Source organism: Elephas maximus, chromosome 10 (assembly GCF_024166365.1).
Source record: "Elephas maximus indicus isolate mEleMax1 chromosome 10, mEleMax1 primary haplotype, whole genome shotgun sequence".
NCBI lineage: Eukaryota > Metazoa > Chordata > Mammalia > Proboscidea > Elephantidae > Elephas > Elephas maximus.
This window is the reverse complement of record NC_064828.1, coordinates 105431426-105537888: the sequence shown is the minus strand read 5'-3', so window position 1 is coordinate 105537888 and position 106463 is coordinate 105431426. Positions and strand designations below refer to the sequence as shown.

General features: G+C 45.3%; 1 protein-coding gene across 2 annotated transcripts; it reads left to right on the top strand.

Moving 5' to 3' along the window:
- The first annotated feature begins 7042 nt into the window (after positions 1 to 7042).
- FBLN5 (fibulin 5) lies at positions 7043 to 103301 on the top strand. Of its 2 annotated transcripts, none has more exons than XM_049897778.1 (11): positions 7043 to 7501; positions 10877 to 10931; positions 14455 to 14506; positions 17085 to 17339; positions 71105 to 71227; positions 74355 to 74471; positions 77675 to 77794; positions 82726 to 82848; positions 84063 to 84189; positions 87449 to 87644; positions 102282 to 103301. In XM_049897778.1, the coding sequence occupies exons 1-11, from the start codon at positions 7485 to 7487 to the stop codon at positions 102441 to 102443; spliced, it is 1347 nt and encodes a 448-aa protein (XP_049753735.1). In that variant the 5' UTR covers positions 7043 to 7484; the 3' UTR covers positions 102444 to 103301. The 2 variants fall into 2 exon arrangements, with proteins under 2 accessions (XP_049753735.1, XP_049753734.1); XM_049897777.1 differs by lacking the exon at positions 7043 to 7501 and adding an exon at positions 7717 to 8024 and having other exon boundaries at positions 102282 to 103299.
- Positions 103302 to 106463: the final 3162 nt, after the last annotated feature.

Here is a 106463-nt window from a genome sequence, read left to right as displayed (position 1 = left end):
GGGGAGCTAGGACTAAGAGAACTATCGGTGTGAGAGTAAGTCAGAGAAGGCAAAGGCTTGGTGAGCAGAAGGAAGGAGGGCTGTAGAATCAGATAGGCCTGGTTTGGGCCAGACTTCTGGCTTGGTCATTTGTTTTCTGCAGGGCCCTAATCTCTGGGCCTGTTTCTTCATCTGTAAAATGGGATTATGACCTATTTCTCAGATTGCTATGAAGGTCAAAGGAGAGGGTACGTGTAGAGTCTGTCATGATTCATTGTTTGTTCTTAGCTGCTATCGAGTTGGCCTCCGACTCATGTTGACCCTACCTACAGTGAAATGCTGCTTGGTCCTGTGCCATCCCCCCGATAAGTTGCATATCAGACTGTTGTAATCCATAGAGTTTTCAGTGGCTGATTTTTGGAAGTAGATCTCCAGGCCTTTCTTTTATTCTATCTTAGTCTGGAAGCTCTGCTGAAACCTGTTTAGCATCATGACAATATACAACCATCCACTGATAGATGGACTGGAAACCGAACTTGAGCCTCTTGCATGGAAGGTGAGAATTCTACCGCTCAGCCACCAATGCCCCCTGTCTTAGTTATCTAGTGCTGCTATAAGTACCACAAATGGACAGTTTGAACAAAGAGAAATTTATTCTCTCACAGTCTAGGAGGCTAGAAGTCCAAATTCAGGATACCAGCTCCAGGGGAAGACTTTTTCTCTCTGTTACCTCTGAAGGAAGGTCCTTGTTATCAGTCTTCCCTTGGTCCAGGAGGTTCTCTGCACAGGAACCTCAGGTCCAAGGGACACACTTTGCTCCCAGTGCTGCTTTCTTGGTGATACGAGGTTCCCATGTCTCTCTGCTTGCTTCTCTCTTTTATATCTCAAAAGAGCTTGGGTTAAGTTGAAGATTAATCTTGCATATTGAGTCTATGTAACTTCTGCTGATCCCATCTCATTTACGTCATAGAGATAGGATTTACAACACATCAGATGACAAAATGATGGACAATCACGCAACACTGGGAATCATGACCTAAGTTGACAGATATTTTGGGGGGACAATTCAATTCATGACACCCCTATATCCTAAACATTCAATAATGTTTCCTTTTTGCATTTGCTTCTGGAGAGGCAGTGTGATGAAATTATTTTTGGATACTGAAAAAAAAAAAATCAATGTCATATTAATAGTAAAAAAGATATCACTAACTGTATAATTTTGTGGGTTCTCCCCAATTTGAACTATCACTGTTTTTTCAATTGCCCATTTTTCCTGCAACCCATGGCACAGTGAGGAAAACGACCTCCGTTGGAGCCAGGAAAGCTCCATTTAGCAGATGGTCTCCTCTTATGTTTATATTACAGTTTACGTTCAGTGAACTTGTCTGTAGCTGTGATCATTTTTTATTCTGATGATGGGAGGCAGGGCAGATGCTGAGCATCCCTATTTGCAACAGAGAATGAAAACCACACTTGGAAAAGGAAGTGATGGCCTCTAGAAGCCAGCAAGAGTCACTAAGCCGTTTATGGCGAACTAACCTCAGTTTCTTTTTTAAAATAAGGTTGCTAGGTCAGGAAATGCTATAGATAACGTGCAGCTTGATCGTAGCTAGATATTTGACAAAGACTCTCACACTTTTTAAGGACAAGATGGAGAAATGGAAGTTGGGTAAGAAGTTGATGGCATCCAGAGTTAGATAATCAACCCAAACCAAATCCAAACCCATTGCCATTGAGTTGATTCTAACTCACAGTGAACTTAGGGACAGAGGAGAACTGCCCCATAGGGTTTTTAAGGCTGTAAATCTTCTAGGAAGCAGACTGCTGTATCTTACATCTGCAGAGCAGCTAGTGGATTCAAACAACTGTCCTTTCGCTTAGCAGCCAAGTGCTTAACCACTGTGCCATTAGGGCTCCTAGACAAAACCAAACCTGTTGTTTGTTGAGTCAATCCCGACTCATAAAGAAACAACCAACCAAAAACCAAAAAAACCAAACCCATTGCCATCGAGTTGATTCTGACTCATAGCAACCCTGTAGGACAGAGGTTAGCAGTGGAGCTCTTAACCACTGTACCACCAGGTCTCCAGACAATCAACAGTGACCTCAAAGTGTTGAAAGAAAGAAAGAGGGAGAGGGAGAGGAAAGAGCAAGGGAGGAAGGAATGAAAAAAGGAAAGAGGGAAGGAGAGAGTGAGGGAAGGAAAGAATGAAGAAGGAAGGAAGGAGAGGGGGAGGGAGGGAAAGAAGGAAGGAAAAGAAAAGTATCAGTACCAACCTGGATAGAGGACTTCACTCCAGCCCCTGTCCTAGGAAAATTTTATTGATAACTCTGATAAAGCCAACGAAGTCACATTCAGAGTACAGGATGGATCAGTCTGCGCACTACGGATGGTTCTCGTTGGTGCAAGTTCAATGTGAATCAAGAGACTGGTGCAGCCACTGGAGGAGATTGATTCGGTGGCCGTCAGCATCACATGAGGCTTGAGGACCAGCCGAAAGAACTGGGTGTTTAGTCTAGAGTAGGGTATCTAGGCACAGGGGAAGGAAGGGACAGAACTGTTTTCACCAACAGGAAGGCTAGTCGTGGCTGCAGAGGGGAGAATTTAGATCCTTGCAAAGTAGTTGCATGTAGGTAGTTACATATAGGTTCAATTTAAGACAAAACTGTCTCACCATTTGAGCTGTTTAACAGTGAGATGGGCTGTTTTGTGAGGTTATGATATCCCCGTCCATGGAATTGGCTAATTTACTGCTTAATAAAAATTTTGGAGGGGGTTGTGTAAGGGATGAGAATTTGGACACAATGACAATCACATGAGCTGTTGTTAGGTGCTGTTGAGTTGATTTTTACTCATAGCAAACCCATTTGACAGAGTAGAACCGTCCCATAGTGTTTCCTAGGCTATAACCTCTATGGGAGCAGATTGTCAGGTCTTTCTCCCTCGGAGCTGCTAGGTGGGCTCCAACGGCCAACCTTCCAACTGCCAACATTTCGTTTAGCAACTGAGCACTTACCAGGGTTCCTTATCACAAGAGTACCAAAAAAAAAAAAAAAAAAAACCCAAAACAAAAAACAAACAATAACACCCCCTGCCAAAACAAACAAACTCGTTGCCATAGTGACCCTATAGGACAGAGTAGAACTGCCCTATAGGGTTCCCAAGGCTGTGATCTTAATGGGAACAGATTGTTAGGTCTTTCTTCTATGGAGCGGCTGGTGGGTTCAGACTGCCAACCTTTTGGCTAGCAGCCAAGTGCTGACCCTTTATGCCACCAGGGCTCCCTATCACAAGAATAGTTACGTTTTGTTTTATTCCCACCGCAACCCTGAAAAGTAGATATTATTATCTCCATTTTGCAGATGAGAAAACTGAGGTGCTAAGAGGTCGACTTGCCCAAGGTCACCCAGTTGGAAGTGTCAAAACCAAGACTCAGACCCAAGTCCTTCATGCAACTCCCATTCTCTTCTCCCTTCCTACCCTACGATTTTAAGATGGAAACAACCTCCGGTTCAAGGTGGATCCCTGGACAGTTTTGCTTCCAAGGTCCTCAATTTGCTCATCTAAAAAATAGGCATATTAATTTCTTCTCCCTCTCTATCCTGCAGGAAGGTTGATAGTAAAAGGGAAGTTGTTCATTGCTGTCAAGTTGGCTCTGACTCAGGGCTGCCTTATGTATAAAAGAATGAAACATTGCCTGGTCCTGCGCCATCTTCATGATGGTTGATTTGTTTGAGTCCATCGTTGCAGCCCCTGTGTCAATCATCTCATTGAAGGTTTCTCTCGTTTTCTTTGGCCCTGTACTTCACCAAACATGATGTCCTTTTCTAGTGATTGGTGTTTCCTGATGACATGTCCAGAGTAAGCAAGACGAAGTCTCGTCATCCTCGCTTCTTAGGAACATTCTGGTGGTACTTCTTCTAAGACTGATTTGTTCATTCTGTTGGCGGTCCACCACATATTCAGTATTCTTCGCCAACACCACAGTTCGAATGTGTTGATTCTTCTTCTGTCTTTTTCATTTTTCAACTTTCACAGGCATATGAGGTAATTGAAAAGACCATGGCTTGGGCCAAGTACACCTGGACTAATTTAAAACTTTTCCCTACCCTGGCAAAAATCTCTATATAAATATATTTTTAAAGCCTTCTATTTTGAATAGGTAGTACAAGTACATGGTACAAAATTCAAAATATACAAATGGGTGGGCAGTGAAAAGCAAATATTCTTCAGACATCTGATCCCCAGTTACCTACCCGATTTCCTTCCTGGGGGACAGTGCTAGCAGTTTTCCATGCATCCTGAGGAGGTGACTTTTCTGTACATAAACAAGCAAGAACTTGTATATTTTTTTCCCACAGATAGTGGCCTGCTCTACACACAGTTCTATGACTTACTTTTTTAAGATAGACTTTATTTTTTAGAGCAGGTTTAAATTTACAGAAAAAATATGCAAAAGTACAGAGAGCTCCCACATACCCACTCTCCCTCCTGCACAGTCTCCCCTCTTTCTACCACCTTGTGTTCATGTGATACAGTTGTTACAACTGATCAACCAATGTTGATACATTATTTTAACTAAAGTCTGTAGTTTACATTAGGATTCACGCTGTTGTAGAGTTCTATGGGTTTTGACATACAACTTAACTTTTTACACCTATTAATATATTAGCTTGATCTATAGGGTCACTATGAGTCAGAATGGACTCAACCACAATGGGTTGGGGTGGGTTTGGATGTGCAATTACCAATACTGTACCATTTTACCTACAAGGCATATTGGAAATTCTTCAATATCAGCCCATCAGGAGCTAGTTCAGCCTTTTTCCTAAGTGAAGTGTAACATATATAAGACTTCACAGATCAGAGGTGTACATAACCCTGAGGAACCACGAACCAGATCAATAATTAGAATGTTACTAGAGCCTGAAAGCTCCCTCGGGTCCCTCCCGATCACTACCTGATTTTAAATTTTAGGTAAACGGAGTCATCCAGTCTTTTTAATTGGTTACACAATAATCCATTTTTAGAAGTCCCTTATTTTATGCAATCCTATTGATGCCCTACTGATGAATCTTTAGGTTGTTTATAATCTTTTGCTATTATAAGCAATGGGGCCATGAACAACCTTGTAAGCATACTGTATTTTCAAAAATTTTATTAATTTTGTTCTTGAGTAGAATATATTTTTTAAAATGGTTTATTATGGAAAATTTCAAACATATACAAAGTAGATAGAATAGTTTAATGGATGGACACTCAGCTTCAACAGCTATCAACATTCTGCTGCTCTTAAAAAATATATTTGTAGTAAAATATATATAACAAAACATTTGCCAATGAAACATTTTTTACATGCACAGGTCATTGACATTGGTTACATTTATTATGTTGTGTAACCATCATCACTATTTGTTTACAAATTATTTCACCACCGTTAGTAATAATAAACTCACTGTCCTTTAAGCTAAGGCTCCCTCTTTCCCCTCCCTTCTGCCCCTGGTAACCACTGATAAACTTTGGTCTCTATACATTTGCCTATTTCGTGTAAGTAGGATCTTGTGACTGACTTATTTTGCTTCAGCGTTTTCAAGATTCACAGTGTTGTAGCATATATCTGGGTTTCATTTCTTTTCATGGCAGAATAATATTCCACTGTACGTTTATACCACATTTTGTTGATGGACATTTTGGTCGTTTCTACTTTTTGTCTATTGTACTGTAATGGACATTGTTGTACAAGTTTCTGTTTGTGTTCCTGCTTTCAATTCTTTTGGTGTGGACTGCTCTCAGTATACCTAGGACTGGAATTGCCGGATCATATGGTGGTCCTGTTTTTCACTTTTTCAGAAACTGCCAAACTGTTTTCCCACATTCTGCCTTTCTTGTTTAATGTAAGGCACTTTTAGAGTGGGATTCCATTTCCTTCCAAGAAAATGCCCTTTGAGAAGGCTAAATATGTACACTTTTGAGCCTCAGCTGTATCAGTGAATAGCTCTGTGACCATGAGGAAGTTACCTCCCCTCTCTTAACCCTGCATCCCAGTAAAATGTGGATGATAATTCTTACTACTTGGAGTTGTAGTGAGGAGAAAGGACCTGATGCAGGGCTTTTCAAATGCTAGCTAGCGTGGGGCCCTGGTGGTGCAGTGGTTAAGAGTTCAGGCTGCTAACCACAAGGTTGGCAGTTCAAATCCACCAGCTGCTCCTTGGAAACCCTATGGAGCAATTCTACTCTGTCCTGTAGGCTCGCTATGAGCCGGAATCTACTCGAAAAAGAGCTTGGGTGGAGAGGAAAGGTGAGGGTGGGAGGGGAACAGAGGGGCTTTGGCTACAGCCACTCCACCTTCATCTTCAATAGAAGAGTGTCTTTGGTAAGATTTCATTCAATAACAGTTTCAGTGCTAAAAAAAGAAATTGTGTGAAACCACCGATGTAATGCATTCAAAAGACCTGGCTAGTGCTAGCGTGTGACCATCCATCATTCTGTTTTCCCTAACTGCCCCTTTGTTTCTCCAAGTCACCTTTTTACTGGCTAAAATCATGTTTGAGTCAGGAAATTTTCTTAAGATGCCAGTGAGAATAAGGAGCTGGGGAGGGAGAGAAGAGCGTACTAACCGACATTTGCATCACACAAGCCGATGTCTAGCGTTAGCACCAGTGGAGTCCATCCTCTTCCTCTTCCCCACCCCCTCATCCTCCCCACCTCATCTTCTGGAAAATGGTGAGTCTCCTCTTAACTTACCCCAAGCCTCCACTAAATTGGTTCCGGTTTCCCAATAAGTCACAAGTTTCTGGTCCCTGTAACTGTGTTTGTCACGAATTCAACTTATTCTTCTCCCAGAGGCTAATAACTTTCATGAGTGTGTGCTGAGTGGCCCTCCTCTCCACCTTAGCCACGTCTGCCCAAAGCCCCCCCTCGAGCCCTGGGGTGTCCTCCCTGGGTGGGTAACTAAAGGGTCAATCGGCCCTCCCAGCCCCTCGCACCCCACCCTCCCGCACTTGCCGGCCAATCGCCTCCACAAGAGATGCTCAGAGCCCGAGTGCGGCTGCTCCAGACGTCCCAGCGAAGGCTTCTCCTCCCAGCGCTGAGCACTTGGTCCTGGCAGACACCCCAAGATTGTTGTGAGGAGTCTAGCCAGTTGGTGAGCGCTGTAATCTGAACCAGCTGTGTCCAGACTGAGGCCCCATTTGCATTGTTTAACATACTTAGAAAATGAAGTGTTCATTTTTAACATTCCTCCTCCAATTGGTTTAATGCTGAATTACTGAAGAGGGCTAAGCAAAACCAGGTGCTTTCTCTGTGGACGCTCCAGTGGCTCCGAGGACCGAGGCTCTCCCCTCTTTCTCCCCGTGACTCGCCGGTCCCCTCTGGAATAAAAACCTCGGCAAGGCCGGAGGGCCCAGCAGAGACTGAAGTTCAAGAACTCCTCTGAGTGTCTCTGAGTGCTGTGAGCTCTGCTTCTCTTTCCCTTCGCTTCTCCTCCTCACACTTCGTGGATATGCCAGGATTCAAAAGGTAGGTTCTTGGGTCTGGATTTTTTTTCTTCAGGGTCTGGAAAGTTTACTAAAACCCGATGGGTGGAAAGTGGCTATGGCTGTGTTTCAGACTGTGTCAGGATATTGGAAAAGGCAGAGCTAGTGATGCAATGATATGGGTAATTATAAAAAGCTGCGTCTCTGTAATTTCCATCTTGAAGCCTTCTTTTGGGAGTGGGTGTTTTACGATATAGTTCCAGACGTCAGCATCTGAGAGAGGGCTGCAAAAACCTCAGAGCTTTTTTATTGCTCTTTCTTTTAGGAAAGGGCAGCAGCTTTGTGTGTTGTCATTATTATTTTTAATTTTTAAATCTATATTTTGAATTTGGGAGACCAATGGCTAGTTCACTAGCAGTTATTTTGGTTCATCTGCTGTTGGACAAGAGAAGGTGCTAGCTGAACGTGCTGATGCTGGCCCTGTATGTCTGTGTGGGGTTCACAGAGGGCATGGGACCCAGAAGTTTCAAGCCAATGGGAAGTGGGAACTGCCGACAGAAATACATGTAAGCAGACGCTTTGCTGTTCTTTTAGAAAATTGCAGTTCCAGTCAAGAAATCCTTAAACCTTGAAGAGCTTTAGCTAGATGACATCTGCATGGCCTATCCATGGAATTCTTGCAACATAGTTGCTTGAAACAAATTAACTCTGTGTGTGTGTGTGTGTGTGTGTGTGACAACTGAGCTGTAATAATGTCATCTTGGATTGGGGACCAGCCCCCCTGTGTCAGACAGTGCTGAGATTCGGTTGGTCTCTCCAGCTTTCCTCATATTTTAGGATACTGGATGAAATGGGTGCTTGAGAAAGATCCTGGAACCAGTTATGAGCATTAAAACAAACAAACAAACAAACCGGTTGCCATTGAGGCTATTCCAACTTATAGCAACCCTATGGGACACAGTAGAACTGCCCCCATAGGGTTTCCAAGGCTGTAATCTTTATGGAAGCAGACTGCTAAGACCCCCGCTATTGCTATAGGTAGTTCATTTATGGGTTTTTCTTGACAAGGTGCAGCTATTTGCGCTGCTGTGAGGGCAGCAGTTCTTAGGTCTTATTTCAGTTCAGGAAAGCCCTCTCTGTTAGTCTGGAGCTTGTTTGGCCCCTAGGATTCAACTGTGGCTCCTCCAGGAGGCTGAGTTTGAGACTGTGCCTCTCAGTGGAGACCTGTCGCCTGGGCTGCCCTGTAGCCAGAAGGAATGGGGGAGTGGGGCAGGGGAGAAGGGGGTTAGCATGCCTTTTCCACTAGCTCTTGAAGTCTACTGGATTCATCAGCTTGCTCTGTCTCCAACATAAACGAGACAGGGTTTTATAACCAACTGAAAGGAAACTTCATGTGAAGAAACAGGAAAACATTGAAATTCATAATATACAGACTGGAAAATAAATTTGTTATTGTTCTTTCATTCCTTCCAGATATAAATCTGGCTGTTGCAAATATCAAAAAGCTCCAGGATTTGGCTCTGCACTTATAAGGTCAGAGCTGTCTCCAACGCTCTAGAACCTGGCTCACGCAGGCACTTAGATGAAATGAAAACCGATGGACTTTCAGGGTCTTTATTCTTTTGGTCGGGGAAGAGGTAGAGGAAGTGGGCTTTTGCCTGTGCTGGCACCACCTCATGCTTGGTTCCCTCTGGATGTTGAACGAGTCACCTCCATTCTGGGGCCTTCCAAGTGCCCACCGTTGTTATGTGTCATGGATGTGAGCGTGCTTTGTAATCTATCAAACACTCTCGAAAGGGAGGGATTATGAAGCAGAGGAGCATGTTGGCAGTAACAGGCCACCAAACCCTGCCACGGGCTTAACCGACCGGCAAGATTTATATCTACAAGTCCATTGCCCCACTGAAGAATCCTTCAAGATCACCTCCTCCAGGAAGCCTTCCCTGACCTTCCTCTCCCTCTCTCCAGCGTGGCTCTCATGGAACCCCGTGGGTGTTTCTGTGGGTGTCTTTGCCACAGTGTATTGATATTATTGCTTTGTGGGGTTCCCCAACCAGTTCTTGAGGGCAGTGATTGGGTTTTAATATTAGAGCTCTTATGCCTAGCCTCCATGCCTGAAGTAGTAGTCGCTCAGATGAGTAGCACTAAATAATGCTCTACATTTGCATGGATTTTGTATTTTTGAAGCATGTTTGCATATGTATAACCACGATCCTACTGGATAAGGTTTGCAAGGGATGAAGAGAAACTGCAGGCTCAGAGAGGTTTAGCTGCTTGTGAATGGCAGAGCCAGCCTGACCCAGGCTTTCTTGATTCCTCGTCCTGAGTTTTCTCATTCAGTTTCTTCTTCTCTGGGCAGCCCAGGTTCACAGGATCTTCAGGGGCAGCTGGGCAGCAGTTTTCCCAGGCTGTGCTGGGAGGGCCATGTGGGAGGATAGGCAGTCGGAGCCCACCTGTTGATGGGAGGGAGCATGCAGGGGGGTTAACATTTTGGGGCTGGGGGCTTCATGTATGTGGAGCAGGCTCTGGTTTAGTGACATGACTGCAGCACCTTCTGTGGAACTCAGAGTACCTCACGTTTAGACTCTGATTTCCTGTCTTGGTTTGAGGGCTTGATCAGGGCTCTTTCACCCTGCAGTCATTTCTTAATGAAGACATTAGCAAATCTTGCTGAAGAAAAAAAAACAACAGTTGCCATCAAGTTGACTCCTATTCATAACAACCCCATGTGTGTCAGAGTAGAACTGCATGCCATAGAGTTTTCAGTGGCTAATCACCAGGCTTTTCTTCTGAGGCACCTGTGTGTGAACTCAATCTGCCAACCATTCAGTTAACAGCTAAGTGTTTTAACCATTTGCGCCACCTGAAAAAAAAAAAAAAAAGCCAAACCCATTGTCATCAAGTTGATTCCTACTCATAGTGACCCTATAGGACAGAGTAGAACTGCCTCACAGGGTTTCCCAGGCTGTAAATCTTTGAGGAAGAAGACAACTTCCTCCCCTGCGGAACAGCTGGTGGTTTCAAGCCAGCGACCTTTCCGTTAGCAGCTGAGTGCCTAACCACTGCACCACCAGGGCCCTGGCCTTGTACCACCCAGGGACTCCAAAACCAGTTGCCATTGAGCTGATTCTGACTCATGGAGTACAGAGGAGCTGGTAAATATGTTATTAATATCATGATGGTGGATTTTAGACTTTTTTTTAAGCAGCAGAACTTTTAATTAAAAAATGTGATTTTATATGAAACAAGTAGGAGAGGCACTGTTCTGTTTGGTAAGGTTAGAGCACCTGGATGGAGTTCCCCCTCAACTCTGAGCATACAGAGAGTGGCCGTTATAAATGCCTGGGTGGTGTGGGGTCACATCTCCCAGACCTGGGTGTTTCTCGGGCGTTTATATTTGACTTCTCACCCTCCACAGGATACTCACCGTTACCATCCTGGCTCTCTGTATTCCAGGTCCTGGGAATGCACAGGTAAGATTTTGTTCCTTTTAATGATCTAGAAACGTGTTGACAGCCAAGGTGAGGGATCCCAGCTGTGCATTTTAGAGTCCTGGATTGTGGGGATGGAAGGGCCTTTGGGTTTCTGTAATCTGAGCTCTTGGTTTTACAGAGATGAAAGCTGAGGCTCAGAGAAGGGGAGAGACTTGCCCCAGTGTCAGGGCCGGGACCTGAACTCCCAACTTCTGATCCAGGCCTTGTTTAATCAGATCATGCTGCTTCCTTTGTGTTGGTCTACTGAAATATGGTAAAAATTCTCTTTGTTGCTGAGGGTCAATGCCTGTGTGTCTCCCACTGGGTCTGTATGTGTTTGGGGAGGGGTCGTGGAGTACCCCAAAGACACCAACATGCGTGTTGGGGTCATTCAGCTCCAGACCTGGAGCCCATCTCTGGGTGGAAAGGACCATGAGGTTAGGCCCACAGCAAGGCCTGGGGAGAAGCCTGCAGCCTCCTGGCCTTTATAAAGCCACAGGAGACCTGTTCCTGTTTGTGTCAGCCCTTGAGACATGTGGCCAGATCTTCCCTGAAAGCTCAGAGCAGCCTCTCCTCAACTCTGGTTTAGGACAGAAATGAGAGAAGCCCCACCTCTGAGCAGAGCTCAAGGGTTGCAGGATGATAGGGGAATATTTTTTCCCTTCATATTTTGAACATATCTGGCCCATTGGGAGGAAAAGGATCTTGGGAAGAGTAACAAAGAGCTTTAAGCCTTGGAGGGACCTTGGAGTCTTCTCATCCAGCCCTCTTGTTGTACAGACGAGGAAATCTAGGCCCAGAGGGGCCAGTGGTGACATTGTTGTGTTCACTGCATTTTGGGCACTTTATGTATATTGGCACATTTAGTCCTTACAAGTATGTAAAAAGTAAGTACTATTATTTCCATTTTACAGATGAGGAAACTGAGATATAGAACACTTATGCAGCTAATAGGTATCAGAGTGAGTATTCAAACCCAGATAGTCCGGAGGATTTGAACCCACTTCCAGGACTTAGTTGGAGAACCAGGGCAGGAACCCGGGTCTTCTGGCCTCCCGAGCTCTGTAGGAACTGCCTCCTGGCTCTTCTGCTCCAAGGCCTGGGACACCTGAACCTGCTCCCAGGCATGCAGGCCAAATCTCTACACCGTAGCTCAGGGAAGCCGAGCCCTCTGCTGCAGTGGGAAGGCAGGGATCTGAAGATGTGGAGGTACGAGGTCAGGGATGGGAGCTCTCTGGTTGGAAACATCCCCTCCAACCCTGCCGGTCATTCCTATAAAATGGCAGGCTCCAAGGTCTTTGCTGAATGGCCCACTCGTTGCCCACTCCAAGACATTTTTTACAATTACATGAAGTTGTAACTTAACTTATGTGCGAAGTCTTCAGCACTCTGGGGTTGTTGAGATCTACCTGTTTCTGGAAGCATAGTTATCTCACTGAGATTGAAATCAAGGCATTCCCCATTTCTTTTCACTGAAAACCAACTGCATCTGCGGAGTAGCTTTTATTTTATGGCTTCAGAGTTAGGCAGAAGACTTCATAGGAGCAAAGAGCTCATGTTGGGCTCTGAGAAGATGAGATAAAACATCATCCAGAGAAAGAGTCATGGTCCTTTAACAGGTTTATCCATCCCTGGAAAGGGGCTGAAGACAGGTGTAGACACCTGGTGATAAGACGTGGTTAACACTGCCCTTCTTAACCAGAGCCTTGAAAAAGCCCAACAACTGTCTGCTAAAAAGGAGGTTTATTTTATGAACCAACAGTATGGGGGTGGGAGCTTAAGAAGTAATGCTAAGTATTAAAAAAAAAAAAAAGTAACTATATAGGGATCATAATAGGTGTTGCTATTGACTATGCAAAGGCATTCGACTGTGTGGATCATAACAAATTATGGGTAACGTTGCGAAGAAAGAGAATTCCAGAACACTTAATTGTGCTCATCAGGAACCTTTACATAGATCAAGAGGCAGTTGTTCGGACAGAACAAGGGGACACTGATTGGTTTAAAGTCAGGAAAGGTGTGAGCCAGGATTGTATTCTTTCACCATGCCTATTCAATCTGTATGCCGAGCAAATAATCTGAGAAGCTGGACTATATGAAGAAGAACTGGGCATCAGGATTGGTGGAAGACTCATTAACAGCCTGCATTATGCAGATGACACAACCTTGCTTGCTGAAAGTGAAAAGGACTTGAAGCACTTACTAACGAAGATCAAAGACCACAGCCTTCAGTATGGATTGCACCTCAACATAAAGAAAACAAAAATCCTCACAACTGAACCAATGAGCAATATCATGATAAATGGGGAAAAGATTGAAGTTGTCAGGAATTTCATTTTACTTTGATCCACGATCAACAGCCATGGAAGCAACAGTCAAGAAATCAAGAGATGCATTGCATTGGGTAAATCTGCTGCAAAGGACCTCTTTAAAGTGTTGAAGAGCAAAGATGTCACCTTGAAGACTAAGGTGCACCTGACCCAAGCCATAGTATTTTCAATCACATCATATGCATGTGAAAGCTGGACAATGAATAAGGAAGACTGAAGAAGAATTGATGCCTTTGAATCGTGGTGTTGGAGAAGAATATTGAATATACCATGGACTGCCAGAAGAACGAATAAATCTGTTTTGGAAGAAGTACAACCAGAATGCTCCTTAGAAGCAAGGATGGCGAGACTGTGTCTTACATACGTTGGACATGTTGTCAGGAGGGATCAGTCTCTGGAGAAGGACATCATGCTTGGCAAAGTAGAGGGTCAGCGGAAAAGAGGAAGACCCTCAATGAGATGGATTGACACAGGGGCTGCAACAATGGGCTCAAGCGTAACAATGATTGTAAGGATGGCAGGACTGGGCAGTGTTTCGTTCTGTTGTGCATGGGGTCGCTATGAGTCGGACAACAACATGATGGGTGTCTTAAAAATGACTTTATTATGGTAAAATATATATAACATAACATTTGCCACTTAAAAGTGTACAATTCAGTGACATTAATTACATTCACAATGTTGTGTAACCATCGCTACTATTTCCAAAACTTTTATCACCCCAAACAAACTGAGTGCTCATTGAGCAGTCACTTCCCATTCCCCCTCCACCAGCCCCTGGTCACCACTAACCTAATTTTGTCTCTCTGCATTTGCCTATTCTATGTATTTCATGTAAATGCGATCATACGATATGTATCATTCTGTGTCCAATTTATTTTGCTCAGCATGACGTTTTCAAGGTCCATCTGTGCCATAGCATGTGTCAGAACTTTATTCCTTTTTTATGGCTGAATGATAGTATGGATGGACCACATGTTGTTTACCCATTCATCAATTGTTGGACACTTGGGTTGTTCCCACCCTTTGGCTATTGTGATTAGTGCTGTAATGAACATTGGTGGATGCACGGATGGCTTTTTTTTTCCTCTACTCCATTTTTCAAGTGTTCTGTGATGCAGGGGCAGTATTTTCCAGTAAAATGCAAGGATGAACAGTGACCTTGCCTCTCTCTTCTCTCTCCTTCCCTACAGCAACAATGCAGTAATGGTTTTGACCTGGATCGCACGTCAGGACAGTGCTACGGTGAGGTCACTGCAAACCCTTCCCTGGGGCAGGGGCTTCAGGGACAGCTGTAGCCCAGGGCTACTTCCTTCTCAGCTAACGTTCCGTATTGTCAAACCTGTGTTAGCCTTGCCCGTGGAAGAAAACGGCGCGGTAGAGTGAGTGAAGTCAATGGCACCCTTTTCTTGATCACCTTCTTTAGTGCTGTGAGGGACTAAAGATGAGTAAGAATTGGTCCCCATCCTGAACGAGCTTTGCCTTCATATTAGTCTTCTATTGCTGCCATAACATATTGCCAGAAACTTTGTAGATTTAACAACACAAATTTATTATTTCCCAGTTCTGTAGATCGGAAGTCCAACATGGGTCTCACTGGGCTACCGTGAAGATGTGGGCAGTAGGCTGTGGTCCTTTCTGGAGGCTCTAGGGGAGAACCCATTTCCTTGCTCATGCGGGTTGTTGGCAGAATTCACTTTCTTGTAGTTGTAGGGCTAAAGACCTTGACTCCTTGTGGCTATTAGCTGAGGGTCATTCTCAGCTTCTAGGGGCCACCCTATTCCTTGATTCTTGCCCCCCACCCCCTTCCTTCCATCCTCAAAGCCAGCGATGGCAGGTCAAGTCCTTCTCATGTTTCAAATCGCTCCTTCTTCTTCTTCTTCCATTGTTGTATCTCTCTCACCAACCCTTCTGCCTCTTATTTCACTTTAAAGAACTCACGTGATTAATTGGGTCCACCCAGATACTCCAGGATAATCTCCCCCATCTCAAGGTCAGTTTACTAGCAACCTTAATTCTATCTGCAGCCTTAATTCCCTTTTGCCATATAATGTAACAAGTTCTGGGGATTAGGACATAGACATTTGGGGGCGGGGGGTGGGGGCAGGATGCCATTCTGCCTACCATGTCATTCCACAGGAGGGATAGATCCAGAAATAGTGAGTTTAGTGACAGGGTGATATAAAGTAATTCCCAGTAAAGGCGAAAGCAAGAGACCTTGCAAAAGATGAAGGGAGAATGATGGTTTGAGTCTGGGGTCCATAAAGAGAGCCTTCATGCAGGGCACATGTGAATTGGGTATTGAAGGATGAGTAGGATCCTGAGAAACGGCATTACAGGTAGAAGGAATAGCATAAACAAAGACCAGAGTTGGAAAGGATGTTCATAGTATAGGATGCTTTGGTGTGGATGCAGCATAAGGTATATGAAAAGAACAAGGCAGCCCCTCTTCTCCCCACCTCTGGCACTGATTAGTATATATAACCAGGTCTGCTGTTTATACTGGAGTCAGGTTCAGGCCTCCCCCACCATAGCTGGTTGCCATTGAGTTGACTCTGACTCATGGTAACCCCGTGTGTGTCAGAGTAGAACTGTGCTCAACAGGGTTTTCAATGGCTGGTTATTCAGAAGCATATTGCCAGGCCTTTCTAGGCACTTCTGAGTAGATGCGAACCTCCAGTCTTTCAGTTAACAGCTGAGCGTGTTAACCATTTGTGCCACCCAGGAACTCCTACCCTTACCCTAAAACCAAAAAAAACAAACGTGTTGCCGTCGAGTCGATTCTGACTCATAGCGACCCTACAGGATAGTATAGAACTGCCCCATAAAGTTTCCAGGGAGCACCTGGTGGATTCGAACTGCTGATCTTTTGGTTAGCAGATGTAGCTCTTAACAACTACACCACCAGGGTTTCTACACCACCATCCTTACCCCAGCAAGGCTGATTTTCTAGAGAACCCATCTCTTGTCTCCAGGCATAACAGCCTGGCTGGAAATGGGCCCTGTTTGCCAGCTTGGTGTGAGCTGACTTTAAAGTAAGGCTCTGCTTTCTGAACAAGTAGCTAGCGCTCAGCCAAGCCTTCTCTTTCTTGATGCAAGAGACTCTTTCTCCCCTGCCCCGCTACTATTTGGAGTAGAAGTGGGAACCATCTTTGGTCCACTTCAGTGTTTCCAGAGAGCAAGATATGCAAACGGATTACCTGAGATGTTTTTAGATGGGACCCCACAGATAAACACTCAATTTTAGTAGTAGAGCCATGGTGGCGCAGTAGTTAAGAGCTCAGCTGCTAACCAAAAGGTTGGTAGTTTGAATCCACCAGCCGCTTCCTGGAAACCTTATGGGGCAGTTCTACTCTGTCCTATAAAGTCTCTATGAGTCGGAATAAACTTGACAGCAACGGGTTTGTTTTTTTCAGCTTATATTGAATTCTACCATTATCTTCTATATATACTAATTGGCAATGATTCTCATTTGCTGCAGTAATACAAGATTAAAAAATATGTTTACTTGGATTTCAAAGGTGAGTTGATCTAAAGAATTATATTGTGTAAATAATACAGGTTTTTGTAGATATGAACAAAATCATGATGGTGGTATTTGAGCTTTTGATGTTCAGGTGACACTGGTCAATTTGATTCAGTTCAGCCCATATTTAGGAGCGCCTGCCCATGATGAGCCAGGGACTGCCCTAGGTGGTTGGGAGCAGGTGCAGCTGTTCTGGGGTCCTTCAAGTTGTTCTTGGCACAAGTTCTGCTTGAATAAACACTATGTACAGTGTGGCCAAGAGGCCCCTAACACGTGTCCTCTCTGTGATCCTTCCAGATGTAGATGAATGCCGGACCATCCCTGAGGCCTGCCGAGGAGACATGATGTGTGTTAACCAAAATGGCGGATATTTATGCATCCCCCGAACAAACCCAGTGTATCGAGGGCCCTACTCAAACTCCTTTTCGACCCCTTACTCAGGTCCATACCCAGCAGCTGCCCCACCGCTTTCAGCTCCAAACTACCCCACGATTTCGAGACCTCTCATATGCCGCTTTGGATACCAGATGGATGAAAGCAACCAGTGTGTGGGTGAGTAGTCTAGCATCTAGCCTTCTCTCCCATTGTGCTTTGGTGAAGGCATTACCTGAACCCAGCATGTCCAGCTCCAAGAGGTTGTTAGCTACTACTCAGTACACCGGTGAAGCAATGACTTATTTTCTATAGAGTTATACCACTCACAGAAGCCTGTATCTCTGGGTCCCCTCTAACCTTGAGGTGTGGCTTGCTGCCTTATTCACAGTTCTCCAGAGAGTCAACTTTTTCTTTCATTTTTTAATTTTCATTTATTGCTTACATATATATCTAAATTCCAAGCTTGTATTTCAATTCAGTAATAAATGCATTTGGTCAAACTCAGTAAGTGAAAATTCCAGAGACGAGCTAGAAAGGGCCAGAGCTGTCTCTTCAACTCCCCTACCCTTGAATGGAACATAGGCTCCTGCAATAGAAGAACCCTTGAAAACTAAGGCCAACCTTTCTAGAAAGAAAATTGGTTCTTTGGATGGGAACCAAATGCTCACCTGGCCTAAAGGAGCCTTGCTGATGGGAACTTATAGCAAGAATAGCCACCGGGAGGAAGGAGACACCATAGCCATGAGGCCCCAATGGAGTTGGTGAGTAGCGTGGCTGATACCCTAGTGAGCTTTGGTGTTTTGTTGCCCAGTATGGCCTTGGAGAAGGATTATCTGGGATCCTTCCTGGTCCCTGTAGCTGTGGTTTTACCAATACCTTATAACTGTCTCCAGCTTTGGGAGATGTCCTAGAGTGATGGCCTCCAAACTCTTGATGGTGGACCACATCTGCAAAATCTTTTTGAGCCTAGACCCCCCCCATTAGATGTATATTTATAACTTATATACATATACTATTACGCTAATACAGTTTGTGGAGTATAAAGTATACATAAAAAATAGACAACTTAAAAGCATGTGATAAAAATAAATACAAATTCAGATTCTAACAGTTCTTTTCATACTCCAATGGTTTGGGAGACCGTTGGTCTATCAGGTGAGATTCTCGATGGTCCCATTTCAGGGCTCTCACCAACTGTTAGAGAGGTGACGCTGGTTATTTTATAATGTCTTCTATATAAATTTTTTTTTCTATATGTTCATGCAAATGAGTGCATTTTCATTTGAGTATATGCAAATAACATGCAAATAAGCCCTCAGAACTACAAGGGAAAATTGGCCACACCTGAACCCAAATTTCCTCATTCTTACTGCTGTGGTCCAGGGGTGTGTGTGTGTGTGTGTGTGTGTGTTTGTTTGTGTGGACTCAATGACCTCGCAGCGAAGCTTTGGTGGAGGGGATAGTAACACGCTTCCTTCTAACAAGCTGCAGAACAATAGACCATTATAACTGGACTGGACTTTCACATCTTTCTCTCTCGTCTCTTCATTTTAAAGAAGGGGCTCTAACAGGTTAGGATGGGCATCTCAGCCATCCTGACTCCCAGTGACTCGACTAACCCATGTGGCCTCTCCCATCTGGTAGAAATGACCCCAAAAGAAAATGCAGAGAAAGAGAGGTAAGGGGACTGTTCTCCTGGGAGGGCCCGTAGGGCTCGATAAGCAGTGTGACCAGCCACACTTGTGTAATGACCCTTCCGAGGCACTCCAGCTCTCGGGAGGGCCAGATGGTGGTAGTATAGACTGTGCTACCTGATGTCCTGGGCGGTCCCACAGGCCCCTTTAGCAGAGCAGCTGGGAACTGTCACCAGGCTCTCAGAAGTGCCCCTCCCTCCCACAGACTCTCCCCAGGATCCTGGTGCCCTTGAAAATAAGGATGTGGCTGGGAAACCTATTCACCCATGCTCCCTGTGACGTCATGCAATTTATGGCTCTGAACCTGTCACACGGGAGACGGAGGGCCTGCATAATGGCGCTTTTGTAAGAAGAATACAATGTAGGAACCCTAGCAAGGGCTGGCACAAGGCCCATCCATTTCCAAAAAGTCCAGCATTATGCATTCATAAGTGTGAGTTCTTTCTTCCTTCCCTTTACCCAGCCCCACTGTTTCCTGTCTTACCAAAGGCTTTCCACCAGGCCCTGCAGAGGTCCTTCTGGGCATTGTCAGCAGTGGCCTCACAGGGTGGGAGCAAGAGAAAGGACAGGGAAGGGAGGCTCTTTCTCCCCTCTGTTCCTTCCAGGAACAGGGATGGGAGAGAGGTGGGCCTGGGAATGGGCAAAAGGGAAGCAAAGGGAATGGGGAAAAGGGTTTTGAACTTACTTTCAAGGAAGTGTTCTTCTTTCTTGTGTCCAAATTAGGCATACCTTGTTCCCATAGGCTAGGCAGGGCCAGGCTGGGAAGGGCCAGGCTCAGTGCTGTGGCCCCAGAGGTGGCAGAAGAGGGGGAGGAAATGAGAAGGGAAAATGGTTGAGAAAAGACAAGGAGGTTAGTTTGGAACAGTAACTGCTGAGAGAAGGAGAACGTCAGGGCTTCCCAGAGCATAGCTCTCATCCTGTGGAGGAAGCATGGGATGACCAGTGTGTAAATCGGGGGAGTTGGGAGACACGTCTGAAACTTTGGTGTTCTGGGTGAGGAGAACATCTCTGAGGAGCAACATTCTCTTCTTAGGCACAGGGAGGTCAAGAAACTTGTTCAAGGTTACATAGCCAGCGAGGGGGCTGAGTCAGGATTTGAACCCATTCAGGCTCTAGATGAGGAAAACTGAGACTCAGAGAGGTCAAGGTTTGTTCATGGCCCCATAGGGAGTCAGTACCAGCACCAGGATTGAAACTAGGTCTTTCTGTTGTTCTTTTTTATTTTTTCCAACTAAATTTTCTGTTTTGTAAAATTTTGACCTAGACAAAAATAGAGAGAACACAATGGACGCTCATATACTCACCACCCAGCTTCAGTAGTTATCAGCATAGACTCCATCTTGTATTCTTTACCCTCCCCCAGTGGATGAATTTTAGGCAAATCCCAGCCAGCATATCCTTTTCTCCTAAATACTTCAGAAAGTATCTAAGAGATAAATATCCTTAAAAAAAAAAAAAAAACCACAATACCATTATCAAAGCTACAGAAATTATCTGTAATTCATATCCTCTTGAAGTGAGGCAAGAAAACCATACCAAACCTGTTGCCATCAAGTTGATCCCAACTCATGGCGACCCCATGTGTTATGTAGTAGAACCGAGCTGCATAGGATTTTCTTGGTTGTGATCTTTATGGAAGCAGATCGCCAGGCCTTTCTTCTGTGGCACTGCTGAGTGGGTTTACCATCAACTTTCCCGTTAGTAGTCCAGGTCAGACCATTTTCGCCACCCAAGGACCTCAAAGTGAGGTATGAACTGATAATTCATATCAATTATGATAGGATAATTTTATCATATAATAATAAAAAATACACTATGATAATTCATCACAATCAATAATTCATATTCATTTCTCTGATTGTCTCATTCATGTCTTTTTTCAGTTGGTTTGTTCGAATCCGATCCGAACAAAGTTTACAAATTACTTTTGGTTGACAACCTAATGTCCAAAAAGATGTTTTAATCTTTTTTGTTTCCCTTGCCAATTATTTGTAGAAGAAGTGAGTTATTTGTCCTGAAGAATTTTCTCTGTGAGGAATTTTGCTCATTGCATTCTTGTGGTGATCTTTAACATATTCCTTCACCCCTGTGTTTTCTGTAAACTGATGGTAGTTAGATCGAAAGGCTCGGTCTGATTCTGATTTAATGTTTTTGGTAAGCTACGTCATAGGTGGAGTCCCTGGGTGGTGCAAATGGTTAAGAGTTGGACTTCTAACCAAAAGGTTGGCTTTCAGGCCCTCCTAGAGACACCTCAGAAGAAAGGCCTGGTCTTCTGCTTCCAAAAGGTCACAGCCTTGGAAGCAGCCCCATGGAGTGTGGTTCTACTCTGCACACTTGGGGGTGCCAAAAGTTGGAATCTACTTGATAGCAGCGAACAACTTCACAGGTAACATTCTTGCTCTCTGGCCCTCTGGTACTCTGCTTTTGTCTGCCTTGAAGAAGCACGTGGAAATCCTCGTTCACTGTGACTTACTTTTTCTGGGTTTTGGACTTACTTTCAAGGAAGTGGTCTTCTTTCTAATGTCCAAATTAGGCATACCTGCCAGGCTGGGCAGGGCCAGGCTCAGCGATGTGGCCCCAGTGCCCCTGAGCTTCCTTCTCTACTTCTCTGTCTTAGATTCCACTTCAGCGGCAACTAGACCTGCTGCCCCTGGAACAAAGTTTGGCCCAGGTTTGAGTCCACGAGCTCCCAGAAGTAAGTCTGGATCACTCGGTATAGTTTTACAGACCGGGTGAATAATGACCCAAGAATTGCAATCCATAAACCCAGAAAGTTTTGTGCCATTAAGAAAACTAGCATCTTGGCCTGGGGGTTTCCAGCATAGGGAAACCCCCACGAGGTGGTAGGACTCAGCCGATTAGGATGTGTCACCCAGACCCTTGAGAGATGTGGTGACTCGCTTCTCCAGGGGCAGGGAGCCAAACCAATGTGGTTAACTGGCAAGGAGGGAGGGCTACCAGGAGCGGATGTTCACCCAACTAGAACTCAACCAAAACCCAGAGAAAAGGCAAAACCAAACACATACGAAGGTTTCTGAGCTGGCCATGTAGACATCTCAGGAGTAGGATGGCGTGAGGTTATCTGGTGCTGCATACTCAGGGCCTGGACTGAGCTGCAGCTGAGGGGCTGGGGCACCGGGATTTGAACCCAGCTGAGGAACTTCCCGATCATGGCCCACAGCACTGTAGAGCTCCCTGCACGTGGATGGCACTTGTTTCTGCATGTCCATCCCCTGTGGGGCTGAATTTGTCACCTCTCTGGGTGGCCATTCCACGCTCTGGCTTTGCAAACCAAGCTGGCTCAATGGCAACATTAGGGACTCCACCACCAACTAATGTTCATGAAATGTTTTATGGGTGAGAAAACAGCTTTTTACAAGAGCTGCGCTACACCAGGGACTGCAGGAATTCTTCCGGTCATTTGTGAAATTACAAGCAATATTTTTATTCTTCCCTTCTGGCCCAAGATGTCTTTTTTGTTGACTTTAGGGCCTCCGAGCAGGCGCAGAGCAGCACACGTGGACCCTTTTAGAAGATGGATGGTGTTGGCCTGAGGCTCTCTCTTAAGTTCTTTTTCCTGACAGTCAGACAATATTTATTCAACTAACGTTTACAGAGCACCTGGTTAGTGCCAGGCTCTGGCCTAGATGCCCAGGGGGACAGGGAGTCTGCTCACGGCCATGGGGCTCTCTCCAGAGCTTGCAGTCAAGGATGGGGATTAGACAAGAACACAAGCAGTTCAAATATAAGGCTTGCTGTTGTCAATTGCTGTCGAGTCGGTTCAACTCATGGCAACCCCCTGTGTACCCAGTAGAGCGGCTCCATAGGGTTTTCAAGGCTGTGACCTTTCAGGAGCAGATCACCAGGCCTGTCTTCCAGCACTTTTGGTGGGGCAGGGGTGGGGGGCTTTGAACCACAAACCTTTCAGCCGGTAGCCGAGCGCTTAACCGTTCATGTTACCCAAGGACTTCAAAGTATAAAGTGGCGTCTGGTAATTCCTGAGACTGGGTATAAAAGAGAAGGAAAGACAGGAAGGCTGTGTCCTGGAGTGGACAGAGCCAGGGCTTGGAAGTGGGACAGGCCTTGCCCTTACCTTGGTTTGGCCACTTCCTAGTTATGAGACTTGGGTCTCGGCTTGCTCATCTGTAAAATGAGTATAACCATGCCTCCCTCACAGATAGCATGTGAAAGTGCTTCGCCCCATGTCTGCACAGAATTTTGTGCAGGAAGTGTTCATTGGGAGACTGCCATCGAAGCAGCCCCGTCTGGCTTGGGATCTTGAGATGATAATCTATAGAAAGATTTGTAGAGTCTGAAATGTATTAAGGGCCTCATTCTTAAAACTTTCAACATTCCCCACAATAGAGCCAGAACCCGGGACACACCCACCTTGGAGCCTCAGGGGAACTTCCAGAAGCAGAGACGCCCGGGGCGGGGGTGGGGGGGGTGGGGGGGGGCGGTGGTCTCTGCTCCTGAGGGCTTTTCTCCTTATTTTCTACACAGGCTGCAGGACTCTGGCCTGGGCTGTAACATGAAACCAAGTCCCCAGGATGAGACAAGGAGGAAAAACCATAAAGTTCTTGAATCAGCTGAGGGCGTTGAAACTGAGTGGGCCTGTGGTGGAAATGGGACCCAGGATTGAGGGGCTGTACCGTTGGGTTTGATCAGTTTGTTCACATGTGGCCCCCACCTGGGTTTTCCCATCTGGCTTTAGGTCTTTTTCACTCACGGGCTGGTGGGACCCTGAGCAAGTGGCTCAACCTCTCTGAACCTCAGTTTTTCCATCTGTAAAACATGGGTCACAGTACCAGCCTCCATAGGATGTTTGTGCGAATTAAATGAGATAACGCATGTAAGTTGTTTAGCATGGAGCCTGGCTCATGGTGAGGACTTACTGTGGTTGTTAGCTGTCCCGTTCATGGAGACCCTCAATTTATGCATAACGCATCGGACCTTTATGACCCATTGGGTTTTTGGAAGTAGATCACCTAGTCTTTCTTCCTAGCTCATCTTAGTCTGGAAGCTCCGCTGAAACCAGTTCAGCATCACAGCAACAAACAAGACTCCACTGACAGGTGGCGGCTGCACATGAGGTGCATTGGCCGGGAATCGAACCTGGGTCTCCTGCATGTCAGGCAAGAATTCCACCACTGAACTGCCATTGTTCCCATAAGGACTCACTAGCAGTTATTATAATGAATGTTTTCATTATTTCAATCTTATCATCCCATTAGGAACTCTCTTACTCCAACCCCTAATTCTATTAGTCTGTTACTGTTTTTTCTTTCCCTTGAGAATTAGATTTAAGAGCGCTTGTCTTTTAGAGAGTTCAAGGGTTGAATACTTTTGGATGCTGACTCTATAAGCCTAGGGTGGGGTCCAAGGCTCAGCATTTTTCACAAGCTCCCAGGTGATGTGGGTGCTGCTGTCCAGGGACCATGCTTGATTAGCAGGGCTCGTCCCTCTGCAGGAGCCCTGGTGGCACAGAGGTTAAGGCACTTGGCTGCTAACAGAAAGGTTGGTGGTTCGAACACATCAGCCGCTCTCAGGAGAAAAGACCTGGTGATCTGCTCCTATAAAGATTACAGCCTAGGAAACCCTACAGGGCAGTTCTACACTGCACACTTGGGGTCACTATGAGTTGAAGTCAACTTGGTGGCACCTAAGAACAAGACTGGATTACTGGTCAGTATATGTTTTTTTTATCACTTAATCACTGTACCACCAGGGTTCCTACTGGTCAGTAGCAGTTTTTAAAGGAGCCCTGGTGGCACAATGGTGAAAGCACTCAGCTGCTAACCAAAAGGTCAGCATTTCAAACCCACCAACTGCTCTGTGGGAAAAGAGACCTGGCAATCTCTTCCCACAAAGATTACAGCCTAGGAAACCCTATGGGGGCAGATCTACTCTTATATTGGGCTTCTATGAATCGAAATTGACGCGACAGCACCCAACCACAGCAGTCCCTCTGTCTAGTCTTAAACAGGCCTGCATTTAAAGGAAGGTGGAACCTTTTTTTTTTTCCTGTGTAATTCTATGTGTTTGAATTTGTTGGAAGAATGTATTACATATTTTTCTTGGCTCTGCCCTTATGTTCCTTGGGCAACAAAAAACCCAAAAACAGTTTTTTAAAGGCTGCATGTCGGTAGAACTGGACTTGGATCCCAGATTTGCTACCTGTTTGTCAGGTGACATTAAGAAACTCGCATGACCTCTGAATTAGTTTCCTAGCACTGTGGTAACAAAACACCACAAAGTGGATGTCTTTAAACAATAGAAATGTATTGTCTCACAGTTCTGAAGGCTGGGAGTCTGAAATCAGGGCGCCAGCAGGGCCATGTTCTCTCTGAAGGCTCTTGGGAAAGGTCCTTTCTTGTCTCTTCCAGCTTCTGCTAGCCCCAGGCATTCCTTGGCTGGTAGCTGCAGCAGTCTTTTTCCTATTTTATAAAAACGCCACCCAGATTAGATTAGGACTTGCCTTACACCCATAGGACCTCATGCTAATTTAACTGATAATAACATCTCCAAGACCCTAGTTCCTGGGAGTCAGGGCCTTAACATATCTTTTGGAGGGACACAATTTAAACCACAGCAGCCTCTCTGGCAAAAGTTTTATTAGCTATAAAAAGGAGGAGTTGTTTTTATGTTAGAAGTCGTAATTGGGGGTCCGTAGATAGAATTCTGAGAATTCATGAGATTGAATGGGAGAACATTTTGTGTTTTTCCCACCGATCTCTTAATTGAAATTTCACATTACCTTCCATTACATAGGCAACAAACCACTTAGGAGAACTGGTGGCACAATGATTAACTGCTCGGCTGCTAACCAAAAGGTTTGACAGTTCAAACACACCAGCTGCTCCTTGGGAGAAAGCTGTGGCAGCCTGCTTCCGTAAAGATTCCAGCCTTGGAAATCCGGTGGGCAGTTCTACTCTGTTTTACAGGGTCGCTATGAGCTGGAATCGACTTGACAGCACCAGGTTATTTATTAGTAGTATCTGGGACATTATCAACAATAGAAATACAGATATTTCATATCACATCATAGCTCTGGCAGCTATTCTGTAATATCATTCACTGCACTTCAAAATTATAAAAGATATTAGACCAGCTGCCCAGTCTTGTTCTTGAGTGCACTGATAATGGAACACATGTAGCACAAATTTGTTTGTTTTTGTTTTCCTATTTTGATAACTGCCTTTTGATATGATTGGCTTCCTTTGTAGTCCTATGAATTTTATTTTATGCAGTCAAGCACGTTATTTTGAGAAGGGGTCCATGGGCTTCCTCTTTCTGCAAAACAGGCTCATGGCACGCACCCAAAAGTTTTGCATTCCCTAGACCAGATGGTCTCTCAGGTCCCGCCAACTCAAGAATGTTCTACTGTTCTAAATCCTCCCAAACTTTAGAGAGCATGCTTTTTGTGTCCAGACAGTTGACCTCCTAACATGACTGGATTTTCTGTTAACTCTTTGTCATCTGGATGCTCAGATGTTATTTTAAACGAGCCCACATGCTCAGTTACATCTTCTGCTAGGACCTTGTCGAGTCACCCTTTACGAGGAAGCCCCTCCTGCTCATGGCTCTAGCCAGCTTTGGGAATCTGCCCTGGTCTTTGTTGAGGTCCAGTGCACTGTCCACCCTCCTGAGCTGGGTGGGGCCTGTCAGTGGGATGAGCCCAGCCCTTGGTGCCTTTGTGTGGTAGTTCCCTTCCTTGAGGCCTAGCTAGCATGGCTGTTTTCTCAAGGACCAACAAGTTATTCTTGGCTCTGCCCTTATGTTCCTTGGGCTGGTCGCGTTTCACTTAATCATGTTTCACTCTGGAATTAGCCAGTTGTACGTTAAAAGCAATGGTGTTGCCAGAGGATGCCTGAAATATGGACTTTTGACAACAGGTTCATTCAGCTCTGCTTTTGATGACGCTGGTTAAGGAGATGCACTCCCAGAGACTGGCTACTGGAGGGTGGGAGGTCGATGGTACCTGCCAGGTTGCAGACAGCCTCAAACATCAGGGCCTGGGTTGAACCGAAGGTTTAGCTGTATGGTTTTTAAATTAGTGGGAGGTGCATGGTACAGTGCTTCTGAAAGATGCGAGAGGAATCCAATCATGTTGAAATACAGAAAGGTGACCGTACCTTTCCTTTTATCGTCCAGACTAGTTGTAGATTTCCTTTCCAACACCTGTTAATAAGGTGGATTATATATACCACCGCTAACTCTAGAACAGAATCACCCACATAGGCTCTCTTCATAAATTGGCAGCTCCTGTAGATGTTCTCCAAGTCTCTTATCTGCTTGTTGGCTGGTGTCAGCCGGCCATCTGTGGCTCTCGTCCCCCACCTCAGCCATGATTCAAGACCCGGAGGGAGTTGGGAGCTGTGTGTGCTATCAGGGATGGATTAAATGAAAAAAAGAAGTAAAACCACAAAACACCATACGAATGCAAGGCACTGGTTTTATGGGGAGTATGTGCATGAGTACAATAAGACCTTGACTAAAATAATAAATGATGAGTCATTTTTTGTATTGCCAACAAGAGTAATTACATGAGCCTCATGTAGTCATTGACCACTCATCTGTCAGTTTGTTGTACTGTGGTGGCCTGCATGTTGCTGTGATGCTGGAAGCTATGCCACTGGTATTTTAAATACCAGCATGGTCTCCCATGGTGGGAAGGTTTCGGTGGTGCTTCCAGACTAAGACAGACTTGGAAGAAGGACCTGGTGATCTACTTATAAAAAAATTGACCAGTGAAAACCTTAGAAATAGCAGTGGAACACTGTCTGATATAGTGCCGGAAGATGAGCTTTTAGGGTGAAAGGCACTCAAAATACGACTGGAAGGAGCTGTCTCCTCAAAGTAGAGTTGACTTTAATGATGTGGATGGAGCAAAGCTTTCAGGACCTTCATTTGCTGATGTGGCACAACTCAAAATGAGAAGAAACCGCTGCAAATACCCATTAATAATAGGAACATGGAATGTATGGAATATGAATCTAGGAAGATTGGAAGTTGTCAAAAATGAAATGAAGTGCTTGAAGATTGATATCGTAGGCATTCGTGAGCTGAAATGGACTTATATTGTCCATTTTGAATCATACAATCATATGGCTTACTATGCTAGGAATGACAGATTGAAGAGGAACGGTGTCGCATACATTGTCAAAAAGAACATTTCAGAATCTATCCTGAAGTACAGTGCTGTCAGTGATGGGATAATTTCTATATACATATGAGGAAGACCAGTTAATACAACTATTATTCAAATTTATGCACCAACCACTAATGTCAAAGATGAAGAAATCAAAGATTTTTTTACCGACTTCTGTAGCCTGAAATTGATCAACCATGCAATCAAGATACATTGATACTTACTGAATGAGAAAGTTGAGAACAAAGAAAAAGGATCAGTAGTTGGAAAATATGGCTTTGATGATACAAACGATGCTGGTGATCACATGGCAGAATTTCGCAAGTCCAACGACATTCATTGCAAATACCTTTTTTCAACAACATAAACATTGACTATACACATTGACCTCACCAGATGGAATGCACAGGAATCAAATCAGCTACACCTATGGAAAAAGACGATGGAGAAGCTCAATGTCATCAGTCAGAACCAGGCCAGGGGCTGACTATAGAACAGACCACCAATTGCACATATATTAGTTCAAGCTGAAGCTGAAGAAAATTGAAACAAGTCCACCAGGGCCAAAGTAAGACCTTGTGTATATCCCACTTGAATTTAGAGACCATCTCAAGAATAGATTTGACACGTTGAACACTAATGACCAAAGACCAGACAAGTTGTGGAATAACATCAAGGACATCATACGTAAGAAAGCAAAAATTCATTAAAAAGACAGGAAAGAAAAAAAAAAAGGTCAAAATGGATGTCAGAAGAGACTCTGAAGCTCACTCTTGAATGTAGGGTAGCTAAAGCTACTGGAAGAAATGATGAAGTAAAAGAGCTGAACAAGATTTCAAAGGGTGGCTTGAGAAGACAAAGTATTATAAATGTAATGTGCAAAGACCTGGTGTTAGAAAACCAAAAGGGAAGAACAGGCTCAGCATTTCTCAAACTGAAAGAACTGAAGAAAAATTTCAAGCCTTGAGTTGCAATATTGAAGTATTCTCTAGGCAAAATATTGAATGACACAGGAAGCATCAAAAGAAGATGGAAGGGATACACAGAGTCACTGTACCAAAAAGAACTGGTTGACATTCAGGCATTTCAGGAGGTAGCATATGATCAAGAACTGATGGTATTGAAAGAAGTCCAAGCTGCACTGAAGGAAAGGTGAAAAACAAGGTTCCAGGAATTGACGAAATACTAATTGAGATGTTTCAACAAACGGATGCAACGATAGAAACACTCACTCATCTATGCCAAGAAATTTGGAAGACAGCTACCTGGCCAACCGACTGGAAGAGATCCATATTTGTGCCCATTCCAGAGGAAGGTGATCCAACAGAATTTGTAAGTTATCAAACAATATCATTAATATCACATGCAAGTAAAATTTTGCTGAAGATAATTCAAAAACAGTTGCAGCAGCCCATCAACAGGGAACTGCCAGAAATTCAAGCCAGATTCTGAAGAGAACATGGAACGAGGGATGTCATTGCTGAAGTCAGATGGGTCTTGGCTCAAAGCAGAGAATACCAGAAAGATGTCTGCCTGTGTTTTATTGACTATGCAAAGACATTTGACTGTGTGGATCATAACAAATTAGGGATAACATTATGAAGAATAGGATTTCCAGAGCACTTAATTGTGCTCATGCAGAACTTGTGCATAGACCAAGAGGTAGTCATTAGAATAGAACAAGGAGATACCATGTGGTTTAAAATCAGGAAATATGTAGGTCAGAGTTGTGTCTTTCACCATACTTATGCAGTCTGTATGCTGAGCAAATAATCCAAGAAGCTGGTCTGTTTGAAGAAGAACACAGCATCAGGATTGGAGGAAGACTCGTTGACAACCTGTGTTAACCAGGTGACACAACCTTGCTTGCTGAAAGTGAAGAGGACTTGAAGCACTTACTGATGAAGATCAAGGACTACAGTCTTCAATATGGATTACACCTCAACATGAAGAAAACAAAAATCCTCACAACTGGACCAATAAGCAACATCGTGATAAATGGAGAAAAGATTGAAGTTGTCAAGGATTTCATTTTACTTGGATCCACAATCAACAGCCGTGGAAGCAGCAGTCAAGAAATCAAACAACATATTGCATTGGGAAAATCTGCTGCAAAAGATCTCTTGAAAGAGTTAAAAAGCAAAGATGTAGCAGCTCCTGTCCAGAGGTGAGACAAGAAGGCAGAAAGGGACAGGAGCTGGTTGAATAAAAAAAAAAAAAAATTTTTTTTTTTGAATAGGCATGGTAAATCCCAGGTGGAAAGGAGGAGTGTGCTGTCACATTATAGGGAGAGCAACTAGGGTCACATAACAATGTGGGTATAAATTTTTGTACAGGAAACTAACTTGAACTGTAAACATTAACTTAAAGCACAATAAAAAAGAAAAAAGATATGATTATGAGAAAAGAAAAAGCAAAGATGTCCCTTTGAAGACTAAGGTGCATCTGACCCAAGCCATGGTATTTTCAGTTGCCTCATATGTATGTGAAACCTGGACAGTGAATAAGGAAGGCCAAGAAGAATTGATGCCTATGAATTATGATGTTGGCGAAGAATGTTCATGGACTGCCAGAAGAATGAGCAAACCTGTCTTGGAAGACGTACAGCCAGAGTACTCTTTAGAAGCGAGGACTTTGTCTAATGTGCTTTGGACATGTTATCATGAAGGTCCAGTCTGTAGAAAAGGACATCATGCTTGGACAAGTAGAGAGCCAGCCAAAGAGAAGCAGACCCTCAGTGTGATGGACTGACACAGTGGCTGCAACAACAGGCTGAAACATCACAATGGTTGATAGGACTTTGCGGGACCAGGCAACATTTTGTCCTGTCGTACATGAGATCTCTGTGAGTCAGAGCTGACTCAGCGGCACCTAATAACAACAACATGTAATCATTCTATGATGGATCCAAGTTATAAAATTTGGAGTTAGGAGAAGAAAAGAAAACCAAAAACTTGTTGCCACTGAGTCGATTTTGACTCATGATATCCATATGTATGTCAGAGTAGAACTGGGCTCCATTGGTTTTGCAGTGGCTAATTTTTCAGAAGTAAATTGCCAGGTCTTTCTTCCAAGGCTCTTCTAGGTGGACTGAAACCTCCAACCTTTTGGTTAGCAACTGAACCAATTAACCATTTACACCAAGAGGGTCTTTATTTTCTCAAGGACTTGGAGTGAGTGGTTTATTATACCGGGAATTCCTGGGCTATGGAACGATGCAGTAGAAAGAATGGGATTTAGATTCAGACATAATGCAGGTTAGAATCCTGTCCCTGAACAGTTGTGTGGCTCAGAGCTTTAAACCCTATGAGTTTCTCACCTGTAACATGCGATAATGATAGTTGCCTTGTGGGATTATTTGAGGCTTAACAAAGCCCATGCTGAGTATCTGGTAGTCAGTCTCACCCCCTGAATGATCGCTGCTACCACTCCCACTGCCCCATCCTGCACCAATACCTGAAAGCTTTTTATATAGTAGGGACCAGTTGCCATCAAGTTGATTTCAGCTCATGGCATCCCCATGTGTGTCAGAGTAGAAGGGTGATCCACAGGGTTTTCAGTGGCTGATTTTCCACAAGTAGATGACCAGGCCTCTCTTCTTGAGATGCCTCTGAGTAGGCTAGAATCTCCAACCTTTCGGTTAGCAGCCAAATGCCTTAACTGTTTGCACCACCCAGCGACTCCATGAAGTAGGAACAGCAACTCTATTTGCTTCCTATCTTACCACCCCAACACAGAGTCAGACTTATGGCAGTCTTGTTGGCTGCTTATCCCAGACAGGGATGTTTGGGGAGGGAGAGCTGGGGTGGGGGGTGGGGGGGACAAGGAGAGGGACCTAGTATCCTTTTGTGACCAAAAGTTGATACTTCTCCCCTTCTCTACCCTGACCGCATTCAAGCCAGAGAGGCTGCAGTTTAGCCTTTCTCTGGGACCCGCTTAGTCTCTGGGAGTACCAAGGAGAGAGTTGAGTACATGTCTTCCCCTCCCCAGGCACATGGACACGCAGACAAACAAAAGCCAACAGTAGACACAACTTATGTGCCTGGCCCTCCATCCCCTAGCCCCACAGGCTGTGGCTGGGCAAGTAATACGGGGCTGGGCTGACCCCTCATCGTTGAGACCCCTGAGTCAGGCGCCGCAGGCCAGCCCTGGGTCTTCTGCTTGGAGGCAGAAAGGCCATGGCTTCCCAGAAGCCTCCAGGTGCAGAGAGGGCAGGCAGGTGCCCACATGCTCTCATCCTTTGTAAGAAGGGTGTGGGTGTTGGGGCTGTTTGGGGGTGGTGGGGTGATTTCTTGAAGGCAGGCACTGCACCCCATTCACTGTTCGTCCACAGGATCCGGCCGAGTGAGCTCTCAATAAGCGATTGTCTAACGATGAATCAGTGAGTGGCAGGAGGGGGAGTGCAGGCCCAGTTAAGCCCAGGCACGTGACTTGTTCTCTCGCTCACTCCAAGTGCACATCTCCACCCCCAGGCTCCGTGCTGGGTGCTGGGTGCCAACCAAGATGACCAAGATTCTCCTTATACCTTGAGCGCCCCGCAGACAGGGCCAGCATCATCATGTGTGCCCAGCACCCAGCATGGTGCCTGGTGCCACTGGTGCTTAGTGAGTGCTGAACGGAATTGAATTTGTGGTCTAGCTGAGGGGCTGATGGGAAAATATGCCTATGGAGAACCTTCTGGCCAGATTTATTGGCAGTGACCTACCTCCACTGCCCTTTCCACCTTGGGCCTGTGCCCTTCATGTCTTGAAGCCGGGATTTTGTTTCCTGCATGGGAGGGACTGGCTGCCAGGATCCACCACCAGCCAGGACCAGCTCCTTGCCCAACTTCAGGGGATGCCATTCAATTGGACTCTATGTCATTGGAACCCCTGGAGCACAACAACCATCCTGAGGCTCCTGGATGTCTTGGAAAGAGAGGAGCAGGGTCAGGGAAATGTCCCCAGGCTGTCTCCCTAGGAGTTGGCAGGGAAAGGACATTCATAGAATTCCTTGCTTCTGGAGGGCTCCAACATCAGACTGGATTCAGGGGCTGACCTCTTGTTCTCCTACAGCTTTCCGGAGCCGGGCCAGGGGGGAGATAGGGACAGCCAGTGCTGGCTCTGGCCCAGGCAGCCAGTATCCACAGACTCCAGTGGGTGCCGAAGAGAGGGAGCTGGTGCGTTGGGGCTGAAGGAGCAGTAATGCTTAGGGGGCTTGTCAGTGCTGCCTGACTTTCCTTCAAACTTAAACATTTGCAGAAACCCAGCCAGCGCTGATCTCTGAGCGCTACATATTTCACAGGTCTGAACACGTCCCCCAGGAACCAGTGAGGTCAGACAGAATGGACTTTGCATCCGGAATTAGTATGAAATTGGCATCTTCAGCTGTTCCCAAGGGAGGGGGGATAGTCATTTGAGGAAGAGGATATTAAACAACCTGAAGACACAGAAATCCCTGATTTTGTTTCATTCCTGTTGGGAAGAGACAGGTCATCTGTTTTCTGCATCAGAGCTGAGTGAGGGGTGGCCATCTCAGCCAGGGCCAGTGTGACCAAACCAAGCATGATGGGACAGGGTTGCTAGGGCAGCCAATGAACTCACAGCGAACTTGGGAGTGACCACAGCGTCCCGTACTTACCCTCTGGGACATATTTCATAGCTGGGATAAATAGACGTTTGTGATTATTTACTTAACATCTCTCTACCCAGCGGGAACTTTTCTGTCTTGCTCACAGTTGTATTTCTAGGGCCTAATAAATATTTGTTGAATGAGTGGAAAAGCTACACATGGTAAATTGTATAGGACTCAAAGGAGCAAGAGAAATTGATTACGTCTCAGGTACAGTTGTCCAAATTGTTGAATTTATTATCATTAATTGAACTTATATATTCATTTATTATCACTAATTGCATGTATGAAGTCATTCATCCTTTGAGTGCTAGGTTCAGTACTGGGCACACCAAGATTAATTAAGCATTGAGTGTCTTGGCAGGAGTCTGGATGTGGGTGGTTGGAAGGATGGAACCCAACATACAAATAATTGCAGCCCAGTGTATTAGGTCAATAACAGAAATAGGTAGGAGGCCCTGGGCTGGCCCTGCCTGCAGTGGCCTCAGGAGGACTCATCCTTAGGGGCAGATTTTACACAATTGCACATCTATTGGGTTCAACAGATTCTTTGTGCCGACACTGCCAAGTGCTTGGAGGGGATCTAAGGATGAATAAGTCATGGTTCCTGCCCTGAGAATCTCACGCTGGAGCAGATGTGCGTGGGACTTTGACAGCGGCAGATGTACATAACTAATCAGAACTAGTATCTGAGCTAGCATGTGAGGTGGACAGAGAGCTGTACGTGCCACGTGCTATAGGACGCCCACAAGGAATGTTAATTCTGCTCTGGGGAAGGAATATTGTATTAGTTTTTAAGGGCTGCCAAAAAAAAAATAGCATAAACTAGGTGGCTTATAAGAACAGAAATGTATTGTCTCACAGTTCTGAAGTCTAGGAGTCTGAATTCAGGGTGCTGGCAGGGTCATGTTCTCTCTGAAGGCTCTAAGGGAGTATCCTTTCTTATCTCTCTCAGCTTTTGGTAGCCCCAGATGTTCCTTGGCTTACAACATAACTCCACGGTCACATGGCCATCTTCCCTGTGTGTCTTTCTGTAACTCTTTTATAGGATACCGCTCAGACTGGAGTAGGACCCACCCTGCTCTTGTACAAACTCATATTAATTTGTTGTTGTTAGATGCTGTCAAGTCAGTTTTTAACTCATAGCAAGTCCATGTGACAGAGTGGAACTGCCCCATAGGGTTTTCTGGGCTGTAATTTTTAGGGGAGCAGATCGCCAGGTCTTTCTCCCATGAAGCCGCTGGGTGCCTTCAAACTGCCAACCTTTCTGTTAGCAGTCGAGTGATCAACTGTTGTGCCACCAGGGCGCCTTCGTATTAGCTGATAACATCTTCAAAGATCCTATTTCCAAACAAGGTCATGTTTACAGGTACCAGGGGTTAGGACTTCAGCATAAATTTTGGGGGACACAATTCAATGCATAAGAGATATAGTGGCCTCACTTATAAGTGAGGATGGCAAGATTTTGTCTCATGTGCTTTGGACATGATGTCAGAAGGGACCAGTCCCTGGAGAAGGACATCATTCTTGGTAAAGTAAAGGGTCTGCAAAAAAGAGGAAAACCCTTGACAAGATGGATTGACACAGTGGCTGTAACAATGAGCTCAAACATAGCAACAATTGTGAGGATGGCGCAAGACCAGGCAGCATTTCATTCTGTCGTACTTGGGGTCGCTATGAGTTGGAAACAATGTGTTGGCACCTGACAACAACAACATATTGGCCTTGAAATGAATCTTTGGAAAACTGAGTAGGGTTTTCACGTCAGAGGCTAGGGAAGGGCAGTCTGGGGTGAGGCAACAGCATGGGCAACGGTATGGAGGCAAGTAAGTCCGTGACATACTTGACGAATGTTGGTGAGGGCCAGCCAGGGTTATGAGCTCTTACCTGTCCATTCGTGACAGTGTGTGCTGCAGCATGGGCATGGCTGTGGTGGGCAAGGCAAAAGGTGAGAGATGAGTGTCTTAGTTATCATATGCTGCCGTAACAAAATATACCACAAGTGAGTGGTTTTAAAGAACAGAAATTTATTTTCCCAGTTCAGGGGACCAGAAGTCCGAATTCAGGGTACAGGCCTAGAGGATGGCCCTTCCTTGCCTACTTCAGCTTCCAGCAGCTGCCAGCAATCCTTGACATTCCCAGGCTTGTAGATGCGTCTGTCTCAGTCATCTGTCATCCTTTCCCTACTGTGTGTTTCTGTTTATAATTTGCTTTTTTATAACTCAGAAGTAGTTAAGTTTAGGACCCACCATATACTGGTTTGACCCATTAACATAACAAAAGAAACCCCTCCTATACAGGGCTACATCTACAGTTATAGGGGTTAGGATTTCAGCACATATTTTGCGGGGACACAATTCAATCCACAGCAATGAGGCTAAGAAGGTGGGTGGGAACTAGACTGTGAGACCTTGAATGCCATGAGATTGACTGGGACTTAGTTGTGTGAATGATGGTTTCTGAGTGTGAAAGTGGTACGCTCACATCTGAAGAAGGCTTTTGATGTAGGGGTCCAGTGGACTGGGTGGGGTCTTGGTCTAATCTTAGTACCGCATCAAGCTCACTGGGTGGTGTTGCTCCTGTCCCTTCTCTTTCTGAGGCTCCATTTTCTCATCAATGCAAATGGGGCTGGACCACAGTCTCTAAGGTTCCCTCTAGCCCTGACCACTCAGGATGTGAAGATGCTTATGACAACCAAGTGAAGGGTAGCTTCTTGATGGAAATACTGGAGAACCTTCTCATTTCAGGCAGTGGTTTCTCGTATTATATAAGCTCTAGCGGTTATTACTGGGCCACCTCATGATTTCACCTCCCATTCTTAGGCTCCTGGTCTGAGCCCTCTAAGCCTGAGGTGGAGCTGAGCCTTTTGCTGAGTCCCTCCAGGAGCTAGGATAGGCATCAGTGGATAGCGATGAATTTGGCTCTGACTGTGATGCTAGCACGTGGCGTGGCTCTGTGGGAGATTTGGCACTGCCTTTAGAACACCTGGGGTAGGTTTGTAATCAGCTGGAGTAAAACACAAGCTCTTTATGAAGCCAAGAGTCCTCTTGGATTGACATTAGGGTCGAAAATTTATGGGTTCCACACTCAGACTTTTCTGGGAACTCTCCCACCTTAGATCTAAACAGAGCTTTTTCCTATGATCTTCTCAATCTTACATCGCTCCAGAGAGCAGGTGGTGGCCAGGGACCAGGTGTCACTGGGCTGTAGTCTGTTGGCTTCTCACTGTGGGAGGCTGGATGGCATCCATAACTGGCTTTTTTAGTTATAATAATTTCCACTTAAGCACTGCTTCTCACTTTTCCAAATGGTTTCGTATCGACTAACTCATTGAATTCTCAAAATATCCTAGTGAGGTAGGCAGGCTCAATATTATCTCCCCTGTTAGAGAATACTTGGAAGGGCTCCATGACTGTCGCAGCATCTCCACAGTTCATCTGAGGTAGAGGCAACCAGAATGCAGGCTTGCTGACTTGCAGCCCTGCTCATCCCTTAAGATGCCCCAGATGCTCTCTCTGGCCTCCCTTCTCTTCCTTAAGCACGCCAGGCTTTTCCCTGCCTCAGAGCCTTTGCACTTCTTCTTCCCTCTGCTTGGAGCTCTCTTCTGGCTCTTCACATTGCTGGCTCATTCTCATTTTTCAGGCTTTGTTGTTGTTGTTAGTTGCAGTTGAGTCAACTCAGATTCATCATGACCTTGTATATAACAGAATGAAATGTTGCCCAGTCCTGTGCCATCTTCATGTATGGTTGAGTTCATTGTTGTGGCTATGGTACAGTGCCTTCCAACCTAGGGGCCTCATGTTCCAGTAGTTTGTCGGACAGTCTTCTGTTATGACCCGTAAGGTTTTCATTGACTAATTTTTGGAAATAGATCACTAGTCCTTTCTTCCTAGTCTGTCTTAGTCTGGAAGCCCTGCTGAAACCTGTCCACCATGAGTGACTCTACTGGTATTTGAAATACTGGCGGTGTAGCTTCCAGCATCACAGCAAGACGCAAGTCACCACAGTACAACAGATTGACAGACAGATGGAGTTTCTCAGGCTTTAGTTCAGTTCAAATGTCATCTCCTTAAACAGCCTTTCCTTGGCCACCCTATCTTAAGTAACCACTTCCCCCTGCAGTTAGTCTAGATCACAGCCCTTAACATTATCCGTAACAGTGGTTTTCAAACTTGAGTGTGCATCAAGATCATCTAGAGAGCTTCAAACACAGATTGCCCAGTCCCACTCTCAGCAATTCAGTAGCTCTGGGTGGGAACTGGGCTTTCAGGTGATGCTGATGCTCCTGGTCTGACGACCACACTTTTTAGAACCACTGATTGATATTTGTCTTCTTGTGCATTTCTTTGTTTATTGTCTGTCCATCTCTTAGCTGTAAACTTCATGAAGGGGAGAAATATTACCTTACTCACTGCTGTTTTCCTTGCACTTGGCACATGGTTGGGCCTTGAGAAGTATTTGTTAAAGGACTGTTGACTGGAGACTCCGTTGGGACCCCCCTCTGCTTTATAATCACCCTACATCTGAGAAGTAAGAAGGTCATGCATTGGCAGAAACCCTGGGAGCTGCTCCATCTGCTCTTCTGTCCCCTTATTACCTTTTTTTCTTCAACTTTTTCACACTCCAGCCTTTTCTAAGGATTATTATTAACTTTTTTTTTTATGAGTGTAGATTGCATGCTGATTTTCATAAAATTCCAGGTGAATGAATTGGACTGTGAGTTCAAGGATGATTGAGGATGGTTCTCAGAAACCAACCCCAGTCACAGAACATCTGGATACTCGAGTCTGTCATATCCTGCTTCTGTGCTTAAACCTTGAAGCTCATCCCACCTGTCAGCAGGCAGGGAAAACCCAAACATCCTAAACTTTTCTCCCTTGGGAGGAAAGCTGGGTGGGGAGTGTAATAGGTGGTTGTGGGCCAGGGTTTTCCACTATGACGAGCAGATTGGCACAAACAGAAGAAGCCTTGAACTTGGGCTTGTTAGCAAGATGTTCAAACAAATAAACTGTGCATCCCGGCGCAGACTCCAAAGCTGTAAACCTCGTGGAATTTTCTGGGTCCACGAATTAAAATTTTATGACTGGCTTTCACAGAACACTTCTCATAATTCCCAAAGTGGTACTTAAAGAACCCTCAAGTCTCTGAAGCCTCCTACCCTTTGGTTTCGGAAGAACAAAGTTGAAATTTTGCCATACTGGAGTTGGGTTTTGATGGTAAAATTTTATCTGTCTTGGCAAAAAGAAATTGAAGAAGAGATCTGAGGTAATAATAGGTTCCCTGAAGCAATCATTGTGGCCAGAGGGAATGCTGTGGGTAGGCTTCAGCCCATGTTTCTTGTTCAAGTTAGGAGGCAGGGATCCCTGGAAGAATCACAGGAAATGGGAGTGGGAGAAGGGAGGATACTGGGAGCAGGACCCACCACATGGCCGCCATAGACTGTCATAGGAGCCAGTGATTCTATCCAAGGGAGTTAGGGAAGTCTTCACAGGGAAGGGACATTTGTAGCTTAGCTGAGAAATCTGGAGAACAGGAATGTGATGTGATTTGCTCAAGGTCACCCAGCAGGCCATTTGCAGAGCTGAGATCACACCCAAAGTCTCTGGGTTCCTAGTCCCCAAAATCAGTGTTCTGTTGTTGGAAGAGACTGGATTTGAAAATGAGTGACTTTGGGCAAGTCTCTTCTCCTCTTTCAAAGCAGGATGATCATGAAGATTAATTTATTTAGATATCCCTTTCTTGAGAGGTACTGGGAATAACAAAGGAACAATACAGGATCTCAGATTGACAATCCTAGGGATCTCCAATTCTGTTGTGCTGTGCTAACTTTTGTATTCCGAGTAGAGTCTACTGGTTGTCAGGGTAAGGTGAGTTAGAGCATAAAACTAAACGATCTTTTTAAAGTAAGCTCATGGTATGGACTTTAGTTGCTTCCACTACAGTCTGATGTCACAAGAATTTTCCCCCAAACCAGCTACGTGGACTTGCCAAGCTTAATCCTCTTCGTAAGTCATAGAGCTCTGTTGTTTTCATATTTAAGCTCAGTAAATAGTTGTAAATTGAATAAATTCAGCTGCTAACATTGTCTTCTTCCCAAGACACAAAAAAAAACGAGGTAGGAGACCCTGGTACTTGAGCCGGCAGACAAGCCAGCCACAAATGGGTTAATAAACTGGAACGTTGTTAAGACAACAGGAGATAGTGCATTTGGCTTTTTGCTCTCATGAGGAAAGGTTTGCCAGGATCGAGTTCCAGCCCAGCCCACTGACTATGAAGAGGAGTGTGTGGGGTTTCAAAACCAAGCACAGCAAGCCACATGCTCGCTAATAGGATCTGGTCAGCAAGAATCCTGAGGCAGATAAATGGTTCCTCAGGACAGGGAGGAGGCCGAGGCAGCCCACTGCCCTCTGAAAGGATGCAGAGCAGCCTCAGTGTGGGAGGTGCACAGGGTGGGGTGGGAAACACACAGGACATCATCCTCTTCCTTCAGTGATGACCCTTCTGAGGTCAGAGACCACTGGGAATGGCATTCCTTTTTTTTTTTTTTTTTTTTATCCCTAATGACCGGTCCATGTGAGATTTCTTCTAGGAAGCCTTCCTACATTGTCATCACGCTCATTCCAACCCCATTGAAATTCTCTTCCCCTTCCCTCCTTCATGTTTCCATAACATGTTGTTTGTACCTCTCTTGAGGCATTTATCGCTCTCTAGTTGGTTCAGCAACCACTCGTCTGTCAGTTTGTTGTACTGTGGTGGCTTGTGTATTGTTGTGATGCTGGAAGCTCTGCCTAGCCTACTGGTCTGCTATGCTGGGAATGACAAATTGAAGAGGAACGGCATCACATTCATTGTCAAAAAGAACGTTTCAAGTTCTATCCTGAAATACAGCACTGTCAGTGATAGGGTAATATCCATATGACTACAAAGAAGACCAGTTAATTTGACTATTATTCAAATTTGCACACTAATGCCAAAGCTGAAGAAATTGAAAATTTTTACCAACTTCTGCAGTCTGAAATTGATCAAACAGGCAATCAAATGCATTGATAATTACTGGTGATTGGAATGAGAAAGTTGGAAACGAAGAAGGATGGAAAATATGGCCTCGGTGATAGAAATGACGCTGGAGATCACATGATACAATTTTGCAAGATCACTGACTTCTTCATTAGAAATACCTTTTTTCAGCAACATAAATGGTGACTGTTCACGTGGACCTCACTGGATGGAAAACACAGGAATCAAATCAGCTGTATCTGTGGAAAGAGATGATGGAGAAGCTCAGTATCATCAGTCAGAACAAGGCCAGGGGCCGACTGTGGAAAAGACCATCAATTGCTCATATGCAAGTTCAAGTTGAAGCTGAAGAAAATTAAAACAAGTCCAACGGAGCCAAAGTACAACTTTGAGTATATTCCACCTGAACTTAGAGACCATCTCAAGAATAGAGTTGATGCATTGAACACCAGTGATTGAAGACCAGACAAGTTGTGGGATGATATTAAAGACGTCATACATGAAGAAAGCAAAAGGTCATTAAAAAGACGGGGGGCGGGGGGGGGGAAGACCAAAATGGATGTCAGGAGAGACTCTGAAACTTGCTCTTAATGCAGAGCAGCAGCTAAAGCAAAAGGAAGAAATGATGAAGTAAAAGAGCTGAACAGAAGATTTCAAAGGGTGGCTCAAGAAGACCAAAATAACGTATTATAATGTAATGTGCAAAGACCTGGAGTTAGAAAACCAAAAGGGAAGAATAGGCTCAGCATTTCCCAATCTGAAAGAACTGAAGAAAAAATTCAAGCCTTAAGTTGCAATACTGAAGGATTCTACAGGGAAAATATTAACTGATGCAGGAAGCATCAAAAGAAGATGGAAGCCTAGGTCAACTGGCATAACAAAGTTTATTAAGAAATTGTCCTGCATCCCACTTTGGTGAGTGGTGTCTGGGGTCTTAAAAGCTAGCAAGCGGCCACCTAAGATGCATCGATTGGCCCCAATCCACCTGGAGCAAAGGAAAATGAAGAACACCAAAGGCACAAGTAAAATATTAGCTCAAGAGACAAAAAGGGGCACATAAACCAGAGACTCCATCAGCGTGAGACCCGAAGAACTAGATATGCCCAGATACCACCAATGACCACCCTGATAGGGAACATAACAGAGAGTCCCTGATGAAGCAGGAGAAAAGTGAGGTGTAGCACTCAAATTCTTGTAAAAAGACCAGACTTAACGGTCTGACTGAGACTAGAGGAACCCCAGAGGACATGGCCCCTGAACTCTTTATTAACCCAGAACTAAAACCATTCCTGAAGCCAACTCTTCAGACAAAGATTAGACTGGACTGTAAGACATAAAATGATAACTTGTGGAGAGTGTGCTTCTTAGTTCAAGTAGATACATGAGACTAAATGGGCAGCTCCTGTCCAGAGGCAAGATGAGAAGGCAGAAAGGGATAGGACCTGGTTGAATGGGCATGGAAAATCCAGGGTGGAAAGGAGGAGTGTGCTGTCACATTACAGGGATAACAACTAAGGTCACATAACAATATGTGTATAAATTTTTGTATAAGAAACTAACTTCAGCTGTAAACATTCACTTAAAGCACAATTTAAAAAAAAGAAGATGGAAAGAATACACAGAGTCACTGTACTGAAAAGAATTGGTCGACATTCAATCATTTTGGGATGTAGCATATGATCAAGAACTGATGGTACTGAAGGAAGAAGTCCTAGCTGCACTGAAGACACTGGCGAAAAACAAGGGTCCAGGAGTTAATGGAATACCAACAGACGAATGCAACAGTGGAAGCGCTCACTTGTTTATGCCAAGAAATTTGGAAAATAGCTGCCTGGCCAACCGACTCGAAGAGATTCATGAAAGTGTCCATTCCAAAGAAAGGTGATCCAACAGAATGTGGAAATTATCAAACAATATCATTAATAGCACATGCAAGTAAAATTTTACTGAAGATAATTCAAAAACAGTTGCAGCAGTCCTTCGACAGGGAACCCCCAGAAATTCAAACCAGATTCGGAAGAGAATATGTAATGAGGGATGTTGTTGCTGCTGGTCAGAAAGACATTTACCTGTGTTTTATTGACTATGCAAAGGCATTCGACTGTGTGGATTATAACAAATTATGGATAACATTAAGAAGAATGAGAATTCAAAACACTTCATTGTGCTCATGCAGAACGTGTACATAGAGCAAGAGGCAGTCGTTCGAACAGGACAGGTATATACTGCGTGGTTTAATATTAGGAAAGGTGTGTGTCAGGGCTGTACCCTTTCACCATACTTATTCAGTCTGTATGCTGAACAAATAAGCCAAGAAGCTGAACTATGTGAAGAAGAACACAGCATCAGGATTGGAAGAAGACTCATTAACAACCTGTGATATGCAGATGACGCAACCTTGCTCGCTGAAAGCAAAGAACACTTGAAGCATGTACAGATGAAGATCAAAGACTACAGCTTTCAGTATGGATTATACGTCAACATAAAGAAAACAAGAGTTCTCACAACTGGACCAAAAAGCAACATCATGATAAATGGAGAAAATATGGAAGTTGTCAAGGATTTCATTTTATTTGGATTCCCAATCAACGCCCATGGAAACATCAGTTAAGAAATCAAACAATGTGTCTCAACCCACCTGGGGCAAAGGAGAATGAAGAACACCAAAGACACAAGGTAATTATGAGCCCAAGAGACAGAAAGGGCCACATAAACCAGAGACTGCATCAGCCTGAGACCAGAAGAACTAGATGGTGCCCAGCTACAGCTGATGACTGCCCTGACAGGGAATACAACAGAGAACCCCTGAGGGAGCAGGACAGCAGTGGGATGCAGACCTCAAATTCTCATAAAAAGACCAGACTTAATGATCTGACTGAGACTAGAAGGACCCCGGGGGTCCTGGTCTCCAGACCTTCTGTTAGCCCAAGACAGAAACCATTCCCAAAGCCAACTCTTCAGACAGGGATTGGACTGGCCAATGGGATAGAAAATGATACTGGTGAGGAGTGAGCTTCTTGGATCAAGTAAACACATGAGACTATGTGGGCAGAGGGGGACAGAAGCTGGCTGAATGGACACAGAAATACAGGGTGGAGAGGAGAGTGCTGTCTCATTAGAAGAGAGTAGCTAGGAGTACAAAGCAAGATGTATGTAAATTTTTGTATGAGAGACTGTCTTGATTTGTAAACTTTCACTTAAAGCACAATAAAAATTAAAAAAAAAAAATCAAACAATGTATTGCACTGGGCAAATCTGCTGCAAAAGACCTCTTTAAAGTGTTAAAAAGCAAAGATGTCACCTTGAGGTCTAAGGTGCACTCCCTGACCCAAGCCATGGTATTTTCAATTGCCTCATATGCAAAAAAAAAAAAATTTTTTTTTCATATGCATGTGAAAACTAGACAATGCATGAGGAAGATGAAAGAAGAATTGATACATTTGAACCGTGGTGTTGGCAAAGAATATTGAATATACCGTGGACTTTCAGAAGAACAAACCTGTCTTGGAAGAAATACAGCCAGAATGTTCCTTAGAAGTGAGGATGACAAGACTTAATTTCATGTAATTTGGGCATGTTATCAGGAGGGATCATTCCCTGGAGACGGACACCATGCTTAGTAAAGTAGAGAGTCAGCGAAAAAGAGGAAAACTCTCAAGGAGATGGATTGACACAGTGGCTGCGACAATGGTTTCAAACATAGCAACTATTGTGAGATGGCTCTGGACCGGGCAGTGTTTCCTTTTGTTGTGCATAGGGTTGCTATGAGTTGGAACCAGCCTGACGGCATTTAACAACAATAACTTGTTCAGTGGTAGAAATCTCATTTTCCATGTTGGAGACCCAGTTCAGCTCTCAGCCAACGCACCTCATGCCTAGCCACTAACCCTCTGTTAGGTGGAGGCTTGTGTTTTGCTATGATGCTGAACAGGTTTCTGTAGAGCTTATAGACTAAGACTAGGAAGAAGGGCCTGGCGATCTACTTCAGAAAATCAGCCAGTGAAAACCCTATGGATCACAGCAGTCTGATCCACAACCAGTCAGGATTACAGCACCAGACCAGGCAGGATTGTGTTTCATTGTGCATGGTGTCACCATGTGCTGGGGGCCGACTCGACAGCAGCTAACAATGACAACAACTTTAGACTTACTGACACAATAGCCACGACAATAGACTGAGACACACCAATGATCGTGAATATGGCAGAGGACCAGGCAGTGTTGTGTTCTGTTGCACATAAGGTCGCTATGAGTTGGAGCCGACCCAATGGCAGCCAACAACTTTTGACTTAGTTACAAAAGTCTCTGTGTTCTCTACTTGTTGTCGGCTTTAAGTCTTAGTTATCTTTGTATTTCTCTCATATCCCTTACATCTGTCTTGCATCTAGACCATGTTTGATAATGTTTGTTGACTTGTTGATAGGTCATCCATCCAAGAAAGTTGGGTAATAAGTGCTGGAAAAACAGGAAGACAAGGTTGTTAGAAAACAGCAAGAACAGCATACTTTCTCTCAGATTCTTTGCACTTATCAGCAAAGTCTAGCTACTGGATTTATGAAGAAGCTCTTTCCACCCCTCCATCCTTCTTTTACCACCGCAGGTCAACAGAAGAATCTGCATACTGGGTGTTCAACATTCTTAAACCCCCAGAGTTCAAAGAGAATGACTCCTTTGGCCAGTCTTGAAGAAACTCTTCAATCATTCTTAAATAATGGCATTCTTTTGGACCAGCTCGATGGATACTCCTCCCTCCACCCCCAATCTGGCAACCTTCTGCCTCCTTATTTCTTGGCGGAAAGTCTGGGCCTGCTGCAGAGAGCAAAAGCTGTTTCACCAGAGCTGGGGTCCTTCCCACGATTCTGAGCCACACGCCCCAGAAAGCCTGACTATGCAGAAACAGCTGGGTTTTGGCAGCCTGTTTTTGAAAAACAATGCCAATAATTTAGAAGCTTTTTGTTCCAGAATGGCATATGGGGACTGAAGAATGCATTGTTAGATAAGACAAGTCATCCATCTCGTCAAGGGAAGACTCAATTGAGGATTGGCTCTGAAACATGTTTCCCCACCTTCTGTCTTTACACCCATATGCTCTAGATTTGAGCTTCCCAACTGGCACATGGTGCTAGGTGTGCCTGGATATTGGTCCTTTCAGCTTTCAAGTTAGTTGACAGGGACTTGGGATGCCTCAGGCCTTGGGCCAATTGCCTTTGCTCACCCCATTGTGCCTTATACACTTTTGTAATTTTCTATGCATACCTCAGCATGAAAGGGCTGGGAAACACTACTTCAGACTGATGTGCTCTGCAGAGATTTCTAGGAACACAGAGCAGGTCTCTCAATACTTACTTCTAAAATGAAACACATTCAGTTGCTACTCCCGGTGCTCTGGCTTTTGATGAGGTGAATGTCAACTCTTGGACTCAGTGGTTCAATAAAGCTGCAAGGAAACTTGATTAAACTTATGTATCAGTTAGGACCCCTGGTTGCAAGCAGCAGAAACCTGGCTCAAAGTGGCTGAAGCAAAACAACAAAACAACAACAAAATTTAAAAAAGTCTACACATATATAATTTGTTTTTCTCATAACTGAAAGTCCAGAGGTAGTGCTAGCTGCAGACGTGGCTCGATCCAGGGACTCAAGTGATGTGTGGTCTTGGTTTTTTTTCTCTCTCCATCTTCTGTCTCAAATATGTAGGCTTTTTCATGTTCAGGGCAGGCTTTCTCAGGTGGTGGCTTGTGGAAGCTCTCGGCTTGTATCTTACCAGTTTAGCAACCCAGCAGAGAGTGCCTCAATCCCTAGAGCTCTAGCAAAGGATATGGCTGGACTCTGATACCCCAGCTTGGGTCATATGCCCATCCCTAAGCTCATCACCATGACCAGCAACATGTGGGGCTTTGATTTACCAAGCCTACGTGGTAAGTTACTATAGGGTTGCTATGAGCTGGAATCGACTTGATGGCAATGGGTCTGGTTTTTTTCTTTTGGTACATCATAGGGCCAACCCTGGAGCCAGTAGTGGGTCTAAAGCTACCTGGAACACATAGACTAAAAGTGGGAAAAGGTGGTTTCTCAAGGAAAATTGGGGGTACTGTTACCACAAGAAGGGAGATAGGATGCTGGGCAGGCAAAACCTGGGATCCTGGCTTCCACACTGAAACAGAAGGAACAGAGAACCATAAGTTTGTTCTGAACCAACCGTGACAGATAACGGAGGAGGTGCTCACCAGCTGATTCAGCCATACATACACCTTCCCTTCATACTGGGGGATAACCACCATCAAAGAAGGAAGGGGCCTGGATCCGTCATCTGGGCTGTCCCTCTACTCCAAGGTGGCAGGTACCCACACTGCCTTTCAAAGCCAATGAATTCTTTCTTTCATTAAAAATGATCAGGAAGATAATACCATGAGTCCTCATTATAGAAATACTGGTCTGTTACAATGCTTTTCATATAGTCCAGCTTCTCAGATTATTTGCTCAGCATACAGATTGAACAGGTATGGTGAGAGAATACAACCCTGATGCACACCTTTCCTGACTTTAAACCAATCAGTATCCCCTTGTCCTGTACGAAAAACCACCTCTTGATCTATGTAAAGGTTCCTCATGAGCACAATTAAGTGTTCTCATTAACAACCTGCGTTATGCAGATGACACAACCTTGCTTGCTGAAAAGAGGATTTGAAGCACTTACTAATGAAGATCAAAGACCACAGCCTTCAGTTTGGATTACACCTCAACATAAGGAAAACAAAAATCCTCACAACTGGACCAGTGACCAACAGCATGATAAACGGAGAAAAGATTGAAGTTGTGAAGGATTTCATTTTCCTTGGATCCACAATCAACAGCCATGGAAGCAGCAGTCAAGAGATCAAAAGACGCATTGCATTGGAGAAATCTGCTGCAAAGAACCTCTTTAAAGTGTTGAAAAGCAAAGATGTCTCCCTGAAGACTAAGGTGCGCCTGACCCAAGTCATGGCATTTTCAATTGCATCATATGCATATGAAAGCTGGACAATGAATAAAATGAATAAGGAAGACCAAAAAAGAATTGACAACTTTGAATTGTGGTGTTGGTGAAGAATATTGAATGTACTGTGGACTGCCAAAATAATGAAGAAGTCTGTCTTGGAAGAAGTGCAACCAGAATTCTTCTTAGAAGCAAGGATGGCAAGACTGCGTCTTACATACTTTGGACATGTTGTCAGGAGGGATCAGTCCCTGGAGAAGGACATCATGCTTGGCAGAGTACAGGGTCAGCGGAAAAGAGGAAGACCCTCAAGGAGGTGGATTGACACAATGGCTGCAGCTGTGAGCCCGAGCATAACAACAATTGTAAAGATGGCGCAGGACCGGGCAGTGTTTTATTCTGTTGTACATAGGGTCGCTATGAGTCGGAACCGACTCGACGGCACCTAACAACAACAACAATGCTTTTGAGTCAAGGAGCAACTCCTAGTGCCTAGCTTGAATCTTTTGCTTCTGAATCTTTTTGTCTTTCTTGTCCTGTCCTTAAGAAAAAAACGAAGAATGGTAGGTTATCACCACATGTAATCCTCACCATCGCCATCAAAATCCCACACCAAAGCACCTACACATTTCTGATCTCATTGTATTTTAATGCAGTGATACCCCTGGCTGTGCACCCTAACTGCCTCTGCTCACACTGCAGAGCTGTTGCTCCTTCTTTGTCTTCCAGCCTCCCTCTTATAGTAAATCTATGTATTATCTTTTTAATCTGTTGAATCTGTAGTTATGTCTCTATTTTCATAACTGGAAAAAAATATTGCCAGAGACTTACCAATTTTATCAGCCATGTTCAAAGAACCAGTTTTTGAATTTGTGGATCTCCTCTATTTCATTTTATTATTTTGCTTTCTATTTCATTAATTTCTGCTTTTCACTTTCATCTTCTAATTTCTTTGACTTTCTTTGTTCCTTTTGTAACTTCTCAGGTTAGATGCTTAGCTCATTAATTTTAAGCCTTTCTTTTTTTTCGAATGTTATCATTTAATACTATGACATGTAGTATTTTCATTGCCATTGCCTTTAAGAATTTTCTGATTTCCACTGTGATTTCTTCTTTTGACTCATGACTTATTTCATGGTAAGTTTTTAAACAAACATATTTATGGGGATTTTTAATTTATCTTCTTGTGATTGGTTTCTAACTTTTTGTGTTGTCCTTAGGGAATGTGGTGTGCATGATGCCGGTTCTCCGAAATTTGCTGGGAACATGATACCTTCACTTTATTATCCTCAGTGTCTAGCACAATGCCAGGAACGTAGCAGTTGTTTGGTAAATATTTTTGGATCTAATGAATGACAGATGAATGCCTAATGACCAGGCATTAGAAGAATTATCTCTTCCTGCTCAGTCAAGTTGTCTAATTCTGCCAGCTATGCCATTTTCCAAAAGAGCCTTGCAAATGGGTAGCAGAAATATAATGGCATTCAAAAATGGTCTTCTGTCCCATGCATCCCTTTCTTCTTTGGCCTGGGAAGCACACTGAGTGGGTGGGCGAGAGGCTGCTTGCAAAACTGTGAGCCATCAGACTCAGTCTTAAATGGAACAGATTTAGTTAATTGCATTCCCACTTATTTCTTCTGTGATCTGGAGTAAAGTATTTCTTCTTTCATGGCAATAGACTCTATAAATACATGTAAGGTGGCATTTCTTCCAAAGGATGTCCACATTTCTTATCTTATTGTGCCTCTACAACTACTCAGGCATGAGACCCATTTTTTAAGAATGTGGAAACTGACAAATCTAGTTAATGGTAAGGCTGGTTGAGTTTCTGATCTGTGCTTTTTGCTCTGTCCACTAGCCATCTCTACCTCGTTTTTATCACTTATAATAACAGGGTGGTAACATCTTAGACTTGCCTAAGAGAATATAAACCCATCGCTGTTGAGTCTACTCTAACTCATAGCAACCCTATAGGACAGAGTAGGACTGCCTCATAGGGTTTCTATGGAGTGGCTGGTGGATTCCAGCTGCCGACCTTTTGGTTAGCAGCTGAACTCTCACAGGCAGGTTAAAACTAACTGAATCCTGCTTGTAAAAGGCATTTGAAGGCAAAGAGTAAAACAAATACAAATCCATTATGCACTGGCCAATACATATTAGTCAAATCAGTGAATGAATGAACAGTCCTTATTTTGATAAGTGCATTCCCCCCCTTTTTGAATCAACAGCCACTTGGGCATATAAGGACAGAAGAGTGAATCATAAATATCTCTGTCTTTTCCTCAGCTCCTGGGAAGCACCCTTTGAAGATGCCTATTAAACAGGTCTTAAAAGAGGTCCAGAGGGAAATATTAGAATTTCTTATTTTAGAACAAATCTCAGGAATGATGGCAATGTTTATATATTGTAATGGAGACTTGCCATGGAGCAGTCCAAAAAGTAGAAGACAACTTACTTATGCTCCAAAATACTTTTGAAAGCAGAACTGGGTAAGGAACCCAACCACTCAGGTCATTCTCTTACCATGAGTTTTCTTCCTACTTGGGAATAGTCACGAAGGTGATCTTGTTCATTTTGTATGGAAGGGCAAATCTGAGCATCTCCCGGCTGTATTTATGTCTTTTCCTCTTGCATCCTCCAGGGGGCCTCCTTAGCCCTGTATAGGTAAGAGGTCTGGGCCATGAGTGGTGAGGGTAGAGAACGCACCTGGAGCATAGAGGCTTCACATTCATTAACTTTTCTACATAGAAGAGACCTCAGAGATTTTGTTTTTCAGAGGAAGAAATAAGCTGAGAAAGACTTTTATAAAGGCCACCTATTGAGCTAGTGGAAGGTTCTGGACTAGAATCAGATTTTCTTGTAGCTTAATCCCTTCTTTTAGGAGGTGGGCACTATTTCCATAGTTCCCTGCCCTCTCCCTCTCTCTCTCCTCCTCCTCTTCTTCCTCCTCCTCCTGCTTCCTCACTGGTAGCTCAAATAGTTAAGGGCAGTTAAGTGTACCAAGGGGCTGTTCTGTGCCAAGGACTGTGTTAAAGGTGTTTCTTGCATGTGATCCTCACAAAACCCTGTAAGTTAGGTACCATCATTAACTCCTTTAACAGTGACTTTGAAAAAAGACTTTTAGGGATTAAAAAAAAACAAACTCGTTTGAAATCACACAGCGAAAAAACAGGAGTGTCAAGATTTGAACTAGATCTGGCTCCAAAGCCCTGGCTCCCATTTGCTGCACTGTTACTCTGAATCAAGTCACTAGAGGCATGAGATGCCCCATGTCATAGTCCAGACTGCTTGGTTTCTGCTCCCTCTTCCCCTCCCTACTCCTTCTACACCTTCGTCTTTCTCCCCCTGCACCTCCTTTTCTCCCTCATTCTGTTCAGTGATACTCGACTCTTAATTTCTTTGCATTTGGGTGGAGGTTTAAGCTTCTAAGGAGCACAGGACTGCCGCTGACCTGCTTGCTTCACTGGGGTTTTATTTTCCATCACAGGCCAATTATCTCTTTGGGTAGGAATAGTTCATTAAAGTTAGAATGGAATTCATTGAAGAAGTATGATTTGATTTACAGATATTAACTTTTCAGCCAACCCAGATTTAGTTCAGTTAAATTCCATAAAGTTTTACTGTGTTGGAAATATATGAATGTGGGCTGCAGAGCTGTGTTCCAATCCTTCCTCCACCAATTATTAGTTATACTGTCTTGGGCATGTTACTTAATATTCATCCAGGCCTCATCTTCCTTACCTGTGAAATGGGGATAATAGTATAAACCTCATAGAGTGGCAGGGTGGATTTAATGAGATAATGCTTGTAAAGTACTCATCACAGAGGCTGGCATGTGGTAATGCAGCTAATTGTTGTTAGAGTTATTGTTTTTCTCTACTCCTAAACCCTCTGTAAGTGGTGTTATTATTAGCTGTACATGTCAGATACCATACAAGGGATTACAAAATGGTCCTTACACTGGAGAAGCTCACAACCCATGGGGGAGAAGAACTCATTGTGTTTCTGATTGTCCCCAATGTGCGGAGAGGTCTTTGAAGCCTGGACCATGTGCTGACTCAAGCCCCTACTCCTAGAGGCTCTTCAAAATCGTATCTTCTGGCTTCCTACAGCAGACAGCCACATGGATAGAGAAAAACAGTAAGACTAAAGCTTGCCTTTCTCTTCCTAATGCTTAAGGCAACTTCACAAAAGCTGATAATCCAAAGGTAGCTTTGTTTTCATTCTTTGACTCAAATCCCCTTGAGATGAAATACAGATGTCCTTAGAGGAGAGATTGCAAACCATGAAGCTTCTCCCATGTCTGGGCCCTACCCAAGGATCTTGACTCTGGCCAGACACTAGACAGGGTCTGCCTGCCATTGGTGGCAATCCCAGGGCTTTAGTAGGTGATGCCCAGAGTATTTAGTCAAGGCAGGATGTGACTAGGCTGGGAAGTGACAGGTTGGAATTTAATAAACACAGGTTTCCAAGGGAGCCTCCTCCTTGGGGAATAAATAGTAGCGGGCTTATTATGTTTACAGAGAGCCTTTGTCTTCTGCCTCATCTTAAGTAGACTGGAAAGAATACTACTCTTGGACTCAGGAGGCTTTAATTCAAACCCCAGATCTGCCACTTGTTAGCTGGGTGTCCAAGGTCAAGTACAAACTCTCAGAGTCTCAGTTGCGCCATCTGCAAAAGGGAAATGATGACATATACCTTGATGAAGTTGTTTTGAAGGTTAAATGAGATCATGTATGTGAAAGCTTCTAGTGCTCTTTACAACAAATTTAGGCCCCGAATCTGCGTGTTTGTTTTTAAATGAATGCTTTGTGCATGGATACAGAGAGAAATAAAACATGGTCTCTGCCCTCAAGTCACTCACAGTCTTGAGGCTAGGCTAGACCAGTGTTTCTGCAGTATAAATAATTGCACCAGAACCATCTGGGATGCCTGTTAAAAAAAATTGATTGCTGGGACTGCCGTATTTCTTTCTTTAACAAATCTCCTCCCAAATTTTTATGCACACCATTGGAGTAGACCAGTAATTCTCCAGTGGGCTGCACGTTAAGATCTATGTCCGGGCCCCACCCCAGGGGTTCTGATTTAACTGGTCTGGTGTGGCTTCCTATATTTTAAAACTTCCCAGGTGAATCAAATGTGCAGCCAAGGTAAAGAAGGATTGGACTAGGTGATTTATAAATTCTTTCCAGCTGTAAAATTCAGGCGGGCAAATATTTATTCACTTGTCTCCTCTTGGCAGGGCTCTGGGTCACTTAGAGCGGAAGAGTCAAGAGCACACAGGGCTTGAATAAAAAGACTTGAGTTTGTGTCCTGACCCTTCCAAACTGACCACCAGGGTAACCTTAGGGAAGCCCTCCAAGGAGGAGAGAGTGGGATCATGGAAGCCTAATGGAAAAGTCTTTAAAGAAGGAGGGAGGGGTTGACTCTGCCAAATGCTGCCGACAAGTTGCATAGGATGAAGACTGAGAAAAAGCCATTTGAATTTGACATTGTGCAGCTCATTGGAGATCTTGAGGGACTTTAGTGGAATCAGAGATGGAAGCCTAAAATGGGAAGTGTGGAGATAGAGCAGCAACTGGAGACAACTTCTCAGAGGTCCCTGGAGAGGGGCCCTGAGAAATGTGGCGGTCCCTGGAGGGGAACATTGGGTTTGTTATTTGTACTGTTAAGATTTCCTCCCTGCTGCTCCCAACGCTGTTATCAAAAAAGCTTTTATTAGGAGCCCAGTTGAGCAGGCTTTTTTGAGCAGACTCTTGACCCAACCATTTAGAGTCAGGAACTAAAAAAAGAATTTATTTTTATTCACCTATCTTGGATCTTTTTTTTTTTTTTTTAATGAAATTCATATTGTTCTGATTGAAGCTAACTCTGAGAGCTCATCAAAACATAAAACTTAATGCCAGTTTTTGCTGAACTACAAAGGGACATGGCTTCTGCGGGATCTCACTGGGTAAAACATTTCCTAAAACTGAGAACCAGTACAAATGCCCACGTGCAGGAGAGGGCAGCTGTGTTTTTATTCCTTCCTCTCTCTCCTCTTTTCCTTCCTCAACCTTCTCTTCATTTTCTTCTTTAATCTTTCCTTTTCTACTCTTTCTTTCAAGATTCTCTCCCTCCCTCGGCCTCCTTAGCCTGGCACATGGTGCCTTTACAGATGAACGCCTGTCTTCTTCCCCAGGGCTCACCATTCTCACTCACATAACAAACTACTCTTGGTTCTCTGAATGTGCTGTGCCTCTGTGCCTTTGTGCATGCTGTCCTCTATCTTCTTCCTTTAGCTAACTCTTATTCATCTGTATGAGGGTACAGGCTAAGTCACTGTAACAAAGAGACCTTCAATACATTGGTTTAGGAAAGAAAAAAATTTTTTTATTGTACTCTAGATGAAGGTTTACAGAACAAACTAGCTTATCATTAAATAAGAGTATGCTTACTGTTTTGTGACATCAGTTACCAACTCCACAACATTTCAACACTCTCCCCTTCTTGGCCTTGGGTTCCCTATTACCAGCTTTCCTGTCTCCTCCTGCCTTCTAGTCCTTCCCCCTGGGCTGATGTGCCCCTTTAATCTTGTTTGTTTTATGAGCCTATCCAATCTCGGGCCAGAGGGTGGTCCTCAGGAGTGACTTCATTACTGAGCTAAAAGGGTGTCTGGGGGCTATAATCTCGGGGTTTCTCCAGTCTCTGTCAGGTCAGTAAGTCTTGTCTTTTTTTGTGAGTTAGAATTTTGTTCTACATTTTTCTCCAGCACTGTCAGGGACCCTGTATTGTGAGCCCTGTCAGAGCGGTCAGTGGTGGTAGCCAGGCACCATCTGGTTGTACTGGACTTAGTCTGGTGGAGGCCATGGTAGCCATGGTCTAGTAATCCTTTGGAGTAATCTTTCCGTTGTATCTTTAGTCTTCTTCATTCTCCCTTGCTCCCAAAGGGGCAAGTCCAGTGGAGTATCTTAGATGGCCGCTCACAGACTTTTAAAACTCCAGACGCTACTTAACATAGTAGAATGTAGAACATTTTCTTTTATAAACTCCGTTATGCCAGTTGACCTAGATGTTCCCGAGACCATGGTCCCCACAGCCCTCAGCCCAGCATCTTGGTCCCTCAGGGAATTTGGATGTGTCTATGGAGCTCCCATGGCCTTGCCTTGTTCAAGTTGTACTGTCTTACCCTTCACCAGAGCTTATTGTTGTTGTTGTTAGGTGCTGTCGAGTCAGTTGCGACTCATAGCGACCCTATGCACAACAGAATGAAACACTGCCCGGTCCTGCACCATCCTTACAATCGTTATGCTTGAGCTCATTGTTGCAGCCACTGTGTCAATCCACCTCCTTGAGGGTCTTCCTTTTTTCTGCTGACCCTGTACTGTACCAAGCATGATGTCCTTTTCCAGGTACTGATCCCTCCTGACAACATGTCCAAAGTATGTAAGACGCAGTCTCACCATCCTTGCCTCTAAGGAGCATTCTGGCCGCACTTCTTTCAAGAGAGATTTGTTCTTTCTTTTGGCAGTCCATGGTATATTCAATATTCTTCGCCAACACCACAATTCAAAGGCGTCAACTCTTCTTCGATCTTCCTTATTCATTGTCCAGCTTTCACATGCATATGATGTGATTGAAAATACCATGGCTTCGGTCAGGCGCACTTTAGTCTTCAGGGTGACATCTTTGCTCTTCAACACTTTGAAGAGGTCCTTTGCAGCAGATTCACCCAATGCAATGCGTCTTTTGATTTCTTGACTACTGCTTCCATGGCTGTTGATTATGGATCCAAGTAAAATGAAATCCTTGACAACTTCAATCTTTTCTCCATTTATCATGATGTTGCTCATTGGTCCAGTTGTGAGGATTTTTGTTTTCTTTATGTTGAAGTGTAATACATACTGAAGACTGTGCTCTTTGATCTTCATTAGTGCTTCAAGTCCTCTTCAGTTTCAGCAAGCAAGGTTGTGTCATCTGCATAACGCAGGTTGTTAATGAGTCTTCCTCCAGTCTTGATGCCCCGTTCTTCTTCATATAGTCCAGCTTCTTGTATTATTTGTTCAGCATACAGATTGAATAGGTATAGTGAAAGAATACAACCCTGACGCACACCTTTCCTGACTTTAAACCAATCGGTATCCCCTTGTTCTGTCTGAACAACTGCCTCTTGATCTATGTAAAGGTTCCTCATGAGCACAATTAAGTGTTCTGGAATTCCCATTCTTCACAGTGTTATCCATAGTTTGTTATGATCCACACAGTCGAATGCCTTTGCATAGCCAATAAAACATAGGTAAACATCCTTCTGGTATTCTCTATGTGACATCAGCAATGATATCCCTGGTTCCATGTCCTCTTCTGAATCCTCTTCTGAATTTCTGGCAGTTCCCTGTTGATATACTGCTGCAGCCATTTTTGAGTGATCTTCAGCAAAATTTTGCTTGCATGTGATATTAATGATATTGTTCTATAATTTCCACATTCAGTTGGATCACCTTTCTTGGGAATAGCATAAATATGGATCTCTTCCATTCAGTTGGCCAGGAAGCTGTCTTCTGTATTTCTTGGCATAGACGAGTGAGCACCTCCAGCGCTGCATCTGTTTGTTGAAACATCTCAGTTGATATTCCATCAATTCCTGGAGCCTTGTTTTTCACCAATGCCTTCAGAGCAGCTTGGACTTCTTCCTTCAGTACCACTGGTTCCTGATCATATGCCACCTCTTGAAATGGTTGAATATTGACTAATTCTTTTTGGTATAGTGACTCTGTGTATTCCTTATGCCTACAAGGAAGACCAGTTAATATGACTATTATTCAAATTTATACACCAACCACTAGGGCCAAAGATGAATAGAAGGTTTTTATCAGCTGCTACAGTCTGAAAATGATCGAGCATGCAATCAAGATGCATTGATAATTAGTGGCGATTGGAATGCAAAAGTTGGAAACAAAGAAGGACTGGTAGTTGGAAAATATGGCCTTGGTGACAGAAACAATGCCGGAGATCGAATGACAGAATTTTGCAAGACCAACGACTTCTTCATTGCAAATACCTTCTTTCACCAACATAAACAGCGACTATACACATGGACCTTGCCAGATGGAACACACAGAAATCAAATTGACTACATCTGTGGAAAGAGATGATGGAAAAGCTCAATCTCATCAGTCAGAATAAGGCCAGGGGCCGACTGTGGAACAGACCATCAATTGCTCATATGCAAGTTCAAGCTGAAACTGAAGAAAATCAGAGCAAGTCCACGAGAGCCAAAATATGACCTTGAGTACATCCCACCTGAATTTAGAGACCATCTCAAGAACAGATTTGATGCATTGAACACTAGTGACTGAAGACCAGACGAGTTGTGGGATGACATCAAGGACATCATCCACGAAGAAAGCGAGAGGTCACTGAAAAGACAGGAAAGAAAGAAAAGACCAATATGGATGTCAGAGGAGACTCTGAAACTTGCTCTTGAGTGTCGAGCAGCTAAAGCAAAAGGAAGAATTGATGAAGTAAAAGAACTGAACAGAAGATTTCAAAGGGACTCTCGAGAAGACAAAGTAAAGTATTATGACATGTGCAAAGAGATGGAGATGGAAAACCAATAGGGAAGAACACGCTCGGCGTTTCTCAAGCCAAAAGAACTGAAGAAAAAATTCAAGCCTCGAGTTGCAATAGTGAAGGATTCCATGGGAAAAATATTAAATGATGCAGGAAGCATCAAAAGAAGATGGAAGGAATACACAGAGTCACCAGAGCTACCACTTATCTATTGTCTGTTCAGGGTTTTTCCATCCCTCTCCTTCATAACTATCACAGATTGTTTCTTTTTGTGTATAATCCTTTTCATGAATTTTTATAGTCGTGGCCTCATTCAATATTTATCCTTTTGTGATTGACTTATTTCACTCAGCATAATGCCCTCCAGATTCATCCATGTTGTGAGATGCTTTGAGGATTTATCATTGTTCTTTATCGTCGTGCAGTACTCCATTGTGTGTGTGTACCACAGTTTGTTTATCCATTCATCAGTCGATGGGCATCTAGGTTGTTTCCATCTTTTTTGCTGTTGTGAACAATGCTGCAATGAACATGGGTGTGCATATGTCTGTTCATGTCACAGCTCTTATTTCTCTGGGATATATTCCTAGGAGTGGGATTGCTGGATTGTGTGGCATTTCTAGCTTTCTATTTTTTTATGGAAGTGTCATATTATTTTCCAGAATGGTTGTATCATTTTGCATTCCCACTAGCAGTGCATAAGAGTTCTGATCTCCCCGTAGCCTCTCCAACATTCGTTATTTTCTGTTTTATCGATTCGTGCCAGTAATGCCAGGATGAGATGGTATCTCATAGTGGTTTTGATTTGCGTTTCTCTAACGGCTAGTAATTGCGAGCATTTCCTCATGTACCTGTTAGTCACTTGAATGTCTTCTTTGGTGAAGTGTTTATTCATTTCTTTTGTCCATTTTTTAATTGGATTATTTGTCTTTTTTGTTGTAGAGGTATTGGATTTTCAGGTAAGAGAGAATATTATTTCTCTTTCACAGCACAGTCCAGAGGCAGGCAGTTCAGAATTGGTAGGGTGTTTCAGCCAAACTCCATGCATGGCTTTCATCTCTGGATTCAGAGTGGCTGCTCCTGCTCTCACCATCACATCTGCATCCGAGTCAGAGGGATAGGGTAAGACACATGAGGATTGCCCACCCATTCCTTTAGAAGACATGACCCAGAAGTTGTTCACATTACTTTCACTTATATCCTACCCGCCAGAATTTAGTCACCTAGCCAGACCTCACTGTGATGGAAGCTGGAAGATGCAGTCTTTAGTTGGAAGAATGGATATTGGGGGACAGTTAGTAGTCTCTGTGGAATCATCCTTCCATATTCACACAAATGTCTTCTCTTCCAGGAAGGCTGTTCCTCCTGGGAATATCCCCATTCTTCTCTCCAACACTCCATTTACCTTAATGAATTAGGATTACCTGGTCCCTTGTCTGCTCCCCACTAAACTGTAAATGGGCACGGCCCATGTGTCATTCACCTTTAAATCTCTTGTACCTATACCAAACAAAACCAAACCCATTGGTGTGGAGTCGATTTCAATTCATAGCAAACGTGTAGGACAGAGTAGAACTGCCCTATAGGGTTTCCAAGGAGCAGCTTGTGGATTTGAACTACCAACCTTTTGGTTAGCAGCCATAGCTCTTAACCACTGTGCCACCAGGGCTCCATAACAGTGTTGGCCCATGGTAAATGTGTGTGGCAGGAATCACGGACAGATGCGTTATCACATTGGGATGCGAGCACTGTGTCCTTCATGGGGGAAAGGAGGGCTTGAGTGGCCTGGCAGGCCAGCCAGTTCATTGGCCCTACATACAGCCCCTTCCCCTCCTGCCTTCCGCACTAGAGAAATCCTGGAGCCTGCTGGCGACCTCAGAGGAGTGGGTGGGAAAGGGCAGCCCCCTTCTAGCAGCCAGGCAAACACACAATCCTGAAAAGTGTTTAATTAGTTCAAATATTTGTTTTAGGTTCAAGTGATATCCAACTCTTACTGAGTCCAAAGGGTGGTGGGAACAGGGCATGGCCTGTTTCTCTCAGTCCTGTGTTGTTCGTGGGCACTGCCCTCACTTCTAGACTCTCAGGACATATGGCCACTCCTCAGCCAGGAGAGAGTATCCCCAGGACCCTCCTCTTTTGCATCTTCTCCCCCACCCCTGTAGCCCCTCCATGCTTGTCATCTCTTCCCTCACCCCCTGAGGTTCACCTCCTTGTGAGTCATAGCCTCAACAATTATTCTCTGACATGCCGGGGTCACCTGCTGGAGACGGGGAGCGTGGAGCTTTGGATCCTGCTAGGGTAGAGTGGGGTGCAGAAGAGGAGACCAGCATAGCAGGTTGATATCTGGGTGGAATACATATACCCTTAAAAACCTGCTGGCCTATTTCTTATAATTCACATGTTGAAAGAGCTGTACCCCCTCACCCTTTTTCCTTGGAGGTTTCAAATTCCAGGGATGGGTATACGAGAGGGAACCATTCCCCTACATTACCATCCAGTATCAGAACCTACACTTGCCCCCAGTATTCGTATTGTTGTTGCTGTTAGCTGCCGCCAAGTTGACCTCCGACACATGGTGACTCCATGTACGACAGCATGAAATGCTCCTTGGTCCTGCCCCATCCTGGGGTCAGTTGTGTACTGGACCATTGTGATCCATAGTGTTTTCACTGGCTGATTTCAGAAGTGTATCACCAGCATTTTTTCCTAGTCTGTCTTAGTCTGGAAGTTCCTCTGAAACCTGTTCAGCATCCTAGCAAAAAGCACCACAGGTGGTGGCTGCGCTTGAGGTGCCTTGGCCAAGACTCGAACTCAGGTCTCCTGCATGGAAGGTGAGAATTCTACCACTGAACTAATTCTACCACTGTCCCCAAGATTCAGGGCACGACCTGTTCTGTGTTCCCATATCCCTCTGCACATGCCCTTCTTACCCTCCACACGTTCGTGTTCAACATCTGTCTTCACCACCAGCCTGAAGGTTCTAGGGGGCAGGCAACGGTAGCCCCATTTTATACATGAGGAGGTGACATGTACAAGGCAGGGGCAGATTATCCAGTAAGCAAGGTAGGCACAGGCTTACTGGTGATTTTATTTATATCTTTGATATGGCGAAACCCATGTGAAATTGTTCACTACAGATCAGTAAGTAAGCATAAGTAAGTCTTTGATTACCTTATTTACTGGGTTATCCGTCCCTCTTGGGGACTGTAAATTTGAAAAGAGGCTTTGATTCTGTAGGAAGGTACTGTGGGATTGGGAGAGAGACAGATGCCAGCTATACATAGAAACAGAATTTTTGATGTGGTGAAAAAAATGTGAAATTGTTCACTACAGATTATCTGGTAAGCAAGGAAAGCACCATGCTTCCGCTGCCTGTTGGATAATCTGCCCCTGGTACAAGCTCGCTCTGGTTAGTTGGTGCTGGAGTCAGGGTGGTAGCTGGGTCTTCTGAGTCCTTCCCCACATGTGCGGAAGAGGGCACATGCGGGTCTCGCTATCTCTGAGAGTGGCCCAGCAGGGAATGTTTGCTGCTAACCATGGGTCATAGGTGAACATGCACACCTGCTGGTTCTCACAGGCTGAGGGTTTTCTCCGAGCCTGGCTGCACCCTAAGAGGGGAGATCCTGTTGGTGCTGCTTTTAAGGCCAGGAAAAGGTGTACCTTGCCCTTCAATGACATTCCGCCTCCTGTGATTCTAAGAATAAACACCTTCTTCAGCTGGGATGTCTGGAATCTCTGGGTGGAAAGAGAAAGCACACCTTACCTCAGCAGGCCGGGCACACAGGGTTCAGAGCCTCTGGAGGTTGGAGACAGTCACATCAGCCCTGGGAATTGGCCTGTAGGCACTATGAGCTTTGGCCTGAGTCTCTCCTGGGGGCTCCGACTGTGAGCAGACATACCCCAGATCTCCTTCATCCCATGTGAATGACATACAGGCCACAAAAGAGGTGGAGGGCTGACCCGAACTCTTCTGATGTCCCCGGCTTAACTGAGTGTCCACTTTTGCCTTCAGGAGAGTCTTAGGGCAAAGTATCATCATTTTCGGCAGAATTCACCTCAGTACTCTCTTGTGTGCCAGGCCCAGTGTTAGGCCTTTAGGATACGAATATGAAAAAGGCCCACTTCCTGCTTTCAAGGGGAGCATTGGTGCTTCAGTGGTAAAATTCTCACCTTCCATGAAGGAGACCCAGGTTTGGTTTTTGGCCTGTGCACTTTGTGCACAGCCACCACGCCTGTCTGTCAGTGGGGCCTTGAGCGTTGCTATGATGCCGAGCAGGCTTCAGCGGAGCTTCCAGGCTAAGGCAGGTTGGGAAGAAAGGCCTGCTGATCTACTTCCAAAAATCATCTAGTAAAAATCCTGTGGGTCACAGCGGCCCAATACTCAACTAGTCATGGGGATGGCGCAAGAATGGACAGTGTCATGGATTAAATTGTGTCGCCCCCAAAATGTATCAACTTGGTTAAGCCATGATTCCCAGTATTGTATGGTTGTCCTCCATTTTGTGATTTTCCTGTGTGTTATAAATCATAATCTCTGCCTGTAGTTAAAGAGGTTTAGGGTGGGATGTAACACCCTTGCTCAGGTCACATCCCTGATTCAAGGTAAAGGGAGTTTCCCTGCGGTGTGACCTGCACCACCTTTGATCTTACAAGATAGAAAAGGAAGGGGAAGCAAGCAGAGAGTTGGGGACGTCATACCACCAAGAAAGCAGCATCAGGAGCAGGGTGCATTGTTTGGACCCGGGGGGTTCCTGAGCCTAAGAGGCTCCCAGTCCAGGGGAAGATTGATGACAAGGACCTTCCTCTAGAGCTGACAGAGAGAGAAAGCCTTCCCCTGGAGCCGATGCCCTGAATTTGGACTTCTAGCCCCCTAGACTGGGAGAAAATAAATTCCTCTTTGTTAAAGGCATCCACTTGTGATATTTCTGTTATAGCAGCAGTAGATGACTAAAACAGGGGCATTTCGTTTGCTGTGACTGGAGTTGCCAATGGGGCCAAGTGGACAGCAGCTAACAACAGCAACAACCTGCTTTCAAGAAACTCGCAATTTAGCGGAGGGAGAGAGCTGTACACAGCTCACTGTATAATACAGTATGAAATGGTATGAAACTAGATTTGTTTGGCACAAGGTTTGAGTATAAAACTAGGTTTGACAAGCTATGCTGCCGAATTAAAAAAAGATGTTATGGGATGCCCAGGGAGGAAATACACGGTTGTGAGTAGTAGAGCCATGTGATCATTTTTGTGCTCTGGTGGTTTTGGAGGTTGTGTTCAGTGTGGTTTGTGGGAGGAGAGGCTGGAGACCAGATGACTGGCTACAAAGTTATTACAATCATTTAGAGAAAAGGAGTGAGGACCTGGAGGGTTTTGGGGGTGGGAGGTGTAAAGAAAGAGGGGGAACCTGAGAGATTTGCAGAAATAGAACTGCCTTGCTTTGGCAATTGTGTGAGGGCAGTGAGTAGGGGAAGGAGGTAAGGATGACTGAGATTTCTAGCCTGGGAGACTGGAAAACAGTGGCGCCATAACTGAGAGCATTGGGAGCTGGTTTGGGGCTTGGACAGCAGGACAGTGGGCATCTGGGACAAGGAGATCACAGACTGTGATAGTCTGAGGATAAGAGAGTGTGGAAGTCAGGATGTGGGCGAGGAACGGGCTCCGAGGAATGAGGAGGAGGAACCTGTGGGGAGATGAGAGGATTCCAGACCTACGGCATTTATAGACGGTGTGTGTGAGTACTCAGTTAAAACGGGATGCTCTGTGTTGATACAAAGGCATTGTCCTTTGTCCTATTTGGAATCTTTTGTACTTTGTCTTCGAGTTGGGGCTAGTATTTCCAAGAACTTAGTTAAGGTTCAGGGAATTTAGTTGCTCATAGGAAATTACAGCACCGCCAGTGAACTGAAGTGAGGGAGAAACTTTGGAAGGCATGTAACGCCCAAGGCATTGCAACAGTGGACACTCAGCCACCGCAGAGTGGAATCGAATAATGGTTGTGTCTGCACTCCAGAAAAGCATCCTGTTTGGTTTAGACTGTGCCGACAATGTCTCCTTTAATAAGACTCCAAAAAGCACGAGACAATTTTAACCAGCAGGCTTGATCTCAGAGAGGGAAGAATCCAGTTAGGAATCACCTGCTGGTTTTGCACATTTAATTCCCTCCCAGACTCTTTTGAATAAACCCTACGCAGGTCGCCTGGATACAGAAGCAAGTATCACCCAGGATGATGTAACACCTGGCTACGCATAGTGTGGTCCCTGGGCCTGCAGCATTGGCATCACCTGGGAGCTTGTTAGAAACGTAGAATCTACTGAATTGGAATTGTTTTAACAAGAGCCGCACCGATTCACACAGACACTGATGTCTGAGAAGTACTGGTTTGGGCACCAAAAAACCATTGCTAACAAGTCGATTCTGACTTAGACCAAGGCGATAGGACAGAGTAGAACAGTCCCATAGGGTTTCTAAAGCTGTAATCTTTATGGTAGCAGACTGTCAGATCTCTCTCGAAGAGCACTAATGGGTTTGAACCGCCGCCCTTTCAGTTAGCAGCCAAATGCTTTAACCACTGCACCACCAGGGCTCCCTCTGGTTTGGCACAGGAGATTCTGAATCTGGCTTTGCATTGGATTCATTGGAAAGCATAGCTTTCCAGACCTCAGCCTCAGACATTCTGCTGTCTGACTAAGGAGATTGTTTTGGGCAGCCGGATTTGGGAACCACTGGCTTGTGTAGGTTCAAAATCTTTCCCTGTTGACAGACAAGTGGCAAGCATTTTAGCTAGTGGGAATCTAATTACAGCCTCACATTTGTTCGCTTTGCAGTCACAGTAATGGCCAAAGCCTCATGCCCTTTAAAAAAAAAAAAAAATGCTATGTCCAGATTTACAATAAGCAGCCCCTTGCCCTTCCTTCCAGGACATCTTGATCCGTGATGCTTTAGAAGAAACATATGATCCCTTGCCCCTTTGCTGTGATCATTCATACATTGGCAAAAGTTGAACGGTCTTGGCCAATTTACTGCCCAGTTTGAAAGCAGCTAAAGTCAGCTGATGTTTACCAAGCACTCTGTGGATGAAAATAATTACGCAAGAACCAAACAATGTGATCCCCATTAGTTGCATAGCTTGTCAAAGCTAGAAGGGGCCTTTCAGAACTCTTCTCCAGGCTCTCACTTCATGGATAGAAATATAGAATCCAAGGAGAGATTGAGACCAAATTCCAGCTGGTTTCATCCAAGAGAAGAGGATTATTTGTTGTTTGGAAAATGGACCACATATTTGTTGCCTAATTAGAGGCACAAAGTAAGCAAGCTTTTTTATGCCATGCTTAATATAAAGCATTGGGAAAAGTGCTGTAAACACAAAAAGATCTGGTTTCTAAAGATTGCCCAGGACCTGTAAGACACATGGAGTGCAGATGTCCTGGGAACTCAACAAGCAAGTTCTCCAAGGCTGAGATCTTTAATTAAGCAGGTGTTTGGGAAGTGAGTCCTGTGTAGCTTCCAGCCTTGGCTGGGCTTGTCTTGCTGAAAAATGGCCCTGACCCAGCCCAGCAGCAGGCCTGAAACTGACTTCAATCGAAGGCATAGGAATGAGCCATTGTTATTTTCTTCTTTCTTATCAAGTGCCGTTAGCTTGAGCAAGGAAGGAACAAAAACAGGCTGGGAAAACATGTTGTTTCACTGGGTAAAAATTTACTACCAAGGAAATGATTTTTGCCGTGTCCTAAAAAGGAATAATGGAGGCCTTTGGAAAGGTGTAGTCTTCCAAATCCTTTTGGACAACGTCTCCCAGTGTCACCCAGTGAGAATGTTTCCCTTTGGCTGATGTCCGTTCTCATGCAAGAACAGAGACATTCAACCGAGGTTATGTACACAGGCTCACAAAGTCATCCCTTGCTGGTTCAAAGTTTTGGAGCGGAGAAGACACGGGAAGAGTGCAGAATCATAGATAATGTAAAGGTTGGTCATCTTGGCTGTGGAATTCAGTAAGATACACATAGCTTTTAGTTTTTAGAGGCCTATAGTTATGGAATCAGAGAGGACCCAAAGCAAAAAATCAGACTGGTTGTCGAGTCGATTCCGACTCATAGTGACCCTCTAGGACAGAGTAGAACTACCCCATAGGGGTCCCAAGGCTGTAATCTTTATGGAAGTAGACTGCCACATCTTTCTCCCATGGAGCAGCTAGTGGGTTTGATTTTTTGGTTAACAGCCGAGTGCTTAACTATTGCACCACCAGGGCTCCTCGTGATGGACCCACAGATGTCACGTTTCTCCCCTTGCAGAGCCAAGAAGGGAGGTAATTGTCTTTTTTCATCTCTTGTCCCAATCTCCTGTTGTGTGCTGGGGCTTGATGGGGAGAATTCCCCAGCATTGGCTGTGGTTGAACCTCAGAACTGATCATGCCTTACAGCCCACTAAGCATCAACTCTGCCATCTTGGTGAACTGGTGAATCCCAGAGCAGAGCCCACAGGAGGCAGGTGCCAGGCCTTCGCTATCTTTCACAGCCCTTAAAAACAGTACCTTCCAGGAAGGGAGCTAAAATCTTCCGGGCACCATTGTGTGCCGGGCAGTGGTGAGCTCTCACAGCAAACTGTGAGGCAGGCTTCATTAGCCTGTTTTGCAGGACACCTGCGGAGCCAAGCGGTTAATGAACTTGCTCAAAGTTACTCAGTTATTAAGTGCAGGAGCCTGGATTCACACCTAGCTGTGTCTTCTTCCAGAACTCTTTCTCTTTAGCCCATTAGCCCTTTCTGGGGAGGTCTCAGCCTTTGGTCTTTTTTTTCTTCTTAAGCTTTGGTGCTGGGAGAATGGCCTAGGAAATGATCTCCCTATGACCATGAGAGGAACCATCAATTTTATATGGGCAAGGAAAGTGGATTGCATGCTATTTTCTTAGAACCAGCCCGCTCCCTGGAGGATATGTAATACGTATAAGCCACCAGTGTAATACCCCAAAGTCCTGTGAGAACTCATTCCAACGAAAGGGAGGGGTGCCTGTCATCACAGACTCTTGATCCCAGGGCTGAAGTTTTCAGTAGGTTTGTGGGCTACGGCCCCTCCCTGTGCTCTCCCTTGATTCAGAGTGGGAGATTTTGGTAGTTTTGTTGAACAGTTATATGTTGATGTCTTGAGGCCAGTTCCTCCACCTGGTCCCTCTGTGAGATGTTGGTCGAGCTAGGAGCATTCTTTTTTTCACAGTGCCTTAATGTCCCTGCACACGTGAAGCCAAGTCTGCTGGGTACATGAGACATCACTAGTAGTTTGAAATTCTAAATGAGTGTCACCAACACATCCTGGGAGTCTCTGGGTGGCGCAAATGGTTAATGAGCCCTATTGCTAACCAAAAGGTTGGAGATTTGAGTCAACCCAGAGGCACCTTGGAAGAAAGACCTGAAAAATCAGCCATTGAAAATCCTAAGGAGCACAGTCCTGCTCTGACACACATGAGGTCGCCATGAGCGGCAGTCATCAAGTCCTGAGGCCTGGGAGCTCACTTCTGCCTGAGGCCTCCTTGGAAGGTGTCAAGGAGGTGATCTCGACTGGGTTTGATGACTTTCCTAAGTAAGCAGTTATTGCGTCAGATTGAAAATGTTTTAAAGAAAGACCACTCAGGGGACAACTGCAGGGAGGGGTCAGCAGCACAGACTAGGCTGCACAGGTCAGCAGAACTGCGTCACTCCACGCAGATGAGCATTGCTTCCTGAGCAGGCATGATGCCGCCGGCCTCTGATCTGCTGCCAGGTTCTGGAAGAGTCAGTGAGCTCCTTCCTCCAGTTGCCAGGGCACGAGTCGCCTGGACAGCGAGTAGACATTGCTCCACCTGGGGAGAGGCGAGCCATGGTTGCTGTTGAATCCTGCACGTGCTCAGGCAGCTGACTTGGGGCTCTAGCTCTCAGGAGGGAGGCAGGGTGGCCAAAGGACTCTCAGTAAAGCCCACTTCTGGGAACAATACAGCAGGAGGGACCGCACCCGATACCAGCTCTCTCTAAAGGTCTGGAGGTTTGGGAGGACACACACACACATACACGCATGCACACACAAGCCACTGTAGAACATAAAGAATGAATGAGTAAATAAGTGAGTGAACCCAGCATTTTCTTCTCTTAGGAGATGGTTCTTAAATATCGTACAGAAAAGGAAAGGAAGTCACAGGCACCATTTGCGCACAGGGATAATGGCACTTGCTCAGTTTGCCGTAAGTTGTACTTTTCCACTGATGCAGAAAGGGAGGCGCTGCCAAAGAATGTCCTTGGAGTGGCTCAATGTATTTTTCCTTCAGTTATTTAAGTCAAATGTATTTAATGTAAGCAGTTCCACTGTAAGCCGGAATGTGTGATGAGCCCTCTAGCCCTGCCTGGAAACCCACAGCCTGAACATTTCCAGTTTCAGCTCCATCAGGTGTGTAAGCAGACAATGTTTTTGGTGCTGGTGGATTTTTTTTAAAGTCCACACATCAAAGCAGTCCTGTCAGCAAGTTGGCAGAGAACAGCTCATCTGGGGGCTGCAATGCATTCACGTCTGTTCGCCGTTCGTGTGCTCATTCATTCAGGTGCCAAATATTTATTGAACCTTTACTAGGGGCCCAGCATGGTACCAGGTGTGTTTTCAGGATGTATAGGTGAGGCATGCCCCCCAAAACTTCAGAGATGTACTGAATTCTGAAAATGAAACAAGTGAAAGTTAAAATTTTAACTTTTTAAATGGACATCAACGTTGTCAGGTGCCATTGAGTCAGTTCTGACTCATAGCAACTCTGTGTACAACAGAATGAGACACTGCCTGGTCCTGCGCCATCCTCACAATCGTCGTTATACTTGAGCCCATTGTTACAGCCACCGTGTCAATGCATCGCGTTGTGGGTCTTCCCCTTTTTTTGCTGACCCTCTATTCTACCAAGCATGATGTCCTTCTCCAGGGACTGGTCCCTCCTGACAACATGTCCAAAGTATGTGAGATGAACTCTTGCCATCCTCCTAAGGAACATTCTGGCTGTTCTTCTTCGAGGACAGACTTGTTTGTCCTTCTGACAGTCCATGGTATATTCAGTATTCTTCGCCAACACCATCAGTTCTTCTTCAGTCTTCCGTATTCATTGTCCAGTTTACACATGCGTATGAGGCGATTGAAAATACCATGGCTTGGGTTAGGCACACCTTAGTCTTCAAGGTGACATCTTTGCTTTTTAACAAAGAGGCCTTTTGCAGCAGATTTGCTTAATGCAATTCGATTTCTTGACTGCTGCTTCCATGGTATTGATTGTGGATCCAAGTAAAATGAAATCCTTGACAACTTCAATCTTTTCTCCATTATCAAGATGTTGTAAATCAATTGAAGTGGGGTATAACTGAGTTTACTCTTTACCTTAGTAAAAGAGGTGGAGTTTTTAAGGAAAAATGATACTAAAATATTTTGGTTTTTAGCCTGAACATTTCACCCGTGCTCTCTCACTGTCTCTTTCTTGCATACATATGCACACACACGTGCGCACACACACACACACTTTGAGCTTGATCTGCTTACGAATGTTTGCTTTCCCTCTGTAGGACTTTGTGGGCATTGTGTGTGCCGTAAGTTGCACAAACACAGAGACGTGGGAACTACCTATGACCAAGGATTGCCAATAGTTCTTTTCCCCGTTTGGTCTCCTTCATCCTTCATTCCCTTCAAGGCAGGAAAAAGAACACAGATTCCTAAGGCAGTGTTGTTCCCAGGGTACACTTGCCATCCATCAATCCCAACCAGAACAATGTAAATATGCACTGGCTGATAGTAGCATTATTCATTATCATAGACTTCGATACGGGTTTGAGTGGGAGTGGCTGCTGGCCAAGCATTACCCGCCTGCTCCCCTGGGCTGCTTTTCGTGGTGGGCAGAGCTAGGGGTGGAGGGGAGGCAAAGGGAGAGGCAGGAGAGGGTCTGCACCTGGGAACTAGGCTGGGTCTTGGCCACCAAAGCTGCACGTAGCCAACCTGGTGGCAGGGTGGAGCAAAGGCTGCTGCTGTCTTGGAGCCCAGGCTCTTGGAGACTGTCCGTGTTTAGAGGCGTGAAGGAGTGAAGGCTGGCTCCACGGGGTGCCTGGTCACCTTTGATTTTGGGGTGGGGTGAAGTGTTGTTGGAGTTGAGTTGTTGCCGGTGAGTGGACTGTGGTGATATTGCATGAATGAATCTAAGAGAGCCTTGCTTACCTGGCTGAAACCCGTTGCGGTTGATTTGATCCTGACTCATGGCGACCCCATGTGTGTCAGAGTAGAACTGCGTTCCATAAGGTTTCCAGTAGCTGATTTTTCAGAAGTAGATTGCCAGGTCTTTCTTCTGAGGTGCCTCTGGGTAGACTTGAACCTCCAACCTTTTGGTTAACAGCTGAGTCTATTAACCATTTTGAACCACCCAGGGGCCCTAGCTGACAGCATACAAAACCCTGTGTTACGTAAGGCCCTTGTCCTCAAGGAGCTGACTCTTCTGGGCCTAGACACCCACACCCCATCCTACCACACACATTCAAAGCGGCCATCTGAAAGGGTGATGATAAAGTCTACACCATCAGGGGGCAGACGGTTTTCGAGGCGGGGTAAGTAGAAGGCGGGTCTCTCTCCTCTGCCTGGTCTGCCAGTTCCTTCCCGATCCCTGCTCGATTCTGGGCGTGGTGACCTCTGCCGTCCTACACAGAGTAGACTTGGCAGCAGATAAGCAGGGAGGCCCAGGCTCAGCTCTTGGCTTGGAGCATCTTAGTTTTTTCAGTCAGTTTCCCCCTTTTCAAATGGGAGTCAGGAGGCCACCTCACAAGGTAATTGGGAGAATAAATGTGACAGCGTGTTACTCACTACACAGCTTTGGATGTGATTGCCAGCTGCACTGGGGTATGTCCGGGGGCAGCAGGGAGAAGGTGTATGTGTGGAAGCCCTGACTACAATAATGAAGGACAAAGAACGTGCCCACTGAGGTGCAGCCAGTCCGGGCAGGACCGACGCCGAGGAGAGGCCCTGGCATTTGGGCCAGACAGGTCCAGGGCACTCAGTGAATGCTCGTGGAGTGAATTAATGGGTGAATGTTTGGGTGGAACATCTCATCCTTTAGTTCACAGTGAGAATGTGGTATGAGGAGGTCACATTAGAGGATCCGGGGCACACTCCCCTAAAGGGCAGTGAGAGAGCAAGGGAAGAAAAATTTGCTTCAGCTTAAACAAGCAGTTTTGAGCATTGTCTGTGTACAGAGCCGGTACCAGGTGCCTTGGGAGATAAGCCCACAGATACAGCTTGACTCTATGCTCTGAAGCTCCCGATTAAACAGAAGAGACCAACTGGGACACAAGTATTACACCTTCACTTACTGCCAGACAGACCATGCAGGTTGTGCAGCAGCATGAGGAGACCCATTGTGGGTGAGGGCAGAGAGAGATGAACTCAGGAGCTCTGGAGTGCAGGGAACCAGGCAGGCTCCAGGAAGCTCCCTGAAGGGTCGGGAGCAGAAAGATGTTCGTGGATGAGACAATCAAGGGATTAGACTAGAAGTTTATGCTGGCAAGGAACATTTATTTACATTCTGTTCTCAGTGGTGTTTATCATAGTCCGGAGCACAAAGTACAAAGTAGGTACCTGATAGATGCTTATTTAATACCTGAAAAAATGTGTAAGCCTAATGCATGTAATGGTTATGACCAAGGTGACCTACTTTTAGAGAATGGTGGGGTCGGGTGGCAGAAGAGTGCCTTAGGATATGTGTTCCCTTCTTGGCTGTTTTTCTCTGTGGGTTTCTGAGCTCTTCCCCCTCGACTGAAATGTCAGTGTCTCCTAGTGGCCCCTGTCTGGGAGGTTATCCTTGGGTGTAACCCAGGGACGTTATGAACTGCCTCCCAGCCAAGACAAGCAAACAGCTGGCACCTCTGGTGGCTCCAGGGTTCTAGACAGAGGTGTGTAACATTCTTTGGAATATGTCTGTGTTGCAGATGTGGATGAGTGTGCAACAGATTCCCACCAGTGCAACCCGACCCAGATCTGCATCAACACCGAAGGCGGGTATACCTGCTCCTGCACGGAAGGGTATTGGCTCCTGGAAGGACAATGCTTAGGTAACAGTTCCCCGGGGGGTTCACAGGATTCTCAGAAGGTGATGTGGAAGCTATCAAGCTTCCATGAGTCACTGCCCTTTGAAACCAGTTGGCACCATCTCCATCATGTCATCACCATATTTTTTAAATGTGTTTTTTAAAGGCTCAGGTATGATTTTGCCTAGTCATTTCCTGCCTTCAGGAGGTTTGCATCTAAGGCAGGAACTGGAGGAGGATGAAGGTTATCTCTCCTAGTTAGAAATAATACTGAGAGAAATGTTGCAGGTCTCAAATGTGGGTGGGCGGATTCTGATACAACATCACCGCCTCCCAACGCCCCGTTGTTGCCCGTACCCACATCCACCCTACTAGCTGTGGCCTTTCTTTTTACCCCTGAGGAACCTGTTGTCACCAATTGAGAAATTGTCCCTTACACTTGGCATCTGCTATATGATCTTTCTGTTTGTTTTTACTGGAGGGTTCTTTTCCTGTCTTCCCCTTTAGCTTTTGCTTTAGCCAAGTCAACCGATTCATAGCTATCTCCAGTTGTCACTTCAATTTCTGTTTCTAGGTTGTGATTTCTATGCTGTGTTTTCTTGGAAAAGTCCTGCCAGTTTCAATTCTCTAAGACACTCTTCTGTTGTCTGAAAGTCAGTCCTTGAGGAGCTGAGAAACAGATCCAGACAAAATCATGGAAACAAAACAACAACAACAGAAAAGATTCTTCTTTCCAAGTCTCTCTTGATTGAGGCTGAGCTTGGGGCCGCCCTCAGAGGCCTCTCCAGAGCATCGGCGGGACCTGATAAGCTGGGCTAGAGTTGGCTTGGCTGTCCTTTCCAGGCGTGCACTGCAGGGCTGCCTGCGCACAGGCATTTGTGCATATGATGTCCGCTCTGCATTTTCACCAGCCTTTGCTCTCATGGAAAATATGATGCTGCTCATTTGAACATAAGCAGATTTGTGCAAGTGAGCTATTTGTATGGAACTTAATATGTAGAATTACAGAGCTGGAAAGGATGCTAGATGATATTTCCGCCAACTTTTGGAGAGTTGGAAACTGAGACTCAAAGAAGTGGGACATTTAAAAAAAAGTCCCAGTGAGTTGCATCTAAAATCTGTCTCCTTCTTGTCAGTCCAGTTTTTTTTTTCACCACAAGGGGCGCTAGAGAAGCTCAGTAAAGAAGGGTACACAGGCTCCATTATATGGTTCAGTGGTAGAACTTTCACTGTCCATAGGGCAGAGCCGAGTTCGATTTCTGGCCAGTGCACCTCATGGGCAGCCACCACCTGTCTGTCAGTGACGGCTTGCATGTTGCTATGATGGTTTCACTGGAGCTTGCAGACTAAGACGAACCAGGAAGAAAGGCTTGATGATCGACTTCCTAAAACCAGCTATTAAAAAGCCCTGTGGATCACAACGGTCTGATCTGCAATCAACCATGAGGGTGGCCTGGGACCAGGCAGCTATTCGTTCCGTTGTGCATGGGGTCGCCATGAGTCGGGGACCGACTTAATGGCAGCTAACAACGACAACAGGGCCAGGAAAACCCCTCTCAATTTGAGGAGTGTCAGCAATCGGCCATTCCTCTACCTGGGAGGGCTGTTCCCTTCCTCGGGTTGGGCAGTTTAATGAGAAATGCCCACGAAGCCCTAATGTGGTACCACGTGGCATAGCCTGTTCACACTTCACATCGCAAGTGAAGACATTCCTAATTGTCATTGAACACATTCCTTCCCCTGGCCAAATTCTTTCTTTTTCAAAGACCAGGTTCCACATCTGTACATCGCCTGCTTTGGGCACCTGTGGAGACTTTGCTTTTCCAATGAAAGACAAGGCAGAGCTGGCTCCCCTCTAAGGTATCCTTAGACAAAGGGTGTGTCTCCTCCTGCTGCTGCCTCCGTGAGCCTTGGTAATGTGCCCAACTGCACCCTGGGCAGAGGTCAGGACCAGAACCGTCAGTGAGCTTTCCAAGCAGGAGCTACACAGCGCTCCCTGGGCAGAAGGGTGGGCTGGGTTAGAAGTAGCTGGGACTCAGGTTTAAAACAGATTCTCAAGAGCAGGGCACACACTCTAAGTAGGGCTCACCAATAGGTAAGTTGGAGGTAGAATCTTCCTAGAAGTAGGTAGTTGAAACCAGACATGGGGTCTGAGGTTGGAAACTGGCCTCCAGAGACCCATATGGACCCTGGTTCCAAAGTAGCTGGTGTACCAGGGAGGGAATGTGGTCAGCTCAGGGGGAGGTGGGATGAATTAGGGACCAGTTACAGCTACAGTCAGATCAACTGGTCACAGAAGGTACTTGTATAGGTGAGGATTCTCTCTCCACCTGTAGGATGAGGGCCTCATTCATCACTCATTCCAACACCCTGTCACACAGGTGTGAATTCTCCAGCTCATCATCCTGTCAATTTAGAGTGTTGGGGAGTCCTTTCTCTTTGACATCAGGCTCCCCATCTATCGATCCATGTCAGTGGGAGGCCGTATTGCCCAACTCTGCTGGAAAGACCCATTCACCCACAGTGCTGCTGCTTCCTCTGGAAAGACCAACCATGGTTTGAGGGAGTTTTGCTTATCCACAGTTTTATGTCCACTCAGGTGCAAGGAGGAGATCCAGGGCGAACTCCAGACTCCTTGCATTCCTGAATTCATGGGTTTCCAGACTGTAAGGCTACCCAGCTCATCCTGGTCTACACTCGCTCTGCCCTTGACAGCTGGACATGTTCATTGTTAGTGGAGTTGGCGAGGAGCCTATTGGAGCAATGCTATGGATTCCTCTTACACTTTAAGCTAAGCTCTCCCCTCCCAGGGTAGTGCAAAGTTCATGTACAGGTGTTAGAATCTTAGGGTTGGATAAAATCTCAGATATCATCTCACCCAACATCCCACTCTAAGCAGAAATATCTTTAACAACTTTCAAGATAGGTTCAGGTGCTCATGGGACTGAGGTGGGTTGGGAGGTAGAGGATTGTAGCGAGACTTAGTCTCAGAGAATCCAGAGAGCACCCCTATACCTCACACTTAGTAGGTACTTTCTTAGCATTAGTTCCTCTTCTCTCTTTTCCTGACCCCACCAGCAATCACGAGGCTGGTGTTGGCATCAGTGATTGAGAAGGAGACCTGTCTTACATTGCTTGTGTTTGTTTCCAGACATAGATGAATGTCGCTATGGTTACTGCCAGCAGCTGTGTGCCAATGTTCCTGGATCCTATTCCTGTACATGCAACCCTGGTTTTACCCTCAACGAGGATGGAAGGTCTTGCCAAGGTATGTGACATGAGTGATAACTTGAATGCAATGTGAAATGCTAGCTGCAGTCTGCTTCAGGGCCTGACAGCTTATGTTTGTGGGCATTGCTGTTGAGAAGGTGTATTTCTGCTCATTGCCTCTGCATACAGTGCCCACTCCTACTACTTATAGAAACCTGAGATCTGATCTGAGGTTGAGAACCATCTCGAAAAGTGCTCCAGGTCTTGCTATGGTCAGACCCACCATCGTCACAGGCTAGGAGCTTACGGTTTCACAGACTTGCTTCTCTTTCTGTGTCTGCTCTCCACAAGCAGCCTTGCTGGCTTTCTTGGCTAATCAAACATTTTCTCAGGTGTCGTGTAGCCTAAGTTCAAGGATTGAGGCCCAAAGGGGGATGGTCAGAAGGGGTCTCTGACCCTTGATTAATCACATACACTCTACACAAGGGTTTCTTGGCCGATTCTGATGCCTCTCACTAGAGTTTTGCCTCCGACCTGTGCCAGAAAGGCCTGTTACTTAGCCAAGAGCCTGGTGGTGGTGGTAACTTCCTCCTCCACTCAGCACCTCCCCAAAACAATAAAACAAAGGCATTTTCTAGTTTTCACATAATCACTTCAAATGCCGATAAGTACAAAAACCGCCTATTGCGGTTTCCATCTGAAGGTTTCTTTTGCTCGGGAAGTAACTGAGGACTTAAGACCCAAGAAATTAATGCAAGTCCTGCCCCAGCCCCCAGCCCTGGGCCCTGGCTCTCAGCCTCCAGTCCCTGGCAGCTACTTGGTCAGGGTGGGGGCAGCACTGGACACGTAGAATGAGATCTTTGTCTGGAGCCTGCCACCAGGTTTTGCAGGGCCCGTTTCCTTGTCACACCATTAGAGGTCTGGACAGCTAGTTGGAGGATATTATGTCTCCATCGGTTTAAGCATATCTAAATCATTGGGTAAACAGGAAGGCATCAGCGCTAAAGAGTTTGACCCTGGATTCTTTGTAAAGTCTCTCCTCCAAAGCTGGTTCTGCAGATTGTTCCAAGAAGTCTCGACTGTGTTCCTCTTGCCAGGAGAGGTCATTTTCTGCTGAGAGTGGCTGGGAGGTTGGAGGAGCTGATAGAGCAGGGCCCATCCTTCCCACCAGAGCAGCGAGTGGGCACCTGACAGGCTTCTTTGTGCCAAGGCTGGGGGCTGGAGGTACCAGCCCAGATTTTCCCTCTGCAGCTGGCACAGTGCACCCAACGCCTCCTGAGGAACAACTGTGTACAGCAGAGCCAGAACGCCCATGTGTTTTCCAGGCCTCTCAGGGACGGGTCTGTGACAAGGGGCAGATAATGTACCTGGCAATGCCAAGTCCAGGAGAGCGATAAAGCAGCAGGTGCAGCACCTGGCCTGGGCTTGGACACTCACCACTGGGATATTGCATCAGCAGAGCCCATGGGCAGCACAGAGCCTTACACTCTCCACTGAACTTTTTTTTTTTTTATTGTGCTTCAAGCGAAAGTTTACAAATCAAGTCAGTCTCTCATACAAAAATTTATATATACCTTGCTATATACTCGTAGTTGCTCTCCCCCTAATGAGACAGCACACTCCTCTCCACTCTCTATTTTTGTGTCCATTCGGCCGGCCTCTGACCACCTCTGCCCTCTCATCTCACCTCCAGACAGGAGCTGCCCACATAATCTCATGTGTCTACTTGAAACCATCGAGCTATTGTAGCCATAGCACCTCATGTATGGAAGAGTACTTTGCACTCTTCAAGGTATTGTCTCATCTGTTCATCTCACTGAAACCTTATGAGATAGGCAGGGCAAGTGTTTGTGGCCCTGCTTCACAGGTGAAGAAATCGAGGCTCAACAAAGTGAAGCAACTTGGCCAAAGTCCCACAGCCAGGCTGGGGCAGAGTTGGGAGTAGAATCAAGCATCCAGCCTTCCTGTCCAGCAAGTCAGAGGTGGGGGCTGTCTGCTCTCACAGGATTCAGAAGGGCATTGGGGTATGTACAGATTCCAAGGCTGTCAGGAATGGGTAGCTAGGATCCCAGGGGACAGAATCCTTCTGGTCCCTCTGCTCTGTGGGCAGCTGAGAGCTGCAGAAGGGCAAGACTCGAGCTCATTTGTCTTAGTGTAGAGATTGTTGAACTGTTGTATGTTCTGCTGTGAATATTCTCAACAACAACAACAAAATGAATTAAATTCCCCCCAAAATGAGTCAGTCGGTGCCAACGTAGAAAGGGGCCCTTCACCCTTCTTACCCCTCCCCAGAATGACCCATTCAGAATGAATTTTAAGTATTCTGCAAAGACCCCTGACTCTTATTCCAGTTCTTACTGTGCTCTTGTTAAGCTTGCGGACTTGGGCAAATCCCTCAACCTTAAAAACAATTTAAATATCTTTACTGATGTATAATAACCTGCACTATTGAAGGCACACAATTTCATGAATTTTAACATATATATACACCCATGAAACCATAACAAGCATAACAACAATCGTGAGGATGGCGCAGGGTGGGGCATGTTGTACATAGAGTTGCTATGAGTTGGAACCAACTCGACAGCCTTAACGACAACCTGAAACCATCACCACACTCGGGATAATGAACATATCCATCAACTCCGAAAAGTTTCTTTGTGTCCCTTTGCAGTCCTCCCCTTGACCAACTTGAGCCTCTTTCCTTGTCTGTAAAATGGGGCAATGATCCCAAAGCAGACCCGTGAAGATTACATGAGTGTGAGATCCCTTGATAATCAGTGAAGTCATTTATGCATAATCAACACAGTTATTAGGAGAATTGTCTATTTCTCTGTTCTTTACCTGAAACCTCCAAGTTAGCAGGGGTGAGGGAAAACCTCACTGGTGCTGAGATGAGCAGGCGACGGGAAAGAGCAAGTGTTGGCTGGGAATTCCTGTTGGTGAACCCTAGAGAAGGGGCGCACTAGCATGTGTACCTGTGCACACATGTATACATGTACATGATGTAGAGACACGTTGTTTTTGCCCCCTTCCGACCTGCAACCCCAGAAGGACATATGGATGGAGGACCTGGTCCTTTAGCAAACACTTTGGGGTCTGAGATCTCAATCTAAGAGGTCCCGGATGGAGATTCTTGGTCCTGATGAATCTGGTGTCCTGGTGGTAATAGATTTTGTCGCCAGCTCATTTTCCTGCCTAGTTGGTGTGGATGTTCTGTTGTGGGAGTGGTCAGTGATGATGTACTTTGGCTTTCTACAGACGTCAACGAGTGTGCAACTGAGAACCCCTGCATGCAAACCTGCGTCAACACCTACGGCTCTTTCATCTGCCGCTGTGACCCTGGCTATGAACTTGAGGATGACGGTGTTCACTGCAGTGGTAATGCAGTTTAGCATTAGAGAATCCCACCTGTATGCGGGGTGTGGGGGTGGAGGGCAAGGGCTTCTTTCACAGGTGTTTCCTCTCATTTCCCAGACGTATCTCCCGTTTCAATGCAGTGGGGGTACAATCACATACAACAGAGTTGGGTCATTTCCTGAGAGGTGGAGTGGTGTCTACCTCCTGTGGGTAGATTTGGCCGTTGTCATTTGACCCCTAGCACAAAAACCAATGGCGCTACCTTTGGGGGCCTGAGATGGGGCTGAAGAGGAAAGGGAATCACTCAGTTTTGCATGTTGACTTGAGAGTCATCTGTCCTGCCTCACACTGACTCAAGTCCTGGGGACAGGACAGATAGGATAATCGCATATCCCATAGGGTAGGGGTTGGGGGCAGGGGTTGAACGAGATCATGTTTGTAAGGGGAAACAGTGTGACTCTAAAAACTCTACGAATTATCAGTATATCCGCATGCCTAGCACACAGTGAGCATGCAATAAATAGTTCTTAAATCAATGAATGAATGAAAACTCAGTGATGTGTGAGAAAACAGATGTGGTGGCTTAATTCACCTTTTATAAGTTTCTTCTAAACCCAAGAAGCCCTGATTCTCTGCACATGCTAGCTCATTGAGTCTATTATAATTTTCTTATTAACCCTCTTCTTTTTTTTTCCCCTAGATAGTTGGAAAACTATTACTAGACTGTGAACTCCTTGAGAATAGGGACCACATCCTACTTTCTTCCTAGATTTCAGTTCTACACAGGACACTCCCTGCGGCCTCTGGGCCAAGGAATTAGGAGGTGTGAGGAGTTTAGCAATATGAGATGGGTTTACTTGTTCCTGCAGAATTCCCTGTAAATCCACAGATGTCCTTGGGTGGCACAAATGGTTTGTGCTCAGCTGCTAACCCAAAGTTCAAACCCACCTAGTGGGACTGCAGAAGGAAGTCCTGGTAATGAGCTTGCATAAAGACTGCAGCCAAGAAAACCCTCTGAAGTTCAGTTCTACTCTGTAGCACATGGGGCACATGGTCAGATTCAACTCAGTGGCAATGGGTTTGTTTTTCTCTAAGTACCCCACTCAGAGTCATTCTTATTTTGTTGTCTTTCCTTCCTTCTTTCCTTTTCTCTCTTTCTCCTCCTTTCCTCCCTTCCTGTTTGCCTGTCTGCCTCTCTCTCTGCACTTTGTAAATGTTGAACTATAGTAAACTCCATTCTACCTACTTTTGACATCATCAGCAGTTGTAAATTAACGAAGTCCAAATTAACGATGCTTCACTGTATTTTTCACAATAGGCAGGCCACGCACTAGGGCATGACAATCCCTTTGTTCAGCAGAATAGAAAGTTTCCCCAGGCCTGAGCTTCATTGTAATAGGAACTGACCCAGGTCATGAGTGAGACTTGTGTGCTAGCTCCATTTAGGCCTGGGATGTTCTCCCGTCTAGGGACAGAGTTCTCTGAAACAAATGAGCGGCCTCTTCCCAGGGCCAGGGAAGCCAGAGCCAACAAGGAGAGCCTTAGACTGATTAAATGTCAGCCCCAGAAACAGTAATAAAATACCCTCAGGCAGGAAAAGCTACTTTCTTCCCAGATTCAGTTCCACGCATGATACTCCCTCGGGCCTCTGGGCCAAGGAACTAGGAGGTGTGAGAAGTTCAGCAATATGAGATGTACCTATTTGTTTTTGTGGAATTCCCTGCAGATCCACAGGTGTGGATGGACTGTCTGCAGAGGCAGTCTGGTGGGGCGACTCCGGGCCAGGCTGAGCTGAGTTCAAGTTCTGGTTTTCCATTTACTACTTTCCTGAGCCTCAGCTTCCTCATTCATCCCCCCTCTCCCAACATAGGGTGATCATAAAGATTAAACGAGTTGGTGTACCTTGGCAGTATCACCTGTTAAATTCCACTTCCCTGTGGGTATGGTGTGCCTAGTACTTACAGGTGCTTTGCGGGCCCGAGAGAAGGAAGTGTAAGGCAGTGCTGGCTTTTCAAGGAGCTTGGTGGCACAGTGGTTAAGAGTTTGGCTGCTAACCAAAAGGTTAGCTGTTTGAATCCACCAGCCAGCTCCTTGGAAACCCTATGGGGAAGTTCTACTCTGTCCAATAGGGTCACTATGAGTTGGAATCGACTTAAAGACAGTGGGTTTGGGTTTTTTTGGTACACCTTGGTGCAATGGCAAGGAGGTTCAGTGGATTCACTTTTCCTCCATGTCCATCCACCATACTGCTCCTTTTCCTTAAGACTCAGAGTGACCCCTGGCTGCTGCAGGTTTTGTAGACAGGCTGGCCCCGGATCACAGTGTGACGCACAGAAAGTGTTTCTGTGCCTTCCTACTTCCTCCCTTTCTGTGCTTCTCCATCTTCCCCAGGAAGTGTTACCCCACTGTGTTATCCCAGCTGGGGTAGCCCTCTATGCAGTACCGGACCTTTCTTAGCCCTGTCCCCTTGTCCCTCTGGGATTTGCTAAGCCGAGCTGATCCTGGAAGCCAGTCACTCATGTGGGTGAGTGGAAATGGCCTAATGTGTCCTCCCTGCGAAAAAGCAGGCTTGTATTTCGCCTTCTCAATGGTGGGTGGAGCTGCAGCCCTTAGCCAAGACTGGGTCTTGAGTGGGGTCTCTCAGAGCCTCTCCCAGCCCGAGGGGATGGGAGGTGGGGCGGAATGCCACCCTCTCTATCTGCACTGGAGCTGGTTCTGCTCAGGGGATTGCCCCAACCTCAGGACTCTCAAAACCCTCTGATTTTAAGGCTATCCAGAGAGAGTTTATAGCATTTTATTGAGAAATGTAGGGTCTGGAGGCTGGCTGTCTGGGTTTGAATCCCAGCTTTACTACGTACTAGTTGTAAGAACCCTGTGGTTCAATGGTTGAGCTCCTGTAAAGTGATCTGCTCCTGTAAAGATTACAGCCTAAACAACAACGACAAAAAAAAAAAAAACCGACTGCACCAGTTCTCTTCGGTTACATGGGGTTACTTGACGACACCTAACGACAATAGTCATATGTGAACTTAGGCAAGTTACCTAACCTCTGGAAGCCTCAATTTTTCCTTTGTAAAATAGGGATAACAATAGCATCTCCCAGGTAGGGGTTAAAGGGTCCCTGGGTGGTGTAAACGGTTAACACACTCAGCTGCTAACTAAAAGGTTGGAGGTTCAAGTCTGCCCAGAGGCACCTTGGAAGGAAGGCCTGGTGATCTACTACTGAAAAAAAACAGCCATGGAAAACCCTATGGAGTACCGTTCTACTCTGATAAACATGGGGTCGCCATGAGTTGGAGTCAACTCAATGGCAGCTGACTGTATAGGGTGAAGGTGAGGATTAACATGAGGAAGCAGGTAAAGCACTTAACACAGTGCCTGACGCCTAGTGAGCGTTCAGAAACGGACAGGTTCACTACTACTTCTACTAAAGTTATGAATGCGAGATCTACAACCTTAGCAGAAATAAAGCAGGATGCTCTCTGTTCTGTTGGGTTGGGGCCCGAGACCCAGCACTCTACCAGGCTCCTGGGGGAGGGCAGTGGGCTATGACAGAAGAGGACATTACTTAATGGAAGAGGCTTCTACTCTTCAAATCAGCATCCTGACTCTGCTGGCTGACACCAGCATCACCCCAAGGCCACTGGGAGAGACAGGAGGGAGTTTTTCCTTCTGGGAGGTGAGAGGCATTGAGTGTGTGAGACCGGAATTATCTGGTGGCAGAGAAGCAGCCTCGTGTGTGCTGACACCTTCTCCGGGTGATTCGAGCCACCAACGGCTTGTGAGTGAGGGAGTGATCCGAGGACATGTCACATGGGGAAACTAGTAAGAGCAAGTTTTCGGGAAACAACAAATGAAAGAAAAACATGTTTTCTTTGGCACGCTTTTCGGATAATGCTCAAATGGGGGCTCCACTGCCAAACTCTGTGTGTGATGACGAGTTGCCGTGTCTGGAACGCCTGCTTCTGCATCCGCTGCCACGGCCCACCCGGACGAATTGTAAAATCACATGTGTGATGGCTCTTCCTCTGCACCCCCACCTCTCCAGCCAGGGAGAACCCAACTCCAGGCTGCTCACAGTGCCCGGGTTCCAGGGAGCCTCTGAAAGACACTTGCGCCCACCCACCCACCCCATACCACTCCAAAGCTTTCTCTTCAAAAGGAGGTGTTTTGGCACAATAATGTTTTTATACAATTAACACCCCTTGGTCTTATGGAGGAGTCCTTGGGTGGTGCAAACAGTTAACACGCTCAGCTGCTAACCTAAAGGTTGCCGATTTGAGGCCACCCAGAGCTGCCTCAGAAGAAAGGCCTGGCAATCTACGTCTGAAAAATCAGCCACTGAGAACTCCATGGGTACAGTTCTACTGTGATGCTCATGGGGTTAACATGAGTTAGAATCAGGGCTTCGAATCAGTTTGGTCAGATTCAACCCCTGTTGAGAATTTGCATTTCCACCCCAGAGATACTGAATCAGTCTACATTTTAACAAATATATAGAAGAACTACCTAGGGATTTGTTAAAATGTAAGTGTGTACATAAGAATCACCTGGGGATCTTGTTAAAATGTAGATGCTGATTCAGTATATCTGGGATGGAGATGCAAATTCTCAGCAGGGGGTTGAACTGGACCAAACCAGTTCAAAACCCTGGTAACAAATAGGTAATGTAGTTGAGCCAGAGGCAGAGGGTGGTGGAAGCTCAGTGCAGACAGATTTCAGGTCCATGTGGAAAGACTTTCCTGATAATTAGAGCTGCCCAAAGAACAGTGGGCTTCCTTGATAGATAGTGAGCTCCCCATCATGAGAGGCATTCAAGAAGTGGCTAACAACTTCTTGGCAGGAAAGCTGTTGTATCAGGAGAGAGAAGGCAATGGAGTAGATGACCTCTAAGCCCCCTAACTCCAGACATTCCGTGATAATAAACAGCAGGTCTAACTTGTTGCCCCCAGATATGGATGAGTGCAGCTTCTCTGAGTTCCTCTGTCAGCACGAGTGTGTGAACCAGCCCGGCACATACTTCTGCTCCTGCCCCCCTGGCTACATCCTGCTGGACGACAACCGGAGCTGCCAGGGTAAGGCTGTGCAGAGGGAGCTGAGTGGGGAGCTGTGGGAGAGGCCTGACTCGAGGTCACCTGGACGTCTTCACTTGGGGAGCCCTGTGCAGCTTTAGTGGGTGCTGGCAGTGCACAGAGTGGTAGCCTCTAGGCTGGTGCATTCCTACCCTGAGACCCATCCTTTGTCCCCAGAAAGGACGTAGGCCACTTATACTTCTGTAAGGAATTTCCCAGCTGAAGAAGGCACCCTCTGCAGATGGCTGGCTCCTGCCTACCCAGGCAGGTCTTTGCATTCCCTCTGAGGACTGCTGCAGACCCATCCTGGACTTCTCGTGGCTGGTCTTGCTTACTTGGACCAGGGCCTCTGGAGGGTGGCCTGGGCAATATACATATATATGGAGCCCTGGTGGTGTAGTGGTTAAGAGCTTGGCTGCTAACCAAAAGGTCAGCAGTTTAAACCCATCAGCTGTTCCTTGGAAACCCTATAGGGCAGTTCTACTCTGTCCTGTAGTGTCACCATGAGTTGCAATCAACTCAATGGCAGTGGGTTTGGTTTGGTGTTGTCAAGTCGATGTATAAAATGCCATAGAAATGTAACGCAAGCTACCAGTGTGAGCCACATGTGGAAATTTGAATTTTCTAAACACCACATTAAAAGAGGAAAAAGGAAAACACTTTATTTAATTTAAAAAAAGTAAAAAAGAAACAGGTAAAACAAATTTTAATAACTTATTTAACACAATATATCCAAAATATTTGAAACCCTGTTGGTGTAGTGGTTAAGTGCTATGGCTGCTAATCAAGAGGTTGGCAGTTTGAATCCGCCAGGCGCTCCTTGGAAACTCTATCTGGCAGTTCTTCTCTGTCCTATAGGGTTGCTGTGAGTTGGAATCGACTCAGTGAGTTTGGTTTTGGTTTTTTATCCAAAATATTATCATTTCAACATGTAATCAGTATAAAAAATGTTGGCGAAATATGGCATTTTACATTCTTTTTTTCTTACCACGTTGTTGAAATCCGATGTATGTTTTGCACTTACTGCACATCTCAGTTTGGACTAGCTACATTTCAAGTGCTCAGTAGCCACATGAGGCTAGTGGCTGCCATATTGGCCAACGAAGCTGGATAGTAAGACCCAGGCAGCTGTCGCCCTCCCCCAGCCCACACTCCTGGCCCGAGGCGAACGCCTGGGATGTGCTGGCCTGCATCAGCTTCTCTGTCCTGCCTTTCAGACATCAACGAATGTGAGCACAGAAACCACACGTGCAGCCTGCTTCAGACTTGCTACAATTTGCAAGGGGGCTTCAAGTGCATCGACCCCATCCGCTGTGAGGAGCCTTATCTGCGCATCAGCGACAAGTGAGCCTGGGCTTTCCCTTCGGGAGTGGGTTCATTACATGGAAGGGAGCAAGAGGCTGGTCAGGGAATGAGGGGTGGGGGGGTGAGTCTAGGCCTCAGTGCACTCCTCTGAGGATGGGTTTGAACTGGAAATAATTTCTTTGGCTCCATTCAGCTCTCCTTCCTGTAGACAAAGATATGCCTGCCCTTCTACCACACCCACACACACACACACACACACACAGGCACACGTGTGTGCATGCATACATCTGCTTGTACATCCCCTGCCCACCTCTCTTCCAGTCACGTGTTAGTACTCCTGAGCCTCAGACGCACCCATCTGCCCTTTAGGAACTCATCATAAGAGAGGAAGTCATGGCTTACCAGTGTAGTTCCCTTTCTGATCAAAACTTGCAAAAGAGAGGACACAAAGCAGGGGCAGGTGGGTCCCTCAGAGAGATCTTCGATTGTTGCTAAGGGCTGTGCAGCTTCAGAACAGAGTCCTTTGATTTTTGGCTCAAAGCCCTTTGTGGCAGGGCAGAGCTGCAGCCGCTCCTGCTGGCTGCCATTCCTGGTTCTCTCTGGGTTCCCAAGGTTGTGCCTGTCTGTGGTTGGGTAACCAACCCGGTTAAACACTCAGAACTGAGCTCGTGTTAGTGGTAATGTCCCTGACCTGACGCTGCAAATGCATGGGGACTCCCTACCTCCGGGCCATTCCAGTCTCCCCCCAGCCTCATCCTTCCAGCTCTTTCTCCTGGCCAGGTATTCTGTACTCCTGCCAACCTGAACACAACTTGGTCTCAACTTTCCCCACGCCCCAGAATGCCCAGCTTCCCTGCTTTTGTGCACACGCACCCTGCCATACGGAAGGCATTCCGCCTATCGCCATAGAACCAGATTGGCCCCGTCCTTCAGATCTCAGCTCAAATGCCACCTCTCCCAGCTGCCTGTGATCCTCTTCAGCTGGAAGTGATCACTCCCTCTTCCAAACGTCTTTTAGGAAACAATTATTTTCATGTGACATGTGACATTTGAATGTGGCCATTTTGGCACCAGGGCCATTTTGATTTGGTTATTCTGATAAAGAGATATTTTGATGCAGCCTTTAAAAATGAACCTTTATTACTTCTTTTGTTTATTCATTTATTAAATATTAGTGGAACACCCATTATGTGCCAGACACCGTGCTAGGTGCTGTGGTTTTTGCATTTACAGGAGTTAAAGTCTAGTGGAGGAGAAAAACATTAAACAAATTGTCACATAAATGAATATATAATTAGAGATGGTGCTAAAACTACCAATTGCCATCTAGTCAATTCGAACTCATGGCAACTGTGTCATGTGTCAGAGTAGTACTGCTCCATAGGGTTTTCAGTGGCTGTTTTTTTTCGGAAGTAGATCATCAGGCCTTCTGAGATATTGCTGGGTGGACATGAACCTCCGACCTTTTGGTTAACAGCCGAGCGCTTAGCCATTTACGCCACCCAGGAATGTATACTGTGAAGAGGATGAATGGAAGTTTATAAGAAGGAAGAAGAGTAGGCTGGATCTGGTCATGAATAGGGATTCAGAAGGCCCCTCTGAGGATATGACATGTGGACTGTAAGGGGAAGGTGAATTGACATCAACTAAACAGAGTGGAAGAGCAGAGGGAACAGTATGTACAAAGACTGTGAGACAGGAGTGACCTTGATGCCTTCCTGGAATGGAAGAAGTCTTAGTTGCCTCAGCTTAGTGAGTGAAGTGGACTGAGAAGAGGCGAAGAAATTGATAGAGGCAAGACCCTCTTGAGGCCTTAGAGGCTAACATAGGTGTTTGGATTTTATTCATAGTGTTCTGGGTGGCCCCTGAAAAGCCTGAAGCAGGGGAGAGACACAAGCTAATTTATGTCTGAAAAAGGACAAAGGACACTCTGGTTGCTGTGAAGAGAATGGACTAGAGGGAGAGGGACCCATTAGAAGACTGTCACAGAGGTCTAGGGGTGAGATGATAATGGTCTTGGTGGCAGTGGCCATGACAGTGGACATGGTGAGAAATGGTTGGATTTGCACTATGTTTTTGGAAGTAGAACCAACAGGTCTTGTGGATAGATTGGAAGTTAGGGGAGAGCAACAGAGACAGGACAAAGTTGACTCGTAGTTCTGGCCACCAAGACATATGTCAACAGGCATCTCCATCCTATTGTGAACTTTCACCACTAGGGGTAGTGTCAGGGATGAGGTGAGGGGTGGGTGTTAGAGATAAATCAAGAGATGTCTAAAACAGACACTCTTTGGTAATAAAAGCCAACGATCTTACCTATCTTCTGAATGAACCTCTTTGTTCTGAGATGATATTTCTGCCCTGTTTTTACAGCAGGCTATAAGGTTATTTTCACTACCCAAAGCATCTTCTATGTTGGGGTCTTGGCTTTCAAATTTTGCTTGAGGGTGGGTTGTTGTAGTTTATTCTGCCAGTTTCCCATATATGGTTTTGCCTTGCTTTTCTCAACTATTCTTTCTGTTCAGATTCCTGATGGTCTGGGAGGTTCACGAACATATTGACAAGTGAATAGGAGTTGTAAATGGCAATGGCCTATGTGTTCCTTAGGCCCACTCCTCATTAAAAAAAAAAAAGTTGGTGATTTTAGATGATGACAGTTTCAAATTAGCTGCTTCATATTAGAGATATTTCTCTATGATTTATTTCTCCTGCTAGAAGGTGAACTACTAGAGGTCAGAACCTTATTTATCGTTGCATTTCCTAAGAGTCTAACATTGTGTTTTGTACATAGTGAGTTCTGAGTTCTTGTTTATTGAACAAAAAGATTAAACTGTGTTCCACACAGACTGGGTTAAGTGCAAAAGAGAACATAAAAGGGCCCCGGAGACCAGTCAATCTACTATAATTTCTCACATTGACAATTTCTCAATGAGTAGTGGAGAATGACAGCTTGGGAAGTGAGGGTCTGTGTGACCAGCAGCACATGCCATTGCCTCAGTACATGACAAAAGCAAGTGTATTAGAGAATGTCCCAGTGTTCTGAAAACCAGAGATCTAAGGTTTGCATTCTAGAAACCAGAACATCTGATTAACCAGAAGAGGCCACTGCTTGAGAAACAGCTCACCCACAGGCTGGAGAGCTTTTAGACTAAAGCCAGGAGCTCAAAGGTTCTACAGCTTCAGCATTTGGATGATAAAAGTGGGGTGGCCTCGTCTTTCATTTGTTAAATGAGGAGGTGGGACAACCAGCATCTGGAAAGAATTCACTGACATACCCCACTGTTTCCCTTCCCCATAGCCGCTGTATGTGTCCCGCTGAGAATCCCGGCTGCAGAGACCAGCCCTTCACCATCTTGTACCGGGACATGGACGTGGTGTCAGGACGCTCTGTTCCTGCTGACATCTTCCAAATGCAAGCAACAACCCGCTACCCTGGGGCCTATTACATTTTCCAGATCAAGTCTGGGAATGAGGGCAGAGAATTCTACATGCGGGTAAGAGCGAGTGGTGAGCCGTGGTCAGCACCCTTAACAATGGCATTGTGTGGTCTAGCCTAGGAATGTGCTGCTAGAAACAGGTAAGAGTGCAACTGGGGGTAGGGGGCAGGTCTGAAGAGAGAAGAGCGGAGTAGGTGGGAGTCAGGAATTTAAGGTTCCAACGACCTTGTGAAAGATGCTTCTCCTCTGTGAACCTTGGGGTCCTTGTCTGAAAAGTGAGAATTTAGGCCAACATGCAACCTTAGGTGTCTTCTAAAATTCTGTGGGAGAGGCATTCACGTATTCATATAGCCATTCGCCCATTTGAAAAATACTCACTAGGTACTGACTCTGTACTTCTAGAGGGCAGTGATGGTTCAGTGGTAGAATTCTTGCCTTCCAAGTGGGCACCTGGGTTTGATTCCTGGCCAGTGCACCTCATGCACGCTCACCACCCATCTGTCAGCGGAGGTTTGGGTGTTGCTATGATGATGAACAGGTTTCAGCGGAGCTTCCAGACTAAGATGGACTAGGAAGAAAGGCCTGCCAATCTACTTCCAAAAATCAGTCCATCAAAACCCTGTGGGTCACAATGGTCCAATCCACCAAACAACCATAGGGATGGCACAGGACCAGGCAGTGTTTTGTTCTATTGTACACGGGGTCACGATGAGTCGGGGACCAAATTCATGGCAGCTAACACCAACATCATGCATATCTATAAACTGAGAATGTAAAGGCATGGCTCACAAAAGTGGACTCTACCTGCGTTGTCCATCATGGTGGCCACTAGCTACACATGGCTGCGTAAATTTAAATTAAACAAATTAAAATGAAGCAAAATCAAAACTGAGTTCCTCAGTGGCACTAGCCACATTTCAAGTGCTCAGCAGCCTCGTGTGAGTGCTATTGGATAGCTCAGATATAGAAAGCGTCCATCATTGCAGAAAGTTCAGCACTGACTTAGCCATATCAGTAAAAACATTTTAAAGCACACATCCTAAAATAGGTTTGCTTGTTTATAAATTACATGCGTGTAATACTCTACAATTTATATTCTTGAGCTTTGTCTCCTGGTCCTGCTGGGGTAATCACACCTCTCTAGAGATCACACGCTTGGGGTAAGGTTTTTCACATATCATTGTGAATTAGAATCGTCTAGGGCGCTTGTCCAAAAAGCAGATACCAGAGCTTCATCTCCAGAGAATCCATCTCAGAAGATAGTGGGTGAGGCCCAGTGTATCACAGGTGGAGCAATCAGTAGGGAAAACCCCTTACTGGAAGCTTCTGCTAGTGCCCTGACTTTCACAGCAACTAGGACCAGTCCCTGGAGAAGGACATCATGCTTGGTAAAGTAGAGGGTCAGTGAAAAATAGGAAGCCCCTCGGTGAGATGGATTGACACAATGGCTGCAACAATGGGCTCAAAGGATGGTGCTGGACCAGGCACTGTTTTGTTCTGTTCTATGTAGGGTTGCTATGAGTTGGGACTGACTCAACAGCACCTAACAACAGGGAACTCTTGAAACTCACAGAACTGAGCTGTGTGTGTCTTCTGCCCTCTCTGAGAATGCTGAGAAGGGCCCTAATACTTTGGTATTTATTTGGAGGAGGGTACCAGGGTGCTGCAGGGACCGAGGTACTCCATGAGAATGGCAGAGGAACTTATTAGCAAGGTGAGATGGGAAGACTTGGAGCAGGGATGGAAGAGGAGAGGTGATTCCTGGCTTGAAAGGTCCAAAATATTGCACCTGGGAAGAGAAAATAGGCTTGGTGTGTGGAGCCCTGTGAAGCCACAGGGCACGAGGGCAGAAAGACAGAGAGAAATCTGCCAGATAAGTCCAGGTTTCCAAGGGTCCAAGTTGTCCAAAACTGAGTGCTCCTCAGGAGAACCAACTGGAGCCAGGCTGATCTACTTCTAGGCGGCGTTCTACAGCTCCCAGCTGTGTGATGTTGGGCATGTTATCTAAACTCTCTGAGCTTCATTTTCCTCATCTATACCAAAATAAATTAATAAGTAAACTGGCTGCCATCAAGTCAATTCTGACTCATAGTGACCCTACAGGACAGAGTAGAGCTGCCCCATAAGGTTTCCAAGGCTGTAAATCTTTACAGAAGCAGACTGCCAGATCTTTCTCCTATAGGATCGCTGGTAGTTTCGAACTGCCAGCCTTTTGGTAAGCAGCTGAGTGCTTTAACCACTGTGCCACTATGGCTGCCTCTTCATCTGTAAAGAGAGGATAACAATAGTTTTTACTTTAGAATTAAATGAGATCATCTACTTACTGCAGTGCTTGGGATAGAGAATGACTTTTTATCAAATAAGCGGGGTTTGTTGGGATGAAACCATTCAATAACTTCCTTTTTCTCACACTGCTGTTTCCAACCCACTCTTCCAGCCATGTAGATGACATCTCAGATTGATCCTATAGGGCTTCCAGGTACTTTAAGTTACTTTCGAATTGTCCATTCTCCCTTGTCAAGGGTCTGTGCTGGTTCACGTGGAACCTTCCACCACTCCAGCTCTCATTCAATGGGAAGCTCTTCCCCTCTCCTGGCTCAGAATGAGGAGGGCTGTGGCTGGCTTCTTACTGCTTTCTTCCTCTTCTGCTCCTCTACTTGTGCCCTCTGGTTCCTCCAGGGTTGGGAGGCAGTACAGGTGGTGGAAGGGGTAAGGTTAGGGTGCTTGAGGTAGGGCTGGTAAAAAAATATACAAGAGAAAACAAAAAAACCCACTGCCATTGAGTTGATTCCAACTTATAGTGACCCTATAGGACAGAGTAGAACTGCCCATAGGGTTTCCAAGGTTGTAATCTTTGCGGAAGCAGACTGCCACATCTTTCTCCCATGGAGTGGCTGATGGGTTCAAACCACTGATCTTTCGGTTAGCAGCTGAGTGCTTTAACCACTGTGCAACCAGGCTTCCTTAGGCCTGGTAAGTGTGTTTAATAAAACATATGTAGGCTGAAGGTCCCCCACATGTCTGTCAGTTTGTCGTACTTTGGGGGCTTGTGTGTTGCTGTGATGCTGGAAGCTATGCCACCGGTATTCAGATACCAGCAGGGTCGTCCATGGAGGAGTGGTTTCACCTGAGCTTCCAGACTAAGACAGACTAGGAAGAAGGACCCGGCAGTCTGCTTTTGAAAAGCATTAGCCAGTGAAAACCTTATGAATAGCAGCGGAACATTGTCTGATATAGTGCTGGAAGATGAGCCCCCCAGGTTGGAAGGCACTCAAAAGATGACTGGGGAAGAGCTGCCTCCTCAAACTAGAGTCGACCTTAATGAAGTGGATGGAGCAAAGCTTTCGGGACCTACATTTGCTGATGTGGCATGACTCAAAATGAGAAGAAACAGTTGCAAACATCCATTAATAATCGGAACCTGGAATGTACGAAGTATGAATCTAGGAAAATTGGAAATCGTCAAAAATGAAATGGAACACATAAACATCGATATCCTAGGCATTAGTGAGCTGAAATGGACTGGTATTGGGCATTTTGAATCAGACAATCATATAGTCTACTATGCTGGGAATGACAACTCGAAGAGGAATGGTGTTGCATTCATCATCAAAAAGAACGTTTCAAGATCTATCCTGAAGTACAATGCTGTCAGTGATAAGATAATATCCATACAGCTACAAGGAAGACCAGTTAATACGACTATTATTCAAATTGATGCACCAACCACTAGGGCCAAAGATGAAGAAATTGGAGATTTTTATCAGATGCTACAGTCTGAAATCGACCGAACATGCAATCAAGATGCGCTGATAATTACTGGCGATTGGAATGCGAAAGCTGGAAACAAAGAGGAAAGATCAGTAGTTGGAAAATATGGCCTTGGTAATAGAAACAATGCCGGAGATCGAATGATAGAATTTTGCAAGACCAACGACTTCACTGCAGATACCTTCTTTCACCAACATAGACGGCGACTATACACATGGACCTCACCAGATGGAACATACAGAAATCAAATTGACTACATCTGTGGAAAGAGGCGATGGAAAAGCTCAATCTCATCAGTCAGAACAAGGCCATGGGCCGACTGTGGAACAGACCATCAATTGCTCATATGCAAGTTCAAGCTGAAGCTGAAGAAAATCAGAGCAAGTCCATGAGAGCCAAAATATGACCTTGAATATACCCCACCTGAATTTAGAGACCATCTCAAGAATAGATTTGACGCACTGAACACTAGTGACCAAAGACCAGATGAGTTGTGGGATGACATCAAGGACATCATCCATGAAGAAAGCAAGAGGTCACTGAAAAGACAGGAAAGAAAGAAAAGACCAAGGTGGATGTCAAAAGAGACTCTGAAACTTGCTCTTGAGTGTCGAGCAGCTAAAGCAAAAGGAAGAATTGATGAAGTAAAAGAACTGAACAGAAGATTTCAAAGGGCCTCTCGAGAAGACAAAATAAAGTATTATAATGGCATGTGCAAAGAGCTGGAGATGGAAAATCAAAAGGGAAGAACACACTTGGCATATTCTCAAGCTGAAAGAACTGAAGAAAAAATTCAAGCCTCGAGTTGCAATAGTGAAGGATTCCATGGGGAAAATATTAAATGATGCAGGAAGCATCAAAAGAAGATGGAAGGAATACACAGATTCATTATACCAAAAAGAATTAGTTGATAATTCAACCATTTCAAGAGGTGGCATATGATCAGGAACTGATGGTACTGAAGGAAGAAGTCCAAGCTGCTCTGAAGGCATTGGTGAAAAACAAGGCTCCAGGATTTGATGGAATGTCAATTGAGATGTTTCAACAAACAGATGCAGTGCTGGAGGTGCTCACTCGTCTATGCCAAGAAATATGGAAGACAGCTACCTGGCCAACTGATCGGAAGCAATCCATATTTATGCCTATTTCCAAGAAAGGTGATCCAACTGAATTGGAAATTATAGAACAATATCATTAATATCACACGCAAGCAAAATTCTGCTGAAGATCACTCAAAAACAGCAACAGCAGTATACCAACAGGGAACTGCCAGAAATTCAGGCCAGTTTCAGAAGAGGACGTGGAACCAGGGATATCATCGCTCATGTCAGATGGATCCTAGCTGAAAGCAGAGAATACCAGAAGGATGTTTACCTGTGTTTTATTGACTCTGCAAAGGCATTTGACTGTGTGGATCATAACAAACTATGGATAACACTGTGAAGAATGGGAATTCCAGAACACTTAATTGTGCTCATGAGGAACCTTTACGTAGATCAAGAGGCAGCTGTTCGGACAGAACAAGGGGATACTGATTGGTTTAAAGTCAGGAAAGGTGTGCGTCAGGGTTGTATTCTTTCACCATACCTATTTAATCTGTATGCTGAACAAATAATACGAGAAGCTGGACTATGTGAAGAAGAACGGGGCATCAAGATTGAAGGAAGACTCATTAACAACCTGCGTTATGCAGATGACACAACCTTGATTGCTGAAAGTGAAGAGGACTTGAAGCACTTACTAATGAAGATCAAAGAGCACAGTCTTCAGTATGGATTACACTTCAACATAAAGAAAACAAAAATCCTCACAACTGGACCAATGAGCAACATCATGATAAACGGAGAAAAGATTGAAGTTGTGAAGGATTTCATTTTCCTTGGATCCACAATCAACAGCCATGGAAGTAGCAGTCAAGAAATCAAAAACGCATTGAACTGGGTAAACCTGCTGCAAAGGACCTCTTCAAAGTGTTGAAGAGCAAAGATGTCACCCTGAAGACTAGGGTGCGCCTGACCGAAGCCATGGTATTTTCAGTCACCTTATATGCATGTGAAAGCTGGACAATGAATAAGGAAGACCAAAGAACAGTTGACACCTTTGAATTGTGGTATTGGCAAGGAATATTGAATATACCATGGACTGCCAAAAGAACGAGCAAATCTGTCTTAGAAGAAGTACAACCAGAATGCTCCTTAGAAGCAAGGATGGCGAGACTGCGTCTTACATACTTTGGACATGTTGTCAGGAGGGATCAGTCCCTGGAGAAGGACATCATGCTTGGCAGAGTACAGGGTCAGCGGAAAAGAGGAAGACCCTCAAGGAGGTGGATTGACACAGTGGCTGCAACAATGAGCTCAAGCATAAGAACGATTGTAAAGATGGCGCAGGACCGGGCAGTGTTTTGTTCTGTTGTGCATAGGGTCGCTATGAGTCGGAACCGACTCGACGGCACCTAACAACAACAACAACAGGTTGAAGGTGATAATGAAGAAACATCTGGTTTGGGATCACTGCTTTGCAAGTCGTATAAAACAACAACCGAAAAACTAAAACCAAACCAGTTGCTGTCAAGTCGATTCTGACTCATGTCAACCCCATGTGTGTCCAAGTAGAACTGTGCCGCACAGGGTTTTCAATGGCTGTCACCTTTCAGAAGTAGATTGCCAGGGCTTTCTTCCAAGGCCCCTCTGGGTAGACTCGAACTGTCAACCTTTCAGTTAGCAGCCAAGAATGTTAACCATTTTTGCCACCTAAGCACCCAGTAACAATAAAAGGAACAACGAAAATAACAGCAGCCGCAGCGAGTTGTATCCAGCGTGCGCCATGTGGCAGGAACCATTTCCAGTGCTTTCAATGGATCAGTCCTTTGAGCTTCACAACAATCCTGTGATAACCCGTTGAAAAAACCCATTGCCGTCAAGTTGATTCAAATTCATAGCAACCCTATAGGATGGAGTAGAACTGCCCTTTAGGTTTCCAAGGCTTTAATCTTTATGGAAGGGAGTCCCGGTGGCACAGAGGTTAAGCAGTCAGCTGCTAACGGATAGCTGGTGGTTCTAACCCACCAGCTGCTCCATGAGAGAAAGATGTGGTAGCCTGCTTCCATGAAGATTACAGCCTTGGAAACCCTACAGGGTAGTTCTACTCTGTCCTATCTATAGGGTTGCTATGAATTGGAATCAACTCGACGGCAATGGGTTTTGTTTGAATCTTTTCAAGAGCAGACTGCCACATCTTTCTCCTGCGGAGTGGCTAGAAGGTTTGAACCAATGACCTTTTGGTTGGTGGTTGAGCACTTAACCACTGCACCACCAGGGCTTCTGCGGGCCCTGTCTTACCATCCTGATTTTACAGAATGAGAACACTGAGGGACAGAGAGGCGAAGTAACTTGCTCACGTTCTCACCAGAGCTGTAATCACCAGAACAGGGTTCGAACCCAGGTAGTCTGGTGCCAAAATCTGTACGTACTCTTACACTGCTTTTTAAAATGTGGGAAATTTTCACCTATTCTTTTAGTTTTGGGGTCGCAGCAGAAATTGAAGCAACCAGTTAAGTCTACTTTAACATCCAGTAGCGACAGAAAGTGCTCAATAAGCATTAGTCTCTATTGTGTAGATGATGTTGCCACGGCTGCTGCTGCTGCTGCTGCTGCGGTTAGGAGGTGTGAGTACCTGGACCCAGAGACGAGCCCAGAGAAGTCGCACGTGCTGTGGAACAGGACGGAGCATCATGTAGGAGGTTGGGTTGGATGGTGGTTCAGGCTCCCCGACTCTGAGATTCGGTGATTTTATTACCTGAGTGCTAAATAGCTTCATCTAGTCCAGGAGGCAAGAAGCATACACACACACCCATGCACACACATACATGCACACATAATGCACACATGCACATACACAATGCACACATACACACACATTCACACACACACACGCACCCACATACACACACGCACGAGCACACGTCCTTTTCACCAGCCGTGTTGGAAGCCTGTATCACACTGAGTACTCAGCAGAGGACTAGTGATTGGCTTTGGCCGGGTGGCATGAGGACACAACTAGGGCAAGAAGGAACATGGCCACAGGGTTCAGACTGTGCCAAAGTGCGTTAATCCATGACATGGACAGGTCAGGTGGCAGGGCCAGGGAAGCTGACTTGCCATCCATCCCACAAGCTGATTCAGGACAATCCTGAGTGTGTATGGGAGTGGGGCCGAGAAGACATACGCCTGGTGGGCTGTTGGCAGCCTGCCCCTCCTGCGGTCACTCCACCAGCATTCGGTCATTCACGCCCTCCCTGTCACCGTCATTTATTAAGCACCACTGCAAATGTCGCTTTGAGTCAGGCACTGAGAGTTCAAAATAAACAGGTTGTCCCCTCTATCTCCGAAGAACTTACACTGTAGAGGGGAGGGGGACAGACAACCCAGCAAACACCTACAACAGAAAAGGATGGTTCTAAAGCAGAGCAGGTACTGTGGAAGTGTAAGGAAATTGAGAGCCACCAAGAACTTAACGTACAGTGTAATGGTTAGATTTTTGGAGACAGACACTCTGGTACAATGTACTAGTTGAATGCCCTTGTGCAGTGTACTTAACCTTGCAGTGTAGGTTATGAAGACAAAATAAGATAAAGTGATTAATGTCTTAGCCGGATGCCTGGCATCATATCATCATTTTGCACAAAGCCACCCCAGACCACAGATAACCAGTGGCTCTTGGGGCACCTTATTCATTAATGCCCTGACTCTGCTCTGAAAGCCAGATGAGGAGTGGGGAGGTGGCTTTCTCGGCAGGCACTTAGCCAGCTGGTGTGCTCGTGGGCAAGCCATTCTCAGGATGGTACAGATCTGTCCTCGGTAGAGATGAGACTTGATGACCTCCAAGGTTAATTCCAAATGGAATGGTCTAGGATTTTCTCACCCTTTGGAGATGTTTACCAGGAAAGTCCAAAGGAACAGCTTGGAAGCTTCCAGTTGCTCATTCTAAACCTTGGGCTCTTCGATTCTCCTTCCCGAGGGCTCCCCACCACTCAGGGCCCTCAGCCTTGGCCTTTGCTTATGCAGACAGTAAAAGCTGGCAAGATATTTGTATGTGCAGATGCCGTGGGCATTTCCTTATGTGGCTGTACCCTCTGAAGTCTTGGCCCAGGGCCCTGTGGTTTTGTGAGGGCTGACAAGGAAGTGCAAGCCATTCTCAGGGTGAGGAGGTGCCAATGACGCAGATGCTGATGGCAACAGAGCAGAACGGGAGCCAAGAGGAAGTTACGTGGCTATTGGCTGCTGATAGCCCAGCGGATAGGGAAGGTCCCAGCACCTGCCTGGCACCTGTCTCCCAGCCCTGCCCTTATCATATCTACGGCAGCTCTTGGAGATGTTCAGAACTTTATGGGAGCCCTTCCTTCAGGAAGACAGGTAGCACACCTGGTATGACTTTAAATAAGCCAAGTTCTTGATTTCATAGACCTTTTCTTTTTAGTTTCCGGGCATGTGCTGGGCTCAGCAGCTTCTAGAAGTGACTGCCCAGCCCAATCCTGTTCCATCATGATATTTCCCTCTCTCCAGGTGCCCCAGTGTCTGGCCGATGCACTGATCCGTAAGCAGCTCTAATTTAAGGCAGTGCTAGGGAGAAGAAAGGAGGACATGCATGGTTCAGTGGTAGAAACTCACCTTCCATGCAGGAGAACCAGGTTCAATTCCCAGTCAATGCACCTCATTTGCAGCTACCACCTTTCTGTCAGTGGAGGCTTTCATGTTTCTGTGATGCTGAATAGGCTTCAGAGGAGCTTCCAGACTAAGAACGACTAGGAAGAAAGACCTCATGGTCTCCTTCCATAAACCAGCCAGTGAAAACCCTATGGATCACAATGGTCTGATCTGCAACTGATCATGGGAATGGCACAGGACAGGGCAGCATTTCATTCCATTGTATATGGGTTGTCATGAGTTAGGGTGTGAGTCATGGGCAGCTAACAACAACAGGAAGAAGTAAAATGGACATCAGTCTGTTCTGGTACTTGTTGGCAATGAAAAAAGAACTTAACAGAAACACCCCATTGGAACCCCTTGTCTCTGGTGACTCTAAGCAGTTATAGAACCTCACTGGGCCTTAGTTTGCTCATTTATAGATTGGGAAATAGTCAGACACCCCTCAGCGAGGCCCTTAGACAAAGGCAGCCAGGGCCTCCACCTGGACCCTGTACTTTTCAACCTTTACTGTGCATACCTGGGGATCTTGTTAGAATGAAGATTCTTCCTCAGTAGGCCTGGGGCGAGGCCTGAGATTCTGCACTTCTAACATGCTCTTTGGTGATGCTGATGCTGCTGGTCTTGGACCACACTTTGAGTAGCAAGGCCTGAGAAGGTTTCAGTGAGGATGAGATAAGCAGATGCGCATACTAGTGGCTAAAAGAGTGTCTACTGTGTGATGGAGGCTCAGTAGGTGTCAGTCCTCCCAAAAGCTTTAAAGACTCAGTGGAGGAAAGACATTCCAATGAAACTGTGAGAACACAGAGGGTAACATGAGGGCTGAGCTGGGAATAATTACAGTGTCCAGATAACCTCCAACACCTCTAAACCACCTGGAGGCTTTTAACCCTTTGGGGGCTCTTGTCACATACAGTATCTCAACCACTTTTTACGTCTCTGGAGTTCTTTGGGAAAGAGATAACCCAATTTTAACGCATTTAGGCTCAAGATGGGAGCCTTCTGAAATGTCTGAAACTCAAAAATCCTGAGTGGGAGCCTCATTTTTGTGTAGAGTAAGCATTGTCTTCGGTGATCCCTCCTGGATGTGTGAATTTTCTAAACTTTTTATAGATTTGCCTTTATTTCTATGATATAAGCCTCTTCACTGTGTTTCCCAGTTACTATGTTCTTGTGAGAGTGTACTTATCATGAGAATAAGCTAGTGCCACTCTTCATTCAGTCATGTTGTGGTAATAGGTGCCATCAAGTTGGTTCCAACTCGTAGCAACCCTGTATACTACAGAATGAAACACTGCCCCACCCTGTGCCATCCTCACAATCATTGTTATGCTTGAGCCCATTGTTGCAGCCACTGTGTCAGTCCATCTTCTTGAGGGTTTTCCTCTTTTTCACTGACCTTCTACATTACCAAGCATGATGTCCTTCTCCAGGGACTGGTCCCCCCCATAACATGTCCAAAGTATGTGAGATGAAATCTCACCATCCTTGCTTCTAATGAGCATTCTGGCTCTACATCTTCAAGACAGATTTGTTCATTCATTTGGCAGTCCATGGCATATTCAATATGCTTTGCCAACACCATAATTCAAAGGCCTCGATTCTTCTTTGGTCTTCCTTTTCCATCGTCCAACTTTAACATTCATATGAGGCAATTGAAGACACCATGACACACCTTAGTCTTCAAGGTGACATCTTTGCTTTTTAACGCTTTAAAGAGGTCTTTTGCAGCAGATTTTCCCAGTGCAATATATTGTTTGATTTCTTGACTGCCACTTCCATGGGTGTTGATTATGGATCCAAGTACAATGAAATCCTTTACAACTTCATTATTTTCTCTGTTTATCATGATTTGCTTATTGGTCCAGTTGTGAGGATTTTTTTTTGTTTTTTACATGTTGAGGTGTAGTCCATACTGAAGGCTGTGGTCTTTGATTTTCATCAGCAAGTGCTTCAAGTCCTCTTCACTTTCAGCAAGCAAGGTTGTGTCATCTGCATATTGCAGGCTGTTAATGAATCTTCCTCCAGTCCTGTTGCTGCATTCTTCTTCATATAGTCCAGCTTCTCAGATTATTTGCTCAGCATACACTTTAAGTATGGTGAAAGGATACAACCCTGATGTACACCTTTCTTGACTTTAAACCACTCAATATCCTCTTGTTCTGTTCCAACAACTGCCTCTTGGTCTATGTAAGGTTCCTCATTAGCATAATTAAGTGTTCTGGAATTCCCATTCTTTGCAATGTTATTCATAATTTACTATGATCCGCATAGTCGAATGCCTTTGCATAGTCAATAGAACACAGGTAAATATCTTTCTGGTTGGTATTCACTGCTTTCAGCCATTATCCATCTGATATGAGCAATGATATCCCTGGCTCCACATCTTCTTCTGAATCCGTTTTGAATTTCTGGCAGCTCCCTGTCGACACACTGCTGCTGCCGCTTTTGGATGATCTTCAGCAAAATCATACTTTTGTGTGATACTAATGATATTGTTCAATAATTTCTGCATTCTGTTGGATCACCTTTCTTCGGAATGGGTACAAATAAGGATCTCTTCTAGTCAGTTGGCCAGGTAGCTGTCTTCCAAATTTCTTGACATAGACCAGTGAGCACCTTCAGCACTGTATCCATTTGTTGAAACATCTCACTGGTATTCTGTCAATTGCTGGAGCCTAGTTTTTCACCAGTGCCTTCGGTGCAGCTTGGACCTCTTCCTTCAGTACCTTCAGTTCTTGATCATACGCTACCTCCTGAAATGGGTGAACACTGACCAATTCTTTTTCGTACAGTAACTCTGTATATTCCTTCCATTTTCTTTTGACGCTTCCTGCGTCATTTAATATTTTCTCTGTAGAATTCTTCAATATTGCAACTTGAAGCTTGAATTTTTCTTTAGTTCTTTCAGGTTGAGAAATGCCGAGCATATTCTTCCCTTTTGGTTTTCTAACTCCAGGTCTTTACACATTTCATTATAACACTTTGTCTTCTTGAGCCACCCTTTGAAATCTTCAGTTCTTTTACTTCATCATTCCTTCCTTTCCCTTTAGCTACTCTATGTTTAAGGGCAAGTTTCAGAGTCTCCTCTGACATCCATTTTGGTCTCTTCTTTTTTTCCTGTCTTTTTAATGAGATCTTGCTTTCTTCATGTATGGTGCCCTTCATGTCATTCCACAACTTATCTGGTCTTCAGTCATTAGTGTTCAACGCGTCAAATCTATTCATGAGATAGTCTCTAAATTCATGTGGTATATACTCAAAGTTGTGCTTTGGCTCTCCTGGACTTGTTGTAATTTTCTTCAGCTTCAACTGAGCAGTTAATGGTCTGTTCCACAGTTGGCCCCTGACCTTGTTCTAACTGATGATGTTGAACTTTTCCATCGTCTTTTTACACAGATGTAGTTATTTGATGCCTGTGTATTTCATCTGATGAAGTCCACATGTATAGTCACCATTTATGTTGTTGAAGAAAAAGTATTTGCAGTGAAGAAGTCTTTGGTCTTGCAAAATTCTACCGTGTGATCTCCAGTGTCATTTCTATCACTAAGGCCATATTTTCCAACTACCAGTTCTTCTTTGTGTCCAGCTTTTGCATTCTAATTGCCTCATTCAGTCATAGCAGCCATTTTCTTCTGTCATTGATTGTTTCCATGTGTTACTGGGTCCCTTCCTTTCTAGCTTCTTAACAGTAAATAATGCCTTTCCAATAAGGGATAATGCATTGTAGTAGCATGTTTCAAGAGATTCGAATTCCTATATGTTATTCTTACCATGCATTCATTGACTACGTCCTGGGGTCTACTGAGACATATGTGATCCCGGTTAATGGGTATCAAAATGCATAACTGTCTTAGTCGTCTAGTGCTGCTATAACAGAATTAGCACAAGTGGATAGCTTTAACAAAAAAAAGTTTATTCTCTCACAGTCCAGCAGGCTAGAAGTCCAAATTCAGGGTGCTGGCTCCAGGGGAAGGCTCTCTCTTTCTGTGGCTCTGGAGGAAGGCTTTTGTGATGCATCAGTCTTCCCTTGATCTGGGAGCTTCTCAGTGTAGGATCCTCAGGTTCAAAGGACTCACTCTGCTCCCAGCGCTGCTTTCTTAGTTGTATGAGGTTCCCACATCTCTCTTTTATATCTCAAAAGAGATTGGCTTAAGACGCAAGCTAATCTTGTAGAGTGAGTCCTGACTCATTTACGTAACTGCCACTAATCCCACCTCATTAACATCATAGAGGTAAGGTTTGCAACCCAGAGGAAAATCACATCAGGTGACAAAATGGTAGACAATCAAAATACTGGGAATCGTGGTCTAGCCACATTGATACACATATTTTGGGAGGACACAATTCAATCCATGATAATAACTCGTAACAAAAATTCTGAATTGGTCCTTTAATCAGCACGCCTTCTATCAGTTCTGCTCTCTTAGAAGGTCACTGAGTTGGAATTAACTCACTGGCAATGGGTAGGTACTTTTGATGCTGTTTATTTGGCAACAAAGCATCTTTTGTTGGACCATTAGATCTGCTTCAAACCGTCATTTTGGAGATGAGGAGACTAAGATGCAGAGAGGTGAAATGATGGCCCTGAGTCACACAGTTCATTCAGTTGTCCATTCATTCATTCAAGATATATTTACTGAATACCTCCTGTGTGCCAGGCATTATTCTGGGTTCTGGGGAGCATGCAGTGGTAAAAAACCTAGCCCCAGTTCCTGCTCTATGGAGCTCATAGTCTACCGGGGACTCAGACATCAGACATGGGCCAAGTGAACAGTGGGAACAGTTACAGATGGTCCTAAATACTTGCTATCTTTGCAAAGAAGAGGGTGAAATGGTCGAGAGTCACAGGGGACCCAACGTACATTGGGAGTCAGGAAAGGCCCCTCTGAGGAGAGACCTGAAGAGTTAGCAGCAAGGAACCAGGTGGAGCGTGGACAAAGTCAGGGAGACAGCGTGGTCCTTGGAGTCCCTGAGCAGACGCCGGTTTGACCGCAGTGTTGTGGGTACGGCAGGGAACACCCTGAGAGATTCTGCAGAGGTGGCTGCGGCCAGACCACAAAGGACTTGCGCATTGATGATTGTATGAGATGCTGCATCTTGGATGGACAGATGGACAGCCACCTGCTTTCCTCACCCATCTCTGCAGGGTCAAGCCCACCCTTCCCTCCCTTAAGTCAGGCCTTCTCTAACTCACTATTCTCCATTCTGTTCCCAGCAAACGGGCCCCATCAGTGCCACCCTGGTGATGACCCGCCCCATCAAAGGGCCCCGGGACATCCAGCTGGACTTGGAAATGATCACTGTCAATACCGTCATCAACTTCAGAGGCAGTTCTGTGATCCGACTTCGGGTATATGTGTCTCAGTATCCCTTCTGAGCGCCGAGCGGGAGCCTCTGACATGCCTGTCACCAGCACTAAGGGACAGAAGAGAAGACATGAGCAAGCGAGAGAATGAGAGCGAGACGGACATTCCGCCTTTCCTGCTGACCATTTCCCTGAGGCGTCAGCCCCCACAGCCTGACTTCCACCTGTATTATTGTAGACTGTCACTCTGAAGGACGTGCTGCCCCAGTTCCTATGATGCAGTTATCAAAAAGCATTACCATTGGCCCCTGACGTGAGATCGTTGGTGATTTTTGAAGGCCTCTAGTTTATTTTCATTTTTTTTTTCAAAGAAAATAGATTAAGTTTTCTGGGGTCTGAGTCTATGTTCAAAGACTGTGAACAGCTTCTGCTCACCTTTTGCACTCTTCCTTTCTATCTCTAGCTGCGTTGCTGCTTTGCCAAGGCCCGGGGAACTCATGGGGAACTCTGGGTATAGCTAGTTTGCTTCTTGCGTGTATGGAGAAGGCTATGGAATCAAACCACAGCAGGATCTAAGGGTTTTTAAAGGGTCTATTTCAAAACTTTGGTATTTTCAGCCATAAAAGAAGTTTTAGTTGTCCATAAATTTGTATAACTGTTTAATCCTTTTTTGTTCATTTGAGCTTTATTATTTTTTTTTTTTTTGATAAGCAGTAGAATGCCTTCAGAAGACTTTCAGACACTTTATGTTCTGTCTTCCCAAACTCAGTCTCCTCTCCATTTTAGTCCAGTGTTTTCTTTGAGGACCCCTTAATCATGCTTTCTTCAGCATTTTTACTTATCTGGGTTGGAAGGCAGAGATTTCCAAACTGATTAAATATTCGAAGAGATCTTATTATGTTTGCTTCATTTTAACTTTGTAGATGAGTCATTATTTGGGGTTGGTTCTGGTTCTGTTTAAACCCAGTGGTTGCGTGCTGGCTTGGAAAGCTCTCCAGGCCCCGGATCATCGCTTGTAACTCAGGCAAATTGATGGGGGCAGGGGAAGGGGTGTGCAGAAAAATGGGGGGGAGGGGGCGGCTGAGAAGTTAGGAGCAGCATATTCCCTGAGTCCTATTTCATTCCATTTCAAAACAGCTAACCAGCCCTCCAGTGTGTGGATTATCTGCAGGCACTGTTCCAGAATGGCAGTGTTCTCAAGTTACTTCAAACCAGTGGTCCTCAACCCTTTCTTAAAAGTGGAGCTTTTAAGAAAAAACTGATTCCCTGGGCCTCACCCCCAGAGATTCTGGTTTACTTGGTCTGGGATAGGGCCCTGGCATTGGGATTTAAAAAAAAAAAAACTGTAATGAACATCCGGGAGTTGAGAGCCCATTGTTATAAACCCTGTGAAGAGAGGGGGACCAATGTGGCCCAAGCCTCTAGCACCTTGCCCTCAATATCCTTTCAGTTAATTGTAGAGTTTTTCATCCTTTTCCTGATCAGGGACTCTGAATTTCCTTCAAGTCTCACAATCTCAGGCAGGGGCAAAGAGAGCCAACAGTGCAAGTCACAGATTTGCGAGATGGGGTAGCTGCCCTTATGTGCTATCCCAGGAATTGAACTGAGGCTTCAGAAGGAGAGAGTGCACTGGTGGGCGAGGCCAAGTTTTTAAGATAGATCTGTGGATGCTTCCATTCTGCCTGCTGGGGACATATTTATTAGATACTTACCCTGAGTGGTACAAATGGTTAGCTCAAAGCTGGTTAGCACTGGGCTGCTAACCAAAGGGTTAGAGGTTTGCAGCTACCCTGAGGTGCCTTGAAAGAAAGGCCTGGAGATCTACTTCCAAAAAGTCAGGCATTGAAAACTCTCTGGAGCACAGTTCTACTCTGATACACAAGGGGTCACCAAGAGTTGGAGTCAACTCGACTGCAACTGGTTGGTTGGTTATGTGCCAGGCACTGTTCCCTGGGCTCCTAGGTCTAATGGGGTTTCAGAGACCCTTAAGAAGTGATTCTTTCTGGAGGGAAATAGCACATTGAGCCCCCTGCAACACCCAGGTGTTGTGTGTCTGCCTTCATCCCCCAGGAAGCCTTTCTTATACCATGCACCTAACTTTGCTGATTGGTGGCTGTGGTTATTTTTTTCTCTACAACTAAGCACATCCAAACTGCTTTCAATTACGCCCCTGCAGTCAGGTTCAAGTGACGGTAACAATGACATCCACAGCAAACAGCTCAGATGCCCAGTTTCTTAGCTGGGAAGGGACACGACCATTTCCCACAGCCTGGCTCACATGCAGGCCCAGATTGCTGTCCATAGATCAAAGACTGGAAGGTCACCCAGAGCCGGGGGCTCCCAGTGTGAGGGGAGGCTGAGGTGTCAGGGCTGGATGTGGAGTCGGGAATGCTGAAGGTTTTCTTGGGCTCTGCACGAGGCAACTCCTGCTCACTGGCTTCCTGGCTCAACACAACACCAGGGCCAGGCTTCCTTTAACTTCTGAGAAAGAAGGAAGGGAAGCTTTGTCCTGGTGATTCAAGGACCTTCTGGCTTCAGAGGTGCCACTTTTGGAACCAGATCCAAGTCTCCAGGGCTTACGTTTTCTTCCTTCATGTCAAAATGCGGCTTCCTGCTTCTAAGAAAAAAGGCACCGAGAGCCTCATAAAAGGGCTTCTTGGGCTCAGATGACCCTTTCCAAACATGCTCGATGAGTTCGGTATAAATGAATCAGAAGCATATGGGATCAATTTTCCTTAAAATACACTTGGGCCTAAAAATTAAGGGAAAAACGGCCTGGGGCAAAGTGTGTACTGCAAGGCCAAACCCCAAACATTTAGGAAATAATTCCAGTGGCTCTCAGAACCCAAAGAGCTGTTTGCTTCAGCCACCCCTTGGGAATCGTCGGATGTCCTTATTTTCAGAAGGTGGGGATAAGTCTGCTCTTTGAATCACAGCATTGTGCTCTACCGCAGAGTCTGATGGGGGTGGCTGTTCCCTCAGACCCTGAGATAACTGAGCTCTCCCTGCCTGTCCCTAGTCAGCCTTGCCCCTTCCAGGAGCCGGGCCAGTAGCTTGTCAACTGAACCCTGCTCCGTACTGCTCCATCAGATTGTGACGAATGAAGGGCAGTGTGATGGGAGGAGCGCCGGATTAAGAGCTGAGACACCTGCAAAAGTCCTTGTGTTACCATCTCATCTTCTGGATTCGTTAGGGATGAAAACTTCCATTCAGTTCCTTCTAATTCGAAACTTTTGTGATTCCTTGAAATGTACTTGGGGGATGACAGCCAGCATTTCCATTAAACTGCAATTTTAGAGTTTCACGGTGGTTTGCCAATCATAACACTTCCTAATTGGCACAAGATCCACCTACCTGTTGCCTCTCAGGCTTGGGTAACATGCCTTAAAATTTTTCTTAGGTAACAGTCTTGGCTCTTGGGTGTTCTTTTTTCCAGATGGTGAAAATATTTAAGTATGCCCGATGGCTTCATTTTCAGTAATTTCAGTGTATTTTTGTGGCCCGGGTATTTAATGTAAAGAAGTCGTTTTGAGCCAAGAGGGTCATGCGGAGGGAAATGGCATGACAAAGGGGCAATTATTCTTGACTCCCTTCTCACCAGAGGAAATCCTGTTTGTCAAAGGCCTTTGCTTTAAGGGAGGAACATTCCTTGGTTAAGGACCCACTTTGGTTGGGCCCCTACCCACCATGCTTTGTTTGAGCCACTTGCTGGATCCACTGAGATGAACAAGATAGACACAGTCCACAGATGACACGTGTTAGCCAAGGGTATATGCCACCTGGGAGGCAAAGCTGGAATACAATGTGATAGGTACATTGTAGCACTGTGGACAAAATTATTTTGGTTAGTCCTTTTTTTCTAATGTGGTAAATATATACGTAACAAATTGTTGACGATATCAACGTTCTTCATGTGTCTAATTCGTTGACATTAATTATGTTTACCATGTTGTTCAACCAGCACCATTGTCCATTTCCAAGTTTTCCCATCACTCTTAACAGAAGTTCGATGTTCCCTAAGCAATGAGTCACCTTTTCCCTTCCTGCTCATTCCTTCCTGGTAACCACTAAAAAACGTTGGTCTCTGTACAC

Coding starts and splice junctions, on each gene's coding strand:
- FBLN5 (XM_049897777.1), top strand. CDS start 7,930: ATGCTGGCCCTGTATGTCTGTGTGGGGTTCACAGAGGGCATGGGACCC. Junction 14,507..17,084: donor CACGTCAGGACAGTGCTACG/GTGAGGTCACTG, acceptor TGATCCTTCCAG/ATGTAGATGAATGCCGGACC. Junction 17,340..71,104: donor TGAAAGCAACCAGTGTGTGG/GTGAGTAGTCTA, acceptor TCTGTGTTGCAG/ATGTGGATGAGTGTGCAACA.